Below are 144,179 nucleotides of genomic sequence, written 5' to 3' on the forward strand. Positions count from 1 at the left end.
TGTGACTGTACTTAGAGATAGGGTCTTTAAAGGAATAATTCACATTAAATGAAGTTATAAAGGTAGAGCCCCAATCCTATAGGATTGGTGTCCTTATAAGAAGGGACCGGAGGGATGTGCACATAGGAGAGGCCATGTGAAGACATGGCAAGAAGGAGGCCATCTGCAAGCCAAAAAGAGGAGCCTCGGAAGAAATCAATCCAACTAACACTTGATCTTGAACTTCCAGCCTCCAGAACTGTGAGAGAATACATTTCTCTCTTGAGAAATGTTTACATTTAAACATCTCTTGTTTAAGCGACCCAGTCTATGTATTTTGTCATGGCTGCCCAAGCTGACAAATACATCACCCAGTGGCAGACCCAACATTGGAACCAGGCAATCTGACTTCAGAGTCATGTTCTTAAGGACCGCATCATCTACAATTCAGTTCTTTGATTGGAGAGGTGGGTAGTAGGTCTCCTTATGGCCAGGTCTGCATGTACAAAGTACATAGATGTCAAATCTCACCCCCTTCACTCTCCACTCTACATAACAAAAGACATTCTATTCCAGACCAGCCAAGACCCATGTTTTGGGTGGAAATGTTCCCACGGAAATATAGGCCACAGTTCAGTGGGTGGCTAGAACCATCTGGGTAACATGCAGAGCTGGGTCATGCCTAAAATGCCCGTAGGCACCAAAGAGATTTCAGCCAGAGATTTTAAATGACATCAACATCTGCCTCCTAGGGAATAATCTTGGATGCTGCCCAAATCAAGCAGACTTGGATTTAAATCCTGCCTTCTCCAGGTATGGGACCTTGGGCAAGTCATGTCACCCTGTGTGTCTCAGTTTCCCCATATGTCACATGGAGATAATTATTCTGACTCTGTAGCAGTGCTGTGAAGATAGAGAAGTGAATACATGGGAATCTGCTTCACAGCAGATTCAGTACCACCTAACCTGAGGGACCACCTGAAATCCCCTTAGCTTCATCAAAGCAAAACCCACAGTTACAAATCCCCTGGCAGACAGCCGCCAGTCCCTTCTGGAAGGAGCTGGGTATAAATTATAGATCACAGTCTTTCAGATCAGCTGCTGTTCTGGTTCTCAGCTCACTGTGGGCAGGGGGCTGGGCTGGCTCCCTCAGAGCACTGTTCATGGCCCAAGGGATCCCTGCTGCCCTTGCAGAGAGCCTACCCCCTGTCCCCAGCTTTCCTTCCCCCAAAGAGTAAATGTTCCTTGCACTGGGGTTGTGGGGATGCTCCAGGAAGCTGCCCTCCTATCAGCCTCAAGGCTTGGAGTTAGCCACAGCCTGAGCCCCAAACCCCAGCCCCACTGAGCATGCCCACCCTATCCTCTATCCCCAGGGAAAGACTCCACCTCCAGAGACTCGGAGAAAGAGCCAAATGCAAAGGAATTATGTGTTTAAGATTGGGAGGCTGCAAGAGGCAAAGGTAAAAGCAGCCCTGTTTTCATCAGCAGGGTCTGCTGACCTGAGGGGACAGAGTGAGATTCCTTGCTTCCTTCCTGTGGCCACACACCCTCCCCACCACCACTCACACATGCGAGGCCATGTTCCCAAGCCATGTGGCACCTGGCTTTCTCTCCCTTCCCCAGCCCCTCTCCAGGGAGCCCCCCACCCCCACCCCTGCCACTGCAGGCTGAGCAAGCAACCCATGGGACGATAATGTCTGGATCCAAGCATTTCTCTCCCTGGGAAATCTGGGGTTCTACTAACAGAGCATGGGGCCTGGAGCCGGGATTCCAACCGAACTCTGCCTTTCCAGCCTCATGACTTTGGTCAAGTTACTCTCTCGCTAAGCCCCACTGTCCTCGTCAGTAAAAATGAAAGTACCGATAACACCCATATCATTAGGATGGTGGGAATTGGATGCAATAATACATGAAAAATGAGTAGTGCAGGGTCTGGCAGGGAATACCTGGAAACAGAGGTTAGCAAGCTGTGATGCAGGGCCTGGGCCAGAGTGCAACAAGAATGTAGTGAGGGCACAAATGCAGGTGCTTGAGAGTAAGGGGTCCTCCAAGTTCGTGGCCTGGCACCTTGCTTGCCTCACTGATGATATGTACAGGTGCCACTGAAAGCTACAAGGAGCCCAGCATCAGCCAACGTCTGCATCGGTGTTCACCAACAGCAGGGAGACACAGGGCAAGCCTCTCTCACTTCTCTGGGGCTGTTTTCTCATCCAAAATGCCGAGGCCAGCAAGGTGGCTCGTCTCCACCATGCCCGGCACCAATCTGCATGGGGAGCAAACCAGAGAAGGGAGTGAGAGGCTTTGAACACCCCTACCCCTGGCGAGAGAATACACACAATCCGGATCCTTATTCTACAGTCAGTCGGGGAGCCTCTCTCCTGCCCCACCTCCCCGCCTCCCTACCTACTGAGGGGAAAGTCACTCCGGGTATTTAAAGTCTCCATTAACTGGGGCACTTGGGTGGCTCAGTCAGTTAAGCATCTGACTTCAGCTCAGGTCATGATCTCACAGTTCATGGGTTCAAGCCAGTTCTGTGCTGACAGCCTTGGAGCCTGCTTTGGATTCTGTGTCTCCCTCATTCTCTGTCCCTCCCCATACTCATGCTCTGTCTCTCAAAAATAAATAAACTAAAAAAAAATAATAAAGTCTCCATTAACCATGTTCAACTGCCACTTGATTCTCTGGTTTCATGTCTCTGCATCCGGGGACAGGAAAGCCAAATGATCCAAAACATGAGTTGGCAACGCAGTGCTCTGTAGCAAGACCCCTCCATCTTGCCTCCTCTTTAATTTTTTAAACAAAACCCACCAGTCACCACCAATCACCACCTTCAATGAATTGAATTGTAAGGGAAATTAGAAAACAGCTCAGATTTGAGTCAATATTTGCCTCAGCCATGAGAAAAGAGGCTGCTTCTTTTTGCCTGGCTCTAATCTGCAGTGTTAATTATCTTGGTTACATGCTAGCAAATTAATTATGATCTAATGAAGTTAAAAGAGGTCATTTGTTAAGGAAAACTGATTACATATTGTTAGCTCTGGGGGATTAAATGGAAAACCAGTGTCATCATGAAAGCAGCTTTAAAAATGAAACGCGATATTGATTTACGAGGTTGCGCAGCTGAAAGGGTGATGCCCACAGCGTCCTGTAGGGGGCGTGCAGGGCTTTGGATCGCAGACCTCCAGGACCCACACCCCTCCCCAAAGATCTGCCAGTATTATGGGAGAAGGCTGTGTAACCTGCTCCAGGTGAAAAGGTATTAACACTAGAAGAGGGTCCTTGCCTTGAGAGGTGAGTGTGAGCAAGAAAGACAAGGGTGAGGGGCAGTTGGGGGGGAATGTAGGTGTGTGCACGAGAGAGAGCTGGGAGAAACGTAGGTGAGAGGGAGAGTTGGAATGGAGGGGTGGGCGTGTGTGTGTGTGCGCGCATGCGTGCGTGCGCTTGCAAACTCAGTGTCTTCCCAGTGGGCAACTCCAGGGTAGCGGAATGGAAACTGCCCTCCTCACTGGGGAACAATGAGGAAGAGCTGTCAGTGGGTCTGGCCTTCACATGGGTTTCCAGATGTTGCCTTAGAAGCAGCAGAAATGCTGAGCCAGAAGTAGGAAACTCCAGCTTGCTCAGGAGTTTCTTCTTCAAGTCAGGGCAGAGAGACCTAACAGCCAAATGATGGGCTTTCCATGCAGTCCCATCTGCGAGCCATGCCTGCAGAATGAACTCACTGGTGTGGAGGTTCAAGACCTTGACTGCCATGTTGGTGAGGCAGAAATTGCTAGTTGCCCACCAAGATTCATTCTCCTGTTCTTCCTTAGAAACAGAACTCTTAGCGGCTGGGTGGCTCAGTTGCCTAAGCAGCCGACTCTTGATTTAGGCTCAGGTCATGATCTCAAAGTTCATGAGTTCTAGCTCCATGTCGGGCTCTGCACTGACAACACAGAGTCTGCTTGGGATCCTCTCTCTCTCTCCCTCTCTCTCTTTCTCTGCTCCTCCCCTGTTCGTGCTTGCTCTCTCGCTCTCTCAAAATAAACTTTAAAAAGCCTCCCTCCCCCACTTTCTTTAAAAAAACAAAAGAAAGAAAGAAAAGAAGCAGAACTCTTGTTTAATTCAAAGTGGTAATGCATCCAGCCAGAAAACAACATTTCCCAGACTCCCCTGCACCTGAGTAATGAAATTATGGTCAATGAAATGCAAATGGAGGCTACCGAGTATGATATCTGAGGAGAACAGAAAGCTGGGGTGCATGTTTTTGCTCTTCTCTCTTCCTCTTTTCCCTCCCTGGAATGCAGGTGTGATAGTTGGAGCTCCAACAGTCATTTTGAAGCAGAGGCAAACTTAAGGACGAAAGCCACTCACTGGCAATGGTGGAGCAGGAAGGCGGAAGAAGCCTGGCTCCCGGATTACTGTGGGGCATCACACCAGCCCTAAAACACCTTCCTGTGGACTTCTATGTGACAGGAAAAACAAAACACCTGACGTGATATGTTTGACGTACGTTTTTTATGGGGGGGTGTGGGGAGGCTGTCTCCTGGCTCAGAGTTGAATACTATTTCTAACTGACCCACTAACTCACATTTCAGTATTGGCAGTGTGAGTAGCCCCAAAGGTTTGATTCACTCAGTTTGTCAGGCTGGAAGAAGAAAGAATATTTATGCGGAGAAACCCCCTATGAAAGGGGGGAGCAGGAGTCTGGCCATGGTGACTCCCCCTACAGACACATACATATTTTAAGCACACTCACTCTGCTCTCTCTCCTCTTACTGGCTCAGAATATTCCAGCTCCTCTGAGGTTCAAGTCCATTCTATCCAGGTGCTCGGGTCAATGAGGCCAATGTAGCCCTGAGGTTGGGTGTGTGTTGGGCTGCCAGGGCCCTCGCTTCCTGTACCTCTCCACATCCAGCTCTGCTTGGCAGCTCTCCCTCTGAGGCCACTGAGCAGGGAGGTGGCTTCCTTCTAAGTCCCAGAAGTCTGTCCATCCGTCCCTTAGAGAGTCAGGCCCAGGATGGCTGCTGTCGGGAGTACCCAACCCCCACCATGGCACTGGAAGGCCAGAAGGCATCTAGTCTCCCTTTCTCAGAGCAGTAGCTGACACCCCCACATCATGTACAAGAGGAAAACCAAATCTAGGAATGGCAGGGACGCACGTGCCCAACATCCAGCCTGATAGATACAGAGACGGACCCTGGGTCCTCTCACCCCTCTTCACCCACTGCCCATCCCAGGCTGGGAAGATAGAAACCTTCAGTCATGTGGCCCCATTAATTAAGGATTGGGGGGAACTCAACCCAGGTTGAGCCGAACCACATATCTGTACAGCTCGCAAAAAGTGTTAGCTTAGCTGTATCCTGAAACAGCGTCGTCCGTGGGAAATAAATGCATGTCATATAGAATTTTACCTTTCCCAAGAGCCGCATTAAAAAACAAGGAACCTGGGGCGCCTGGGTGGCTCGGTCGGTTAAGCGTCCAACTTCAGCCAGGTCAGGATCTCGCGGTCCGTGAGTTCGAGCCCCGCGTCGGGCTCTGTGCTGACAGCTCAGAGCCTGGAGCCTGTTTCAGATTCTGTGTCTCCCTCTCCCTGACCCTCCCCCGTTCATGCTTTGTCTCTCTCTGTCTTGAAAATAAATAAACGTTAAAAAAATATATATAAAAAAAACAAGGAACCAGATAAAATTGACTTTAATAATATTTTATCTGATTCAACATATTCAGAGATTGTCATTTCAACCTGTAATCAATATTTTAAAAATTCTTAATGAGGTATTTGACATTGACATGATCTTTTTCACACCAAGTGTTTAAAATCTCAGTGTATTTTGGTGTGGTTCAGACTAGCCACATTTCTTTTTTTTTTTTTTTCTTTAATGTTTATTCATTTTGAGACAGAGAGCAAGAGCAGGGAAAAGGGCAGGGAGAGAGGGAGAAAGAATCCCATCAGGCTCCATGCTGTCAGCACGGAGCCCGACACGGGCTCGATCTCACAAACCATGAGATCATGACCTGAGCAGAAACCAAGAGTTGGATGCTTAACCAACTGAGCCACCCAGGCGCCCCCAGATTAGTCATATTCCAAGCACTCAGTAGCCACATGTGGTGAGTGGCTACCATATGGAATAGCACGGTTCTAGAAAGTTAGTGGGAAAGGGGTGCCTGAGTGGCTCAGTCGGTTAAGCGTCCGACTTCAGCTCAGGTCACAATCTCGCGGTCCGTGAGTTCGAGCCCCGCGTCGGGCTCTGGGCTGATGGCTCAGAGCCTGGAGCCTGTTTCAGATTCTGTGTCTCCCTCTCTCTCTGCCCCTCCCCCCGTTCATGCTCTGTCTCTCTCTGTCTCAAAAATAAATAAAATGTTTAAAAAAAAGAAGAAAGTTAGTGGGAAAATTTCACCTCCATAAACACCCTGTGGACATAAGCATGAAATTACAAATACCAGCCAGGTCTAAGAATGCCTTTTGTCCTGACACCCCAACACCTCTCGGCAGCATCCATTTTTTTTTAATTGTCCATCTGAGGGGCGCCTGGGTGGCTCAGTCAGTTAAGTGTCCAACTTTGGCTCAGGTCACGATCTCGCGGTTCGTGTGTTCGAGCTCTTCATCCGGCTCTTCTGACAGCTCAGAGCCTGGAGCCTGTTTCACATTCTGTGTCTCTCTCTGTCCTCTGCTCACGCTCTCTGTCTGTCTCTCTCTCAAAACAAGTAAATAAACATTTACAAAAAATTGTCCATCTGAGTTTCTAACAAAGTCTTTGTTTTAGTTTGCTTTTTCCTGACCGTGAAGGAAGTGGCCGAGTACATTTTTTTAGGTGGATTGCTAGTTACAGTTGTCTTCTGTGAATGGTCTAAGATCCTTTGTTCATTATTCGAATTGGGTACTTTGACTTTTTGTCATTGGGTATTTTGAATATTAACTCTTTGTGAGATAACGACGAAAAAGTTTTCTCCGGCCTGTGATCCCACTTCACTCCCCTCGCTGTGCCTTTTGTCAGCCTGAAGATTTTTATTGTTACATCTTTTCCTTGGTAGCACTGGGTTTGGTGACTTGGTGAGGAAGGCTTACGCTCCCCAGGATTACAAAAATATTCTCCTATATATTCTGCCAATATTCTATTCTCGTTTTTGTTTGTTTAGCTCTTTGCTCCATCTGGAGTTTATTTTTGCTCAGTGCTGCTCCTAGCACAGCTCACAAAACGTCAGCCCCTGGTGCTTGCCTGGGGAGGGCGGGGCTCCCTGGAAAGGTGAGAAATGCAGTAGCCTGGCTGGAAGTGACAGGGAGGCCGGGAAGGGGTGAGGGTGGAGGCTGCAGGCTCAGGCCCTCAGTCCTCTGGGCCTCTTACCTACCCCAAAGCCACCAGCAGGGACTCCCAGGGAGATTTTCAAACCCCTTGGAGCCTCACTTTCTCCTCTATCAAATCAGGCTATTAATGCCTCATAGCAGAGTTGTGGGGGTAAAATTGCCTCTATGTGGCTTCATTTCCTCTTTTCTTTTCTTTTTTTTTAATTTTTTTTTCAACTTTTTTTTTTTTTTGGGGGGGGACAGAGAGAGACAGAGCATGAACGGGGGAGGGGCAGAGAGAGGGAGACACAGAATCGGAAACAGGCTCCAGGCTCCGAGCCATCAGCCCAGAGCCTGACGCGGGGCTCGAACTCACGGACCGCGAGATCGTGACCTGGCTGAAGTCGGACGCTTAACCGACTGCGCCACCCAGGCGCCCCATTTCCTCTTTTCTAATGGGGATAAGAATGTCCCTCCTCCAGAGGCACCTGGGTGGCTCAGTCGGTTAAGTGTCTGACTTTGGCTCAGGTCATGATTTCACGGCTCAAGGTTTCAAGGCCCACATTGGGCTTTGTGCTGACAGTGCAGAACCTGATTCAGATTGTCTGTCTCCCTTTCTCTCTGTGCCTCCCCTGCTCATTCTCATTCTCTCTCTCTCTTTCTCTCAAAAATAAACATTCAAATTTTTTTTAATAAAAAACTAAAAATAAAATAAAATAAAAAGAATGTCCCTCCTCCCTTCCTCAAAAAGTTAAAAATAGGACTACCCTACAATGCAGCAATCATACTACTATTTACCCAAAGGGTACAAAAATACTAATTCAAAGAGATACAGGCACCCGGATGTTTATAGCGGCATTATTTACAATAGCCAAGATACGGAAGCAGCCCAAGTGGCCATCAGCTGACGAATGGATAAAGAAGATGTGGTGTATATTTACAATAGAATATTACTCAGCCATTAAAAGAAAACGAAATCTTGCCATTTGCAACCACATGAGTGGAGCTAGAGAGGATAATGCTAAGTGAAATAAGTCAGGCAGAGAACAACAAATACCGTATGATCTCACTCATGTGTGGAATTTAAGGAACAAAACAAATGAGCAAAGGGGGAGAAAAAGAAAGAGAAAGACAAACCAAGAAACAGACTCTTAACTGTAAAGAATGGATGGTTCCCGGGGGGTGGGGGGTGAGGGGGCAGATGGGGGAAATAGGTGGTGGGGATTAAGGAGGGCATTTGTGAAGAGCGCTAGTGGGGGGGAGGGGGGGTTAAAATAGAAACTAAAAACCAAAAACAAAAACAAGGATTTCGCTCCCCCTAGGGCTGCAGTGAGGTAAGCACTCTGGCTTCCTGCTGTCACTTACCTCCCTCATGGTCAGTGAGGTAACCAGGCTCAGCTGGGGGTCCTGACTGGGTCTCACGTCCTCACAGTCAGGTATCAGCTAGGGCCGTGGCCATCTGAACGCCTGGCTGAGTCAGGTGTCTGAAGTAGCACACTCACATGGCTGACAGTACATGAAACTGCTGGCAGGGGTGGGGACTTCTTTAGACAGGTGGTCAGGGAGGGCTTCTCTGAGGAGGTGACATTTTAGCTGATGCCTCAATGGCAAGGAGACAGTCATGTACATGCCTGGGGGAAGCCTGTCTCTGGCTGAAGGAACAGCAATTTTGAAGGCTATGATTCCAGAAGGAATTTGCTAGGAAGATCTCAGTCCCATAGGCAGGTGAACCCAGCTAGCCAGTGAACAAGGCAGTGGATGCTCTCTGCCTTGGGAGTGAGTCCCACAGAAGAAAAAGAAAACCTAGTGAAGGGGTAGGTGTGCAGGAAGTCTGCCTAGCACAAAGCTTAGGAAAATGGGATTGCGGCCAGCATCCTCCTTCATCTGGAAAACTGCCTCACTTGTGTAGTCATGGCCTTCTTACTGAATTAGGACATTTCCTCATTCTTCAAGTGTTATAATTGTCACCAGCAGTAAGTCTGTGACAGCATACTCCCGCAGAAATAGCATGACCTGAGACAGAACGCAAGATAAGCCCCCTTTTATGAGGCGAGCCCAGCAGGTGCCCCAAACACCCTTCACTCTGTTCTTCTCTTTGACATGAACAGCTGCACTAATGTGAATTTACTCATCAGATTAAAAATAATCTGCTAAATATCACAATGGAGTTATTTCTGAGTGGCTTCAGTTACTGTAATAAGATGCAGGGTTGGGTTAAGAGTGAGGTGCCTCTCAATGTGGAGAAAGAGGATCTCTTTCGCACTGCTGGTGGGAATGCAAGCTGGTGCAGCCACTTTGGAAAACAGTATGGAGGTTCCTCAAAAAACTAAAAATAGAACCACCCTACGACCCAGCAATGGCACTACTAGGCATTTATCCACAGGATACATGTGTGCTGTTTCGAAGGGACACATGCACCCCCATGTTTATAGCAGCACTATCGACAACAGCCAAAGGATGGAAAGAGCCCAAATGTCCATCGATGGATGAATGGATAAAGAAGATGTGGTATATATACACAATGGAGTATTACTCGGCAATCAAAAAGAATGAAATCTTGCCATTTGCAACTATGTGGATGGAACTAGAGAGTATTATGCTAAGTGAAATTAGTCAGAAAAAGACAAATATCATATGACTCCACTCATATGAGGATGTTAAGACACAGAACAGATGAACATAAGGGAAGGAAAGCAAAACTAATATAAAAATGGAGGCAGACAAAACATAAGAGACTCTTAAATATGGAGAACAAACAGAGGGTTATTGGAGGGGTGTGGGAGGGGGGATGGGCTAAATGGGTAAGGGGCAGTAAGGAATCTACCCCTGAAATCATTGTTGCACTATATGCTAACTAACTTGAATGTAAATTTAAAAGATAAGATAAGATAAGATAAGATAAGATAAGATAAGATAAGATAAGATAATAAAAGGAAAAAAAGAGGCAGGTGCCTCTCAGTCAACAAAAGCAGGGATTTGAAGCAAAATGCCAGATAAAACAGACCTGTATTCATAGTTCAATTAGGCAGTTTTGTAGCCTGGATTATTTAGTTATTTGAACCCACCAATTCAAATGCTAATTGCAGGTGGAAACAGCCTCAAAGACATACCCAGAAATAACGTTTAGCCAAATATCTGGGCGCTCCATGACCCAGTCAAGTTGACACATAAAATTGACCATTTCAACTGGTCCCCATTTCACCCCCTTGTCTAGAGGCCCAAAGCTTCTAAGCTTGCTGGAAGCCTCGCAGCTAATACACAGTGCATTCCAGATCCGAAGCCATGTTCCCGTGACTTCACAGACCACTGCTTTTTAACCCGGGCACCTGGCTGAGGTATGGTTCGTAAGTGTTGTACAGGTGTGGACACTGGGTAGGTTAGAGGAATCTGGGAACCCCGTGCTTAGAGAGGGGTTGCAGTGTCCCCTGGTTAGGAGAAAAATTCTACTTGTGTCTGGAGTTCTGTCTTTATATGAAGAGCATGCTTGCCTGGGAAGAAGAGGTTGGTCTAGAAATTTGGTAAGCCTCTCGCAGCTCTTTGGACCTTAGGATGCCACATTCTTCCTGGGAGCAATCTATGAGAATTGCACATCATTGGCCTCAGAGGAAATAAACAAGAAATAAATGGCTCTGTAACAGCCCTGCCTTCTCCTCCCCTGTGGTTTCAGTCCTGTAGGGCCATCTGCTCAGAAGTCTCTGTCCTACCGAGAATGAATCCAGAGGCATTTTTGGAAATGTTCTCCTTGAAGTGCAGAGACAAGCCTCAGAAGGTAAATGCTAAGGTGATCTGTGAGGCTAATAACCTGGCTCTGACTGTGGTCAGCTCAAGGGCTAGGGAGTGGAGCAGGCTGTAGCCCAGGCTGGTCCTGCAGGGAAGACACCAGGGCCTGCAGCCCTTCCCCATTACCCTCTGCTCATCTCCCTCCCCCTAATCCAGAGGCCCTTCTGGCTCCTTCTCCTAGAGATCAGCCCACTGGCCTCTGGCCAGGGAAGCACCTGGCAGGTAGATAAGGGCAGGGTGAGTCACAGATTCCTGGAAAACTGTGATCTAAATGAACTCCCAGAGGGCAGGTGGGTGTCAAGACAAAGACACAACCAAGTCAAAGAATAGGAAAAGGAAGGGTTTTACTTGCAACAAGTAAAAACATCATTTCCCAAAGGGTATCTCCTCCAACAATCAAACTGGGGAAGTTTTAAGCTAAGGGTGTGTATGTATTCATGAAGGGGCTTGCACAATGGGGACTGTAGCATGGAATTGGGTCAAAAGTCATCTTCACGTGACCAAGTCCAGGTCAAAGTCATGAAGGCCAGGAAGTGTCGGGGTCATCAATTCTTTGGCTCTAGTAGCTCTGGTATCTGAGTGCTCAAAGGGGTTTCAATCCTGCAATGACAACTCAAGGATGTCAATCTTCACTTTGAATCATTACAGGGAGTTTTACCACTGATTTATTGTCTTTGATATGATTAGGCTTACCTGTCGGCCTGCTAGTGACTGTTTGTTCTTACATACTTTCACAAGCTGGCCAGGGCCTAAAATGACCTTTTTTTTTTTTTTTTTTTTTTTTTTTTTGTCAAGAAAGTCTTTCTTCATCCGGGAACCCCTAAAACTCTTTCTGCTTACAAGCTGGCTTGTCCAGGAGCCTTGTCCAGGATGGGCTGTGCAGGCATATGAACAGCTATGGGAAGAGAGGTGGGGACCCACAGTTTCACTCCAGTGTCTGGCCTGCCTCCTCTCAGTTCAGCTCAGTCTATGCTCCCAGGGAACAAGGACTAGGCCAGGAGATCAAGGCCCAGGAACTATTTTCTAACTTAACGTGTCTCCAGCTGTAATGCGTACAAAAAGTCACCTGAGATCTTGCTAACATGCAGGTTCTGATTCAGCAGGTCTGGGGTGGGCCCAAGCCTCTGCATATCTAACAAGATCCTGGGGATGCTGATGATTCTGGCCCCCAGCCCACACTTTGAGTAACTAGGAAGGTCTGACTCAGTCTACTGTACTCCCAGTGTGTGCTGTGGCTGGAAGAGGAGACATCCCAGGAGGGGCTGGCTGATATATAAAGAAACAGCATCATGTAATGAACATATGAGAGCTTCAGTGTCAAATGAGTGGTCAGTTCCACCTGTCTGAGCCTAGATGTCCTTCACTGTAAAATGAAAATAAATTCTTCACTGTGTTTCCGAGGAATCAAATGTCCTAAAATTTGTATAGTCTGAGTTACTACTTTGACCAATCAGAATATCAGAGGTCAACACTTTTGCTTACAGAACCACATTCGACCAAGATGGAGTAATGATTTTCAATACCATTGGCCATCAAGGAGTGATAGACAGTGATCCTGAGACCAGGAAATAAGTAAGACCTAGATTGCCTAGATTATTACCTTCAGAAAGTTTCCAGATAAGGTACAGGAAAGGGAAACCCAAGAAGAGCCCAGTGGACTCCCTGAGATGAAGAAACAAGGCTAAGAGTTTGAGAAGGCTCGGGCCACACTACAGGTTGAAGGATAGAGTGCTAGAGAGGAGAGCATTCTGGAGGCCTGCACAAGGTCACCTTTGAGTACTTAGCAGAGATTTATCAGCACATACATGGGAGAAAACTATCATAGGTCGTGGAAAGAACCTCCCAAAAGGAGGGCCAGGAAAAATGCCTATTCCCAACAGCCAGACTGGGAAACTTCTGGGACTATCTGGAAAATACTGGGATTTCAAGTATTCAGAAACCTTTTGCCTTAGTAGTGGAGAATAGTTAACCCCAGACAGCACTGCTCTGGTCCTGCCTGCCAAAGCTTAAAACCAAGACTCAAAAGAGTCAAACTGTAATTTAACTGCATTTCAGAAAAAAGCTCAAGAATTCAAACATCCAGTACCCAACAAGGTAAAACCACAATATCTGACATCCAATCAAAGATTACTAGACATAAAATGAAAGAAAAAATCATGACTATAGAGAGGAAAAAATTCAATCAATTGAAATCAACCCAGAACTGACACAGATGTTAGCACACAAGGAGATTAAAACAATTATTAAAATTGTATTCCATATGTTGAAAAGTTACATAGAAACATGAAAGATATTTTTTAGGGGCGCCTGGGTGGCTCAGTCCGACTTCAGCTGAAGTGTCCGACTTCAGCTCAGGTCACGATCTCGCGGTCCGTGAGTTTGAGCCCCACATCGGGCTCTGGGCTGATGGCTCAGAGCCTGGAGCTTGCTTCTGATTCTGTGTCTCCCTCTCTCTGTGACCCTCCCCAGTTCATGCTCTGTCTCTCTCTGTCTCAAAAATAAATAAACGTTAAAAAAAATTAAAAAAAAGAAAGATACTTTTTAAATTAAAGATATTTTTAAAAGACCATAATCAAAGTTCTAGTAATGAACACCGCAATGTCTCAGGTAAAAAACAACACGGTATGGGATTAGCAGAAGAGTAGATATTGCAAAATAAAAGACTGGTAAACTTAAAGACAGTAATAGAAATTACCCAAAATGAAAAAGGGAAGATAAAGATTTTTTAAAAAGAATTAAAAGCACATCATCGAGCTCTGAGACAATTTCCAGCAACCTAATATATGTGTAATTAGAGCCTCAAAAGGAAGTGGGGATATGAACAGAAAATACTTGTTTCCGATTTCGTAGGCCTAGGGCAGGGCCTAAGAACTCTCATTACTAACAAGTTCCCAGCTCTTAAAGACCATACTTTAACAGCTATTGCTCTAAGGCAGGAATTGGTAAACTACAGCCTGTGGGCCAAATCTACCTCCTTTTTAAAGTTTCACTGCAACACAGTCACATTTATTTGTTTACATATTCTCTATGGCTGCTTTCATGCTACAAAAACAGAGATGAGTAGTTGCAACAGAGACTGCATGGCCTGGAAAGCCTAAAATAGCTACTATTTGGTCCTGTACAAAAAGGTTTGCTCACCCCTGCTTTAGGAGAGAAGTAGGGCTCAGGATATTTACAGCCAAAGCACCGGCACCAGCAGCTGACTACTGCCACTCACAATGCAGAATCCGACTAATGAGGGGCCGGCCCAGAGGAAGCTGCTGCTGAGGGTTCTATTTCTAGGTGACATCTAAGTAATCCTAACAGGTAGTAGAATTTGGTGGAATTGAGGTCAGGGCATCGGGTCCCATCTTCACTGGGGCCTGCTGGAACCATTCTGCTACTGCCTTGCAGACAATTATCTTCCCAAAGAGATGGAGAAAGGTATGTCCCCTCTGCCAGGAATGTTGGCAGCTATTACTGTTGATGAGGAAAAACCAATGGATGGAACGAGACTGGGACAAGAAATCAGCTCCTCTACTGGGGTAGATCAAGGACAAGGAGTAGAGGGTCCCAGGAGCCCCTATTCACCTGTACTTCCATCCACTCATCTATCTCATCCATCCTATCAATCCAGCCATCTAGCCACTTATTCTTCCAGTCATCCATTCATTCCATGGATATTTCCAGCTACCATCCAACCATAATCTATCCACCATCCACCCCCTTCAGCTTTCATCCATATATCCATCTGGTAATCCATTCAACCATCCATTCATCCAAAGAATGTCTATTGAGCATTGTGCTAGTTACTAGGAATGCAGTAGGAACAAGAGAAATGTGGTCCCTTCCCTCATGAGGTTTACAGTCTTACAGGGGAGACAGACAACAAGTGATTATATACAAATATAAATCAGAATGACATTTCTGTTAAGCACTATGAAGTACAGGTAAAACCAGTCCCATCAGGAGGGCTAAAGAAAGCTTCCTTGAGGAAATGATGTTGGAGCTGGGGCCTGAAAAGGAGTGGTGTTGGCCAGGCTAAGCAGGAAGAAGAGCATTCCAAGAATCAGATAGACCCCAAACCATGAGGGAGATGAGCAAGCAGAGTGAGCAAGGGGACAAGGAAACAGGTAAGTCTGGAGAGGAGGAGGGACCAGGGAAGAGCCCTGCAGCCCAGGTAAGGAGTTTGGTCTGTGTCCTAAGAGAACTGGGGTAGCCATGAAAAACTCAAGCATAAACTACATGATTATACTGGCATTTTGATGCAACATGTGTTGTCAGTTGATTGTGTAGACTTGTGTGAAGGGTGCACTTGATGAGGGCCAGAGTGAAAACAGGTGAATAAGTTCAGAAACTGCTTTCAGGGGAAATGTGATGGTGGCTCAAACTTGGGAGGGAGAAGGAGATGGAGAAAAGTGGACAAATTCTAAATACAGCCTTAGATTAGGCTCCATGTCATCTCAGAGGGGACCCAGAAGAAGAGAGGTGTTAGAACTGGGGTTGGAGGGGTGGTGCCTGGGTGGCTCAGTTAGTTAAGCGCCCAACTTCAGCTCAGGTCATGATCTCACAGTTTGTGGGTTGGAGCCCCGCGTCAGGCTCTGTGCTGACAGCTCAGAGCCTGGAGCCTGCTTCATATTCTGTGTCTCCCTCTCTCTCTGCCCCTCCGCAACTCATGCTCTGTCTCTCAAAAACAAATAAACATTAAAAAAATTAAAAAAAAAATAAGTGGGGTTGGGGTCCTGGCCAGGAGGAAAGGGGCCTCAATAGGATGCCAAAGGCCCACTCCCCTATATTCACCACAATTCTGAGCCCTTCCTTCTCAATCAGCTGATCTGTCTTAGGCCAATGTGCAAAGGCTCAGTTCCTGGGTCAGTCCCAACCAGGTTGACCAACTGTCCAGTTTACCCAAGGTTGAAGGGTTTTCCAGAATATAGGACTTTCTCTGTGAGTCAACCTAGACCCAATATCCACGTCTCTTTCTTGGGCGATGGAGGCCAACAGACTTGGGAGGTAGCTTGGAAGGTGTAGGTCCCAATATCCAGGTGCATGCCCCAGGTTCTGGGCCAACTGGAACACATTTATTGAGCACGTAAGAGCCCCATCTCTACCTGCAATGTTCTCCATTTAAGGAATGGTTTTGTGACTATCATCTCTCTGGGCCCCAGAGGGCCTCATGAGATGAGGAGGGCCAGCCATGGATTACAGATGAGAAAATTAAGGTCTAGAATGGCAGCAAGTCACTGTTAAATGATTTGCTGAGGGCTCCCAGCTAGAAAGGAACCAAGTGGAAATCAAAGATATACCTCTCACCTCCAGCCATGTGGAACCAGGTGTGGCCTTATTCTAGGCTTTGGTGGGGAGACTAATGTGCACCCCTGAGTCTGGCCTCAGAAAGCTTCCTGCCCTGAGCAGCAAAGAATGGTATCCACAAGCCACAATGCCACAGGACAACCCGAGCTCAGTGTGGGGACAGGAGAAGAAGCATGGGGCCATGGGATCTCAATAAGAAGAGATGCAGGCAAAGGAGCCATTGAAGATGGACCCAGAAGGATTGACCAAACCCCCATGTCTCTTCATCTGTGGCTCAAAGTTTGTGGAGCAGATCACAGCTTCCCTGTCCCTGGGCAGCTTAGTGACAATACAGACTCTCAGTCGCATCCCAGACCTACCGAATCAGTCTCTACAAGGAATGGTGGCCCAGGGACCTCTTTTTTTAAAAGCTCAGCAAGTGGTTAAGACGATGACCCAGATCTGAGAACATTTTCCAGCCAATTTCTGTGGCTCTTCCCAACCATGCGAATATCTTGAAATATACATGGGATTTCCATCAGCAGGCTCTTAGGAGTCAGGCACCTATGAGACAGGTAATGTTAATATGCCCATTTGACAGATAGGAAACTGTTCCACACTGAGATCAGCTAGTCCACGAGTCCATTACTCATTTCATTTGGCTTTAATGCCATCCAGAACCTAAACTCTCAAAACTGTGCTTCTAAAGGAAGGACAATATAGGTCAATAGACTTTTTCTGTAAAGTGCCAAGTAGTAAATATTTTGGGCACTATGTTCTATACAGCCTTTGTTGTAGCTCCTTAACTCTACTACGATGGCACAAAGGCAGCCTTAGACATTATGTGAGTGAATATGGCTGTGTACCAATAAAACTTTATTTATGGATATTGAAATTTGAATTTCCTATGTTTTAAGTCACAGAATATTTTTCTTCTTTTGATTGTTTCCCCAATCGTTTAAAAATATAAAAAACTGAGGTGCCTGGGTGGCTCAGTTGGTTAAGCAACTGACTTCGGCTCAGGTCATGATCTCGTGGTTCACAAGTTTGAGCCCTGCGTTGGGCTCTGTGCTGACAGCTCAGAGCCTGGAGCCTGCTTTGGATTCTGTGTCTCCCTCTCTCTCTCTGCCCCTCCCCCACTCACAGTCTCTCTCTCTCTCTCTCTCTCTCTCTCTCTCTCTCTCTCTCTCAAAAATTAACATAAAAAATTTGTTTAATATAAAAAACCATTCTTAGCTCACGGGCCATACAAAAACAGGTGTCAGGTCAGATTTGGCCCACAGACCATAGTTGTCAACCTCTTTACCAGTCCATCTGCAACGGTCAAGCAACCCTCCATAGAAATGAGCTGGAGTGCCTGGACCCTGTGGGAAGTTTTAGCCTGGGACTTGTCACTTCACTACCCCGCCACACCTCCCTTCTCACTCTACCCCTACACCCCTGCACACATGCTCCTCCTTGCTTGTCCCTGTCCCTGCTCAGCCTGACCTCTTTAATTTTCAGATCTGCACTTGCCACTTGTGCCTGAATACAGAGTCAGCAGTATCCACCCCACAACCCAGCCTTATCAAGCCCAGCCCACGGCCCCACTGACCATCGCACTTTAGAGAGACCAAACACTTAATTGGCAATATTACATGGAAATCCAAGGTTGGGCACATATATATTTTCAGAGGAAATCATATCCTCCCAGCCAGTTTGAAATCCACAGCCTACGGTGGAGAGGCATACACAGCCCTGGGTAAGCCTGTAGTCAAAAGTCACATTGGTTGTATACTTTTACCGACCAGCCCCTCCTGCATTTTATCCTGAAGTTCTTGTGTGACACTGAACTTTTTCAGTGGATTATTTTAGCTACCAGCCAGTTCTGTAATCTTTATCCCCTGGGGTCAAGTTCAAAGAGAATTCCAATGTGATTAAGTAAACATATGCAAGTAGTAGATTTATGTGCTACTGTGCTATTCTTTGTGATGTTGGCATTGGGCAGGGAATTATAACAGCTCCCGTGTGCTCAGTTTATTTCCTAAGCAACTAACTCATCAGTCCCCACTGTGGATGAAAGCACTTCTTGGGACATTTGAAATTCAAAGTGAACTGCATTCATGGCTCCATCAGTTAAAGAGGAGCGGGGAGAGAGACCAGGAGGAGATGATTATACGAAGGGACGGGTGAAGAGTGAACCGATGAATCTCTGCTGTTTGTGAATGCATGTTGTTCACAGAGAGGAGCAGAAGTGAGTCTCAGGTATTTCAGTCCATCATGACTGAGAAATTGAACGGTAAATGGTACCTGGAGCAGTGGGCTGTAACTGCCCCATGCAGGGAGTTAATGGAAACGCGGAGAGCTTTTCTCTTTTAACAAAGTACTTGAGCAATTATCTCAGGACACCCACTGTGCAGGGGGACCAGACAGACTGCTGGGTTACTGAGGCAGTTAGAGGCAAAATAAATTCCCTGACAGCCTTCGCAGGCCAGATGCTCTGGTCCTCATTTGCCACCAGAAACAAATGATGTTGGGGCCCAAACCCCTTCTCAGCCATCTCTTCTGTACCCTGGGAAACAACTGGTCAACAGGTCCAAGTCACAGCCCTATACCTGTATATAATCCCATTTAATCCCCAATCACCCTTTGAGAAGGTTTTGTCATTACCCCACCTTGCACATAGAATCCCATTTTACAGGGGAGAAAGCTGAGGCTCAGGGAGTTTATCAAGACAGAGCAAAGGCTAGAAATAATGTTAGCTAGTTCTGAATCCTGTGCTCTTTTCATTATGCCACGGTGATAGGAACCTCAGCATTCGGAAATACTCTCATGCCTCAGCCTTCACATCAAACCCACACAAATTCTTGGGTCAAGTCAAAACTCACTGAGAAAGGCAAAATGTAGGACACCTATTAGATAACTGGAAATTTGAATACTGACTTGATATTTGATGATATTTTCAGAATCATTATTAATTTATTTTAGGGGTGGTAATTCTATTACAGATATGTGTTTTACAAGTAGACTCGTGGGGCAACTGGGTGGCTCAGTTGGTTAAGCATTCAACTTTGGCTCTGGTCTTGATCTCACGGTTCATGGGTTCAAGCCCCACATCAGGGTTTGCACTGATGGTGTGGAGCCTGCTTGGGATTCTCCTTCTTTCCCTCTCTCTCTGCTCCTCCCTGACTCATACTTTCTCTCTCTCTCAAAATAAATAAATAAACTTAAAAAAAAAAAAAAAAAACAACCAGAGTCTTTTTTTTTTTTTTTCAACGTTTTTTATCTTATTTTTGGGACAGAGAGAGACAGAGCATGAACGGGGGAGGGGCAGAGAGAGAGGGAGACACAGAATCGGAAACAGGCTCCAGGCTCCGAGCCATCAGCCCAGAGCCTGACGCGGGGCTCGAACTCACGGACCGCGAGATCGTGACCTGGCTGAAGTCGGACGCTTAACCGACTGCGCCACCCAGGCACCCCACAACCAGAGTCTTTTTATGATGTATCTTTATCTCAGATGCATCCTGAAATATTTATAATGACTCTGCAGTTGAACTCTGAATGATGTTAGTCAGTAAAAGACCTCAGGGCCTGGGTTTCAGTAGGGGTGATGGTGCCTGGGTGGTACTGGGGTACCCAGGAGATGATGCCTGGTCAAAGATGGCATCAAAGATGGCAGATGGCTAGCATGACCTTGGGAAGCCCATGGCGCCACCTGGTGGAAGAGGACTTGATTCTCATCATGTTTAAGTTCATTCATGAGAACGTCCTAAATTTCTTGGGCTTGGAGGCTAGAGATCCCGTGTGTGTACAGCTGGGGTAGAACCAGGTTAATTGGAATTATTAGATGTAACAGAACTCTTCTATGTGCATCGGCTGCTAAGGTCTACAGAAAGGTGACTTAAACTTACAAATAGGTAACAATTTCTTACACAAACCTGAAGGACTTTTTCTAGATATTCAAATTTCTTGGTAGTTTCTTACAGAAAAAAGAACACAGTGGCTTCTTCTATTCAACATCATTTAAGCCCTACTATATTTGGGTTTGTTTGTTTGTTTGTTTGTTTGTTTAGAGAGAGAGAGAGAAAAAGCGTGAGTGGGGAGGGGTAGAGAGAGAGACTCCCAATCAAGCTCTGCACAGTGCAGAGTCTGATGCAGGACTCAAACCCATGAATTATGAGATCGCAGTCTGAGTCAAAGTCAGACGCTTAACCACCTGAGCTAGCCAGGCACCCCTGTTTGGGTTTCAATACACAGCCTCTTCCTTTTCCTTAGGAAATTTCTTCCAAACCAGTAGTGCTCAAAAACTATATTACACTGTATTAAAAATAGTTTCTGTAAAAAAAAAAAAAACAAAAAAAAAAAACAAAAAACAAAAAAACTTTCAACAAGCAAGTCCAGGACCAGACGACTTTACAGGTGAATTCCACCAAACATTTAAAGAAGAGTTAACACCTATTCTTCTCAAATTATTTAAAAAAAAAACCAGAAGAGGAAGTAAAGCTTCCAAATTCATTCTATGAGGCCAGCATTACCCTGAATTCAAAACTAGATAAAGACACTACAAAGAAAGAGAACTACAGGCCAATATTTAATGAACATAGACACAAAAATCCTCAACAAAATATAGGCAAATTGAATCCAACAATACTTTTAAAAAATCATGCACCACAATAAAGTGGGATTTGTTCCTGGCATGCAAGGGCAATTCAATATTTGCAAATCAATCAACATGGTACATCATATCAACAAGAGAAAGGATAAAAACCATATGATCATTTCAATAGATGCATAAAAAGCACTTCACAAAGTACAACATCCATTCATGTTAAAAATCTTCAACAAAGTAGGTTTAGAGGGAACATATCTCAACAAAATAAAGGCCATATATGAAAAACCCTCAGCTAACATCATCTTCAATAGTGAAAAAATGAGAGCTTTTCTCCTTAGATCAGAAACAAAGCAAGGATGTCTGTTCTGACCACTTTTATTCAACACAGTACTGGAAGTCCCAGCCACAGCAATCAGATGAGAGAAAGAAATAAAAGGCATGCAAACTGGTAAGGAAGAAGTAAAACTCTCATTATCTGCAGATGACATGATACTCTATATAGAAAGCCCTAAAGATTCTACCAAAAACTACTAGATCTGATCAATCTATCAGTAAGGCCTCAGGATATAAAAATCAGTATTCAGAAATCCATTGCATTTCTATTACCAATAATTAAGTAGCAAAAAGACAAATTAAGAAAACAATCCCATTTACAACTGCACCAAAAATAATAAAATACCAAGGAATAAACTTAACCAAGGAGATGAAAGACCTGTACTCTGAAAACTTCAATGAAACTTTGATGAAACCATAAAACTTTGATGAAATAAACCATAAAACTTCAATGAAAGAAATTGAAGATGACAAAAACAAATGGAAAGACATTCTATGCTCATGGATTAGAACAAATGTTAAAATGTCCATTCTACCCAAAGCAATCTACAGACTTAATGCAATCCCTATCAAAATACTAACATGTTTTTTCACAGAACTAGAACTAATAATCCTAATATTTGTATGGAACCACAAAAGACCCTGAATAGCCAAAGCAATCTTGAAAAAGAAGAACACGACTGGAGGTGTCACAATCCCAGATTTCAAGATATACTACAAAGCTATAGTAATCAAAACAGTATTATACTGGCACAAAAATAAACATACAGATCAATAGAACAGAATAGACAGCCCAGAAATAAACCCACAATTCAATTAATCTTCAACAAAGGAGACAAGAATATATAATTGGAAAAAGACAGCCTCTCCAATAATTGGTGCTGGGAAAACAAGACAGCTACATGCAAAAGAATGAAACTGGACCTCTTTTTAACACCATACACAAAAATAAATTCAAAATGGATGAAAGACCTAAATGTGAGACCTCTGAAACTGTAAAAATGCTAGAAGAGAGCACAGGCAGTAATTTCTCTGACATCAGCCATAGAAGTATTTTTCTAAACATGTCTCCTAAGGCAAGGGAAATAAAAGCAGAAATAAACTATTGGGTCTATATCAAAATAAAGTGAAGGAAACAATCAACAAAACAAAAAGACAACCTACCAAACGAGAGAAGATATTTGCAAAGGACACAACTGATAAGGGGTTAGTATCCAAAATATATAAAGAACTTGTACAACTCAAACAAACGAAAACCAAATAATCCATTTAAAAATGGGCAGAAGACATGAACAAACATTTCTCCAAAGAAGACATACAGAAGGCCAACAGACACATGAAAAGATGCTCCACATCATTAATCATCAGGGAATGCAAATCAAAACTACAATGAGCTATCACGCCACACCTGTCAGAATGGCTAAAATCAACAACACAAGAAATAACAGGTGTTGGTGAGGATATGGAGCAAAAGGACCCCTCTTGCACTGTTGGTGGGAACACAAACTGGTGTAGCCACTATGAAAGACAGTATGGTGGTACCTCAAAAAGTTAAAGAGAGAATTGCCATTTTATCTAGTAACTCCATTACTGGGTATTTACCAAAAAAATACAAAAACACTAACTCAAGGAGAAACATGCACACCTATGTTTATTGCAGCATTACTTACAATAGCCAAATTATGGAAGCAACCCAAGTGTCCATCCATAGGTGAATGGTAAAGAAAATGTGGTATGAATACATAATGGAATATTACTCAGCCATAAAAAAGAATGAACTCTTACCATTTGCAACAACATGGATGGAGCTAGAGAGTATAATGCCGAGTGAAATACATCAGTCAGACAAAGACAAATGGCATATGATTGCACTTATATGTGGAATTGAAGAAACAAATGAACAAAGAAAAAATGTAGAGAACTGGTGGTAAAAAAGAACAAATAAACAAATAACAATAAAAAACAAATTCTGGGTTATGCACCACCCCAGTCTTTTATGAGTGGGTCTAGGAGAACCAGGGCCCTTGAAAAACCCTTAGACCCCCAGGACCGTTCTCTGGTTCAAAAGAAGGGGGAAAAAGGAAACATGGCCCTCCCCTTCCCATTAGTTCCGTAAGTACCAGAAGTATCAGAAGTGAAGTGTTATGTGTGAGCAGTAAAGGAGACTCATAGGAAAAAAGCACGTAGTAGGGAATAACTAGCTTTTCCCCAAATAGGAAGGAAAAAACTGTGGGCTCTCCTTCACACATACACATGTCCATCAACTAATGAGTAGAAAAATAAAATGTGGTGCACCCATAAAATGAAATACTATTCAGGCATAAAAAAAGGAACAGTAGGACTGATTCATGCTACAATATGAATGAAACTTGAAAACGTTATGCTAAGTAAACGAAGACAAACATAAAGGGCTACATGTTATATGATTCCCTTTCTATGAAGTGTCCACAATAGGCAAAGACACAGAGACAGAAAACAAATCAGCGGTTGTCTGGGGCTGAGGGGAGGGGAATGCAAAGTGTCTGCTTATAGGTACAGAATTTCTCCAGGGAGTGATGACAATGTTCTGGAATTAGGTGATGGTTGCAAAACCTTGTGAATATAGTAAGAACTACTGAATTGTGCACTTTAAAACAGTGAATATCATCATATGTGAACCATATCTCAAAAAAAAAAAAAAAAAAAAAAGCCCAACCGATAAAAAGCCAGCCAAGAGCCTAATCCAAGTAATTACCCTCCCATGCCCTGCTCCAACATCATTCACAACGTCCATTGCAGCCTGACACAACTAGAGTCCCATGGGGAGGGGGGCGCACTTCGCTACCCACAGCTATTGCTGAGGGGACATTGTTTTACCGTGCGATTCTAGGGAGGGGGCACCACGCTTACAGCTAAATGGAACGATGGTGTGGGGGGACCTGGAACACCCACAGCCTCCTAAGAAATTCATGACTTCAACAGCCTGGCTGGAGATGACAGTTTATGTCAGTCAGATCTCTCCGGAATCTGGAACCAGAGAACAAGAAACAGAAGAGTGAAGCCCTGCGAGATGAGCTGAGAGGACATAAGGGAGACTTGCATTCAGAGCATCCACTGGAGCAGGAGAGAGGGCGGAAGTCTGGAGGAAGCAGCAGTGATATAAAAGCCAAGGGGACAGTGAGAGGAGAGCAGAAAGCATGGGCAGCAGAGAAGTTGTCCTCCCTCCTTCCCGACGGTGCTGTGGCCTCCCTGAGCTGCACTCAAATTCCTGTTCTCAGATTCCCACGAGTCCCTGTGGTATCTTTAAGTAACCACCTGCCCATACCTGAGCTCATCTTAGTAAGGTCTGTTCTTTGCACTAAAAAGAATCTGATGATAGCACCCAATAGGCATCTACAAACCCAGGTCAGCAGACCAGCACCCTGGCATTCATGGCCTCAGGGATGGGTTCTTTGGTGAGCCATTCGTCACAAAGAAAATAGCAGATCTTAAATAGCCTCTTCGAAGCCCAGCCAAGAGAGCACTGGACATCTGCCTGGGATTCTGTGTGTACGACTCCAGGACCCATTTTAGATACCGGCCTCAGGAACCCTCAGACCTGCACAATAAAGAGAAATTCCTGCTCAGTGAGGCCATATGTGAGGTATAGGCTTCCATAGCACTGACCAATTACATCTTGGTGTCTTACTTTCCTTTCCCTTGTCTTCTGACTTATTTGATATGATCTAGCCTCTGCAATCCCCTTAAGTTAGCCCAATATATATAAGATAAAAATTGATGTGGAATAATAAAGGTAGTGAGACCAGATATCTTATCTGGAGTGACCTTGAACTTATCAGTATTCTTCAAAGTAAGGAGAAGACATTTCACATCTCACTTTTAATGAAGAAAAAAAAAAAAACTGTTGCTGGAAATATTTACCTTTCATCTACTGTGCTGAGAGATGGGGGAGATTTGTCAGCTTTGATCTCCACTTGTTTAATTACCGGGAAATGAAGTGCGCCTGAGCCAGCAGGATCATGAAGTCTCACTCTTGCTGCAAAAGTTGGCAGCAGGGGACCCAGCAGCCCGGCCTTTCATTTTCCCAGATCAAAGCCGAGCCAGCACCAAGATGGAAGAAGTGCCCTGATGAGATGCGTCCGAAGAAGAACCAGGTAGTGGGGTCCAGACCAAGAGGTCACTGGTCCAGTATCTACTACGGGGTAACCCTTCCTCCCCTCCCGTCCCAAGAGTGTAGTCCAGGGCCCTGCGTGGCCTGCCAGAGCCAAGTGAGTGCCCACCTAGCTCACGCCGGGTCCCGACTGGAGGCAAGCCCAGAACACCTGTGCACCCACCACGTTAGCTCTGACCACCATCCTCAAGGTACTCCTCGCATCCAATTCCACCTGTTTTAGAACTTCCAGCCACAATCTCGGGCTGGCCCCTTATCTGAGCCTCACCTACACAGCCCAGGTAGCTGGACACCATCCTAAGAATAAGACCAGAAGGTGGAAAATGAGGCAAAAGCTGGTCTTCTCCAAGGACAGACTTCATGATATGGAAGCTGGGATTTAGTCTCTGGGCATACAGGGCCTGACGGGTAACCACAGGGAATGAGCGTGGGCAACATCAGAGGAAGGGCACTGTCAGGTGTGATTGATAGCATCCAACCCTCCTTTAATATAGGGGTAACTCCATGATGTTCACCCCTAAAATGAGTGTTGAATTAAACACTTTTAAGGGCCCTTCTCACATTAACACCTTTATGACTCTGCTTATCAAGGCTCTTCTGGAAGCAGAACTATGCTAGCTGCTGAAAAAGACACATGGGATGCTGAAGATGATGACTGCAGCTAACATTTACTGAGCGCTGATTATGTGCCAGGTTCTATACAAAGGTTGATTTAATCCTCAAAAATATCTATGGGATCAGCATCATTATTATCTCCATCTGACAGATAAAAAAACTGAGTTCAAATTGTTTAACTTCCCCAAGTTCACAAAGCTGTTAAGTGAGCATGATATCAAATGATAAACTGCCCTTACGGGGGCGCCTGGGTGGCTCAGTGGGTTGAGCATCTGACTTTGACTCAGGTTGTGGTCTCACAGTTTTGTAAATAAAGTTTTATTGGAACACAGCTACACCTACTTGTTATGTATTCTCTATGGCTGCTTTCACGTGGCAACGACAGAGTTGAGTAGCTGTGACAGAAACCATGTGGTCCACAAAGCCTAAAATACTCACCATCTGACCCTTTAAAGCTTGCCAAACCCCTCTGTTACGGTGACCAACTGGCTGGGTTTGGCCAGCATGGCAGGACTTTATGATTTGGTTTTGTTTGGTTGCTAAGTAGGCTTCATGCCCAGTGTGGAGCCCAGTGCAGGGCTTGAACTCATGACTCTGAGATCAAGACCTGAGCTGAGATCAAGAGTCGGACACTTAACCAACTGAGCCACCTAGATGCTCCTGCAGGACATTATGCTTTATTTGTTTTGTTTGGTTTTGTTTGTTTGGGGTTTTTTTTAATGTTTATTTATTTATTTTGAGAGAAAGAGAGAAAGCATGAGCAGGGGGAAGGGCAGAGAGAAAGGGAGAGAGAAAATCCCAAGCAGGCTCCACACTGTCAACACAGAGCCTGATGCGGGGCTGGATCCCATCAACCGTGAGATTGTGACCTGAGCTGAAATCAAGAGATGGAAACTTAGCTGACTGAGCCACCCAGGTGTCCCAAAAACCCCAACTTAAAAAAAAATGATCTGAATGCTCAATAATGAGGGATTGGTTTTTTAAAATCAGGTCCATACAATGCAATGTCATCAGCCATTCGAAAAGACAATGTATGTCAGTATTTATTGACATGGAAAGACGTCTACTTCATGTTACATTTTTTAAAATATATAGAAAAACAGCAGGGCGCCTGGATGGCTCAGTCGGTTGAGCGTCCGACTTCGGCTCAGGTCATGATCTCACGGTTTGTGAGTTCGAGCCCCGCGTCGGGCTCTGTGCTGACAGCGCAGAGCCTGGAGCCCGCTTCACATTCTGTGTCTCCCCCTCTCTCTGCCCTCCCCTGCTTGTGCTCTGTCTTTCTCTCAAAAATAAATAAACATTTAAAAGAACCTTAAAAAACACAGAAAAACAGCTTTTAAGGTATGATATGTTATTTCTGTCGAATTTAGAGAGAGAAAAAGAGAGAGCTGTACCAAAAAATGGTAATTATCTCGGAGTAGTTGGATTTTTTACTGCTCTATCCTCTTCATACAAAATATTGTATGATTTTGTGAAATGACAATGTGTCATCTTTACACAAAGGGGAAAAAATGGAAATGTCACTAAGAAAACCTTTCTCTCTAAATATAAAAACATGGCCTTCCAGTCCTTAAGAAAGCCTCCACCCTCTCCCCCAGCTCCTCTTGCCACCAACTCCCGCAATGGAATCTGACTGACCTTGAGGTTGCCTTTCCCGCTGGCCCAGGAGAATAGAATCCCCGGTGGCAGGTGAAGGGGGGCACCATGCCCTTTGGAGGCCTTCTTTGGAGAAGCCAAGGAAAAGCCTCCCTTCCCAACCACGTGCAAACGGAGCGAAGAAACTACCCACAAAACCAACTCCAACCACGTTTAAAAAAAAAAAAAAAAATCCTTCCAACCAAGTCATAATATTTTTGGAGTGAGATTTACTTTACAATATTTTAATAACTGCAGCATTGCGACTGAAGTCCTTTGTAGCTGGTCTCAGGGGCCTTCCTGGGACGTTGCACTTAATGAGGTTTATAATTCAATATAACTACATCTGCATCTTTAATTATGCCTAACATTTAATCTTCATTGCGCCACTTGAATTGGAAGAGCTAAAATTAGGCCTGCTGTAGTTTAATCTGATAATAAACATCCATGACATTTAGAGCAAAAATGTACTCATTTCATTAGAGTGGCCGACACATTTACCATTTGCCTGAACTGAGCAAATACCTTCAGCAGTTCCTTTTAACTGCAACAGAGAACAATGTTTTAAACAATCCCCCGGTAGACTCATGCAACTCTAGACCTTGGAGGTTAGGTAGTCCAATATCACTGTTTTTCAAGGCAGAGCGCTGAGACCCAGAGAGGTTAAGTCATTTGTCCAAAGTCACGCAGCAAGTTAACAGGTAGAGGGTATTAAAGGAAACGAGACCCAGGATTCTTGAATCCTCACCCAGGGCTCTATTTGCCATTCTTTTGCTGTCACCCTGGTACATGTGGCTAAATTAGGACACTGTTTTTGTTGGTCAGTCATCCCTCTGAACAGCACCCCTCCTCTGTTTTTAATAGAATCCAGACAAGATACCATTTAAGTTCCTGTATTGAGCCTCACACTCTGACTCCAAACCCAAAGCAATAACAAATAAAATATAAAAGGAGAAAATTGAAAAGATACATTCTCATTCAAAACAGATATCATAGATACCTCCATGGACCAAAACCCAAGAAAATGAAACATTAAATGGGCTGAAGCTTGGGGCTATTTGCCTGCAGGTCTGGAAGGAGGCAGAATTGATCAGGAGTCTAGTTACCTGGGATACTAAGAACCAAAAATCCCCCATTGAAGACCAGTGATGGCAATCAGGCTCTTTGATTTAAGCCGGAACAGGGGCTGAAAAAAATATCTGCCACTTATTACTGCCAGGGCTACAGCATACATGAACCTGTTTGAGTAGACAGAGTTGAGAGGTCAGAAAGAGCAGACGAGTCTTCTCCAGAAACATGTGGACCACGCAGCTGGCTGGACTGGTGACTGGGTCTGTGACATTCTCAATGCCTCTCTACCAAAAAGACCTGACCCTTGACAAGGAGACCTGATTTTGAACCGGGCCTCCAGGGAGAAAGAGAAAACCTTCCATTCAAGGTGAGCCACACACATACACACACATAGTTATGCTCACAGTTTAAACCTACATGCAACCGAAGGACATAAAATACTGGGGCACTTGGTGGTTCAGTCAGCTAAGCATCCGACTTCAGCTCAGGTCATGATCTAACAGTTCTTGAGTTCAAGCCCCGCATCAGACTCTGATCTGACAGCTTGGAGCTTGGGGCCTGTTTCAGATTCTGTGTCTCCCTCTCTCCCTGCCCTTTCCCCACTCACGCTCTCTCTTTCTCTCTCTCTCTCTCAAAAATAAATAAACATTAAAAAAATGTTTTTTAGGGGCACCTGGGTGGCTCAGTCAGTTAAGCGTCCAGCTTCAGCTTGGATCATGATCTCACAGTCCGTGGGTTCAAGCCCTGCATCAGGCTCTGTGCTGACAGCTCAGAGCCTGGAGCCTGCTTCGGATTCTGTGTCTCCCTCTCTCTCCGTCCCTCCCCCACTCATGCTCTCTCTCCATCTCTCAAAAATGAATAAATGTAAAAAAAAATGTTTAATGTTTTTTAAAAAGAAAAGAAACTACTTTAGAGACAACTATCAAATTTTAAAATAGGAGAACTTTTGCCACAGGAACCAGAAATGTTGGAACAATTAGAAACTCCTTAAACATTATATTTAAGTAGACTGTAGGGAGGTTCCTGTGAGCCCACCTGCTGGGAATCAATCCTCCACCTGCCAGAGGAGGCTCTCACATACCCACTTGCAGAGGGTACTAAGTGCTGCAGAAAGTGGGGGCAAGGTCTAGAGATGTGGCCGTGAACTTAAGCCAGAGGAAACTAGGAGTTTTCTCTGGAAAACTAGAAGGAAATGAAAAAAAAAAAAAAAAAAATGACCCTGAAAATCCAAATTCCAAAACAATGAACAAAATTAAAACATAAAAAAATTAATCTGGATACGTGTTTACTCTAGACAGAAGAAAAACAGCAGAGCAACCACATAATGGCTAGAAAATAAGTTTATAATCCTCAAAGAGATAACATTCACAAAAAAGAACAAGAAAGCACAGAACGAACACAGACCAAATACGAGACAAAGCAGGTACATTCCTTTTTAAGTCAGGTAACGTGGAATTGAAAAGTAGAGCCCCTGAAAGAGAAGTCAGGCCCCCTGGCCAAATCCAAAGTGCACGAAAGGCTTGGAATCGCATTTGGGAACATGCCTTGGATGAAACAGGCTGAGGCCTGTGGAGGTCCATGAACATGGAATGCATCGCCGGCTGGGTGAGGGGACATTTAACAGGACCCCAACGAAGAACTGAGCTGTGTCTTCATGGGCTGCACTCTGCTTCAGCCAGGCTTCCCCATTCATCAGCCCTAGCACCTCAGCACTAAGAGAAAGCATGTTCTGCCCTCACACTGGCTCAGGTAGGAGGATCACAAGGAGAATCTCCCCTCTCTACATCAGAGCAAGAGAAAGTGTGATAGGACAGCCCGTATGGAGCGTTAGCAAGATGAAGAAAAAAAATGCTCAGGAAAAGAAGAAAGAATGGAGGGAAGAAGAGAGGCAGGAAAAGAAGAAAGGAGGAAGAGGGAGAAAAAGAGAGAAGCAGGGGGGAAAGAGCATTTAAAAGACAGAAAAGAGGGGCACCTGGGTGGCTCAGGTCATGATCTCGTGGTCTGTGAGTTCGAGCCCCACGTCGGGCTCTGTGCTGACAGCTCAGAGCCTGCAGCCTGCTTCAAATTCTGTGTCTCCCTGTCTCTCTGCCCCTCCCCCGCTCATACTCTGCCCCTCCCCTGCTCATACTCTGCCTCTCTCTGTCTCTCAAAAATAAATAAATGTTAAAAAAAAATTTAAAAGATAGAAAAGATGAACCCAGTCTGGAAGAAAATAAACCTTAAAAAAACAGAAAAATTCTCCAAATGCTTTCTGCTGTGACAGAAACTTAGTAAGAATGTACATTCAACAAGATAAGAGTTTGGGAGAAGAGAAGGGAAGGAGACCCTGAACTGAAGAAACAGGGTTCCAAAATAACACTATTTCAGATCTAATAAATATACAAAGCAAAGAACAAAATAGACACAGCTGAAAATCAAACTGCTGGCATTCAGCAAGCCTTAAGATTATCATAATACTGCAGAGGATATACATACAGAGGTTAGAACAATTAAAGAGAACATAGCACCTATTTTTTAAAAATCATCCAACACAGGGATAATTGAATAAAGAACTGCCATTGTTATGTTTACGTGTCAATTTGGCTAAGCTCTGGTGACCCAATGCTTGGTCAACAGCAGTCCAGATGTTGCTGTCAAGGGATTTTTTTTTTTAGATGTGATTAACATTTTTTCCTTATTCATAACTTGAAGGCATTATATGTGATTAATATTTAAATCAGTGGACTTTGAGTAAAGCACATTACCCTCTATAAGGTGGGTGGGCCTCATCCAATCAGTTGAAGGCCTTAAGAGAAAAAAGACTGAGGTCCCTGAAGGAAGAAGGAATTCTCCTCCAGCTGGTCTTTGGACTCAACATCAACTCTTCCCTTGTTCTCTATCTCTTGCTCCTCCTTCTGCCTCCTGACCCACCCAGGTGCTTCCCCGTGTGGCCCTTCATGGTACACAGTGCCCTCTCCTCCTGGGAATTGGATGTAATAAACAAGGCAGTTGTCTCCATGTCTGTCACCTTACCAAACCTAATTAAAAGAGATTAGATAGAAAAAGGAAGATAGCACTGTCTCAGGGAATGCCTATCCTACTATTCCCACAGAGTAGAAACTATTAGCCCCACCTTACACAGTGAGGAAAGTGTAAGGAAAGGACTGAGTACCTTGCTGATGTTGGTTGACAGGGAATATTGATCAAGAGCTAAAGGTGTTGCCGTGGACTTTTTAAATAGAGATATAAGAAGTGTTAAAGATATCGGTATGTAGTGGGTGCCGCTCATCACAATTACAATTACAATATGTTTTATTTTAGGAGGAAAATGTATTAGGTTTACTTGGTGGGAATGAAATATGTTAAGTGAGTTTATTCAGAGAAAGTAGTTGCGGGGGGAGTAATGAAATAACTAAGAGGAGGCTGCCAGCATTAATACATCAAACCTCCTGAGCTTTTTGTTTCCATCCTTACAGTCTTGAGAGGAGGCCAGCCAGGCTGGAATGCAGCCAGTGGAGCAGAGGGTCCAGCTGAGGCTGAACTCAGCAGCCCCCTCTCCAGGGTATTCCAGTTACAGAACATGCCGCCCCCAGCATGTTAGTGATATAATGAGGAAAGCCACATGGAAGCAGCAAATAGTAATTAGGGTAGGAGCAACATGGGGTCTTACTCCCTGCTACTCAGTCTGGTCTGTGGACCAGCAGCACGGGCATCACCTGGGAGCTTGTTAGAAATGCAGAATTCGGATGCCATCCCAGACTCATCTACTCAGAATGTGCATGTTAACAGTGTCCCTGGATGATTCACATACACATCAGTTTGGAAAGCTCTGGTCTTCATAGTTCCGCACTTGGGAAGGGGAGGGGGGCTGTTAAGGAATGATTAGGATATGGGTGAAGGATGAAATCAGACAGAGATGAACTAAGACTGTAAATTAAAGGGCTTTTACTGAGCCTGCATGCTTGGTACTTCTTGGGACCACACACCAGACCTGATCTAGCTCCCACTGCTTTGGTCATGGTTAGGTTACCAGGGGATTGCCAATTTAACCTGGGTGAATCAATTTAACTCGTCGCGGGAGGTGGGGACTGTCTTGTGCACTGTAGGATGTTTAGCAGAATCCTTGGCCTCTACCCACTAGATGCCAGTAATATTCTCCAATCCCTCCCTTACCCACCCCACCCCCCGACCAGTTGTGATAACCCAAATTTTCTCCAGGCATCACCAAATATTCCCAGGCAGACAGAGGGGAAGAAGCGTGTATCCTTCCATTGCAAACTCCTGGGTTACATAAAGCATTTTATGAATTCATGTTGCCTCATCTGTTCTACCTGGGACCATCAGTACATGAGGGAAAGTCCAAGACTGGGAGATGGTGGAGGTTGTTGTTGTGGTCAGGGTGAATTTGCTACTGCAGTTACATTCCATTTCTTTCCTGCCACTAAGAGAAGAAAGCCTTCAAAAGGATGGAAGGGAGGTGAACAACGATGTAGGGAGAAGTCAGGATAAAGTCATTCTATCCGACTTCTAAGCTCATGTTTAGAGCTTATGTCCATCGCACCATTTCTACCCCAATTCAGGGGGAGCAGGAAGTGCTCTGGACCATGAGCTATGAGATACAGGTTCTAATGCCAGCTCAGTCTCTATTAGCTATAGGCCTTTGGATGAGTCCCCTCCCCTCCATGGGCCTCAGCTTCATCTTCTGGGTTAGCCAAGGATTTCTCCTCAATTTCAGTCATTCAATGAAGATCCTAGAAATGATGAAAGTTATACTCATCATCTTCACAAAGCTGAATTCCCATTTAGGAAACGTAGATACAGACAAGACTGAATTTGTTGTCAACTCCTAGCTAGGCTAAGAGGAGATGTAGCCCCAGTAGGACCAAGAAATATGGGTGGGGAGTCCCACCATTAAATAATCTGGTTCAGGGGCACCCGGGTGTCTCAGTCAGTTAAGCGTCCGACTTCGGCTCAGGTTATGATCTCACGGTTTGTGAGTTTGAGCCCCGCATCGGGCTCTGTGCTGACAGCTCAGAGCCTGGAGCCTGCTTAGGATTCTGTGTCTCCCTCTCTCTGCCCCTCCCCCACTCACGCTCATGTGTGCTCTCTCTCTCCCCCAAAATAAACATTTATAAAAATAATAATCTGCTCCAAAGGAGAAAATGGCCAATGAGAGCAAGTCTCAATCAAAGCAGATATTGCCTTTATCTGCAACAGGGGAATGTGGATGGATGGTTGTCCAAGACCCTTCCAGATTGGACATTCTAGTCTCCAACGCTGTTGAACCACCCCTCCCGAGGGGACACTCAGTAACCAAACCATCCCCAGCCCTAGGATCTCTTCCAAAACTGAGCCTCTTCCAGGCCCATCTCGGCACATGGCTGCATCCAAAGTAACCCGAATCCAACTTCCTCACACCTCTGGAAAGCATCATAGGTCCAATACAAGAGGACTCTTAAGGAAGCAGCAAAAGGGAAGTGGCTGCACCACAAGACCCGCAGCAGGGCTGCCTAAAAAATAATTTACATTCTCTCCCCACAAACCCTCTCCTCTACACACCTGCTAGGTCCCCTCTGCCACGGCCGACCTGACCTTAGCACTGGTTACCTTTGCTTCCTGTCACTTCCCCAACTAGCCTGTCTTCTAGTTCACTCCCAGCTGGTATCATTCCCCTCTCCACTGCCCACTCTAAATAGCCCTACAAGATCCCAGTTGCTGGCTATATCCTCAGAAACAAGTTTGGCTGCATGAATGAGAAAGTGAAAAGAAGCACTGGCTTACCCACTCGGGTCTTAGTTTCCCACATCAAAATTCTGGCAATCAGCAGGCCAGAGCTTGTACAGCAATTCCCTTATACCTTTCACTCTGCCCTGTGCCACGGCTGGGAGTGGTCTCCTTTGCCAGGTCTAGGACAGCTGCCGTGGCACCAGTCATGATGTGTGCTCCCAGGCCCAGAAAGAAGAAAGAGGGACGAGAAGGACACACACACACCCTTTAAGGGCACTTTCCAGTTTTGCCACTGTTTATTATATAAAAGGATGTAAAAGACTTGATCCTATGGTAATAATAGAAAAAACCTGGACAAATATTAAAATCATACTTTTCTATGAGTCTAACAGAGTGAAGGATGTAAGGAAGACTTGATGAACTGAATTCCAGAAAGAAAACAACCCTTCCTAGGTAAGCAGAGGGCCAAGGCAGCTCCCTACCTGAGAAGGGATGGGGAGCTTGTCTGTGGTACCTGTGGCATTCTATGAGGGGAGGGATTTTTCCATGAATGAGGAGAAACAGAACTGCTACCCTTGTTACAAAATCAGGGATTTATCTCATGGGTTTGACCTTATGCAGTAAGGGGAGCCAGTGGAACAGTCCACACAAGCTGTTGCCTCTGTAACTAGTAGTAAATCCCAAGTCACTAGAGGTGAGCAGGTCTGGAAAAACTGAAGGTAGATGAAGGCCAGGACAAAATGGAATCATGGGATGAACTGGGACTTATGAGGACAAACTGGGATCCACACGTGTTGTTCACACTTTCCAAACTTTAATGCTGTGAATTATCTATAGGAAAAGCTAACACCCTTTGCCCCAGAGATACATATGCAGTTGACCCACAATACAAAGATGAAGGAGATCTCTGAGGTCAGGTGTCCCACACCGAATAGGCAAACTTTCCTGGTGCCCCTGCTGACCTACAGAATGTAAAACAATATAGTGGCAGTTTCCCTTCTATCTTGCAAGCTTTGTGCAAAATGTCTCATGTGGCCTAAACTAACCCAGAAGCATAGAAAGGGAAATTCCCAAAAACATATTCCCAGTTCAGCCGAACTGACAAAATACAGAGTGACCACCGACTCTGTGAGCTGGCAGGGTAGGGTGCTACCTGGAAGAACCTCAAAGGCAAAACTAAATTACTCAGCCCAATAATGCTGCCCCTGTCAAAAATTTTGCCAAGAAAGGAGTCATAAAGAAAGGGCAGGTAAACAGAGATAAACCACTTAGTACCACTCAGCTTTGTCATGGTCACGGAGACGAATTTGGGGGCCCTGAGAAGCTGAATGCAAAGTGACCTAAAAATACCTGAACTGCAATCCAACCTCCTCCCAAGTCAAATACTGATCAAACAGGGCAGGAGGCAAGGTGGACTATATCCAGCAAATAATCTCAGTAAGGCTGCAGCCCAGACTCCAGAAAGAATCCAACTAGCCCTGCACTCGATGTGCAAGACAGAGGAGTGGGTTTGCACGCTCCAGGAAACAAACCAAAGATATCCTCTCACGTCCACAACAAAAGATTATGAAACATGAAAAGAACAGGAACATGTAACCAAACGCCAGGAAAATCACAGTCAATAGAAACAGATTCACAGACACACTAGTTGTTGGAATTGACAGATAAGAAACTTAAATCAAGTGTTATAAATTTGTTACATAAGTTCTAAGAAAAGATGAATATGATGGCTGAATATATGGATTATTTCAAGAAAAAAAGAAAAGTTGGGAAAAAATATAAACTACAGAACTGTAAAATAATAACTACATACTGTAGGATTTATAATGTACGTAAAAGTAAAATATGACACAATAGCACCAAACACGGAGAACAGTAAAATTTCTTATGATATTCATGAATTCAAGGTAGGCTATGATAAATTGCTTTTTATTTATTTTTTTATTTCTTTTAATGTTTATTTATTTTTGAGACGGAGACAGAGCCCCAGTGGGGGAGGGGCAGAGAGAGGGAGACACAGAATCTGAAGCAGACTCCAGGCTCTGAGATGTCAGCACAGAGCCAGATGCAGGGCTCAAACTCACAAACCACGAGATCGTGATCTGAGCTGAAGTTGGAGGCTTAACCAACTGAGCCACCCAGGCACCCCTAGGCTATGATAAATTAAGGATACTTGTTTAATCTCTAGCAAAACGATTGCCAAGGTAAAATAAAAAAAAGATATAGCTAAAAATCCAATAGAAGATAGAAAGTAAAATATGAAATAAGTATTGGCTGAATCCAAAAGAACACAGGAAAGAAGGAACAAAGAACAGACGGAACAAAATGAAAATAACCAGAAGGTAGATTTAAACACAACTATAAAAATAATCACATCACATGTAGATGGATTAAACACTGTTATTAAAAAGAGAAATTGTTAGGGCACCTGGGTGGCTCAGTCGGTTAAGCGTCCGACTTCAGCTCAGGTCAAGATCTCGCGGTGTGTGAGTTTGAGCCCCGCATCGGGCTCTGTGCTGACAGCTCAAATCCTGGAGCCTGATTCAGATTCTGTGTCTCCCTCTCTCTCTGCCCCTCCCCAACTTGTGCTCTTTCTTTCTCTGTCTCTCAAAAATGAAGAAATGTTAAATAATAATAATAATAATAATAAAAAGAAAAAAAAAGAAATTGTTGGGGTGCCTGGCTGGCTCAGTCTGTATAGAACATGTTCTTGGAGTTGTAAGTTCAAGCCCCACATTGGGTGTAGATAGAGATTACTTTAAAATAAAATCTTCTAAAAGAAGAGAAATTGTCAGACTAGACACAAAAGCTAGGCCAAACTATATGCTGCCCACAGAGGACATACTTTAAACACAAAGATTAAGTGTGAAAGGATGGAAACAAGATACCATGCAAAAACTAATTGTATGGAAGCTGGAGTGACTATACTACTCCAGTGGAGTGGCTATACTAGTAAACTTCATGAGTTTACTTTGTCTATGATAAAAAATATTACCGGGGTGCCTGGGTGGCTCAGTCGGTTGAGCATCCGACTTCAGCTCAGGTCATGATCTCACAGCTCGTAAGTTCAAGCCCCGCGTCGGGCTCTGTGCTGACAGCTTGGAGGCTGGAGCCTGCTTCTGATTCCGTCTCCCTCTCTCTCTGCCCCTAACCCACTCGCATTCTGTTTCTGTCTGTCTCAAAAATAAACATTAAAAAAATTGTTTTAAATAAAAAAAAAATAATACCAGAGATAATTCATGATAAAAGTGTTAATTAATTAAAAGACATAAAAATATTCAGTCTTCAATGCATATGTATCTAATAACATAACTTCACAATGCATGTGGCAAGAAATTGACAGAAAAGGGAGAAACAGATCCATAGCTATAAAATTATATTTTAACATTACCTTCTCAGAAATTCATAGAAGCAGCAGACAAAATATCAGTAGGAATATAGCAAATCTGAAAAACACTATCAAACAATTTGACCTAACTGATGTTTATAAAATATAATAAGTCATGATACAAGTCAAAAGATTTATTTTAATTTTTTAATGTTTATTTATTTTTGAGAGAGAGAGAGAGAGAGAAAATGTGTGGGGGAAGGGCAGAGAGAGAGGGAGACACAGAATCTGAAGCAGGCTCCAGGCTCTGAGCTGTCAGCACAGAGCCTGATGTGGGGCTCAAACCCACAAACCATGAGATCATGACCTGAGCCGAAGGTGGACCCTTAACTGACTAAGCCAGACAGGTGCCCCAAGTCTTAAAAAATTTTTTTAATGTTTATTTACTTATTTTGAGAGAAAGAGAGAGCATGAGCGAGGGAGGGGCAGAGAGAGAGGAAGAGAGAGAGAATCTCAAGCAGGCTTTGCATTGTCAGCACACAGCCCATTGTGGGGCTCGATACCATGTACTGTGAGATCATGACCTGAGCTGAAATCAAAAGTCAGATGCTTAACCAACTAAGCCACTAGATGCCTAAAGTCTTAAAATTTTTTAAATGATCAAAATAATTCAGAGTACGGTTCTCTGACCAAATGTAATTAAATTAGAAATCAATAATAATTTAGAACACTTTTCTGAATATCTGGAAAATTAAGCAACATTCTTTTAAACAATACATGGGTCAATGAAGAAATCACCAGAGAAAATAGATAATATTTCCAATGGAATGATAATGTAAACACAATTTATCAAAATTTATGGGATGCAGCTAAAGGATTACTTAAAGGGAAATTTAAATCCTTAAATGCTTACAGAAGAAAGATTTAAAATCAATTATCTAATCTTCCACTTTAAGAAGCTAGAAAAATAAGAATAAAAATGCAAAATAAGTAGAAGGAAGAAAATAATAAAGAATAAAAGTCAATGAAATAGAAAACATATGAACAATATAAATATTAGTAAATCCAGAAGTTAGTTCTTTGAATAGATTAATAAAATTGATAAACCCTAGCAAAGTTAATCAAGAAAAAACAATTACCAGACTTAGGAACAAAAAAGGAAGGTCACTACAGATCATACATACACTAAAAGGATAATAAGGGAATATGAATAACCTATGCCAATAAAGTTGACTTCTTGGCTTAAAAAGATGATTGCCTTATAAGACACAACTTCCCAAAATTGACATAAGAAAAAAATAGAAAACCTGAAGAGCCCTATATCTGTCCAAAAAAACAATGAAGTTATAATTTAAAATATCCCACAAAGAAAACTCCAGGATCAGATGTCTTCCTTGGTGAATCCTATTTAAGAAATATTAATCTTATAAAAACTCTTGCATAAAGTAGAAGAGGAACAAACGTTTGCTAAATGGTTGCTATCAACCTGTATAACCTTGTTACTGAAACAAAGACATCACAAGAAAATACAATTACAGACTAACATCTCTCATGAACATAGAAGAATCCTTTAAAAATTTCAGCAATATATAAAAAGGATAACACAACACAAATAAGAGGGATTTATTTAAGGAATTCAAGATTAATTTAATATACAAAAATAATCAACCAAACCATTTCACCACATTAACTGAATTTTTAAAAGTCAGATAATCATTACAGTAGTTGTAGATAAGCAGGTAGCAAAATCTGACATTCATTCATATTTAAAACAACAAAACCAAAAATACCTCTCAGCAAAACAGAAATAGAAGGAAACTTCCTCACTCTTATAAAGGACAGTTATGCAAATCTTACAGCTAACACCAGACTTAATGGTGGCATATTGATAGTTTCTTTTTGAGATCAAGGAACAAGGTAAGGATATCTGCTTTCATCATTTCTAATTTTTTTAAATGTTCATTTATTTTTGAGAGAGAGAGAAACAGAGCACGAGTGCGGAAGGGTCAGAGAGAGAGGGACACACAGAATCTGAAGCAGACTCCAGACTCTGAGCTGTCAGCCCAGAGCCCCACACAGTGTTCGAACTCACGAACCCCGAGACCATGACCTGACCCATGACCTGAGCTGAAGTCAGACGCTTAATCGACTGAGCCACCAAGGCACCCCCATCATTTCTATTCAATGTTATATTGTAGATCCTGGACAGTGAAATAATGCAAGAAATTAATAGTATAATGTTTGGAAAAAAAGCAATAAATTTACCTTTATTTGTGAAGGACATGATTGTTTACATAAAAATATCTAAGAAATCATTTAAAAATTACTAAAATTAATAAGTGGATTTAGCAACATCATAGGATACAAGAACGATATATAAAAATTAATTGAATTTCTATATAATAGCAGCAAATGATTGCAAAAATAAAATTTTTAAAAGAATAATACTTACAACAGCATTTTTAAAATACTTAGGGGCACATTTAACAGAAGACAGGTAAAACTTCTACATTGAAAATTATATACATTGCTGAGAGAAATTAAAGGAGACCTAAAAAAGCAAAATGCATACCATGTTCATAGATTATAAAGACCCAGTATTGTTAGGATGTCAATTCTCTCCAGATTCAAAACGATCCCAATAAATACTTCATTTCTGTAGAAATTAAAAAAGAGATTCTAATACTTATACAGAAATAAATGCAAAGGACCTCGACTAGCCAAAGCATTTTGTAAAAAAATTTGAAGACTCATACTATTTGATTCCAAAACTTACTATAAAGCCACAGTGATCAATATAGTGTGGTATTTATAGAAGGACAAAAATCTGAATGGAACAGAACAGGGAGTCCATAACTAGATCCAAATTTGTACCGATAACTTATTTTTGACAAGGCACGAAATCAATTCAATGCAAGGAGGGGGTCTTTTCAAGAAATTATGCTGAAACAACTAGACATCCATGTGGGGAAAAAAATGAACCTCAACCCCTAACTCATCCCCTATATACAATTCAATTTAAGATGGGTCACAGACCATAATGTAAAAGCTAACATTATAAAGCTTGTAGGAGAAATCATTTGGGAATAACTTCACAAATGTAAAAAAAAACAAACAAACAAACAAAAAAAAACAAAAAAAAACAAATGTAAAGCAGACAAAAAGATCTCAAAGTGCACCAAAAAAAGTGAAAACCATAAAAGAGGAGGTTGATAACTTCCATTTCATCAAAAAACTGTTTTAAAAAACACTGTTAAGCTCTGACTGAGGAAAATACATGCAAAATATGTATATGATAAAGGACTTATGTTCAGAATCATAAATTACTCTTGAAACTCTTGAAGACAACCCAATAAAAAAGGAGGGGGGAAATATATGAAGAGATATTTCACCAAATAAGATATTGGATGGCAAATAAACATGTGAAAATGTGAATAACATTATTAGCCACAGGAATATGTGAATTAAAGCTACAATTAGATGCCACCACACACCCTCTCAAGTGGCTAAAATTAAAACAAATGAGAATACCACATGACGACGAGAATGCAGAGCAACTGGAACTCTCATGCATTGATGCTAGGAAGGTAAAATGGTACAATCACTTTGGAAAAAAGCGCGATAGATTCTTACAAAGTTAATCGTACAACCTAGTAATTCAACTCCCAGGTGTTGATACAAGAGAAATGAAAACATAGTCCACATAAAGTCTTATACACAAATGTTCATAAAAGCTTTATCATAATGGCCCCAAACTGGGAACCAGCCCACCAGTTGATCTACCATTCATCGATTAATGAATGTATAAGCAAATTGTGGCCTGTCCATATAATGAAATGTTACCCAGCTATAACAACATATTGATACATGCAATTACACGGATATAACTAAAAAACAGTATGCTGCAAAAAAAGTCAGACGCAAAAGAGTACATCCTGTATGATTCCATTCATTTGAAATTTTATAAATGATAGCAAAAGCACATCAGTGGCTGTCCAGGGCTAAGAGTGGCAAGGGTGAATGAAGATTGGCTGCAATGAGGCATTTGGAGAACTTTGTGAGATAAATGGAAATATTCTGTATCTTGCTTGTGGTGGTGGTTTAAAGGTACATGCATCTGTGGAAACTTTTCGAGCTCTACACTAGAAATGGATGCATCTTACTGCATGTAAATTATACCTCAATAAATTAGGCTTTTAAAAAATACAAGCAGCCCAAATTTAAAATGGGCAAAACATTTAAATAGACATATCATTTAAAAAAATACACATGAGGGGCGCCTGGGTGGCTCAGTCGGTTAAGCGTCCAACTTCGGCTCAGGTCATGATCTCGCGGTCTGTGAGGTCAAGCCCCGCGTCAGGCTCTGTGCTGACAGCTCAGAGCCTAGAGCCTGGAGCCTGCTTTGGATTCTGTGTCCGCCCCCCTCTCTGCCCCTCCCCCACTCGTGCTCTGTCTTGCTCTGTCTCTCAAAAATAAATAAATGTTAAAAAAAAATACACATGAATAGGCAATAAGCACATAAAAAGACACTCAATATCATTCATCAACAGGACTTTCATTAGCCTGCAAATGAAAACCACAATGAGATACCCATTCACTCTCTCCAGAATGGCTAAAATTAAAAAGACTGAGAATACCAACTGTTGGTGAAAACATAAAACAACTGGAAGTCTCATACATTACTGGTGGAAATGCAAAATAGGACAGCCAGTTTGGAAAACTCTTTGGCAATTTCTTATAAAGTTAAATATACCCCTACCCACTGATCCAGCAATCTTATTCTTAAGACAAATGAAAACATATGTTCACAAAAAGACTTGTACAGGAATGTTCATAGCAGCTTTAATCTTAGAGTCCAAAACCAGAAACCTCCCAAATATCTATCAATAGGAGACGGACAAGTAGAATGGGATACATCTATTACAATAGAACACTACTCAGCAATAAAAAGGAACGAACAATGATACAAGCAAAAACAAGGATGAACTTAACAGACATAGTGCTAAGTGAAAGGAGACAGATCCAAGAAAGTACATATGGTATAATTCCACTCATATGAAGTTTAAAAACAGACAAAACTCATCTACATGTTAGAAATCAGGACAGTTGTTAGCCAACGGTAGGGGGGTTGTCTGGATTGGGGCATGGAGACAGGATTAGTTGGAAAGGGGATGTAGGGAACTTCATAGGTATTAGAAATGTTCCTTATCTTGGGGCACCTGGGTGGCTCAGTTGGTTAAGCATCTGATTTCAGCTCAGGTCATGTGGTTCGTGAATTCAAGCCCCACGTTGGGCTCTGTGCTGACAGCTTGGAGCCTGCTCCAGATTCTGGTTCTCCCTCTCTCTGCCCCTCCCCCACTCATGCTCTGTCTCTTTCTCTCAAAAATAAACATTAAAAAAAAAAAGAAATTTTCTTTATCTTGACTGGAGTGTATACATTTGTCAAATTTCATCAAACAGTACACCGAAGATCTGTATGTAAATTATACTTTGGTTTTTTTGGTAATAATGAAAAAAAGAAGTAGAACATACCACTTCTGCTTGGATCCCAAGGACTAGAATTTATTCCCATGGCCATGTTTAGCTGTAAGGGAGCCTAGGAAATGCAGACTTTACTCCCAGTAGCTCTATGCTCAGTTAAAATTGGGAGATATTTTTACTGTAGAAGAAGCAGAAACTTGATTTAGGGAGACAGCTAATGGTCTCTGCTATTGGCCAGCCAAGAAAATAAATGATTCTTCTTTGGGGAGGGGGGACAGGGCAGAGTAGTGCCTCAAGAAGATTTCAAATTCTTTTAATTTAATATTTCTTCTAATATTTGCTGTCTTGCCACTTTCCATAATTTTTCATTGTTTCCTTTTCCTTACCGTAATCAGGCAAGGCCACTCTTTCAGCAATGACCATAACCTTGAGAATCTGCCAAGGACACACTGGTGACACATGGAAAGAGGGACAAAGGAAGGAGGGTAGCAGGGCTGGAAAGGAAAATGAAACAGCCTTGAAAGTGTGAATGAAAACCTGCACAGCAGACTCGGCATGTGTGACATTTGTCACCTCCAGTTAGAAGAAACCACCTCCTTTGTGTTTAAAGCTTGACTTGGCTTCCTTTGGGGGCCACACAGGATGTCGATGGTTTTAGCCTATAATGAGAGACACAGCAATAGTAGCATTTCCAGTCCCTAGAAGCCTTTGGTCCATTCGTGGGGCTGAAGTGCTAAGGACGTCTGCCACAGACACAAATCTTCCCTGCAACAGAGAGTCCGCTGTTGACATCGCTACTGGGCTAGAATTTTCCTACAGAGGCTCGCATTCCATAGGCAGGAGCTGGAGAAGACCACAACTTTGTTTCCCACTGGAACCATGCACAGCTAGTTCCCTTGTTGTACGTAAGCCTGTACCAGTGCTTTCTCGGTTAGATGGCATTTATCGAGCTCATGCTTTGCCTGGCTCTGGGCTCAAAGCTGAGAAAAGAGAGAAAGCTCAGAACTATAGCCTACACCTGGAGTCAGTCTTCTGTTCTTGACTGCCCTTTGGACTGAGCCCCTTTGACACTGATGTCATCCAGAACCACGCCTGAGATCCCCAGTACCAAGCACTCTGGGGATAAGTCCTATTCTATTTCCCCAGCCATCTCCCTATCCTATTTCCCCCCACACATGCTTCTACTTGAGCCAGACACAACCTCCTTCCCAATACAGGAAGATGAGAGATGAACAGAGTCTGCTTGATGAAATTGGTCCATGGGCTGCCTCCAAGATCTGGCTGCAAGGAGAATGGACTGGAAATTGCACAGTCATTATCTTTGCAGACAACGCTCTCCTCCCCATCTTTTCAACATAATGAATTGCATGGAGAGCTCAGCTGTCATGAAAGCTTTTGAATTCCAGCCCTACCGTCTTCCAGGACATCCTTAGAGGTTATCTCAGCAAGGCAGGTGGAAGAGGAAAGAGAAAAGCTTAACCCTATAAGAATAATTATGATGTATTATTAGCAAGTGATGGCAATCTAATGCAGGATTTTCAATATAGACACTGCTGGCTGTAATTTTTCTCTGTCATATGCATGCACACACACAGAAAGGGTACATTTAATGACTCCAAAGTTCACAGCAGTTTCTCAAACTAAATTTAGTTCCTTAGAAGCAGTGTCTTAATACATGACTTTTTAATAAAATAGAGACACAGTTTGAATTCTGGAGACACTTTTTACGGTGGACAGAAATATTAGTATTATGTTTATATAATAAGACCACTAGCTGGCATTAGTGTTGAGTTTGTATGGACACAGCTACCTGCATTAGGCACAGAAATCTGAGCGGTACTCAAAATGGCAGAACCACATTTGCCATAGGCTCTAATCACACCATGAATAACTTGCAGGCAGACGGTCTAATTAGTTTCTCCATCCTTAGCCCCTAGCACAATGCTAGACACAGCAGAGGTTTGATGTGATTGCTGGCTGGGCAGACGGACAGATGGATGGATGGTTGGATGGATGAATACGCATCTTTAGTAGTTGATTTTAATCTATTAAGATACCAATCTTGTTGGGGCACCTGGGTGGCTCAGTCAGTTAAGCATCTGACTTCAGCTCAGGTCATGATCTCACGGCTCGTGGGTTCAAGCCCCTTGTGAGGCTCTGTGCTGACAGCTCAGAGTCTGGAGTCTGCTTTGGATTCTGTGTCTCCCTTTCTCTCCCCCATCCCCCCCCCAAAAAAAAAATAAACATTAAAATTGTTTTTCAAAAAAAAAGATATCAATCTTGTTACTAAGAGGCTGAAATTCAAAACAGAGTGATGTGATTGCCTGGAATACATTTGACTTGGTTAAAAATGATCAATACCTATGCGTGTAAATTAGTCTCTTTGCACCTCTTTGGAACACAAAAAAATAGAAACTTCTATAGGTTGAGTTCCCCGTAAAGCAGACCTTGGGTCAAGGGTTGCGATAGAAGTGGTTTATTCAGGGGGCGCCTGGGTGGCGCAGTCGGTTAAGCGTCCGACTTCAGCCAGGTCACGATCTCACGGTCCGTGAGTTCGAGCCCCGCGTCAGGCTCTGGGCTGATGGCTCAGAGCCTGGAGCCTGCTTCCGATTCTGTGTCTCCCTCTCTCTCTGCCCCTCCCCCGTTCATGCTCTGTCTCTCTCTGTCCCAAAAATAAATAAACGTTGAAAAAAAAAAAAAAAGAAGTGGTTTATTCAGTAGGTGATCTCATAAAGGACAAGTGAGGAAGTGGGGAAAGTAAGACAGGATAGGGTGAAAAAAAATCAATAAAAGGTGTAAAATGAATGGTTACCACTGTGGGCAACTGACTTTCACTGAAGTCAGTTACCACTGACTTTCACTGGGGACCGCATCCTGGAATTTTCCTACGGGGACAGAAAGCTGCACACCTACCCGTCAAATCCCACACGCCATTGGCTGAAGTTTGCCCCAGAACATGAACACCTTCGCCCTCCGGATTCCCCTGCGTTTCGCAAAGTGAATTCCAGGTAGAGGAAAAGCCCTGAATCAGAAAGCAAGTCTTGCTTAGGTGCTTCGTCAGGGAAGCTGGGAACTGTCACAGCTGCAGGTGGTGTGGGGGCAAGAGCACCAGCTGCATCCTGTAGAGCATTTTAACAGAAATTAGGTCCTCACTGGATGGGCCAGAGAAGCCTTTCCAGGGTCCAGGAGTGACTCCCAGACAAGAAGCACTGACCCACCAGGGGACCTTTGCCCTGTAAAGTCACCACCACTGTTGCTGCTGTCACCACGACAATCTCCCCACAGCCAGGAGGCTGCACATGGACTTTGCAACATGGCTGCAGAAGTCCTCACACTTCCATGACCTTGTTTGACACCAGAAAGCAGCCTAAAGGGGCAGGAAGAACTGCCACACTTCCCCCTATCCAAATCTCGTATGCCTGTGTCTAATTGACAGGACCCGATTCGCATCCAGAATGCTGTCAGATAGCCTGGGAAATGTGGTGTTCAGCTTTCCAACCTCCCAAACTGGAAGGAGGGTGGAAACAGGTTCGGGAAACCAGTGTGCCATATCTATCAAACTCTTTAATAACTCACTCATAGCTTGTGCTTTCACCACCATCCAGAGCTTCCGAGGCGGGGATGGGGTGGGAGGGAAGCATACCTGTGGCCCCAACACGGAAGCCGGTACCAATGAGGACATGATGCAGCCATAGGAGCCTTCTCTCAGTTTCTCAAAAGTGCCAAGTTCTTCCAGCCACAGGGCCTTTGCACATACTATTATTCCCTCTGCTAGGATGGTCACCCCACCTCTTCCACCACCCTCTTCTAATTAATGTGATCCTTTAAATTGCAGCTCAAACAGTGCCTACTCCAGGAAGCCTTCCCTGACTCCCCAGACAAGATCAACTTCCCCGATTAGAGGCTCACTTAGCACTAAGCATTTGCTGATTGTTAGCATATATTGGGCCGCCTGCTCAGCCATCCCCTGTGCCTGTGAACCTCTTTCTCACCTTGGTTTGCAGGTCTAGACTGAGTCTGGTTCAGGCTGACCCTCAGATGGCCTCACCCCCACAGCCACAGTCGCTCTCCTGGCTCTCTAGGACGCACTGAAGCTGATATTAATCTGCGTGGTCCTTCTTTCATCTACACATTTACATACGCTAACATCACAATTTGTTTGCATAAAATAAAATAGACCAAAACTCCAATCCTCACTCTGACACTGTCCCATGCCTGAATCAAGTTGCTTCACCTCTCTGAACCTCAGTTTTCTCATCTTTAAACAGGGATAACAAATACCAGCTTTAGAGAGCTATTCTAAGAACCAAGCAAAATAATGAAAGAGGGACAGCAAGCCCTTGCCTAGCACACAGTACACATTAAGACCATTGTCCTCAACCTTCTGGGGACACCTAGGGTCTTCATTAGGTAGTGTGTAATGCTGGGGTTTGGGGGAGGGTTTTGGGGTTTGGTGGGGTTGTTTTTTGGGGGGGTTTTGTTTTGTTTTGTTTTTTGACTAAAGATGTCACTTCTGCGACAGCTGAGTGGCTCAGTTGGTTAAGCTTCCAACTTCAGCTCAGGTCATGATCTTGTAGTTCACGGGTTCCAGCCCCACATCTGCCTCTGTGCTGACAGCTTGGAGCCTAAAGCCTGCTTTGGATTTTGTGTCTCCCTCTCTCTCTGCCCCTCCCCCACTTGTGCTCTGTGTCTCTCTCTCTCAAAAATAAATATGCATTTAAAAAAATGTCATTTCTCACTCTTCCTCAGGCAGCTGGGGATGTTAAAGTTCTGAACAAAACAGAAAGCCAGGAACCCTCGCACACTGTTTTTTGCACATGTGGACCTAACAGGGTGCTAAAATCCCACTGGGATGGCAGAGTGCATTGATTCCCCCTTTTGGAAAGCAATGTGGAAATACTGATCAAAAGCCAGGAAAACATCTCCACCCTCTGGCCCAAAAATTCCACTTATGGACTATATGCTAAGGAAGTAATTTAATGAAAACAAAAAGTTTTCTTTGTGAAGATATTACAGTAACCCAAGGCTGGAAACCCCCTCAATTACCGACAAAGAGGGATCAGTTTGGTAAATCAGCATACTGAGATTCTGCAGCCTTTAAAAGAAATACTATAAAGCCTCTGTAGGAACATGCGGAAAACATTTCTGATAGAACGTGAAGAGAAAAAGAATGTTTGACATGGGGTGAGACTGACATGCTAAAGTGGAAAGAATTGCCTGGGGGAGAGGGAAGGTCAGGGAATTTTTTTGTTTTTTTGGGTTCTTAGTGTTCATTTTAATGCTATGCTATTTTTGCAGATTTAAAATGAGCAGCCTACCGGGCAAATGACTGGAAGCCAAAGAAAACACTTGTACCTAATGGAAATAAAGGGCACCTTCCTCTCTAGAGTGTTGATATACTGAAGTCCATGCTTTAGGTAAGACTCTCTGAGACAGACAAGGCAAGTAGTATCAGAAAGACTATGAGGCACCTGGGTGGCTCAGTCGGTGAAGCGTCCAACTTCGGCTCACGTCATGACCTCACAGTTTATGGGTTCAAGTCCCACATCAGGCTCTGTGCTGATAGCTTGGAGCCTGGAGCCTGCTTCCGATTCTATGTCTCCCTCTCTCTCTTCTCCTCCCCAACTTGTGCTCTCTCTCTCAAAAATTAAACATTTTTTAAAAAATACTGAGTAGTTAGCAGGAAAAGTCAGACCTGTTCCATTCTAGGTGGGACATTTACTATGATGAGACAAACAGGCTAGGTCCTCCTATTCTGATGCTCCAGAAGTGGAGGAGGCCCACTTTGGGTACCATGGACTGAAGGCAGAAACAGCCAGAAGTATGCCACCCAAACACTGTAATGGTGAGGCCCAGAAACCTATCTGCGGCTTCACACAGCATTTAGAGTTGGGTTACAGTATTTGATTCAAGTATTTCACCCCTGGTTCTTGAACATGAAACTGACTCAAGACTGTTCATGCTATGAACACACCCAAAGAGAAGCATTGCCCATGAAGTTCATCAGGCACAGATCTCAGAAACCCATGGATGTTCAGCACTGGGGGCTTCAAGACTCATACCCCTGAACTTCTAAGACAAGGAGGCAAAAACCATGAAATCTGAATGCATTCACATCCAGTTGAGGCCAGACACATTCAGCCTGGTATCCCCAGTCTCTTGTTGGTTCTGCCCTTAAATCTACAATAACAGTCAATATTCAGACCAGCACCTCTTTGGGGGTGGCTGGCTGGCTCAGTCAGTAGAACACGCAACTCTTAGTCTCGGGGTTGCAAGTTTGAGCCCCATGTTGGATGTGGAGCCTACTTAAAAAAAAAAAAAAAGTGCCTCTTTGGCCTTACAACCTTCTCAGTGTCAACACCCTGGCAGCTAGACAGAAGATGCCAGAACTAACAGCTGTTTCAAGAATAGGCAAGAGAAAGCCTGAGTGAGCAAAGAATCATTCTCAGAAATTCCCAGGAGCAGGAAATTGGGCCAGGGCACCCGGAGGGACCATAGTCCCAACAGAGGGATCCTCGGCTCTGAAGAAATAAGGGTGCAAGGTAGGAGTGTGTCATAAGAAACAAAGCCAGGGCATTATCTCCTGGAACACAGGCATGACGGCAGGGTGTAGCCACAGCAGAGCACATATTGGGCCCAACGAGGGTCCAGTTTTTGAAGGTAAAGTTTGTGGGGACAGAAGGCATGGGATTATCATAGAATTATTTCTGTTCTCATCAGGGCTGAGACAGCCCCTCAGAATATGGTACCTGGGAGTCCCGACTCCAAATGTGCCCTATGGTCAGGCCCTGGGCCTCATTGTTGTCTAGAAAAGATAGTCATTACCTTAATTGGGGCTCCCCTGGAAGCAGACCCTGAGATAAGGATAAGTGGTACATTTGGGGGTGAAGAACAAATGACTAGAAGATTGAGGATATGGGGCATAAAAGGGAAGGCACCTCTAACCCTGATCCAGTTAATGGTGCTTTATCAAGCCAGCTACCACTGCAGGCAACAGAAGCTTAATCCCCCTGGGGAAACTGAGAGCCAGTGCAGATCCAAATCCCTGAAGGGTGCCGACGATGAGGTATCTACAGCCACCAGTCACTGGTTGAGGGTCACAGGGAGGGAGGCACTAATTCCTGTGTTTCCAGCGTGAGCAGCATGGGTAAGCAAAATGGTTTCAATGCCACAAAAGTGCCCTCAGGGGCTGAGGGTTAGAAGTCGGGTTTTCGTGCACGAATGCAGTAAGGATAAGGGCATATGGGTGGATCACAGTGTCACCAGCCTTAAAGGTTGTGTGATTCAGTGATGCCAACCGGTAGGCAGACTCTCCAAGAGTTCTTCCAGCTCCACTGATGATTCCTCCCAGTAGTAGGGGACTCATTATCCACCTCCCAAGGCAGCCCAGCATTTCTGTGCCAGCCCCCTGCCCCCAGGGAACTGATGTTAGGGTCCCTGCGGCTTCCACCTGCTGGCCTTGGCATTGCCCTCTGAGCCATGCAGAACCACAGGAAGGCTCCTTCCTCCAGGAATTCAATTCCATTCACGATGGTATTCTTAACCCTGGCAAGACAGCAAAGCAAGCAAATGCATTTTGGGAAGAACCCCACAAAGGACTGTTCAAACCAGAGAAAGATTTTAGTTAATGAATACAAGAAGTTTACGTCATCAGACAAGCCTACTCCCAGTCCTTCTGGTGAGTGCAGCTTCCACTTCAGGGCAGTAGTTATTACCAGGTGGGCCAAGGGCTACACGCATTTATCATAAAATACGAGGCTTAAATTCAATATCAAGATGAAAGTCAAACGAAGGCTCCCCGGGAGACAAGGAGCTCTGCTTTCAGAGTGGAGAATATTGCCTCTCAGCAAATAGTACTTCTAATTTGATCCTGCAAAGATTCCCACAAAGAGGAAAGCAACAGTACGTCAGGAGAATATGGTGTGTGTATTCTCCTCTATGTATTTTTTTATCATGGCCACATTCTTCAGGATCTCAGTCATCAATTACTTGTGACAGGCAGTCAATTGTTTATCTTTGAAGAACATTACCACTTACTTGCCTTTATATATCTTCCCTGTATTATTGTAGGGACAGGATCATCTATTTTCTCCTCCTTGCCAAGCCCTTCTGTCATTTACTGCCCAGCATCCCGGTGTAACGTCCAGGAATGATGGGCTTTGTGAGGCTGGAAGAGAAATTACTTTGTGGTCTCCCCTCACCCACGGATGCACAAAAGGGCACCCAAACTGGCATTTAATTCAGCTGAATGTCAGGGCCCCGCTAGTGGAAATTCACCTCTGTGTGTTCGAACAGGTGTTCCTGAGAGATGCCCAGAGAAAGTGGAACAGGTAGAAGCAAAAACATCCCCATCCCTGTTCAGAAAATAGAAGCAAATTTCTGCCATGAAAACCATTTTTGCTTAAAACACCAGCCTGAAGTAATTGCATATTTGTTGGGGATTGACAGTTGAGCTTTTTCATGAATTTCACTATCTTTTGACAGTAGCTAATAAGTAGGCAGAGAAATGCACTCTCTTGGGGCTTTTAATGGCAAAAAAAAAAAAAAAATCACAGTAGGAAAATTGCACCAAAGAGCACAGCAATATTTTCATACTTTGCTGCACTTAAGGGAAGAAAATGGTCATTAAAGGTAACAGGGTTGTTACAAAAACAGCGGTTCTATTTCTGGGTCTTTCACTTGCCAAAAACCACTGTATGCTATATGCAGTCACTGAAGGTAGGAGCAGGCTCAACTTAAATTTCTATGATGTGCCTTGCAAACAACTGGATTTATTCTTAGTGGGGCCTTGCTGCATTTTTACCTTATGCAGCATGTAATTAGCTATTAAATGACTTAGGAAAACCAACTCAGATTTGTTGGACCTGATGCCTGATGAATAATTTCATGCTGTTCTTTTAAATCAATGCTGTGTTGACTGTAATTTAGTGGTAGACTTGAGAGTTTTTCTGCTGGGGGGAGAGTGGTTAAAGATCTCCCAGTCGGGAACCTGAAATGACAATGCAATATTAACTTAATTATAAACCTTTTAACCAACCTGCAGTCACTGAGTTCTGGGTAGCATGTGTTGAATTCAATCTCTGCAAATAGTGCCTTAGATTCTCTCAGGTCTTCTGCTCACCAAAACACACACACACACACACACACACGCACGCACGCACACACGCACACAAAAGGCTCCCTTTTTCTATAATAGGGAGATTTTTTTTTTAACCTGAATTATCAATCAACAGGCACAAATTTATGAAACTCCTACCGTATGCCCCGCATGGCTGATGCTGGGGCGACAGGTCATCTGCTGTAATCTTCATCTGCATTTTGTTCTTGTTGCAATTTCCTCACACCCCCACCCCACCCTCCAAGAAGGCGGCCAGGGCCTGAGTAACCCCTTGGCTCAAAGGCAACTAGCTTACCCAGGGCCTAAAATAGAGGCTGCTTACAGAAAATCTCCTGGCTTCTATGAGAGCATCAGCTCATTAGTGGCTGATGCTCGGTGATCCAGGACATGAGAAGAGAGCAGTGTCTCTTTGAAGAGGGGCAGAACAAGAACAGCAGGAAATTGGGGAAGGTGAGGTGGTTTATCTGAGAGGTCAGGAAGTTAGAAGTCTGCAGGTACTGGATATAGACCCAAAGTAGCCCGTGGAGGAGGTGATGATGGAGATCCCCCAGGGGCTGGCTGAGGTACCAGGATTCCTGAGACCAAGCATGGGCAGCTGTAGATGCTGCAGGAGCCTTTGCTCAGCACGAGACCCCTGAGACCTACACACAGCCCTGGGCCAGAGGAAGGAGACTCGATCAGATCAGAAGACATAACCATCCTGGCAGGATGAAGGGCTTAGAGAGCCAATATGATTTTAAAGAGGTGTCAGGGCATTTCTTACTCACCCAAGCTTGTCAGGACAACAGCCATACCCACAACAGCTATTGGTCCTGACTGATGGCCTTGGGGCCTTTGCTTTCTGCAGTCATGCATTACTACTCATACTGAGGGTGAAGGCCAGAACTACCATGACCACAGTTGGGGGTGACTCCAGGCTACCAGGCAGTATGGCCTAGAATGATAGCTTGCAAGCCTGTCAGAGCCAGGAGCAGAGGCAGGGCCATTCTGGGTCCCAAACCCCACCATCTCCTCTTCCCATGACTGTAGGTAACTCATTGCCTGCGTTTCTACTTGGACCTGTACTCTGAGATCTGCCTGGTTCCCCGAGAAAGACAGATATCATATGTTTTCACTCATACGTGGAACTTGAGAAACTTAACAGGAGACAGTGGGGGAAGGAAGAGGGAAAAGTAGTTATAAACAGAGAGGGAGGGAGGCAAACCACAAGAGACCCTTAAATACCAAGAACAAACTGAGGATTGATGGAGAGATGGGGGAGAAGGGAAAATGGGTGATGGGCATCGAGGAGGGCACTTGTTGGGATGAGCACTGGGTGTTGTATGTAAGCGATATTATCACAGGAATCTATCTCCAAAACCCAGAGCACACTGTATACACTGTATATTAGCCAACTTGACAATAAATTATATATGCATTTATATATATATACATATGTATATTTATACATATATATACTTTATATACTTTATATATATGTATACTTTATATATGTATAAATATATGTATACTTTATATAGTTTATATATGTGTAAATATGTGTGTGTATGTGTATATATATATATATGTATGTACACATATATATATATACACATACACACACACACACATATATATATATAAATACAAAGCAGGCCCCACCCTGAGCCCAGGATCTTTGACCAAAACCCTGGTTTCATGCTCACAGCCACCCACAGAGATCTTGTCCTCATATATATCCCTTCATTTCAAGTATTTTTAAACACTTACTACTGTGCTAAGTGCTTAGCATCCAACAGGGAATGAGACAGATAAAGCCCCTGCCCTCCCAGGTCCCCAAGGCAGCTCTACCTGACTCTGCATTCCCACCTGCCATCTGGTCCCATCTCTGAGTGCTTCAATAGCTGCAGCTTGAATCCCAACAGGCAGGTCCAGTGGTCAGGTTAGTGCCCATCATCTCCTTGCTCTTGCCCTGCTCATCCCCATGCTGCACATGGGTCCCACAATGCCTTGCAACACAAACCCAACTAATGGGAGAGAATAAGCATGGCTGCCATCTTGAATTGGGGAGGGAATGATAGTAATCACGGTGAGAGCAAAACATAAGTTAATACCTCAATAAATCATTATAGCACAAAACAATTAGAAAAATACAGTGCCAAGCAGTACAGGGCACACTAAAGGCAAGAGACAGCCCTCTGGGCTAGGAGCACAGGACTGAGCTGAGTGGGAGCGAGCCGGTAGAGGGTCCAAAAGCACAGACATGGAATCCATCATGGTTTTCATCTTCTAAGATCTGCACTTTGAATTATGGTATAGACAAGAGAAAGCAACCAGCTGTTGCTGGGGTATTGCTGGTGTGAGGGAAAGAGGCATAATTTTTTCAAAAGCAATTTGTCAAAACATTTCAAGAGCCATAAAAACCTTCTAACCTTTGATTCAATAATCTTACTTCTGGGAATATACCTGCAATATATCTGTAATCCACAATAAGAAAGGAAATAATAGGTTATAGTAACTGGGCCAGACGCTAAACACTTTATATATGTGTTTTCTCATGTAATTCTCACAACCCTGTGAGATGGATACTGTTTATGCCCATTTTATAGATAATAAAACCAAGACACTAAGAGTTTGACAACTTTTGATACAGCCATAGAACCAGGATCCAAATCTAGAGCCAGTCTTAATTACTGCCCTACAGTGCCCCCCAAAGATCACGAAAACACCATGCATCACTACCTATAATGGTGAAACAGAGGAAGCACATTTTATGCCTAGTAATATGTGATGGGGGGGAATGCCAGCAGATAGAATCCTTTTGAAGGCACGAAACTGATTATAATGAAGACTACATAACAACATGAGGGAATGCAGAAGGCAGCAAGAGAAATAGATATCTAGGCTGAATCCAGAGGAATCAGTAAAAATAATCCACATTGGTCACAGAAATACTCAGGGGCTCTAGAGGTGTAGAAGGGTGTTCCAAGCAGAGGAAGGCAGACAGAGGAAGAAGCTTGGCATATTCAGAGAACCACGAGGCCTGGGAATGGCTGAGCCATGGAGACCAAGGGAGCAGTCAGAGATGTGGCTGAATCAGAGAGCAGAGGCCAATGGCCCAGAAAACCATAGAGAAACAGCTGTCTTTCGGAGCAAGAAATGGTGGGCGGGATTCCAGAGTCACTTGGGCAGTAGAAACAACAGGGTTTGGTGAATTATGTATCTAAGTGACAAAGGACTCTGGATTTCTCGGTGAATCGTGTTGTTCACAGAGAGAGAGAACAAAGGAGGGAAGCCTTGTTGAAGATTACCTGAGCTGCTCAAAGCACTGGTCTGATTCCAGATCTTCATGTGTGCATTGAGATCTTGTGTATTGTTCCTCTGTGTATATATGCATATATACATATATTTGTACATGTCTATATACTACAATAAGTAAACATTGGCATTTGCAGCTATTGAGATAATACTATTGAGAGAGCCTAGATAAGGTATTTCAACAAACGTTGAAATATGGCCCAAGAATGAGTTATAGGAGAACAGACCCTAAGATGGCTGGGGAAAAGATAAGAAACATTGCATGTGACCTGGTTCAATGGCAGATCATTTGAGTCACTCAACAATTCCAGGAACGAATCTTTAGGTTACCATGGGGACTACCTGTCTTCCTTCAGCTCTTACAGAGCAGTTTGGGGTTCACTCAGGAATACAAAGAAACCAAAGCTCTTCTGAGGGCCATGTAAACACTACACTGTCCATTAATGTCCTCTACAGCCCAGCCTGTCTCCCCAGAAGTGCCCCCATCCACAGGACTAGCAATAGTGACACTTGAAATGGCAACTTTGCCATGCAGTGTCCCAAGGTTAGCAACGTGCCCCAGGTGGAGCCCCCAGGGATGTCATCAGCCTCAAGGCCATCAAGATCCAGTTTATGGCTTGGTTCTAACTCCTCCCAGAGGCCCTCCTTGCTTGGGCAGCTAGGGAGTTGGTCCCTCACTAGTCCAAAAACCAGGGCCTGACTTCACTTTCCCTCCAGATTCCTGGCCCTGAAACCCAGGCTGCTCCAGACTCTATTGCCTGGAAGTGTTTGGGAAGCAGACACTCTCCACATCTCCCATGTCATTAGGACAAGAACCCAGTAGCACAGACTCATGTGCCCTGGGTCCTAGGCTACATTAGAATCCCCTAGGCTTTCTCAAGATGTTGGAGCTGGGAAGGGCATGGGGACCATTTAGCCCATCCTCCTCCTTTTACTGAAGGGGATACCTAGGTCCAGAGAAGAGAAGAGACTCAGCCATCAACACATCATGGGGACCAGAGTCCAATTTTTTTGACAACTGCCCCAATGCTGAAGGATGTTCCTCACTCTGGAATACTCCACAGCTAGCCAAAAGTTCCAATGAGGATGGCTCCCTTTAATTTCCCCAAACAACTACTAAATAGGGGAGGGATGGCCTCTCCGTTTCAGATCCAGCCATCTGGCTCCCAATTACATTGACTTTAATGCATCCTTATTGAATATCTGCTGCATACCAGGCCTTTCTGGGCCCTGGGAATGTACAGATGAAAACAAGATGGCGCTGGCTTTGAAGAGCTATGGCTCTAGTTGTCATTTCTTCTTCAATAAATCATCGGTACTCCCATTAATTCCGTCAACCAATATACAGTCGTGCCAGGTACTATGCTTGAGCCCAAGAGCTATGTGCCCAGGGTCTCAAGGAATAACAAAGAAGCTAGCCTTGATCCATCTTCCTCCATGGTGTGCTTGAGCCCTGCCCTTTCTTGAGCCTCCATTTCCCCATCTTGAGTACTGACATGTGATCTTTCTAAGAAGCTACGTCAGAATGTTGCCTAGAGCCTCTGGAAGACTCCTCTCTTTTCCCTGTTCTTTCTACCCCTGGCCTTTCAACCTATACCCCTTGATAAGAGGGGCAGCAATCCTGTGTCCATCTATCAGGTCAGATGGAAGCGAGCAATGAAACGGGGCTGTTCCATCTGCTGAAGAGAAAAGCCTTTCTTTCTTCCACCTCATCCCCACTGAGCACCAGACACAAAAGAGTCAGAACATAAGCACCAACCACAGAAATGATCCCTCCTTTCCATCCTGTGCGGACAGAATGGGGGCACTGCCTGCATAAGACCAGGAGGTACCATTCACATAGGGCTCGAAGCAAACGCTGTCCCCAGGAGTTGGGTCCTGCACAGCTGTGTGGCTGGGTACAATTGCCCAGCCCCTGAAATCACAGGGCACGCCCCAGAGTTTTGACTTTGGGGAAGTCAGGAGAGGGACATCCAAACGGTGCAGGCAGGTGGTGAGCGTAACAGACGCCTGAGTTTCAGGGCACAGAGCACACAATTTGGAGCCAGCCATTTGAGTCCTGTCCAGGCTGTCCTGGCCACTAATGAAGACAATGCCGGGAAAAGGGTTTGCAGAACTGGCTGAGGATAAAGGGGAAAAATCAGTTCAGACAGCTCGCTTTAGATTTAATTGTTCCATTTTGCAAATCAGTCTGGCTGCCGGTCGGTCGGTTGGATCGTGTGTCTGGGCCCGGCCCAGGCTGGGGGAGGCAGTGCTCCCCCGACTGAATTATCGCATCTCCAGCCGCTCAGGGCAACAGTTCTGAGCCTCGGCCAGAGGAGCAAATGACAGCTCCCGAGTCCCTCCATGTCCCCTGCATCACTGCCTCCCAGCGCACACAGAAAATCTTCACAGTTAATTTAATGACAATCTGTGGTCCAGAAGCCCCAGAGCAGGAACACGGCTGAGTGTCTGACTCGCCACCAATTTCAATTAGCCAGAGCCAGGATCGGGGGGTGGGGGAGGCAGGAGGGAATAGCAGAGGCCGAGTATGGGAACAGCGGCCTGTCTGAAGGCCTCGGCCAGGTTCAAGTCTCTTCCTGGTGACACTCCAGCAACTCCACCTGTTGTCACCAAACAGGGCATTTCTCAGCATAAACAGAGGGAAAGAAAGGGAGGGAGGGAAGAAGAAAGACCCCCCCAAAAAACAATGCCCCTCTGCTTTTCACTCAGGATCATTGTACCAGTAAATGAGGACACACACACCCCTTTTTTTTTCCTTTTTATTATTTTTTTTAATACAATTTATTGTCAAGTTGGCTAACATACAGTATATACAGTGTGCTCTTGGTTTTGGGGGTAGATTCCCGTGATAACATCACTTACATACAACACCCAGTGCTCATCCCAACAAGTGCCCTCCTCAATGCCCATCTCCCGTTTTCCCTGCTCCCTCCATCAACCTTCAGTTTGTTCTCTGTATTTACGAGTCTTTTGTGGTTTGCCTCCCTCCCTCTCTGTAACTAATTTTTTCCCTTCCCTTCTCCCATGGTCTTCTGCTAAGTTTCTCAAGTTCCACATATGCATGAAAACATATCTGACTTTCTCTGACTGACATTTCACTTAGCATAATACCCTCCAGTGCCATCCGCGTTGTTAACAAATGGCATGATTTCATTCTTTCTCACTGCCATGGAGTATTCCATTGTATATATAAACCACATCTTCTTTATCCATTCATCAGTTGATGGACATTTAGGCTCTTTCCATGATTTGGCTATTGTTGAAAATGCTGCTATAAACATTGGGGTACATGTGCCCCTATGGATCAGCACTTCTGTATCCCTTGGGTAAATTCCTAGCAGTGCTATTGCTGGGTCATAGGGTAGGTCTATTTTTAATTTTTTGAGGAACCTCCACACTGTTTTCCAGAGTGGCTGTACCAGTCTGCATTCCTACCAACAGTGCAAGAGGGTTCCCGTCTCTCCACATCCTCGCCAGCATCTGTTATTTCCTGAGTTGTTAATTTTAGCCACTCTGACTGGAAACACACCCCTTCTTAATTTGGTTGTTTTTTTTATCCCTGAGAGCGACCAGTAGAAAGGGCATTTACCTGTGGGACCTAGTCAGGGGACCAGAGTTTAGCACTGAATCTGCCATTTTTTTTTTAACTGTTCATTATCAGGTGAATCATTTGCCCTTTCTGGACCTCATTCTAAAGAGATCAGATTAAATCAGCAGTGTTCAAACCTTTTCTTCATATGAAACCTTCCACGGAACCCCAGTAAACACCAGAGAGAAAAATACAGCTTCTCATGACTAAAGGTGGGTGGGCATCCGAGCTGGCCCCTCCTGCCCCACCCTGCAAGCCACCGAAGTGCCAGGCCCCACGGATCACTCATTTGGGAAACACGGAGCCAGATGCCCAAGGTGGCAGGCCAAATAAAGGCCCCCTAAAGATGTCCACGTCCTCCTCCCCAGAACCCGTGACCATGTTTCCTTACGTGGCAAGAAGGGACTTTGCCTATGTGATCAAGTTAAGGATCTTGAGATGGGGAGATTTATCCAGGTGGGCCCGATGTACTCCCACGGATCCTCCTAGGAAGGAGGCAGGAGAGAGATTACGGAGATGGTGGTATGATGGAAGCTGAGAGCAGCTGGGAAGTGTTGCCCTGCGGACGTGCAGGATACGGGGAGGGGCGGCGAATGGAGAAAAACAGGTGGCCTGCAGAAGGTGAAAAAGGTAAGGAAGCAAATTCTCTCCCAGGAGCCTCTGGAAGGAATGCAGCCCCGCCCACACCTTGATATCAGGACTTCAGACCTCCAGGGTGGTAGGAGAATGAATTTGGGTTGCTTTAAGCCTCTATGTTGGGATAATTCAATACAAGCAGCAATAGGAAACAAATGTACTCACATTCTATAATCCCGTGGGGAGAGAAGTGGAGAGAATTTCTCTCATCCCGAGCCCCTCTCCTTTCCTCCTGACCAATCAGTAGGGAAAATGGCATCAGAACCCATCTAACGCAAGCAGGGCCAGTATAGGCAACTCCTGCTGCCAACACCTGAGACCAGGAAGAGCTGAGGGCTGCTCCCAGCCACTGGCCATTGACACAGGAAGGACCCTTCCCCCAGCTGGTCCTCCCAAGTCCTGAGACACAAGGCTTCATTCTCATTTACTGTTCTGTGGGTTTTTCTCTCTCTTCTCAACTTCCTACTTTGGAGGGATTGGAAAGGAAAACTTTGGATTTGGTTCAGGGATTTCCATCCAGGGATTAATTCAAGGACATGAATATTAATGAGGCCACACCCTCCTTCTGCAAATCCACAGGCCAAGGGATATTTTCCAGCCACCAAAACCCCAAGCGGGCCTAAGTCCCCTTCCTACCAGGCTCACGGGGATCCCTGTTGCCAGTTTGGACAGCTGGAAGGCCTCAGCACACACACACCTGGGAGAGGGCAGGTTACTTGTGAGTCACGCCAGGCCAAGTGCTGCACACAGGGGACAGCGACACAGACACTGACCTCCACCAAGTCCAAGGAGGCAGGCTGGACAGTGGAACTGAGGGGGCTTAATGACCAGGAACAAAAAGCTCCAGAGCCACGAGGTGGAGGGGAGACAGCCTTCCTCAGGGAAAGAATAGAGGACAAGCACTGGTCTGGTGGTGGTAGTGGTTTTAAAGACAGGGGGTAAGACCACCTTCTGATAATCAGGTAGGTAAGGAACAAGACTTTTTTTCTGTCTGCAGTGCACACAAGGTACCCATTCAAGGCACAGAGAAAACAAGGCACAGAGTATACTGAGTGCCTACTATGTGCTAGGCACCGGGCTGGGTGATAAGGCAACACTTTTCCTACTTCTGATGTGTCCTTCCCTGTGGAAGGGGCTCCATGAGCAAACTCTCCTGTCCCTCCTTACTCCTCGCCCAGAGAGAGGAAAAAAATGAGCTGATCTGTGAGTCTGGAGAAAGAAATAGGCCATGCAGAGCCCAGCCCCCTCCCTAGTTGTCTGCTCAGGTTCCTCCACATGTCAGTTTCTAAGGGGCCTGCCCCACTCACCTGTGCCCCCTGTCTGTGGGAAATCAGCCCAAGCCACATCTGCAAATACCACCCTCACACAGGCTTCCATCTGCTGACTCTTCTGAACTCTTTCTCAATTGGATCAGACCTTGGGCAGGGGAATGTCTAACTGTGACATACGGTGAACACCACAGCCAGTGTGCCTGCCCTCGGGGAGCTGACAGTCAGGCCAGAATGTGCATTTTGAGGCTCTCGCCAGAGATCTCAATCCTGGGGTGCCTGCCATCCTGATCCTCTCATTCTGAGCCTAGGGAGATCTGAGCCAGATGTCTGGAGGGACACGTGGCCAAGTGATCTTTCCCAACCCTTCAGGGGCTCCCCATTGCCTGTAGGGAAAAGTCCACCTCCTGTCTCCCATTTAAAGCCCCTGCTTATCTCTCCAACCTTCTCCTTCCCCCACTCTCCACCTTGGCCCTACGCTGAGAGAGCCCATGACTGACCTCTTTCATCTAGTGGCCATTCTCTCTCAGGCCTTCACATTTGCTGTTCTCTCTTCCTGACCAATTTCTCCTCCTGTCCTTTTACCTAATTCCTGCAGGTCTCTGCTAAGATGCTCCTTTACCCAGGGAACCATCCCTTACCTTCCACTGACATTGCAGATTTGGCTTGGATGTCCCTCTAATTACTCACAAAATACTTGCCTTTCCCCTAAAATGCTTCTTATTAAATCCTAATAACAAACTTGGAGACCTCTGTCCCATGCAGAGACCCAGCAATCAACAAGACAAACCAGACTGCTGCCTACACAGAACCCACAGTCTGAGAGGAAACACAGATACTAAAAATAACGAAGTCCACAAACGCATCAGCTCATGAGGTATCTGCTCATGAGCTCAAGATCAAGGGTTACTTACGTGAGGCTTTCTGTTACACAGTATCCTTTACATAAGGACCCGGGGGATACAATCCTCCTAGACCATTGTGCCAGAGGGAAAATGCCTTCTCTAAACATTTCATTTCTTTCGATGAAGAGACTAGGAAACCCATCATATTTCTCTCTTTGTCTTGTATGCCACGAAGTCCAGGGCCAAATTTAGACCTCGACTGCAGAGAATTACTTAATTTCTGTTTCTGCTACTATCTCTCCTTATCTGTATAGTTTTTAAATTAAGTTTTATTTTATTTTTTGAGAGACAGAGACAGAGCACAAGCAGGGGAGGCGCAGAGAGAGGGAGACACAGAATCCGAAGCAGGCTCCAGGCTTTGAGCTGTCAGCCCAGAGCCTGATGCGGGGCTCGAACCCACGAACATGAGATCATGACCCGAGCTGAAGTTGGACGCTCAACTGACGGAGCCACCCAGGCACGCCCGTATAGGATTTTTTATCCTGTATTTATGCACCACTCTCTACCCACATACATATTTTTTTTTTAATTTTTTTTTTTTTTTTTTAACATTTATTTATTTTTGAGACAGAGAGAGACAGAGCATGAACAGGGGAGGGTCAGAGAGAGGGAGACACAGAATCCGAAACAGGCTCCAGGCTCTGAGCCGTCAGCACAGAGCCCGACGCGGGGCTCGAACTCACATACCGCGAGATCGTGACCTGAGCCGAAGTCGGACGCTTAACCGACTGAGCCACCCAGGCTACCCACATACATATTTTTACCATTAACTCCTCCAAGTCCCTCATGGAGGCAGGTGGCACACAGGTTCTGCATCGCATGGCTTCTTCTAGCGCCCTTGAGTATTGCCCCCAGTACTTCCACTGCAGGGCCCCATGCTGCAGGCTGAAGCCTCCGGCCCCAGCCCTAGCCAGGGATAGAGCTCAAGGACATGAGTGGCTCTGATAAACTTAGTGGGGCCAAGGTGCTCTGAGGCAGCCAGAGTTGTGTCTTGCCCTCCTGTGAGGCAGAGGTGCTATTAAAGGGCCAGACCTTCAGGATTTTAACAAAAGGCAGAAGGAGAAAAGGAAATGTCATGCAAGAGACAAGAGTGGGGGAAGAGGCTGAGGGCATGGAGGTCCTAGGAGAGAATCATCATGGTACCATGGCCCCTCCTCTCTCATCACACACTCCCCACAGAGGGGCTGAGGTGGCTTATGCCCAAGAAATGCTAGGAATGCCTTCTAATGCTATCAGGGACCTAATCTTACCTCTAGACCAAAAGTTTTCCACTAAGGGGGCTCCAGGTAAGGGTCACAGGTCTGAGATCACGAGATCGTGTTCTCTTTCGGACATGCCATGTGGCCTGCCTATGTCACACTGCTTCTGTGTACCCCCGTTTCCTCATGTAGTCAATTGGTGGGTGCTCTCTGGTAATCCTGAGAGTGTCATTAAAGAACATATGGTGGGAAGGCAAGCTGGTGCAGCCACTCTGGAAAACAGTATGGAGGTTCCTCAAAAAACTAAAAGTAGAACTACCCCACAACCCAGCAATTGCACTACTGGGCATTTATCCACGGGATACAGGTGTGCTGTTTCGAAGGGATACATGCACCCCCATGTTTATAGCAGCACTATCAACAATAGCCAAAGTATGGAAAGAGCCTAAATGTCCATCGATGGATAAATGGATAAAGAAGATGTGGTTTATGTACACAATGGAGTATTACTCGGCAATCAAAAAGAATGAAATCTTGCCATTTGCAACTACATGGATGGAACTGGAGGGTATTATGCTAAGTGAAATTAGTCAAAGAAAGACAAAAATCATATGACTTAACTCATATGAGGACTTTAATAGATAAAACAGATGAACATAAGGGAAGGGAAACAATATAAAAAGAGGGAGGGGGACAAAACAGAAGAGACTCATAAATATGGAGAACAAACTGAGGGTTGCTGGAGGGGTTATGGAAGGGGGGATGGGCTAAATGGGTAAGGGGCATTAAGGAATCTACTCCTGAAATCATTGTTGCACTGTATGCTAATTTGGATATAAATTTAAAAAAATAAAAAATAAAATTAAAGGTGCATATAAAAAAAAGAACATATGGAATCATTGCTCTCAATTAGATAATTATCCTATCTTAATGTAATCCCTTGCAGGTGTATGAGGCCTGTACGAAATACTGCTGCACATTTGCTTTTCTATAAACTGACCCTAACAACAACCCTGTGATGTAAGCAGATAGATATCATCCCCATTTTATGGATGAGGAGACTGACACTCAAAGAGGCTAAGTGACCACCCAAGCCTGTACTTCTTTCTGAAAGCACAGACCACGTTTGGCTTGTGAACCTGCAATGCCAGTCCCCTGCCCACGTGCCAGGCACAGCAACGGTGGTGCTCAATAAAACTCAGAGCTAAATCATTTGCATGCATTGCATGGTTCCCCACCAAAGACCAATGCCCACTCTGAAAGCCAAAAAGCTGCATCCGAATGGGCAATAATACAGGTAACGTCTTCAGTCTTGGCAGACCTATGCCTGATCTCTATCCACATGGTTGAGGAAAGAAAGTCACCCTTAAGAAATACAAATCAAAGCCACACTGAGATACCACCTCATACCAGTCAGAGTGGCTAAAATGGAGCAACTCAGGAAACAACAGATGCTGGCGAGGATGTGGAGAAATGGGAACCCTCTTGTCCTGTTGGTGGGAATGCAAACTGGTGCAGCCACTCTGGAAAACAGTGTGGAGGTTCCTCAAAAAATTAAAAATAGCTATGACCCAGCAATAGCACTACTAGGAATTTATCCAAAGGATACAGGAGTGCCGATGCATAGGGGCACATGTACCCCAATCTTTAAAGCAGCACTATCAACGATACCCAAATTATGGAAAGAAGATGTGGTTCATATATACAATGGAATACTACTTGGCAATGATAAAGAATGAAATCCTGTCATTTGTAGCAACATGGATGGAACTGGAAGGTATTATGCTGAGTGAAATAAGTCAGTCAGAGAAAGACAGATATCCTATGTTTTCACACATAGGTAGAACTTGAGAAACTTAACAGAAGACCATGGGGGAGGGGAAGGGGAAAAACTGGTTACAAACAGAGAGGGAGGGAGGCACACCACAAGAGACTCTTAAATATAGACAACAAACCGAGGGTGGATGGGGGGTGGGGGAGAGGGGAAAATGGGAGACGGGCATTGAGGAGGGCACTTGTTGGCATGAGCACTAGGTGTTGTAAGCCAATTTGACAATAAATTATATTAGAAAGAAAGAAAGAAAGAAAGAAAGAAAGAAAGAAAGAAAGAAAGAAAGAAAGACAGACAGACACCATTGAGATGTTCCAGCTCATCCTTTAAGGTCAATGACAGAGTCACAAAGCACAGACACAGGAAGACAGCTTACAAATCACCTGGGTATGCAGTGTCGGTCTTAACCTAGATGGCGCAGTCTATTGTTAACCCTAATTGGGTGGTGGAGCTGGGTCATAAACCCTAGTCTTTTGCCTGCCAGACCAATGCTCTTTCCTATTGATGACCTATTGTCCCAAACATATCACTGGCCCTTGTGTTGTTCCTAAACACCACTAAGGGCAGTGGGATGGGTCTGCCATCAATAGTAGGGTCGTTTTGTTCCTTTCTTTTTGCCCCTACTGGACCCTATACATCTGAGGTTCACTTGTGCCCAGCACCCTTCCTCTGCCATCTAGTGAAAATGCCCTGTTCTTTTGAAAAAACTACCTTTCCCTATTTTATTTGTGCCTGGCTTGCCTATCATAGTTTCTTCGGTCCCTTTAATGCAGAACTGGACATGTGGCACAGACTAGCCAATCAGAATTCTCCATCTCTCTTGGTCACATGATTGGATCACAAATGAGGACATGGCCTAACGTGGGCCAAAGCCTTCTCTAAGACTTCGGTATATACTCACTAGGTGGGAGAGGTGTGTCTTTTCCTCCAGTGGCAGCAATAAAGACAGAGAAAGCCCAAAACTGCTAGAGCCATCTTACCTAACTGCATTAAAGATGCCATCTGCAAGATTAAGCCAACACACCAGAGAGCCAGGCCAAGAGGATGAGAGACAGATCCCTGACAACAGGTCCAGGGCTGAGCCTCTGGACCCAGCCATGCACAGTCAGCTCCTGTATATGCCAGCTACATGCACTTGGGCTTTGTTTGCAGAGTGTTTCTGATACTTGCAACAGGAAGTACCCTAATACAAATGCTTTATCACTCCAATTGGTTAATCATGATTGATTGCATTATTGCCCCTGTGTTAACACCCTGTGTCATATGACTTTGGAATTCTCCCCCTCAAGGCAACCACCCTTTGGTTTTTCAAAGCTGAGTCAAGTGACTTGCTTTGATCAATAGAATGTGATAAAGGTGACAGCATGCCCAACCCAAGCCTAGGCCTTAAGAAGCCTGGTGTTTTCTGCTTGCCCTGGTGAACTGCTCCCCACGTCATGAGGAGGACGTGTATGCCAAGCCTACATCCACCAACTTCTAGCCAATTCACAGACGCATAAGCTAAATAAGCACTTATTCTCAAACTAAGATCTTGAGGTTGTTGTTATGCCCCAATAACTGACCAGGAAAACCCATGTGTCACTCTTCTTCTTTGGGCTTCTTGCAGACAGGAACTACATTTCATACACTGCTGTGTCCCCAGGGACTAGCACAGCTACTGGCACAGGGAGGGAAGAGAGAGACTGGCCCTCCCATACCACTCTAGCTGGTTTGAAGTTCTGACCTCAACAAAGGAGGGACATACCCATGTGCCGACAGTGAAGCTCTGTTTCTGGCATATACAACATCCCTTGGAAATTCTCCTCTAATATTTTGAGGCTGACGTCTAAGGACCTACCCCATATGCCACATCCAGGTTCTCCCTCGTTGGCCTGCCATTGAAGAGAGACCATAACACCTCTGCCCATTTCTGCCCCCAGGACAGTCAGACGGGATTATGCTGGTGAATAACTGGGTACAAGGTACCACGGCAAGCCTGCCATGGAAGCCTGCTAATCACACCCAGTTGATACTTGCCATTTGCCATCAAAAGGCATTTTACAGTGTCTCATTGAAATCGGGAGAAGGATTAAGAGGCCCCTTTCTTGATTAATGACTTTCTCTGCCTGAGAGATATAATCCTATCTATAACCCCAAATAACTAGAAACAAAATTAAATTTCTACTGGGAGATCACTCGAGGCACGTGTTACACCATGCCCGTAAGTCTTGTTTTCTTTACATATTTTATCCAGCTTACAGGCACAAGATATTCTGATCCCCAGAACCAGAACTGTTCTGCAGTAGGAGGCATCAGTGACAGAAGGGAATTTCCCTAGCTTTTCTACGGTGCTAAGGAGTTAAAAAAAACAACCACTCTCCCTTGGGCAAAGATGTGCATTGAGTGTGTATATATAATGTGAAAATATCTAAAGATTACTCATTTCTTCACATCCTCTTAGGGAAATAGGCAGGCATCGGCATATCAAAAGCAAAAGCTTTTTCTATTGACTTCACTGATTTCCATGCTGGATCTCAGTTATCATGAAAAAATTCAGAGGATCACGGACTATCCAAACTAGAAGGGACCTTTGAGACCCTTTCTCCAGATTCCATAATCTGACAGATAGAGTGGTACCCAGACAGGGAAGGGAACTTACTCAGAATGTGGGTCAGCTGATTCTCAGTCCAGCACCTTCTGTTCTCATCCACACACTGATCCATTCAGGCTGCTATCACAAAAATACCAGATTGGGTAGCTTACGAATGACAGAAGAGGTTGAGAAGTCCCAGATCAAGGTGCCAGCAGATCCAGTATGCAGGGAGAGCCCTGTGGTTCATCAACAACCGTCTTCTCACTGTAGCCTCACAAGGTGGAAGGAGCCAGGGAGCCTCCAGCACTAATCCCATTCATGTGGGTCCACCCTCATGACCTAGTCACCTCCCAAAGGCCCCACCTCCAGATACCATCACACTGAGCATTAGAATTTAACATGTGACTTTTGGGTGGGCACAAACATTCAGTCTATAGTGAGCATGTAGGCACACTGACACATGCACACACACATTTGAACCAACATTCATCAAGCACCTTCTCTATATGAGGCGTTATGGGGAATGCAAACAGAGAAGATGCTCATTCAACATCTGTTCCAATGTCCAACCCCCTTGTGCTGCACAGAAGAACACTCCCAGGAAGCTCATACAAGGGCTTTCCTAAGTTCCCTGGCAGCTAGAGTTCCAGGTGTGATTTAGGTCCAACAGTCATGTGTTGTGTACTTGCACAATATATCAATTGAGAACTAAGTTGCATGGAGGAAAAAGTGCTTGCATAAAGTGTTGACTTGGGAAGGAGTTACGTGGGGAGAGAGAGGTGCAATGCACCCATCCTGACAGATTGCAGCAGAGATGGGACAGTTCTGGGGCAGGAGCTGTGGCAGGTGGTGTCCCTGTTCAGCAGTTCTCTGATCATGGAGAGGCAGCAGCTCCCTGGGTAGCTGAGTTCTACAGTGTGGTTTTAGAAGCTGTTCCTGGAGTGTAGACTCAAGACTCTCTTCAGCCCTACCATTCCGTGGGCTAGCCAGATTTCCCAGAGTCATTTCTACCTAAACCATCCAGAGTGCTATCATTTGTCTGTAGTTAGCACCCTAATCAGTAATTTGGGAACCTGAATTATGTAAAATTATAAGTTAGGATTCAGATGTTTTTCTAAATCAGACTGCTCTTCCCACAAGTAGTTCAAATTAGACATGCTTGACCATATACACAGACATTGTATGAAATGTGTACCTAGAGATTTAACACCTTTATACAAGGGAGTAGAAAGGTACTAGTTTGTGTTAATGTATGATGGATCATATGATCACATTCATTTCAATATGATTTCTAGAAAAGAGTTTCAAAAGGTTTAGAATCGCACCTGAGTTTAAGCAAGGTGAGTGAAATTTAATTATCTGGAATTGGGTACAAAGTCTACAGAGACCTCAATTCAAAACTGAGTCACCAGTACAAGCAGCCATACTGGTGACTTCTTGGATGCAGGAAGGAGTGGGGCCCAGTTGCTATAGCACAGGACTGTTTCTCTGACACACAAGCTTTCCAATCTCCCCTTTTCTGCTATTTGCCTCTATATCTGAGACTTGTGACCCATCACAGTATTCAATTCTCCTGCGTGGGATTGGTCTAGAGGATCCCCAGGCTGAACCAAAAGTCTCCCCCTGAGACCAATTCTGGTACTGGAAAAACATGGAGGTGAGAGGTGAATACCATTGGCTCTCCACCCTGAAACATGGAGAAAGAGGTCTGTTTTCAGCTGGAGAGAATTTATCAAGCATGAGATAAAATGGGGACATACATGGGAGAAGAGCAAATCATAGCTGGTTTGAGTAAAATTTCAGTCCCAAACCTGGTTGCTGTAGCTCCTTTACCAACTCCATGAGTTGTCACAGAGCCCTTCCCAGCAACATGAGCCATAGACCCCTGCAGCTTAGGCCAATCTGATCCAGATTTCTTCAACCCAGAGATCCCAGTAACTGGCCATGAGTAGTAGGAGTCCAGCACCATTAAGATGCTGGTTTTCCCAGAAGACAGAAAGAAAGAAGAGGGATGCATTCAGTCTACAGCAATTCCCCTCCAAGACAAGCAGGCATCTCAGCTCCCCTGAGCTGAGAAACACTTGCCTCGGCATTATTGTAGCACCATGAATCCCATTCCAAGTTAATGCATTGCCAGAAAAGCACCCATTCATCCACATTTTCCCTTCCTGTATGCCAAAAGCCAAGACCAGCCAATACCTTCAAAGATGAGTCAGCATCCCACCTTGGCAGACCTCGGGTTGGATTGAGAACCATTGGTACTCATGGACAGGGCATCCCAGGGAGACTCAGACTAAGTTTCACCTCAAGAGACAGGCAGGGAGCCCATAGCAAGCCTTGTGCTGTACTCACCACTTTTCTTCCCATCCCTTATATAGATAGCCTAGGGTGGAGAGTGGTTTGAGGGATGTTATTTGTAACCCCTTATGCTTTGTATCTACCCAGGGGGGTAAATCCCATACCTGCAGGACTGTTTTACTGTTTCACTTAATGAACTTACTGGGGCGAAGTGACTTGCCCTGGAAAACATGTTGAGAAATTTTCACTTCTGGGGAAACTGAGAAGGAAGGCTGAACCCTAGGTATGGGGTGGGGCAGAGTGAGAGCTGGAGTTGGGGGTCCTCTACAGAGAGGGGGTTATGGTTAATGAAGATTTTTCAAGTAAAGACTTGCACTGTGCAATGTGATCCCTGCCTAGGCCCTTAGATCTTTAGTAAACAAGGCCAAAAAGTGCTTGGTCTGCTTGTATTTCTCATGAAAACCAGTGAAGGGGCTAAGCTACATTAATTGCAGGCCCGGGTGTGGGCCAAAGCAGACCCAGGTCCCCTGAACAAAGGGAAACCTGATACCAGGTTACATTTCCACAGGCTTGAATCTAATAAACCTTAATCTAATCTGGTAAGTTACAGTACTTCTACTTAATGGAATATCACAATTACTTAAAATGATAAAGCTAAACACAGGGGGGAGGGTGCAGCGTAGTATGCTTTAAAAAAAAAGAATTGTGGTTTGTATGTTCATTGTGAATATAGCGCTGAAAATGCAGATGCAAAGAGGTGAAGAACAAAAATTGGATGAGTTGTATTAGGATAGGGATGTTATGGTGATTTTCTACTCTTTTCTAAACATTTCTTCTCATGTCATTTTTAAGATCTAGACAATTAAGGGTGCCTGGGTGGCTCAGTCAATTCAGCGCCTGACTTCGGCTCAGGTCATGACCTCACGGTTTGTGAGTTCGAGCCCCATGTTGGGCTCTGTGTTGGCAGCTCAGAGCCTGGAGCCTGTTTTGGATTCTGTGTCTCCCTCTCTCTCTGTCCCTCCTCCACTCACATTCTGTGTCTCTCAAAAATAAACGAACTTTTTTTTAATTAAAATAAAATAATGAAATAAAACGCCTGTGATGCAGGCATTCGGTGAGCATCTAATACGTGCAAAGCTCTGTGAGGTGTGCTGATCCTGGTGTTTTCACCCTGATCAGGAAGTTTTCAGACCAGTAAGGAGACAGCAGTTCAACTTATGACCAGAAAGACAGGGATATATGCAATGACTGCAAAGGAAAAGAAACCCCCTATTGGGGCAGAGAGGAGAAAACACATCCATCCAATTGGCAGGTTAAAAACAGCATTTTGGAAGACAGAATTCAAAAACTTTAAACACCCATTTCTGAGGACAGTGGGAGTCGCTGAAGGTATAGGAAAAGAGATGTGCCATAACCAGAACTGAGCTTTATAGAAGTACCATCGCATCATGTGTAGAGAGCCAGAAAGAAAAAGGCTGTTATAGACCAGGAAGGCTTAGCCTAGAACAGGGCAGGGGAAGGAGAGGATGAAACACACTAACCACGGGTTATAAAATAGCTTGAATGGGAGAAAAACCCCAACATGGCAGCCTGAGTAAGAAGAAAGGAAGAGAAAGAGCAAATGTTTGCATAAATATGGCAGGTCTATTAATCTACTCAGGTAACCATAACAGAACACCATACGCTGGGTGGCTTTGGCCACAGAAATTTATTTTCTCACAGTTCTGGAGTCTGGAAGGTCCAAGATCAAGGCCCAGTAGGGTTTGGTTTGTGAGAGCTCTTCCAGGCTTGCAGACAGCCACCTTCTCAAAATGTCCTCATATATATAGCCTTCCCTTAGTGTGTACATCTGGAGAGAGGGAGCTCTTGTTATAAGGAGACTAATCCCATCATAAAGGTCACACTTTCATGACCTCATTTAAATCTAATTATCTCCCAAAGGCCCCACCTCCAAATACCAACACACTGGAGGTTAGGGCTTGAATATATGATGTTCGAGGGACACAATTCAGTCGATGGCAGCAGGGCAGTACTACCATTCCTTGGTTGATGGATGTGAGGGTGAAGAAGAAATGCATTGTGTATATGTCAGATACAATTGGTCAGAAAAGAAATTTATTACATTAGAGGATGAAAGTCAACCAAGATTAGTGAGTATAAATAGAATTTATTAAGTCACAGAATTCAGGGGAAAGCATAGAGGTCACCAAAACATTGTGGAAAGCAGACTAGATAAGAAGAGGAAGGTAGTGGGGCCCCTGGTTGGCTCAGTTGGTAGAGAATGTGACTCTTGATCTCAGGATTCTAAGTTCAAGCCCCATGTTGGGTGTAGAGATTACTTGAAAATAAAATCTTTTTTTTTTAAATGTTTATTTATTTTTGAGAGATAGAGAGAAAGACAGAGTGTGAGCAGGGAAGGGGCAGAGAGAGTGGGAGACACAGAATCTGAAGTAGGCTCCAGGCTCTGAGCTGTCAGCACAGAGCCTGATGTGGGGCTTGAACCCACAGACTGCAAGCTCATGACCTGAGCTGAAGTTGGATGTTTAACTGACTGAGCCACCCAGGCGCCCCTTGAAAATAAAATCTTAAAAAAAAAAAAAAAAAAAGGAAAGATAGAAAAATGTTCTAACTCTTGAAACCACAACAGTGAGGTGAAACCAGAATGTAGGTAGAATCTGAGCAATAAAACAAAAGGTCTGGACTTCTGCTTCCAGCCAAGGTAGAAGAAGGACCAGATATACCCTACTTCCTGAAACTAAAAACCTGGACAAAAATGTTTGAAACAACAGTGTTCAAGAGACTGATTATCAGAGTGAAAGACAATGGTCCCAGAGAGTCAGATACAGACCAGATGAACCCACAGTGGCCAGCTTGCTGCCTTGGCACAGTTTCCAGATTGTGAAACTAAAAGGGAAAATCTATGCAGCACTCAGGAGAAGCCCTGAGAGACAGAACTGAGAGCCCAGGGAGATAAAGCAGCTAAGGTTCACAGGACAAAGTATCAGAAATGAGAGACCTTCACATGGAGAAAGCTCTAGAAATCTGCAGCGGGTCCTCTAGGAACATTCAGCAGAGTACTTATTAGAGTGCATGAGGCAACTACCCAAGACTAGAGAATGAATCACCTAAAAGCATAAGAGGGAAAAATACACAGCACTCAAGAGGACCAGAAAGTTCCTGTACCATCAGACTGGAAAACTTCATAATTCACAGGGTAAGAGCCTTGCTTTGGTGGTGGGTAATAATTAACCCCAAACTACACACAGCTCTGGTCCTACCTAACAGATCTTAATAGCAAGACTCAAAAGGATCAATTATTTCCAAGTAATGTAAATACATCCCAGAACAATGCTCAAAAATATTTACAGGGAAACAAAAACATCCAGCACAAAGAAGATAAAAGTCAAATTGTGGAATCCAATGAAAAATTACCAGGTATGCAAAGAAACAGAAAAATAACAGCCATGATCAGGGTACCTGGGTGGCTCAGTTGATTGAGTGTCTAACTCTTGATTTCAGCTCAGGTCATGATCCCAGGGTCATGAGATGGAGCCCCACATGGAGCCCCAAGCTTGAGATTCTCTCTCTCCTGCTGCACTTTCCCCTGCTCGCTCTCTCTCCCTAATTAAAAAAATAAAAATAATAGGGGTGCCTGGGTGGCTCATCAGTTAGGTGTCCAACTCTTGATTTCAGCTCAGATAATGATTTCACAGCTCATGAGATCAAGCCCCATGTCGGGCTCTGTGCTGACAGTGCAGAGCCTGCTTACAATTCTCTCTCTCCCGCTCTCTGCCCCATCCCCTGCTCACACTCTCTCTCTCTCAGAATAAACAAACTTAAAAATAATAAAAATAATAATAGCCATGATGAGGAAAAAGTCAGCTGAAATTTACCCAGAACTGACACAGGTATTAGAACTATCACACAAGAATGTTAAAATAGTATTAAACTGTATTTCATATGTTTGAAAAGTTAAGTAGAGCAATGGAAGATGTCAAAAATAAACAAATAAATAAAAGATCAAACCCAAGAGATTAAAACTGTAATGTCTGAGATTAAAGATACACTCAGTAAAATAATGGAAAACTAAACATCACAGAAGAAAAGATTTGTGGGGTGCCTGGGTAGCTCAGTTAGTTGGGCGTCCAACTTCAGCTCAGGTCATGATCTCACCATTCATGGGTTCAAGCCCCACGTCAGGCTCTGTGCTGACAGCTGAGAGCCTGAAGCCTGCTTCAGATCCTGTGTCTCCCTCTCTCTGACCCTCCCTGGCTTACACTCTGTCTCTTTCTCTCTCAAAAATAAATAAACATTTTAAAAAAATTTTTAAAAGAAAAGATTTGTAAACTTTAAGATATAGCAATAAAATCTCCCCAAAATGAAAATATATAAAGAAAAAATTGTTTGAATAAACAAAGTATCAATGAGCTATAAGACTACTTCGAGCCACCTAATATATATGTAACTGAGTCACCAAAGGAGAAGAGACAGGAGGATTAGGACCACAGAAAAAAATATTTGAAGAAATCATTGCTGAAATTTTTCCAAATTTAATGAAAACTATAAACCCACAGATCAAGAAGCTCAATGCACCTAAACATAAGACATATGAAGAAATGATCCCAAGACACATTGTAGTAAAGCTACTCAAAATCACTTATTTAAAAAACAAAAAAACAAAAAACAAAACCTTAGAGGTGCCTGGGTGGCTTAGTTGGTTAAGCGTCCAACTCTTGATTTCAGCTCAGGTCACAGTCTCACATTTCATGAGTTTGAGCCCTGCATCAGACTCAGGGTTGACAGTGCAGAGCCTGCTTGGGATTTTTCTCTCTCCCTCTCTCTCTCTGCCCCTTCCCTGATCACTCTGTCTCTCTTGAAATGAATAAACTTAAAAAAAATTTTTTAATTAAAAAAAAAAAAAACCTTAAAAGTAGCCAGTTTTTTCAAAGACATATTACATACCCAGAAACAAAAAGAGAAGGATGACAGCAGACTTTTTATCAGAAGTAATACAAGCAAGGAGTGGGATTACATCTTTAAAGTACAGAGAGAAAAATCTCCATCCTAAAACTCTATACCCTGTGTATTGATTTTCTATTGCTGCATAACTGTCACAAACTTTCAGTCTTATAACAAAAAAAATTTATCTCAGTTTCTATGGATCAGGTTGGCTATATTCATATCAGACAAATTGCATTTAAGAGCAAAGAATATCACCAGGAATTAAGAACACCATTTCATAATGATAAGTGGAGCTATTCATCAGGTTGATATAATAATCCTAAATGTTTATGGCCCTAATAACAGAGCTTCAAAATACATGAATAAAAAAAGAAATGAAAGGAGAAAGAGTGAGATATTTCAAATATAGCAAGATATTTTAATATATAGTGAGATATTTCAATAACCCTCTCTCAATGATTGATAGAAGTAGGCAAGAAATTAGTAAGAATATAAAAAACTGAACAAAATCAATCAACTTGACCTAATTGATATTTATAGAAGACTTCATAATAGCAGAACGCACATTCTTTTCATATACATACAGAACATTTACCAAGATTCTGGTCCATAAAACAAGTTTCAATAAGTTAAAAATTCAAGTCATACAAAGTATAGTTTCCTTCCACAACAGAATTTAATTAAAAATCAATAACAAAAAGATCTCTGGAAAGTCTTCAAATGTTTAGACTAAATGACAGATTTCTAAATAACCCATAGGTCAAAGAAAATACCATAAAGGAAAAAGAAAGTATTTTGAAGTGAATTAAAATGAAATATATTTGAAAAATTTGTCAATGCCACTAAAGCAGTGTGTAAGGGGGGATTTATAGCACTAAAAAGCATATTAGTAAAGAAGAAAGATTTCAAATCAATGGCCTCAACTTCCACCTTAAAAAACTAAGTGAAGAAAAGCAAATCAAACCTAAGTAAAAATATCATAAATCAGAAAGATCAAAAATCAATTAAACAGAAAACAGAAAAACAATAGAGAAAATCAAAACCCAAAGCTGATTCTTTAAGAACATTAATGAAATTGATAAATCTAAGCAGACTGACCAGGTAGAAAAACAAAAAGAGAGCAGACACAAATTACCAACATTAGGAATGAGAATATCATTATAGATTCTACAAATAAAACGATAATAAACAGGATATTATGATCAACTTTATGCCAATAAAACTTGGTAACTTAAATGGAAAAATTCCTTGAAAAATACAAACTACCAATGCTCACTCAAGAACCAGTAAATACCTGAATAGCCTTTTATTTATTAAAGAAATTTAATTTATAGTTTAAAAACTATAACAAAGAGGGCACCTGGATGGCTCAGTCAGTAGAGTGAGCAACTCTTGATCTCAGGGTCATGAATTCAAGCCCTGAATTAAGTAGAGATTACTTAAAAGTAAAATCTTATATATATATATATATATACATATATATATATATATATATGTATATATATATACATATGTATGTATATATGTATATATATATATATGTATATGTATATATGTATATGTATATATACACAACGGAGTATTTTTTTGGCAATCAAAAAGAATGAAATCTTGCCATTTGCAACTATGTGGATGAAACTAGCAGGTATTATGCTAGGCGAAATTAGTCTTAGACAAATATCATATGACTTCACTCATATGAGGACTTTAAGATACAAAACAGATGAACATAAGAGAAGGGAAGCAAAAATAATATAAAAACAGGGAGGGGGACAAAACATAAGAGACTTAAATATAGAGAACAAACAGAGGGTTGCTGGAGGGGTTGTGGGAGGGGAGATGGGCTAAATGGGTAAGGGGCTTAAGGAATCTACTCCTGAAATCATTGTTGTACCATGTGCTAACTAACTTGGATGTAAATTATAAAAAATAAATGAATTATAGAAAGAAAAATAAATAAATAAAAATAAAATATTTTTTAAAATGTTTTTAATGATATTTAATGAAAACTCCTGGCCCAGATGGTTTCACTGGTGAATTCTACTAAGCATTTAAGAAAAACATAATACCAATACAAGTTTTTTGGAAAATCCAAGATAAGAGAATACTTCCCAACTTTTTCTCTGAGGCCAGAATCACCCCAATATCAAAGCCTGAAAGATATCACAAAAAAAATATCAAATAACCCTCATGAACATAAATGCAAAAATTCTATACAGAATTTTATCAAATCAAATCCAACACTATGTAAAAAATAACATACATTTAGGGGCGCCTTGGTGGCTCACTCAGTTAAGTGTCTGACTCTTGATTTCGGTTCAGGTCATGATCTGGCACTTTATGAGTTCGAGCCCCATGTAAGTCTCCACACTGCCACTACACAGCCTGCTTGGGATTCTCTCTTTCTTTCCTTCTTTCCTTCTTTCTTTCCTTCTTTCCTTCTTCCTTCCTTCCTTTCTTCCTTCCTTTCTTCCTTCCTTCCTTTCCTTCTCTCTCTCTCCCCCCCAAAATAAATAAACTTTAAAAAATAATAATATACATTGTCATCAAATGGAATTTATCCTAGAAATGCAAGATTGATTTAACATTCAAAAATCAATCAATATAATTCACTATATATTAGTAAGTTAAAAATAGGAAAACCTTGTGATTATCTCAACAGACTTGGGAAAAGCATTTGACAAAATCCAACATCCATTCTTCATAAAAATTCTCAGTAAACTAAGAATAGAGTAACTTTTTCAGTCTTATAAAGGGCATCTTCAAAAAGCCTATAGCTTCATTAAAGCTTCATTAAAACAAAACACTGAATGCCTTCATCCTTCATTAAAACAAAACACTGAATGCCTTTCTCCCTGAGATCAGGAACAAGGCAAGGATGCCAACTCATCACTTCTATTTAATATTGTATTGGAGGGTACCTTGAAAAGGAGGAACAACATTAGAGACTGATTATAAAGCTATAATAGTCCTGACAGTGTTGTGCGTGCATCAAAATAGATAAAGAGATCAACGGAACAGAATAGAGAGTTGAGAAAATGACTACATATATATCAGCAACTAGGTTTTGTGAAAGGAACTATGGTAATGATGCTATCAACAAATGGTGATAGCCTAACCCTTGATCCATACTTTGCAGTTCAATTCAAAATGGATCATAGACCTAAGTGTAAAAGGTTAGGGAATAAACTTCTGGATGAAAACAGAGAAGAAAATCTTCAGGCCTTAGGTTAGGGAATGAGAGACTGTACAAGCTGTGGGCATGAAGGATATGTTCATTTTCTTCATTGTGGTAATAGTTTCATAGTGTATATGACACCCAAACCACAACTCATGGAAGGGACTTCTCTACAGAAAAGGCTAAGTAAGTCCATCATCACTCTAAACTTGGGTCTTTGGGGGCCCCAACTGGTCTCCCTATTTCCCACCTCTACCCCCAAAAGTCTCTACCTAGGTGACTGGACTTCAGGCCCACCAGAGAGCCTGGTCCAAGGCAATCAATCGCTCCATGTCTCTCTGCCACATACAACAGAAATCCCCAACCTCCTTGTACATCCACAGATCTGGTGCTTACGAAAAAGATGCTCAGGGCAAAGACTTGTGCGGTTCCATCCTGCCTGACCACACGCACTCAGCAGATTACACTAGTAGTAATAATAATAGCACTAACAATAATCATTGCGGTACAATTATTTCATTAATGGCAGTTAACATTTGTTGGTCACTTACTCTGAACCAAGCTCTTCAGTAGGCATTTGATGGCATTGTCTCATTTGACACTCATTACAAGTCTCGGGGGAGGGGGGCAGGGGGGGACCTTATCATCTCTATTGAATAAATGGGGAAAACAAGTCTTGGATGAGCAAGGATGAACAAAGGGCACCTTCAAAAGGCTGCCCATGGTTGCCGACCTCAGCAGTCGGGGCAAAAACAGCCACGGCAACTACAGAAGGCAACTTACCACCTATTCCATATCCCGTTGACACTAAAACAGTATTGCTTTCAGCCCTATATTTTGGGCCATAGTATGGTTTTTGTACTTTTCCCATAATCTTCTATACTCATCACTGAAATTCAGAACTTTTCACATCCTGGGAAGGGATTTTCCAGACACAGATTTTGAATACTAAAATTGAGACAGTCCCAGACAAATTAAATTTGTCACCTTACTCTGGATAGAGCTGCAAAGCCAGACACAGTGGTAGCCAGGCTAAGTCCAGCTTGGACCTCATTACCAAGTGGTCATCAAAAGGGTGACAAGAACCCTTAATTCGGCATACCTCAGCTGATATGGTTATTTAATATTAGCTTTGTCAGAGCCTTAACTGAATTTTCTCCTACCCCTTCCAGCAAAGGTATAGGAGCTAGATACCAGGCAGATCGTTTGCAGCAATTTATAATTAATTTATGCCGCCTGAAATGTCCCACTAGGTCAGAATCATTCTTCACCCAGTTAATGAAAGGATTGATTTTAAAGACACCTTTGATCATTAAAAGCATGATTAAGACTTCCTCCCTATTACCCTTCTTTAGGAATGAGCAATACATCTTCCTGTAGCAGAAAGCTTTCAGTTCTCCCAACAAATGTGCTTGCTGCAATCGAGTGTTTAATTAGTCTCTTTCTTCAGATGAAATAATTGTGTCTCTGCTCTGGATTTCATTCATAAGATCACTTACTTCGCATATGGCAGGCTTTTTATTGACTCACTCATTTATTGCAGGGCCATATGGTGCACACAGAGCAAAGCAACAGTGCGTTAGGCAGAAACCCAGTGGGAGCAGGGGAAAAGCCAACAGTCTGATATCAGTCAGGCCACCAGCTGACATTTAATTGACTGTCTACTGTGTGCCACCGGCCAGGCCGGGGATTCAGAGGTGAGCAAGGGGCACAGACACTACCCTTATGGCAGTTTCTCAACCTCAGTACTACGGACCTTCAGGGCCAGATAATTTTTAGTTGTGGGGACTGTCCTGTTTGTTGTAAGATGTTTAGCAGCCTCTCTGACCTCTACCCACTAGAAGTATTTGAGCCCACTTCACCCCCATCAGTGTGACAACCAAACAGATCTCCAGGCATTGCCAAATGTTCTTAGGGAAAAGAGTTGCCCCCAGGTTGAAAACCTTAAGGTGTTTGCAATCTAGAAAAGCAACTAAGACAACTAAACAACTCTTTATGATGAAGGATGGCACGGGAGGAATATGTTGCTTGTAAACTCCAGCACCCTTGGGAGCCAGTGATGGGAGTGTCAGGAAGGCAATGGGATGGCTCTAACTGGTGAGGACAACCCTGCCACAAGGCATCAGCTAGTGCTCAGCTCCAGCCAAGTGTTACTAGATGCTCTGACATTTCTAGTGTATTCTGAAATCTGGACCTCTATGTAAAATTTCCCAATCTTGCAATGTCCTCAACTGGTTAAAACGTATTTTAATAAAAATGTAACCCTCAGAAGTAAGTAAATAAATAAAAAGATCAAGGCCCTTATTCAGCCAGATGCCTCTTCTATGTAGAAAGTTGAGCAGCATATGAGTCCTGGCACTACCTCTGGCTCACTTCCACCTCTGGGCATTGGGGTCTATTTCTAAAAAGTGGCAGGTGGCCCAAATGATCAAGCTTAGACAGTGGTTCTTGACCCTGCATGCCCACTAAAATCACCTGGAGATATTTAAAAACCCATCAATGCACTGGCCCCAACCCAGACCAGAATCTCAGAGGATGGGATCTAGGTATCCATGTTTGTTAAAATCTCCCCCAGGTGATTCCAACTGAAGAATCTCTGGCATAGGAGAAGGAAACATGTGTGTCAAGCAAGGCCCACCTCCAGGTAGTGTGTTATTATAACCCAGGACTCCAAATTCAGACCACTTGGGCTCAAATCCTTCTTCTGCATGGGTAACTATGGAGTCTGAGAGAAAGTTTTTAGCCCAGGTCTCATGGTCTATTTCTAGTAAGTGGAAATAACAACACTACCTACTTTATCAGGCTGGTGTAAAAAGTCAGAATCTCTAGAGATGGGGCCCAGGTGTTAGTGTTTTTTTATTTTTCCAGAAATGTCTAAATAGCAACCAGGGTTGAGAAGCAGTAATTAGGTTCCTACCAGCTCTAACACTCTGAATTTCCCATTGTGTGAAGAGGAAATGAGTACTAGACACCCACTAAGCCTGGGACTGAGATGCCCCATTGGGATCCCTCAAGAAGGATTGGAGATAAAGAGCCAGATGCTGGCTGTATGCAACATAAACTCCAAAGGAACACAACATAACCTCCTACACACACAATCATTAGCTGCTAGGAATAAGAAGTACTTTGAATATCATTCTAAAAGGACTTGGCTTGTAAGGGCTACCTCTACTAACATGAAGGAGCTTCCACCAAAGAACTCAGAGAGCCCTAACTTCCAGACACTGAGTATCTTAAAGCATCTGATCCAGTGTCATGCTGGCAATATTTCCATTATTCACCTGAACTTCTGTAATGAGGTGGCTAACTATGGGGCTTCCATTTGGGACACACACATTTATCATCTGATTAGGAAAGATTACCTATTTTTAGATAAAACATATATCCCCTAACAGGGATGGACAGTTATAAATAACTTGTAAAACTCTAGCCGATGCCCAAAACATCATGATTTAGGTTGAAAGAAAAAGCCTTTCTGATCACTGTCCTCTTGTGTTCCTCAGCACATTTTTCATGTTTACTTGCTGTCACCCCAGATAAGTGATCACCTTAGCTGTATCCCATTTCCTCACAAGCTAAGATGGCAGGAAGAATTGTCGCAATCAAATGGGCAAGATCAAGGCTCTAGGGAGGAGAGAGAGGAGTCTGGTGCCTTTGCCCTGAAATCAACTAATTAGCCTACCTCCAACTTATGTAGAAAAACTATTGGGGGAGCCACAGAAATGGTTTCAAGTAAGGCCTCTACTCAAGCTGTCAGATCGAAGAGGGCTTGAAAGAAGCCAAGCCTCTCCTTCCACACTGAAATGGAGGCCTGGCCCCTCCATGAGATGAGGTTCCCTCCTTCCCTGGCCAGTGAAGCAACCCAGGTGGATTCTGCTGCAAAAAGGAAAGCCACTCCCAATATGGGTGGAAAACTTTGAGCAAAAAAGAAAATAGTATTGGATTAGAACCTAAAGTATAAAATAAATATCCATAAGTCCAGAGTATATTTCCATTTCTAGAAAGATGGAATAGACATTTTTTTCCCTGTGTCTTCCAGTATGTACTACTAAAACCCCTAAACAATATAACATTATATATCAAACTCACATAAGTAGGCTAAAAGGTAAAGGGAAGAAGGTAGATGGGCTAGGGACCTCAGCATCCAAGAAATGAATTTGTGAGTTCCCTGGATTTTCTTTTTGCTTCATATATTCCACATAGGAAATAAAGAAGCCAACAACCCATAAGTGCCAACACACACAAGGGGGCAGGGGTGGGGAAGACTGCTCCCTCCAGCTGAAGGGTCTGGAAAGAACCAGTCCAGCAAGACAGAACACTTTTAGCCAATAATCACTCTACTCCAGTTAAAGACTACAATAAAAATTGTGGTCCCATTTCTACTGATGCCAGCAAAAGCCAAGCGTGGAGCCTAGACTTCCATCCTCATGAGGCTATACCAAGATGCCCCAACACCCATATCCAGTCAGTATCAGAGAAGACCAAGTAGGGATCCAGAGCTTTTATTCCATCCCTGCAGAGTGGTAATGAAACCCTACCCCTGCCATGTCAGTGAAGACCACGTGGGTAGCCAGCACTCCTAATCAGCAGTAACGAGGAGCACCTCCACCCACACCTCAGATGTCAACAAATGCCATATGGGAAACCTGGATTCTACCTCCACCTGGCAGGAACAAGGCAGCACTGCAACTTCCCTACTGAAGAAGTGTCAGAGAAATTCAGCCAAAACAAAAGGTTTAAATCAGAACATCTCACAACATAATACAAAAATGTCTAGGTTTCAGGCAAAAATTGCTCATCATACCAAGACTCAGGAAGAGCTCAAACCAAATGAAAAAAATACAATCAATAGACACCAACACCAGGAAGACAAGAATGTAAGATCTACGTGACTTACAATTTAAAAGCAGCCATGATAAAAATGCTTAAACAAGCAACCTAAGGTATATGAAAAGATAGAAAGCCTCAGCAAAGAAAAAGAATATGTAAAGAAGAACCAGAAATTTTGGAACTGAAAAATACAGTAACTGAAATAAAAGCTCAGTGGATGACCTCAATAACCAAATGGGAAGCAGAGGAAAGAGTCAGTGAACTGAAAGATAGAACAAAAGAAATTACCCAACCTGAACAACAGAAACAAAGTAAACAAACAAAAAGGGGGAGCAGAGTCCCAGAGGAAAGGAGAAAGAGGGAAGGGCTGAAAAGGCACTCAAAGAAATAACAGCTGAAAACTTTCCAAATTTAGCAAGAGGTATAAACCTGCCAATTTAAGAAGAGGAGTGAAATCCTAAACAGGATAAACCCAAAGAAATTCACAAGAAGACACATTATAATTAAACTTTTTAAAACTAAAGACAAAGAAAAATTCTTAAAAGCAAGCAGAGAAAAAAATGACACCTTACCTTTAGGAGAAAACAATTAAAATGATGTTAGATTTCTCATCAAAAACCATGAAAGCCAGCAGGAAGTAGAATAATAATTTTCATGTGGTGAAAGAACTGTTGACCTAGAATCCTATAAGCAGCAAAAATATCCTTTAGGAATGAGAGGGAAATAAAGTCCTTCTCAAATTAAGGAAAACTAAGAATTTATCCCCAGCAGTCCTACTCAAATGAATAGCTAAAGGAAGTTCTCTAAACAGAAAAAAAAAATTAAAAACAAAAACCTTAGAACATCAGAAAGAAAGGACATGATAAGCAAAAATATGGGTAAATACAATAAACTTTCCTTCTCTTGAATTATCTAAATTCCTCTTGAAGGTTGAAGCAAAAGTTTTAACACTGTCAGTGTGATTCTAAATGTATGCACAAGATATATTGGAGACAGTTATATTATAAATGAAAGAGGATAAAGGGACATAAATAAAGTGAGGTTTCTATATCTCATGCGAGCTAGTAAAATAATAAGGATACACTGTAATAAGTTATGTACATATAATGTAATACCTATAGACAGAACCAAAAGAAAAGCTAAATAAAGAGATATGTTCAATACTACAGATATATAAAAATGGAATTCTAAAGAATGTTCAAGTAACTCACAGGAATGCAGGAAAAAAAGAGAAACAGGAAACAAAAAAATTAAATGACAGACTTAGCCTTAGCATATCAATAATTGCATTAAATATAAATGATCTAACATACCAATTAAAAGATAGAGATTGGCAGAGTATATTAAAAATATCATCCAACTATCTGCTGTCTCCATGAAATTCACTTCAAGTATAACAATACAGACAGGTTGAAAGTAAAAGGATGGAAAAAATACCATGCAAACATTAATTAAAAGGAAATGGGAGTCAAAAAAAAAAAAAGGAAATGGAAGTGCCCATATTACTATTAGATAAAGTAGACATCAGAGGAAAGAAAATTACCACGAAGAACATTATATAATGACCAAGAAGACATATCAATCCTAAATGTGTATATACTACACAAGAGAGCTACAAAATATATGAGCAAAAACCGATGAACTGGATAGAGAAATGAACAAATCCACAATTATCATTAGATTTCAGGACCCCTCTCTCAACAATTGATTGAACAACTGGGCAGACAGAAAGTCAGCAAGAATACAGAAGAACTCAACAACACTAGTCAACAGAATGTAATTGATATCTGTAGAACCCTCCACCTAATAACAACAGAATATACATTCTTTTCTAGTGTCTACAGAACATATACCAAGATAGACCTTACTTTGGGCCATAAAACAAACCTCCTCAAATTTAAAAGAATTAAATCATACAGGATGTGTTTGCAACCACAATGGAATCAAACTAGAAATCAATAACAAAAAAGATTACAGGAAATCTCCAAACACTTAAAAACTAAACAACACACTTCTAAGTAACTCATAGGCAAAAGAGGAAGTCTCAAGAGAAATAAAAAAACAGATTGAATTGACTGAAAATGAAAAATACAATATATCAAAAATTTGGGCACACAGCTAAAGCAGTATTGAGAGGGAAATTTACAGTACTAAAATAAATATATTAGTAAAAAAAAAAGTCTCGAATAACCTAAATTCCTACCTCAAGAACCTAGACAAAAAGAGCAAAATAAACCCAAAACAAGCAGAACAAAGGGAATAATAAAGCTATGAGTAGAAATAAATAAAATAGAAAAACAAAAAAGAGAAAACAGATTTTCAATAGATAGAAAAAAAATCAACAAAACAAAGAGCTGTTTCTTTTAAAAAGTTAATAGAATTGACAAACTACTAGCAATACTGCCAAAGAAAAAAGAGAGAAGACAAATTATCAATATCGGGAATGAAAGAGAGGATATTACTATAGACCCTGCAGACATCAAAAAGATAAAAAGGGAATACAGTGAATGACTCTACACACATAAATTTGACCACTTGGATGAAGTGATCAAAAAACAACTCATCCAATGTGGAAGAGATCATTTAGATAGCCCTCTAACTATTAAGGAAACTTAATTTATGATTTAAACCATCCTCAAAAGCAAACAAACAAAACGAATAACAACAAAACAAAAACAGAGATCTCCACATCCTGATACTTTGACTGCTGAATTCTACAAATTGTTTAAAGAGGAATTAACACTGATTCTACACAATCTCTGCAAGAAAAAAGAGGAAGTAACAACTTCCCATTCATTTTATGAAAGTACTATTACCTTGATACCAAAACCAAAGACAATCCAAAAAGAGAAAACTATAGACCAATACCCCTCATGAATATAAACAAAACAATCCTTAACAATATACTAACAATATGAATTCAGCAATATATAGTAAGAATTGCATTCTAAGACCAAGTTTATTCCACAACTGGTTCAATATTGAAAAATCAATCAGTGACCATATTAACAAGCTAAAAAAGAAAAATCATATGATCATCTCAACTGATGCAGAAATAAAAATCCTTTCAGAAAATTTAAACCACATTGATGTTAAAAATTCTCAGCAAAATAGGAACAGAGGAAACTTCCTTAATTTGATAAACAGCATCTACAAAAACTATAGCATTATACTTAACAGTGAAAGACTAATACTTTCTAAAACTGGGAACAAGGAAAATATATTCACTCTTCCCACTCTTTTTCAACATACTACTAAATGTTTTAGCCACAGCAATAAAGCAAGAAAAGGATACAAAACTCATATAGGAAAGGAAGAAATAAGTCTCTATTTGCAGGTGATGTAATTATTTACATAGTAAATCTAAAAGAATCTATAAAAACTTAAAACTAATAAATGATCATAGCAAAGTTACAGGATAGGAGATAAACATATGAAAATCAATTGTATTTCTAATATTAGCAATGAACATGTAAACATTGAAATAAAAAATATGTCATTTTAAATTGCTCCAAAAAATGGAAATGCTTGGATATAAATCTAATAAATCCTTCCAAAATATGGACAGGACTTGAATGTTGAAAAATATTAAATGCTGATGAAAGAAATTAAATAATTTCTAAATAAAAAGAAATATGAATGTTCATAGACTGGAAGACTCAACATAATCAGGATATAAATTCTCCCCAAATTTCTCCATTACATATCTCCAAAGATATGTAAATGGCCAATACATTAAAAGATGTTCAGCATCATTAGCCCTCAGAGAAATGCAAACCAAAACCACAATGAAATACTACTTCACACCCACTACTCAGAAATTCCACTTCTAGTTATATATTCAAGAGAAATTAAGACCATGTCATACAGGGGCACCTGGGTGGCTCAGTTGGTTAAACATCTGACCCTTGATCTCTGCTCAGGTCATGATCTCATGGTTTCATGGGTTCGAGCCCCAAACTGGGTTCTATGCTGACAGTACAGAGCCTGCTTTGGATTCTCTGTCTCCCTCCCTCTCTGCTCCTCCCCTACTCACTTTCTCTCCCTCTCAAAAATAAATGAACATTTAAAAAAAATTAAATGTCCATAATACATAAATCTTTGGAGACAAAAAAATTGATTAGTGGTTGCCTTAGTTCAGGGGGATTTGGAGGAAATGGAAAGGGACTGCTAATGGGTACGAGGTCTCTTTTTATGGGGACAAAAATGTTCTAGAACTGATTGTAGCTATAGCTGCTGTACAACTCGGGGTATACTAAAAACCACTGTATCATGGGGTGCCTGGCTGGCTCAGGTGGAAGAGCATGTGACTGTTGATCTTGGGGTCATAAGTTTGAGCCCCATGTTGGGTGTAGGGATTACTTAAAAAAACGACACTGAATCATATACTTTAAATGAGTGAATTGTGTGGTGTCAATAAAGTTCTTATAAACATATATATACACATATATATTTGTATATATATAGATACAAAACAGCTATTAATTTGTGTAATAAGAATCCATGAGTCCATGCTGATATAAATAAATGACTGAACACATAAATATATAAATGGGGAAGAACAGTCAAACCTCAAGTACAAAAGAACTCCAAATAATTTATGTAAACACCTTGCCCTCAGGGAGGTGGAACATAACTCCCCATTCCTTAAGCACGGGCTGCACATAGTGACTTCCATCCAAAGAGTGTGGTATAGAAAGGAGGCAGAGAAAAAGCCCTTTACAGGGAAGGAAACTGACAAACACCACCTAGGCCAGGAGATCAATCAACACCAATAGTGATAAATCATGTTGATAGTCTATCCCCTTGATATGATAAGAACTGCTAAATGCTCTGTGGTCTTCCTCCCAAACAAATCCCAACTGAGGGACGTTCTACAAAATATCTAATCAGTACTCTCAAAACTGTCAAAGTCATCAAAAAAAAGGAAAGTCTGAGAAACTGTCACAACCAAGAGGAGCCTAAGGAGGTAGGACAACTAACAAAATGTGAGATTCTGGAACAGAAAAAGGACATCTGGTTAAAAACTAAGGAAATCTGAATAAGGTATGGACTTAATTATAATGTATCAGTATCTGTTCATCCATGATGACAAATGAGCCACACAAATGCAAAACTTTAATAGGGGAAACTGGGTGTGGTGGATATGGGAACTCTGTACCATCTTGGCAATTTCACTATAAATTTTAAACTGTTCTAAAATAAAAGGGTGTTTAAAAAAATTATTTTTTTTTTAATTTTTTTTAACGTTTATTTATTTTTGAGACAGAGAGAGACAGAGCATGAACAGGGGAGGGGCAGAGAGAGAGGGAGACACAGAATCCGAAACAGGCTCCAGGCTCTGAGCTGTCAGCACAGAGCCCGACGCGGGGCTCGAACTCACGGCCGCGAGATCATGACCTGAGCCGAAGTCGGACGCTTAACCGACCAAGCCACCCAGGCGCCCCTAAAAAAATTATTTTTTAAAGAAAGGCTAGGAGCTCTCGTCTTCAAGCTTGCAGAAGGCAAAGCTTCAACTTCCTTTAGTCATCCCACAACCAGGTTTATTTGACCCAGCTGCTGCTGCCATGGAACTGGTCCAGATAGGAACTGGTCCTATCTCTGCTCTGGCCCAAAAGGTTGGCCCCTACCCCATATCCAAAAACACTGGTGACAATATCACCAAGGCAACTGGTGATGGAAGGAGTTAAGGACAGCAGTGACACTGACCCTCCATAATGGACAAGCTGGACTGTAATGGTAGTTTTTACCCCTTAGAACCAGCCAGGGACAGAGAGAAGCAGGAAATCATGGAGAAGGGTGGAAACATCACTACTGATGAGACAGTCAGAAATGCCCAACATATGAGGCACAGAGCTGTGGCTGAAGATCTCTCTGGAACATCAGTGAGATCTAACGGCTGCCCAGTCTGTGAGCTACCCATGTTCATGGCTCCCAGCCTCTCAACAGCATGAAGACATCAGCTGTGTGGTAAGACACCAGCTAGCTAAAGGGGCACCAAGGAAAAAGTTTCAACAATTACTTGACCCCTACCATCACAAATGTAAAAGCCCAGATGACTTTTTAAGTCTAGATTTCTTCTTAGTCCTGGACAGAGTGATGTGAGTCAGCTTTCAGGAAAGCAATCTGGCATTGCACATCAAGAAACTCTGGAATACCAGCCCGTGTGAACCAGTAATTTCACTTCTCAGAATCAAGCCTGAGGAAATAATCCAGAAGGAGGTCAAAGCCCAGGAAATGTTCTTGATTGTTAATAATGAAAAATTGCTAACAATTTCAATATCCATTAGAGAAATGACTAAGCAAATTGTGGTACATGTAATCAGTCATATGATAGAATCTCATGTCATTGGTAAAAAGATTTGTGTAGAGTTTTCAAAGACATGCAAAAATGTGAAAAAGCAGGATATAAAATCAAATGTAAGATATGACCTCAAAATTGGGGGGCAGGAAAACATCTATCTATAGTATTAATAATGTTTATCTTTAAGAAGCAGTATTAGTGGTCATTGATTGCTCCTCTTTAAATATTTTTTTTAATGTTTATTTTTGAGAGTGACATAGGTGCGAGCAGAGGGACACAGAATCCAAAGCAGCCTCCAGGCTCTGAGGCTGTTTGCACAGAGCCCGATGCGGGGCTCCAACTCACAAACCATGAGATCATGACCCGAGCCAAAGTCAGACACTCAACAGACTGAGCCACCCAGGAACCCCAGATTGCTCTTCTCTTTTTTGAAAATTGTCAATGTTTTGCAGACTTTCACCAATGGCCATGTATAGAATTTTTAATTAAAAAAATAATAAATCAAAAGAATGTCTTATCGAAAGTAAGGGATATTATAGCAGACTGCTAGTTACACCCCAGTATCATCCCAGTCTTCCTTTTCTTTTTTTTTTTTTTTTTAAATGTTTGTTTATTTTTGAGAGAGAAAGACCAAGTGTGAACAGGGGAGGGGCAGAGAGAGAGAGAGATACAGAATCTGAAGCAGGCTCCAGGCTCTGAGCTGTCAGCACAGAGCCCGATGCAGGGCTCAAACTCACAAACTGTGAGATCATGACCTGAGCCAAAGTCGGACACTTAACCGACTAAGCCACACAGGCACCCCTCCCTGGTCTCCTTCTTAAGAGATTTTTAGCTGGGCACAAGGACATCCAGGTGAAAGACCTAGCTCCCTGCCTCTTGTGGCTAGAGTAGTCATGGGATAGAATTATGAAGAGGAATGGGTGAAGAAATGAACTGGGAGCCCTCCAGGTAAAGGGATTTAAGGTTGATGACTTTTGCCTGGCTCCAAGGGTTACTGCACAGAGTCTCGGTGGTGGGACTTGGTGGAATAGAGATAAGGAGACTAAAGGTGACAGCTCAAGAAACAGGCCATCTCCAGCCCCAGTCAGATCCATCTGTGCTCAAGCACTGTAGAAGGCACTGCAGAAGCCCCTCTGAAAATCAGGCTTTGTGCTGAAGGACCTGAAAGCAGGGCAAAAGAGGAGAACCTGTTTGGGGCAGCTGGACCCTGTCCTGACTCTCCCCAGCCCCTCCTATTTGGACAGCGTGCAGGTGGCCTGCAGGAAACTCACCAGTTCTCTTAAGGTGACATCTCTCAACACTCTCAATGCCTGGTGGCTTTCCTTACAATGCCTGGTCTCCTTACACACCCAAATTCTCTTAATCAGCCTGTCCTTTAAAAACCAAAATCACAGGACTGTGCAACCAGACAGGTTCACCCAGGATTAGAGGCCACCTAAAACCTATAAGAATGCCTAGCATTTGGTGGGGGACAGCCGTTTATCAAAAATCAGGGTGTATTTTCCCTGTGCTGCATTCCATGCAACACTAGTTCCAAGAAAAGGGATGGTGAGGGGGCATTTCCTATCACCAAATATATTTGGAAAATACTCCATGCTGTATCTTCATTTAGGAAATTCACACTGCATGTTAACATATTAAAAGTTCCGAAAAGTCCTGCAACAAAAAAACTTTTATACTAGGGTATCTTTCCAAATTATTTAACGAGGACTGTTTCTTCATAGAGCACCCATTACCTCCTTTTAGAACACACACAGTTGGAAATGCTATCCTAGATGCTTGAAAAATCTCTTATTTTGCATTCTATATAAATATAAACTTCACATCTGTTGGGATAACCATTGGTGTTTATCATTATTACTACTTCTGGAATTACTACTTCTTGATTTTTGAGTGAATTCCCTTTTGATTGAAAAATGCATAATTTATTCCAATGCAGGGCCAAGGAAGATCTGTCTGGGAACATTCTATCATCTTATTTTCTGATTTTTTTGTCAGTGTGGTTTGAAGGCTATTATTTGCATCTGAACTATTTCTCCTCTTTCAGCTGGAAGGTAATGCAAAGTTCAAATGATTCATTCATTCATCATTTATCCACTGTAAACTTATTAAGCCTTGACTACATGCCAGGACTGTGCTAGACACTTTATATATAGTATTTCAAGCTCTCATAACATTGAAAGGAACTGTAATTATACCCATTTCACAGGTGTGAAACTGAGGCTACCTGAGACTGAGTTACTCAAGACCACACAGGGGCCAGAATGGGAACTTCATGGCTTGCCTGTTCTAGGCGCCTACACGCTCCTTCTCTATCCTATGTCATAGCGTGCTCTCCGTTATCACCTGACCTGCATTTTGGACTTGCATGGGTTTCAATTTGGTGTCCCCAGTTGGAATCAAATATTTCTGACTCTGGAAATAAATACTGTTAACCAACAGCTCGTGCACAGTATAAATGAGTCCCCGTCACTAAGGAGGTATCAGGAAGGAGGTGGGAGAGCAAGCAGCAGATTCTGGCCTCACAGAGGCTCATGACTGCTCCACCTGAACTAAATCAGGGCCTGGCAGGTGAACAACCAAGCAGAGCACCCAGGTGCCTGGATAAGGCATGCCTAGGGAAATAGCAAGCTGCCCCTCAGCCCCAGTCTACTGCAGGCCTATTGGGACAAGCTGATTGTTCAGGAGAAATCTCTGTGAAACGTACCAAGTTTGTTTGTTTGAAACCTACCAAGTTTTAATCATTGGCAACTGGAGTGCGTTGAATAATGTCCTCCAAAAATTTGTGTCCACCTGGAAACTCAGATCTCTGCAGACTAAGGATTGAGATGAGACCATACTGAATTGAAGTGGCCCCCAAATCCAGTAACAGTGTCCTTGTAAGAAACATACTTTTCTAGTGTTAATATGATTTAATAAACGGCCACTTCAAAGATCTGCTGAGAATCCCCCTCCTCCTCCAAGAAGGCTCCCTGGACTCCCCAGGTGAAATTCATCTCTTCTTCTTCTATGTTCCCAGGGCACTTTGTTCAGTCTCTGCTCAAGCAGTTGGCCCTGTCTCCTGATTCTAAAGTGATTTCTGTGTTCAACTCTCTCCCACTGGCCAAGGTATCCCTGGAAGACCAACCGTCATCTGGCTTTGGGTCCCCTTGAGCTCCTGACCCAGGACCGAATTCCTACTTGTTACATTGAATGTGTGTATTGGGTTTTATTTAGCTCCATCACCCTGAATTTGATACAGTAGTCTAGTGAATGCTTCGTCTGACAATTACCAGGTTTCTGTGAATTGTGTTGTGTGGGTGGAGATTACAGCAATGAGGTTGTCCTTGGGCAGGGTCACAGTTCATAAAACCCTAACCCTTCCCCCCCAGATTGAACATCATGCCCAACAGATAAGCTCAGGTCCTTCCTCTGGCCCAGCTCCAAAAAATAACTAGGGACCAGCTCTAAAAACAACTGTAAATGGTTACCTCCTCCCCTAGGAAAGCAGGTTCAACAACCCTCTTTCAGAGGGGGTAAAATAAAAAAAATAATAAAAATTAAAATTAAAAAATCAGAAGTTTTTGGGGCACCTACGTGGCTCAGTCAGTTAAGCATCTGACTTCGGCTCAGGTCACGATCTCGCAGTTCATGGGTTCAATCCCCGCGTCAGGCTCTGTGCTGAAAGCTCAGAGCCTGGAGCCTGCTTCTCTGTCTCCCTCTTTCTGTCCCTCTCTGGCTCACGCTTGTCTCTATCTCTCAGAAATAAACATAAATTTTTTTTTTTTTTTAAACAGAAGTTTTCCCCTTACAGAGTGGCTATGCCAAGTGAATGTTTGGTCATTTGCAAGCAGGTGACTTTTTTTTTAATTTGACTTTGCTGGCGCCTCCAGCAAATTAGAGCCACAATTACACTGTAATTTAACAGGATTAGTCATGCACACACATCCTGTGCACACACTTCTCATTCCCCTGTTAAAGGAAGCACAGGCCTGAGGCTGCTAGGAGAGTTCAGAGAATTACCTCTTCATCTCCTTGGACCCCTCAAACACAAAGTAACAGATATAATACAGGACATCCAGTTAAAGTTGAATTTCAGATAACCAACAAATAATTTTAACAGAAGTATAGCCATGCAATATTGGAGATATACTAAAAAAATGTGTTCAAATTGAACTAGGTTGTCCTTTTACTTAATAAAAATGATACTTCCCAGGCAGGATCTAAAAAAATCTAAGGCTCGGGATCCCTGAACTGCTTCCAGAAAAGGTCCTTCTAAATGATAGGAAGATCAGAGAGACAATATGAAATCGTCTCAGCTATTTGGAGTTCACAAATGACCAAATACATGGCATAAAGAACCTGATCAGACACTCAATGTAACTTACACGCAATGTTTTTCAAGGGTATAATAGCCTGGATAAAACCCATTAGCACACTTAAATTAATTCTGTACTTGGCATAATAACACATCCACTCTCCCTTACTTGTTCGTCCCAGGGGAAATACTTGACCACTTCCGTCAGTCACGTGCTTGAATGCCCGGGTATACCGACTGTGTGACAATTATTGATTTTTGATGAATGACATAGCTCTCTCTTCTGGGCTATTACCCCTTTGTTTTCAAACCTTACTTAATTGTTCGATGATTTCTGACTTTTTTTTTTCCTTGCCAGAGAAATAAATGCAAAGTGTTTATTCTCCAAAGGCCATAAACAGAGCTTGTGGGTCTGGTTTCTATGACAACCCCACTTGATACAGCAAACCTAGATTATCTCTAATGACAGACATGAAGTTTAAATTGCACATTCTGAACAAACAGTGCTCCGCTGACCTTTTATTGAAAAATGGAATACAGGGTGATTAGCATAATGTGTTATATAAAAAGGAAAAACGTGTATGTGTGGGCATTATGCACTGGCGATTAGCCGCACCGCTAGTCTTTAACAAACTGCTTGCCAGGATGGAGAGCTGGGGAAATTAAGATTTGCCATCTATCATTTTCAAATTCAGTAAAATCTACAGCAGTAATTGCACTAAACAGTTTTCAAATAACACATGCTGCTGTTTCTCTTACTTATTCAATTGAGTCTTTTAGCAGGGGAGTAAGAACGGAGAGGAAATTTTTACCCATTGTACCAAAAAAATAATAACTGGTGCCTCCAATAGCTCTTCTGAAATAATCTCTCTCAATCCCCTAACGTAATTCCTGAAGGAAGCCTGGGGTCTTTCGTATCCTGGCAGCGACCGCCTAGAAACTGCTCGGTAGTGGTGAGGTGCAGTGGGGGTCCTGAGTTGGTTAACCAGAGAAGGGCTTAATAACAGAGACCAAGTCCTATGCTTTCATTGACCACAAAATGACCAAGGACTGGAGAGTTTGGGCTCTGGAGAAAACCACAGCTTCAAATCCTGGCTTTGTCTCCTACCTCCTTGTGACCTTGAGGAGATTAACCTCCAAGACGTGGTTTCCCTTTCTACACGGCGAGAGTTACAAACAATGGGAATTGGGTCTCAGGATAGGACCTGCCTTCATAGGGTCACTGTGAGGGTTATAAAAGCAATACCCAATAGCTGGCAGGGCCAGCCCACAATGACGGCTCGCTGCCTTCATGCTTGGGGTTCAGGTTCTGTCTTCTACCTCCGTGGCAGTGTGTTCATGACAGGACTTCCCCCAAAGAGTGCTTTTGAGCTCTGACAAGGCACTCTAGAGCACAGAAACAGCATTCACTTCTTCCTTTGACCACATCCACTGAGCAGTGGCCATGCAGGGACACAAGGTCCAACAGACGCTGGCACCCACTCTCTTAGCCGTGGGACTCTGTGTATGTCTTTCAGTCTCTGAGAAGAAGTAATCTTTAGGTCACTGGATCCCCGTAACAACCCTGACTGAAGGAGGTCATTCTCATCATCCTCATTTCACAGATGTGAACCTGAGGCTCCCAGCAACAGAAAGGCAGCTGAGGGGGCTGTATGGACTTTGTCATAGCTGTGACAACTACGAGTGACAACTGAGAGTTGTCAGAACGCCTGCCCCAGATGCGCTCACTGGACCCCCACCTTACAAGGCAGGTATCATAGCGACCCAGGTGTCTTCAGCCACCCTGCAAGTGGGGACCATCTGTGGGCTCGTGACCACTGAGCCTGCATCTTGCCAGTTCACGTACGCCGTCCTCAGAATCTCAGCTCCACTCTGAACCTCTGCCCGAGGCCTCCCTGGTACTCCCAGGGCTACCATGGGTTCAGGCTCAAGCTATCACCCTTATCCACTCTGGCCTCCTCACTGCTGCCCCCAAGCCATTCGGGGGAACATGTCTCACGCTGCCCCTTGCGCTGGTGTTCAGACACTGTCTCCAAGACCACAAAACCCATGAGGTGCCAGCCAGCCGTGTTTCCTTCCCGCTCTGTATTCCAGGCTCAAATGGTGCAGGGGTCCTTCCAGACAAAGTCCCACTTTGTCCCCAGGGCCTCCAAGGAGCGCTGCTTGAGCGCCGTGTTTCGTGAGAGCAGCTACTCTGTTTCCGGCTTCTAGAGAGGCTCAAAGCCAGTCCTGAAGGCAGACAGACATTGCCCTCCCTCCCCAGTGTCCCTCTCAGCCCCAGGCACGCTGCACCCAAACCTTGTTCCTCGTCCTTGGGCCAAATAGAGAATATCCTTCATGCATATATATTTTTAGTTTCCTGCCTTTCTAATCACCTCAAATCCAAACAGCCCCTGGGCCGCAAGACTCGATGGCTACACTATTACTGTCCCCATTTCCCAAAGGAGACACTGGTCTCAGGAGGCCAGGTGGCTTGCCAGAGGTCACACCAAACTAATAAAGGGTACCACCAAGGCCTGAACCTCATGGGGCTGACACCAAACCCAAATCCAATGCCTTCCCAACCTGTCCCTCAATTCCGGTAAGAGGTGAAGGGTCTGAATTCCACAGGAATTGTACAAACCTCCAGTGTTTTCAGTCTCCAACCACAGTTACTTGTACAGTTTTGGTTTCCTTTTAAAGCCAGGGTCTTCCTGGCTTCATTAATTGATTATCTTTCAGAACATAACTGCAAACAGGACCCTAGGGAGTGGATCTGCAAACTGTTTAACTGTTAGAGAGCAGCTGCAGGTCAACAAACAAACTGCCAAACAGGCTGTCGTCCACGGTGTCTTTGGTTGGGCCAGGGTGGGTGTCTTGGGCCCAGCCTCTCCCTACACGGTGAGCTCCCTATCTCCTCCTCCCTCATGTCAATTGAGACACCTACCCCTCCCTCCCCCAGCCAGTGCCCTCCTAGGTAACTCAGGTGCTCCCAACTTCTGTGAGAAACTGTCCTTCCTTCCCCAGAGCAAACCCTCCTCACCCCTGAGAAAACACCAGCTTTCTCCAAGAAGTTGGGGCAAACTGCACTCTGCCTTTGGCACAGGTTTCCCAGCTAGAATCCAGGTGTGGGCAACCACAGCCCCAGACCAGGCATACCTGGAGCACGACGGGTCCGTGAACTGGCACACATACAGGATGGCCTTGAGACTCAAGGCCCTTGAAAGGAAGCCATAGCCGTCCTTCCCGGAGCGACAGAGAACACAGGTCTGGTGCCTGCTCTAGCATTTGGCAGCAGATGTAAGTGGTGGCCTGGCCTGAGAGAGCACGGACCTGGGAGGGAGGAGAGGATGTTTGTTCTCCCTTCCTGGGACCAAACTCAACCAAAACCCCTGCATTCCAAACAGAGCATGGAAAGGGAAAACACAAACCTGACACTAGAGAAACCTGACAGGCAGCACCGAAACCGGTGACCCCCTGGGAGGCAGCGGCAGCAAGAAGTCATGCTGGTATCCTGCATCCTTGGGCAGCTTTCGCCCCTGTGGTGTTCTTCCCCAAACCCATCACCCTCAGTGTACTCCTGAGAAAATGTCAGGTAAACTCAACTTGAGGGACATTCTATGGAATATCTGCCCACATCTCTTCAAAAGTGTCTGGGCAATGAAAGGCAGGGAAAGATGGAGAAAAGGGTCTCCAATCAGAGACACACGATGATTTAGAATAAGATAAGGAAACATGACAGCTAAAAGCCAGGGAGGATCTTAGATTCAATCCTGGAGCAGAAAAGGAACATCAGTGGGGAAAAAATGGGGAGAATGTGAATAAAGTGGGTGGTTTAGTTAACCGTAACAGTGACATTAGCTTATCAGTTTGGATAATTGCACAAGGAGTGTGTTACCATGAAAGCAGAGGAGACTGTACAGAAAAGTTGTATTATCTTTGCAACTCTTAGCTAAACCTAAAATTCTTTCAAAACAAAAAGTTTTAAAACAAATGCCCCAAAATATATATTTTTTAAAAAGCCTTGCCTTCTCTTAACAGTGCTTCAGGGCAGACATCTGACAGCCTGGGCTCCACAAGAGATTCATCAAAAAGGTCTTTCCTCTCCCCATGCCCTTGGCCCCTTGCCTTCATCTCTCAGGTGTTCTGTTCTTTGTCCCTGTCTACCCAACCCGCCCATAATCATCTGTTGTTTCCACCTCCCTGTCCCTCTTCCACAGGGAATAGATCCCATCTTTGGGAGGAGAAAGGATGTCAGACCATTTAGTTCTGAAGCTGAGACATCCCCCAGGACCAGTCCTGGCCAGTCAGCTCACTCCCTGCCATGGCCATCGGAATTGGTTCAGACACTGGTCCTTTACTCAGTAGGGTCAGGGCTGGGACTTTTCCTAAAATTATCTGAAAAGAGGCACTCTTACTATTGAGATTACTCAGCTAATAGAATATAAACCTGGGGCTAGGGCAGGGGGAGCCATGTGGAGAACACCCCCCACCCTTCCAGAACAAAGTCAACAGCAAGGAAAGCAGAGGAGTGATGGAGACATCTGATGGCTTCATCTGAGCCCCTGGACCCAGCCATGCCTCAAGTTAGTGTCACCAACAGAACATCTCAGTTCCATAAGCCAACATTTCCCCCGTGTGTGTGTGGGGGGGGGGGGGGGGAGGGAGCAGAGGGAGGGAGGGAGAGAGAGAGACAGAGAATATATCAGGCGGGCTCCATGCTGAGACATGGGGCTCAATCCCACGACCCTGGGATCATGACCTGAACCGAAATCAACAGTCAGACGCTCAACAACTGAGCCACCCAGGAACCCTCCCCCTTGTCGTTTAAGCTACTTAGAATGTAGTTTCTGTGACTCACAAGTTCCAAAACTGAGCATTCCTGGGTGGCAAGCTCTGTAAGTCTTTCCTCCCTTTCCCACAAGTTCACACTCCCCTTCCACCAAGCCGTGGCACCAACTGCATGTGAAGCAGGAGAGAGAGATGGGACAGGTTCCAACCAGCCCTCTGGGGCCTGACCTAACATAGATGTTTGGGTTTCCCCCGAAGCAGACCCTGAGGTGCGGATTCAAGTGTGGGAATTGGTTTGGGAGGTGGCCCCAGGGATCACAGGTAGGGGAGTAAAGAAATGGGACAGGGAAGGCATGTCCCTGAGCGAGTTATGGCCATCAGTAACTGGAGCCCAATCCCACTGAGGATCTCTGCGAGAGGGGATAGACCCTTACCCACCCACGGGCCAAGGAAGCTAGAGGTTTACATACCAAATCTCATCTGCCCTGGGTTAGGGATGCTCCTGGAGACACAAGTTAATTAGCATTTCTGGCTGCCCACACACATTGTGAGCACACACTCAGGCCAAGAAGCAGGTGCCTCCAGGACTGATCAGTGTTCATGGAAAAGTGAGTGCCCAGGGAGGCGGACACATCTGCCAATCACATCAGGGGGACGGGGCTCCTGCTCAGTTTTCCAGCCTGGGCTATCCCCCTGGGCTCCCGTCCCCCATTCCCAGGCCCTGTGCTCTGCTTTCGTGTCAACACCCCAGATCTCCAGTGACCATCACTTGGGACCACGCCCTGTAGACACAGGTACACTCTGTCCGGGGGTTCCGTGTTCCAGGAGTTCTGGCCCCACCCCCGCTGGAAGGGAAGGGGTGCCCTGTCCTGTAAGTGCTAACCTGGTGTTGCTTGGCCCTCTGAGCCCATAGCACCTGGCCCTTCTCCTCATTCAGACGCCTCTGTCTCTAGCTCCCTTCCCTTCTTCCATAGGACACCCCCTCACCAGAGTCCCTCACCCCCATATTCCTGCAGCTCCTGAAATCCCACCTCCTCCATGACACTTTCCATTTTATCCTCCTTGGAGAAAAGCAAATCAATTGGAAAGGACAGTTTATTTACAAATGGTGCTATAGCCCACGCGGCTCTTTCTGGAAGAAAGTACCAGTGGATGCCTACCTGAAACTATTTGCAAAAAATAAGTTGGTTACAGCAGCCCTAGGAAACTAATACAGAGTTGAACTAATTTTTCAGTTTTACATTTGAAAACATCAGCTCAATCACAATGACACGAACTGTGTCCCAGTCATTTTGGTGGAGGGGTAGGTTCCCAAAGCGCTTCCTGGAACTATGGGATGTAGATGGGTGTAACATGGGAAAAGGGTTCCCTGATCAGGGAAACCCTGGCCTAAACAAAGTTACAAGGACTTCTTAACTGCAGGACTTCTCAGGGCCTTTCCCATGCTAATGCCTTGTGAATGCTTGGGAGGGATACAGGAGTGGGCTCCCACATTTATGTGACCACAGAGTCCTCTTCCAAGAGCCTCTGGAGGGGCTTGTTTCTAGAGGATGCGGTTTCAAAAACGGCACGAGAGAAAAGGAATATCCAGACACATTTGCCTCCCTGTGGAGTCACCTCAGGGTCGAATTAGGGAGCATAGACATTGCAGGCTGTTATAGCTACAGATCTGTGACCATGAGTATCACTTTGAGTCTCATTTCACAGCTGTGTTCCAAGCATCTCCTGTCCCGTTCCCCTCACTCCTATGCACATGCGCACGCGCGCACGCACACACACACACACACACACACACACACACACACACACTCACACTTTATTTGCTGCCCTCCGTGGCAAATGCTCTCTTTGGTTCTATCTGAATGATTTTCTTGTCACCCATCCCCTGACCCCCAGCCCCACCTCCACAACTCCCCCCCTCAAACACCACCCCCACCTCATCAGTTGGCAATTAACTTTGTCTACTGTCTTTGGTTTGATGGGGGAAATGATCTGGCTCCTCAAAAAAGGAAAGCGATTTCCAAGCGCTGAGTCATTCACCTCAGTGAGTAGTGCTGGGCCAGGGGTGGGGGGGGTAGGGAAGAAGTAGGTCAGCCCGGGGCAGAGCCTCCCCACCCCAGGCTGCAAATCACCAGGCAGTCAGGACAGCTCATGGGCAGCGGGGCTGTTCTGAGGGCTGTGTGTGTTGTCATTTAAGCTGCACTCCAACACTACAAAGATGAACTAGGATCCTCTGCGTTTTCCAGATGAGAGACCGAAGCAAGCAGGCTACACTGCTGACAGGAAACGAATTGATAACCCCAGACGCGGCAATAAGAGACAGGAGCGAACCATTCAGTCATTCATCAAACATTCGGTGAGCTGCCCCTACCCTCGAGATGCTTGCACTGGAGGAGGAGACAGACAAGAAGAGCCCCAAATAGAACAGTGTGTGGCCAACAGTCTGCTGGGAGGAAGCCCAGGATGCCATGGGAGCACCAGAAGAGCCACCCAGGCTGGACTCTGGTGGCGGGGGGGGGGGGGGGGGGGGGGGGGCGCAGTAGGGAAGGCTTCCTGGAGGCAGCAGTCACTGAGCCAGGTCCTGACAATAAGTAGGGCAGGGGGTTGCAGGGCATTCCAGCCAAGGAGGCATATGTGTGGCAGATTAGAAGCCAGAAGACAGCAAGGGCCTTAGAAGGAAAAGGAGGGGCAAGAAAACACTAAAGCCAGCTATGTCCAAGGAGGCTCTCTGACCCACAGCCACACTTCAAGTTGCAAAAGCTGGGTTCAAATTCTGACTCCACCTATTTCTAGCTATGTGACCTTGGGCAAACAACACCTCTGGGCCTCAGCTTACATATCTGGACCACGTAGAAAGGAACAGGACCTCCCACAGAGGAAGGAGCGCATACTAGGTAGCATCACTCTCATCCATCCGAAGTCAGACCAGCACAAGGCTACACTCAATCCTGCGGACAGGGGCCAAAGAACCACACCGGGGGGCCTGGGGCTCCCACAAAGGAGAAGAATAAGTCTTCAAGCCAATGGGCCCCCAGCAAAACCCACCCTCCCACCACTGGTCCAAACCTTCAGGAAGCTTCCTCCTTCCCAAGATGAGGCTCTGTCAAGAAATTCCACTAAAATTCCAAGAAAGTTTGCTTTGAGCTTCTCCCAGTCCTAAACAAAAACACCACACAAAGGAAAGCCTGGAGCTGGTCTATTTTCTCCCCATGATAAAGCCGGCCTGGCATGGAAAAATACCACAACGCCCCCCTCTTCCTCAGGCCAGCTGTGGCCCTGGGCAAGATGGCGGGAGGTATACGTAGAGTCCCCCAGCTATGGAGACACCGGGCTGCACAGGGAGAAGGCAGAAGGAGCTGTGACAAGTAGTATCCTCTCCCCCAGGCTTGGGGATTTGGAAAGGATGCAGTTGATTCAGCCCATTAAAAATAACCAGACAGATCCACAAGCTGGAGCTACCTGTACCTGGATCACTTCCCATGAAGAGTCATGGAAATCTTCCCAGGAAATTTTTCAAGTGGTCATTTGACCTTCCCAGGCTAGTGCCTGAATCCTTAGAAACAGGATCCCAGAGCTGGTTTTCTGCCACCCTGAGTCTAATGCTGGAGTGACTGCTCCTTGACACTTGGTCTCGCTGTTCTCTGACTTCAGACGCTGTCACATGGCTTTCGGGTGAACATGGGCCACCACAGGAAGAAAGCTGGTCTTATTCTGATCTATACGATACCGGTGTTCCAGCTTCCACATACCCATTCCTTAAAACAACCCGGGTTACAATAAACTCCTACAGAAAAAACTTTGTCCTTGGTGGAAAAAAAAGTTTTAATCTCATTCATTTAAAAAAATAAAGTGACGCACCAACTCATGAATGCCACCAACTACATTCGCCATTTTGGACTCATGCCTTGCCTGTCAGAAGAGAAGGGTGGGGCGGCTGAGGGAAAGGTGAGACATGTCCAGTGAAGGCCAGGAGGACTGAGCCCCTGATCCCCTCACTCTGGCCTCTAACCCTCAACAAGGGCAAGTTTGGGACAACAACCACAGGAAAGGCATCAGGAAGCAGAAGTAGAGAGAAAAGTGTTTCTGAAGAAATTCACACACCGCACGGAGAATATTCTTTCTGCCTTTGATATTCTTCAAGAGAAGGAGTCAGCATTTGAACTACCTTTAATTGCTTCTGAGGTGCCACACTACATTCCTTGAAAGCAGCTCCCCACAGAGACTGGGACCTGAGGGACCCAGTAATAATAACCCGATTACCTCAAACTCAGCGTCTGACAGAGTAAATGCCAAATAAATGATCTTTCTTTGGGCTACTATTAATAATCTACTCAGACTGTTTGATCTGAGGAGGGAGATCCTCAAACACAAGCCTCAAAAGCCCTCGGTCCCTAGTCTCCTTCCCCAGACACCCAGCTCAGCCTGTGCCTGTCACTTTTCCCTGAGGTTCCACACACCTGAAGTGGAGATACCCATGGAGAGGGGCACCTGGGCGGCTCAGTCGAGCATCCAACTCTTGATTTTAGCTCAGATCATGATCTCACAGTCTGTGGGATGGAGCCCCTCGTGGGGCTCTGTGCTGACAGCACAGAACCTGCTCAGGATTCTCTCTCTGCCTCTCCCCTGCTCATATGCACACACACATACTCTCTAAATAAATTAATTAAAAAAAAAAAAAAAGATACCCATGGAGAAAGGTGTCTCCTGGCCAGGCCAGGATACCCACAAATGAATAGCCCATTAGACCCCTGGCACATGTAGGCCCTGGGCAGCAGGGAAGGTTCCAGAATGCTGATGGATGGAGCCCAACTCTCCTCTGTCAGGAGTCCAGGTACAGCCTCAAGCCATAGGATTCATCCCAGGAAACAGAAGGGACTTTGAGTGATTGCCACCCTGCTATTTATCCAAATAACCTAGAGACCCAGGACCAGCTGGTGACCGTTCAGAGAAATGCTGCCTTTTTCACCCATGGGGGCTGCCTTGAGAATTCAGAAGAACTTCTCTTGTGATACACAGCTTGTGATATCGTGGGGCAACCCGTGTTTCTGGGACTTTGTTTGCATGTGTCTTTCCTGGAGGGTCTGTGAAGGCAGGTCTGCATTTGGGGACCATCTCATTTATGTGAGTCTTTCAGATTTATTGGGTTTTGTTCCAGGGGCTTTTATTGTGGGCGCTTTTCCCTCCAGAAAATATCCTAGCAGTTCCTGGGACTGTGAGCTGACGAGGTTCCCACCTCAGTTCCCACCCTGGTTGTGAATGACAAGAACACGCCTCACACGCAGAGGCGGCCCAGCAGCCCGAAGCCCCCGTTTTCCACTTTCAGGGACTGGTGACCCCTGGGGGAAACAGGTCACTTCGGCTGCCACTTTTTGTTTCTTGCCAAGCCCGTACAGAGCACCTCAGCACCGAGCTCACTGAATCCTCACAGAGGACCCCGAGAGGGTAGTGCTATTGCTATCCCCATCTTATAGGTGGAGAAACTGAGGCCCAGGGAGGTCGACCAGTTCTTCCAAGGCCACAGAACCATAGGAGAGTCGTACCACACTGTGGCTAGCTCCAGAGCCCGCAAGGCTCGATACAGCAAGAGACCGGAAGAAATCTGCTCCTGGCACGTCAGGACTGTGGCCTCCTGCCGGTGTGCATTGATGCCGTGTGGGGACACAGAGCAGAGCACTGCCTGGGCCTCAGGAAACACCTGCCAGGTGGGACTCCTGCTAACAGCCTCCTGGCCACCTTCAGCTGCACAATCTCCAGGAACAGGAGGCTGGGTAGGAGGAGACGTCTCCTCTGGTGTCCTCTCCTGCCTCCCAATACTCACCAGTGTAGGGCCCTGGCTCTCTCCCAGAAAACCAAAATCTCACTTCAAGGCAGTAACTGCTCCGGTGCCTCTCTTGGGACAATTGTAACTTGGAGGGCCCGTAGCTCACACTGGACCAGAGTACAAAAAAAACTAAGCAATACTTGCCCATCCTATTCAGCAGCTTACAAAGATTCTCTATGCCCCAGCTCCTGTAATCCTCCCAATAACCCTGTGTGGTGAGTGGGGCATGACAGATGATCCCTGCGTTACAGATGAAACAGCAGAGGCTCCAAGGGCTTTGCCTGACATCCTAAGATTTAGTGGAAGAACTGGCTCTATGCCATCTTCTCTGCCCACAGATTGCCGGCTTTTTCTTCCACTCCTTACTGCTTTCCTCAGTGTTCCCGTGGGTCTGAGTGCTTCCCTTGAAATATTAATCTACAACCCAGTACCTTGGACAGAGCAACCACATACAGCCACACAGGTTGCACACTGCACAACTCCGGGGAGTACCATTCACGTGAAGTTCAATGTCCAGAGTTGTGCCCTGAACCCAGACCCCACACAGCCCTGGACCAGCATCTCTCCTCATTACAGAGCTCAATGTCCCCTGCCCTGGTCTTCAGGGCTCCTTCAGTTGGGGATGGCCTCATCAGTCTGGACACACTATCACACTCAAAATCCTATTGGTCCCAACCTGTTGTCACTCTAAACCGGCCAGAGCACAACCCATGGGGACTGGCTGGAGAAGCCTGTGGGGCTTTATCAACATAACTTGGTGGGAAATCTGCCCTCCACAGCCACAGTTACCTCTTGCCTGCCCGCCTGTCGGTTACACTTTCCAACACACCCCGCAGGGCCATTATTCAGGGCCCACTGCATAAACATATGCACCGAATAAACCCAGCCTGAGTCCCCAGGAAGAGGACTTGAGGAGAGTACAGCACTGCCAACAGCTAATGAAATCCCAACCCTGGAATGGAACCAGGCTCGCACAGTGATTTATCCTGGCTCAGTTAGTTCTCTCGCATTACTGATCCAACAAGAGGCTTGTAACTATGGGCCTGTTAGCAAGAAGGAAAAAAAAAAAAAAAAAAAAAAAAAAAAAACAGCCTTGCACACCCATCATTTGGAAGATGAGAAATTCAGCTTTGAGCCACAGGACGATCTCATATTCCTTTACAGCTCCCAAACTGACCATCATTAACTGAACACGAACTATGTGTCAAGTGTTTTCTGAAATTCCTTCCATGCATCACCTTCCTTAGACTTTACAACATAGTGAGGTGAGTATTGCTACTGTGCCCATTTTAAAGATGGGAAATCAAAGGCATAAAGAAGGCTGGATGATCTTGCCTAAGACCATCGGGCAGGCTGACCACACAGACCCAGCTCTTGAGCCCCATGCTTTGGACACTCCCATTGTGAGTATGCATTTGTCCAGCCAGCATCTCCAGTGTGCCACCATTCTCCAGGTGCCAGGGCTAACAGACAGCAGAGTCCATCACAGGCCTGCTGCTGGTGGAGGTCGGTGGGGAGACAGCATTAACCACAAAGAGGATGTAAAATGCACCTGTGGAAACTGTCCAGGGAGGATGCAGGGCCAGCACCGTATGTTAAATCAGGGACCTTTGGGTCTCGGGGGAGAGAGGTCCAGGAAGGTTTCTCTGAGGAACCGGTGAGAGCTGAGTGATGCTTAAAGGGAAGTGAGGAGGAGCAGAGAAAGAGCAAGGTCAGACTCCATGGCAGGAAGGCAGCCGGAGTTGCAAGAACCTGGAAAAAGACCAGTGTACAAAACAAGAGTACTCACTGGAAGATTCCAATTATATAAAATTCTATGAAGAGGTAATCTATAGTGGCAGTGGTTGCCTGGGCTGGGAGGTGGGGCAGGGAGAGAGATTACCAAGGGTGACTGACCTGTTCATTATCTTGATGGTGGTGACAGCTGCATCAGTGTATACATATGTCAAAACTCATCAAATTGCACAACATCTAGCTTACTCTGTGTCCATTATAATGGCCCAGTAAAGCTGTTAAGAAATGAATATACGGAAAGCCAGTGTGGCGGGTGCACGTGGAGGGAAGGATGGGAAATGTGGCTGGAGGCCCAGGAGGGGCCCGCTCAGTTAGCCTTCACCTCTGAGGTCTGGGGTCCCATTCTGAGGCACTGGTGATTAGAACGTCTAAATCTGTGGGGGCCCCAATTCAACCCACAGCAGGCAGTCCGAGGAGTAAAGGGTAACTGAGCAACACGGAGGACAGGAGGACAGCAGGTAAGAGGCCCAAGTTGGAATTTTGTTCTGCCACCTCCCCAGAGAGTCCTGGCCGCCACACAACCTCTCAGAGCCTATTTTCTCACCTGTAAAATGGGGATTATGACCCACGCTTTGCCTTGCCACCAAGACTGTCCAAGGACCAAAGAAAAGGATCAGCGGAAGTGCATGAGGCAGCCCTGTCTGCAGCTGGGGGCCCTGGAGAAGCCCTCTGTACTGTTCAACAGCTTATGAAGGGGCTCCTGAGGCCACCGTGTATACCCACTCACCACCCCCAGACACACAGGACGCAGAGAGAAGGCAAGGCCCCTGCCCACGCGTTCCTACCCATGAGCACTGCCACACCACGTGGCATAGTGATATGTGTGGCAGGGTATGCCCAGGGCCATAAGGGTACACACACCAGCCGCCTTGACCTGGTACCGTCACGGAGGGCTCCTCTCCGGCACCTGGATGCAGACACCAAAATAATGCCCCCCCCCCCCCCCCCCCCCCCCCCCGCAAAATGTCCATACCCTAATCCCCTGGAAACTGTGATGACCTTACATGGCCACAGGACTTACAAATGTGAATAAGGTTAAGGATCTGCAGATGGGGAGACCGTCCTGGATTACCTGGAAGGGCCCAGTCTAGTCACGTGACTCCTTAAAACAAGAGGTGGCAGGGGCACCTGGGTGGTTTGGGTGGTTCAGTCGGTGGAGTATCCGACTCCTGATTTTGGCTCAGGTCACGATCTCCTGGTTCACGGGATCGAGCCCCACAGCAGGCTCTGTGCTGTCAGCACAGAATTCTCTCTCTCAAAATAAATAAATAAACTTAAAAAAAAAAAAAGGTGGGAGAGGGCAGAGTGAGTCAGAGAAGAGAGGAAGGAAGGAGAGGTATGAAGTGTAAGAGACTCAACCCACTGGCCTCGAAGATGGAGGAAAGGGCCACAAATCAAAGAATGCAGGCGCCCTTTAGAAGCTGGACCAGGAAACAGATCATCCCCAGAGCCTCCAGAAGGAACACAGCAGTGCCCACACTTTGATTTTAGCCCAGTGACACTTGTGCCAAACACTGACCCACAAAACCACAAGAAAGTAAATCTATGTGGTTTTAAGCCACTACATTTGTGATGGGTTACAGCACCCAGTACATGGGTGAGAATGTACACTTTGGTCCCCCAGAAGGGGATGAGCTCAGGCAGGAGTCTAAAGAAGAAGTGTGAGGTTTACTGTCAGAAGTGCTGACCTCAGTCCGCACCTTTCCAATGAGTGGACCTTAAGCAAGGTCAAAGTTCCTCCTCGGGTCCCTGCCCAGTGAGTGAGGAGCTCATCAAAACCACACTGCAGGAGTACTGGGCTCATGGTAGAGGGATCCTCGGGTACTCTGAGCCACGGTTACTGGTCTGGGGCTGGGTCACGAGCAAAGGGACCCTGGTGGCAGCCCAGCTGTGCTGTCAGGTCCAGTCGGGACCTCACTTTGCTAATGAGAAACATGAAGGACAAAGGATACTTGTCTAGGGTCCCCAGGAAGTTAGAGGCCAAAGCTGGAGGGAACCAAGGTCTTCTGTCAGCGGATGGGGAACGCTGCAGCCCTGGGACGAGGCTCCTGGCATCACAGCCTGTCCTTCTACCTAAGCGTGGATCTCAAACCCCACAAGAACGCCGCATCCTGCACTCACGCCCTCTGGAGACATGGCTCAGAGGCGGTTCAAAGCCCCACTGGCGCCCCACAGTGGCTCACCCCAAGGAATCCTCCTGCAGCTGCTAGACAGTGCTTAGACAACAGCCAAGGCCTCCAACCAAGCAGTCACTCATTCCCAGTCCAGGTTTGAGAGGCTGGTCCTGCAAGGATTCATTTCTACCCTCTAAGCAGGAGGGAGTAAGCAGGTACAGCTGGGGATCTGAACATCAGGACTTCTGGAGAGGCAGCAAGCTCCAAGATTGGCTACATGCTGGAAGTGAAGGGAAATGACAAGCACAGGAGCTCAAAGATCCAGCTTCCTAGTTAAAGGCATCTTTCAGGTCTCAGAAAACTCACTGAACATTTCCAAAGCATCTACTCACAGGATCCTCCCCACACAGTGGGTTGGTGAAGCCTCCCCGGGGGTCAGCCATTGGCCATGACATTACTTGAGGTGGGTTTTGCAAAAAGGGTATTTTAAAACAGCATCATTCCCAGCATCAGGTGGGGGCCAAACAAACGGGGCCAAGGTGCCATAGGAGTACGGCTGAGGGAATCCGTCACCTGGGCCATTTCATAAGACATTGGATAATGTCTTATCACTCAAGAGGGCTTCTCCTCTCTTTTCTCCGAGCGCCAGGATATTTTATCGTCATCATGTGAAGGTCCATTAGCAACAGCCCTGGAAAATGGCTCTTTCAAGGTCAGGGAGGTACAAGCAAAGGAACAGAAGGAGCAATCACTCCAAATGCGGGACTGTTCAAATGTTTTACATTTAGAGAAAGGGAGGCATCCAGTCGGAAAGAAAGCCACACACGGAGTTCTGGGACTGGTGCATTTTCTGATTGAACAGGAGCAGTAGGATTGTGAAAACAGGCCTCTGTGTACTAGACATTACTCAGATGCAACTATGGGCAAGGATCTACGGAAGCCCTACTAGGTGGATGTCTTCCCGGCCTCCCCCGTCCTGCCCTGGGTGCCTCGACTTCCAGCTGGGCTCATCGAGTGGAGGTCCCAGCAAGAGCCAGAGGGTGGCAGGACGGGTAGTCAGAGAATGGAGTCCTCAGCTACAGAAGAGCAGTGCACAACCCCCCACCCTCAGGCCAACAGCTCCAGACGAGGTGGGCTGCTCCACTCCAGGCTCTGATACCACTAGCTGGCATTGACGACCTAGCCAGGAGTGGTGAGCACCCCATCCCAGGAGGATTTCTTTCTTCCCCATACTCCCCTCTGTGAGTAGTCCCTAAGTGCAGGGACCTCGGGGACCCCATTGGGGGCCCCCTCTATTCCCTGCCAAGGCCTAAGTGACCTTTCTACCCTCTCCAGAAATTCTCCCTGGACTACTCCAGTCTCCTCTCTTGAGCTGCTATAGACGCCATCGTTCTTTGGAGGCTTATCCAGTTTCCCGAGCCAATTTTGGACCTCCAGGGTAGTGACCAGAGTATGCACACCATTCACATCCGCATGGTGCCTGCAGACAGTTATCCGGTTTAGCTGGTCACACCTTTAGGAGAAAACCTTTTTCCTGTCAAGTTCACGGAGCCTGAAAGTAGTAGCTAGGATGCCAGGTGGGGCCGGGACAAGCTCAGGAAAGAGAAAGAAGCATGAGTGACCAGAGGGGTGGCACCTCCCAAATTTGCCTCCCCAAGATCCTACAGCCAACAACCTGCCCCCAGGCAAGAGGCAGGGCTCTCCTCGAGGTCTGGAGTGGAAGGAAATACATCTAGTGGGCAAATGTCCGTTGAAAGGCTATCCAGGCCACACTGAAATCCCACATCTGGGCCATAAACAAACCAGACCTAGATTCTGGCCTTGACCTTCAAGTTTCCACAGACCCAAAACCACCAATATGAGGAGGGGATTCAGAGTCAGCCTGAGCTGGCCAAATCTTGGTTTTACTACTGAGCACTTTGTGGGGGTCCCCAAAAGCAGACCATGACGAAGGGTGTGGGTACAGGTAGTTTGTCTGGGACATGGCTCCTGAAGCAGGGAGGTAGGGCAGGGAAGGGAGGAAGGCCAACAAGAGGTACGTCAGGAAGTGCTGACTGCGGGGGCTCAACCCACAGGGAGCTCCCAGAGCTGTCCCACTGAGAGCGCAGAAGCCAGGCATTCATCGACCACCCCCCTCCCCTCCCCCCAAGTGGTTGGAGATCTGGGGAAGGCTCCACGGTGTCAGTTCCCCAGCACTTCATACTAGCTGTGCACACAGGCCAGCACACACCCCAGCCAGAGAGCAGCCTCGGAAAGAGACGCAGGAAGTCACCAGTGTGCAGGGACGGTCTGTAGGTGACTTCAGGGAGGGGCTGGAACGCACACCCTCAGCCATTCCCTCCGCCTCTCTGAGCCTGAGAAATGGGCACAAGTGTTGGAAAGGCTGAGCAGTAAGAAATGTCAGTTGTACTCTTGGCACGGTGCCTGGCACTTGGCGGGGTGGGGGTTCTAACAGACAGCCTTGGGGTTCCAGAATTACAATGGTGTCACGTGCACACGTGCTGAGGAGCACAGGGGTCCTGCAGGAGGATGCCACTTTGATGCCCGAGAGACATCCCAGAGGAGGTGTTTAAAGACTGGGTAGTATTTGATCAGCAGATAAAGAATCCGATTTGATAAGCCAACACTTCTTTCGTGGAATCACACTTTACTTCTGGAAGGGACCTCAAAGGCAACGCAGTGATCCCTCCAGGGGGAAAGGGAGGCAAACCAGGGCCCCACAAGTGAGATAACTCCCGGGTTGTGGCCCCTCCTGCCCACCCCCCGCAGGTGGTCCCAGTGCCCTGGGGCACCATTCGTACAGGTGCCAGTTCTTGCAGGCCCAGCTGCCCAGGGCTGCCATCCAATTCTCTCAACATGCAAGAGCCTCACACAAATGCCCACTTACAGCTGTGATGATGCCAAGTATCAAACCCAGGAGAGGAAATGTCATATTGATGCCAGACTCGTGGTCCCTGAAATCTGCCGTGCGAGTCTCATTCTTCTGATTTAAATCCCTTTCTGTAAACATTCATTAAGGTTTTTAGGAGCCAGGCATTGAGGATCGAGCCCAGAGGGGAGACAAACCTAAGGCAATGACAATAATACCATAGAAGTGGGATGACCCAGAAAAGTTAAAAGTACTACAGGAAGGCAGGGAAGGGAACAATTAAGTGTGTCCGGGGGGCAGAGACACTGATGGCCAAGTTGGTTCTTAAAGGATGCATAGGAGTTTGCTAGGCAAGAGAAAAGCAGCTTGGGGGAGGCCATTCCAGGTGGAAGAAACAGCCGGAACAAAGGAGGGAGGCATGGAATGCTCATGCCCAGGTGAACAGCCCGGGGAACGCTTGGAGAAGTAGGCAGAGAGAACAGCTGTAGGCATCACCCCCAGCAGTTCCAGCTGTTTGTGGCCCCACCTGTCCTGATGGGTACCTGTGCTCATACCAGCTGTTCAACAATTTGACCATCATACCTGTTTGGACAGGAACTGAAGCCCCAAACTATCAATAGAGGATCGATAGGATCTGATTTGTTTTTATTTTTTATTTATTTTTAAGTTTTAATTAATTTGAGAGTGTGAGCAGGGGAGAGGAAGAGAGCAGGAGAGAGAGAGAATCCCAAGCAGGTTCTGCAACTGTCTCAGCTCTGCAGAGCTCCAAATGAGACTAGAACTCACAAACCATGAAATCATGACCTGGGCCGAAATCAAGAGCCAGATGCTAAACTGAGCCACACAGACGCCCCTGGTCTGATTTGTTGTTAAAGAAAACTCTCTCCTCGAGCACAGGCAGGATGGGTCTGACTCTGCAGAAGGATGCAGGTGAGAGGCAGAGCCAGGCCCCTCCCCACCCCCAGGGCTTCACCCCCACGCTGCACTCAGATGCAGGCTGGGATGTCTGGAGAATCCACACACAGCTGTGATACGAGCCTGAGTCCCACACCGCTCCTCGAACTAGAATCTCAGAGCTTAAGCTCTGGAAGGTCACTCGGAGACCACCCAGGTCATGTCCCTTGTTTCACAGATGAGTGACCAGAGATGAAATTAGAACTAATAACGCATTCAATCATTCAGCCCATGTTGGAGTGCCCCTCTGTGCCAGGCACTGCCCTACACCTTAAGGACAGAGCAGGACATAGAGCAGCCAAGGCTCTTGCCCTTGCAAAGTTCACAGAGGAAACAGAAAATAATTCAGATTGTGGGAGGTTTTATGAGGGAAACAGAACGATAGGACGCAGGGTTTGGCAAAGTACAACCTTCCAACCAAATCCTGCCCTTAGCCTCCTTGTATGCCAGCAAGCTAAGCGCACTTTTATGCTTTTAAAAGGTTGTAACAAACAAACGTGTGTCCAACAGAGACTGCACAGCCCATAGAGCCTGTAATTTTTGCTCCCTGGCACTGTATAAAGTCTGCAAACCTCTATAGGGTTAGTTGGGGGGGGGGGGGGGGGGGGTTGTGCTAACGAGCATGATCTGGGTTCCTGCCTTATAATATGGCCTTTTCCTACTCCTCCAGACCTGCTCTGGATAAGACACTGAAACAATTCATCAAAAGTTCACCAGAGTTGGCAACATGCGTGGAGCCAAGAGTCTGGCATTCTGGACACCTCCTTCCCCACCTGCTGCCTGGGGTCTTCCCCCAAGTAACCTGGTGCTCAACCTGGCCACAGCTGTGCCCGCCTCCTCCCCAACTGGCAGAAGGAGCCCCGGGGACACAACAATCTCTCCCATGGACCCCTCATCCCTCCAACGCCTGCCTGAACTACTCAGTCAAAAATAGAACCACGTGGATCCCTACTATTTCAAGAGCCTCCCTGGAAATCCAATACCCAGGAACTCGGAGTTTTTATTTCAAATACATTTCTCAGTCCACAGTGCATAGCTCAACGTTGCAAATCCTGTTGGTGGGCAACAAAGGGAGAAATGTTGGTGTCTGAACAAAATTAAATGTACCACTCTAGCTCTCTGGGAAAATCTTCTAGAATGCATTCCAGCAGCCATTGTGAATGGAAACCCACATGAAGCCAGAAGTATGCCACTCAGCAGCATTTGTGATATATTCCATGATATTTCTGTGCAAAATGGGACCCAAATTGTCTCAAAAAAGTTTTTCTCAAAAAAAAGAAACTGTTCAACACAGAGCCTTTCCACACACACCGCCCCATCATCACCCTGGAAAGTTCCAAAAGGCCATTTTGTTTGCGCTGAATTCAATGCCTCAGAGAAAATAAATTACACGTGAACTGTTAAAGTAGCCATTCCCTAAAGTTAAGATAACTCACATGTCCACACAAAGCAATACAATACATTCTTACTATGGCAATGGTGAAAACGTCTGATGAAAGACAATAGATTGAGCGCATTCACCTGGGATTCCTCCCCGAATCCCATTAAAACATTAGTAGAGGGATTCTTTAAAGAACCAATGCACAAGGACAAACAGAAGGAGAAACAGCAGAAACAGCATGTTGGAACCTGGAAAGCAGACGGATAAATTGTAACTGACAAGAGTAGAATAGAGAAAGCAGTCTCAAATTTATTTATGCCCCTGGCAGAAGGGGTGAGAGGGGGGGCTGAGACCCGGAAGATCAGTTGAAAGCCTGCCCACCCAGCAGTTAGACCCTGATTACTTCTCCCACTCGTGCAATTGGGCAAACGTCCCTTCTGTCCCCAGAGAAGACTGGAGATGGAGTCACCGGGGACTGTAAACAGGACCACTATGCTGGGGACTTTCAAGGAAGCAGGGGGAGGGAGGGCCTGTACCAAACCAGAAAATTAAATCAAAGCTTATATATTGCATATGGAGAACCACAGTCTTCTTCCTCCGCTCAGATCTCAGAAGGCTAACAAAAATGCAGAAGACTGGAAAATTCTTCGTGGGTGGAATTCTCAACGGAAAAGAGCCCTGGGTGCTGACATACTTGTGTCCTCCAAGGACAAATGATAGATGGGTAAAAAGGTGTGCCTTGCTTCTCTTACAGAAATACTTAATTTAGAATTAACTTCTGTCAGAGAAAACACAATTTCCTACACCGACTCTCTTATTGCCTGTAGTTTCTATTTCAGAGCAGGGGAAACAGTATACTGCATCTGACACATAGGATTAGCGGGGTAGGGAATCTACTTACGTTTCTGCTACTATTGTCATTCCAAGACGGCTGAACTGGATCACCCTGCAGCGGGATTCTCAACTTCACCTGCAATTAGACCACCCTGGGGAGTTTTAAAAACAAACCAATCCCAGAGCCCAGCCTTCCAGAGATTCTGATTTAATTAGTCAGGGAGGGGTCACGCATCACAGTTGTAAAAACTCCCCAGGTGATTGTGACATGCAGAAGTTGAAAAACACAGCCTTTCAGTGAAGCTTGTGGTGGACAAGCCCACTCGTGTAATCATAGTATCTAATCCACTTACTAATGTCTACCTTTAAGTAATATGACTGGTCAGACCAGGGTCACCAGATAGCTGAGGAAAATCTCTAACAAGACAGACCGAAACAATCAAGTACAGTGGACCTTTAAACATACATGGGTTTGAATTCTGCGGGTCCACTAACATGCATATTTTTTTAAATTGTTTTTTAACATTTATTTTTGAGAGAGAGAGAGAAAGAGAGAGACAGACAGACAGACAGAGTGAAGCCGGGGAGGGGCAGAGAGAGAGGGAGAAACAGAATCTGAAGCAGGCTCCAGGCTCTGAGCTGTCAGCACAGAGCCTGATGCAGGACTCGAACCCACGAACTGTGAGATCATGACCTGAGCCAAAGTCAGATGCTTAACTGACTGAGCCACCCAGGTGCCCCTGCAGATTTTTTTTTTAATATAATACTGTAGATGTAGTTTCTCTTGTAATTAAGAACATTTTCTTTACCTTACTTTTTGTAAGAATACAGTATATAATACATATACAAGGGCTGTGTTAATCACCTGTTACTGGGAAGGCTTCTGGTCGACAGGCTATTAGGTCAGTTTTGGAGGAGTTAAAAGTTACACGCGGATTTTCAACTGTACAGTGTTGGAACCCTAACCCCTAATTGCTCAAGGGTCAATTGTATATAAAACAGGAGGAAACAAACTATGCAGAAGAGAAAATCTTGCCATTTGCAACTATGTGGATGGAACTGGAGGGTATTTTAAGTGAAATTAGAGAAAAACAAATATCATATGACTTCACTCATATAAGGAATTTAAGATACAAAACAGATGAACATAAGGGAAGGGAAGCAAAAATAATATAAAAACAGGGAAGGGGATAAAACATAAAAGACTCTTAAATATAGAGAACAGAGGGTTGCCAGAGGGGTTGTGGGAGGGGGGATGGGCTAAATGGGCAAGGGGCATTAAGGAATCCACTCCTGAAATCACTGTTGCACCATATGCTAACTATCTTGGATGTAAATTAAACAATTTTTAAAAAATTAAAAATAATCTACTTTAAAAAAATAAAAAATTAAAACGTTACCCTGGGGTGGGGGAAAAAGAAGAGGAAATCTTTTGGGGGAAGGAGAGAATCATTAATTTCTCAGGGCTTAGATGCTCAAAGAGTTAGCCAAAACATTAAATCCATGAAATCTGAACAGGACACTATCATTTTTAAAAGAATACTTAGAGCCACAATCTTAGGACAGTAGAAATAAAAATCTCAAAGGTTTGGAAGTTGAAGATGAAAAAAACCTCCCCAAAAGCAGAGAGATAGAAGAAATCAAAATAGAAAGGTAGAGGAAAACCTCAAGAGATTCAGCATCAAAATCATAGGTATCCCAGAAAGAGAGAAAAGAGAAAAAAAAAAAAAAATTCAAGGGCTCCTGGGTGGCTCAAGTGGTTGAGCATACCGCTCTTGATTTCAGCTCAGGTCATGATCTAATGACTCATGGTATCAAGTCCCAAAGTCAGGCTCTGTGCTAACACTGAGGAGCCCGCTTAGGATTCTCTTTCTCTGCCCACCCCTGCTCATACTCACCCTCACTCTCTCTCTAAAGAAATAAACATTTTCTAAAAAATAAAGATAATCCAAGATGAATGCCCTGAGCTTCCAGATTAAAAAGGCTTACTAAGTACCAGCATAATGGAGAAAACAAATCTACATTAAAGGCAAGGTGAAATTTAAATTTCACACAGGGAGGAGATTCCACAGGCTTCCAGAGAGAAAGAGGAAAAATGTCTACATGCAGAAGATCAAAAATTATAATGGTATAGGAATTTCTCTCCATTAGAGGCTAGAAGACAACGGAACTCAAAACTCTGAAAAGTTATCTTCAATCTAGAACTTTGTTTCTGTCAAGTCACTAACAGAATAGACATTCCCAGACTTGCAAGAATCAAGAATGTTCTCCCTCTTGTTACTGGAGATGTTCCACCAAAATGAGGAAGAGGAAGACATGGAACCCAGGAAGCAAGGAGTCCAGCAGAGAGGAAAAAAAGGAAAATACCTAGAAAGATGTGAAGGAAGCTCCCAGAATGACTGCTGTCAAGCAGATCTGGACAGCAACTGACCCAGAGGAGAGGGGAGCTTTCCCAAGCTCCCTTGTAGCTAGGTGTGAACACGTGATCTTAGCCCCACCAACTGGGGATCCACGTGAGATTTCATTTCAAGAGAAATCAAAGAAGCAGATGTCAGTGAAAATCACTGGGGGGAAGATTGGGGGATGGGGGGAGGGACCTAATTTTCAGGAACAAGAGCAGGGAAAGATAGGCATTCCTGACATCCAGCCCCTGCGGTCTGATAACAGACCCTGGCCGTGAGGTCTCCAAACCCAACTCTCCCTCAACCTGGATGGAAATCCTGCAGCTGGTCAACATCCTGTAACGATCTCCTCTTCTACCTAGAGTGCATTATTTTTGCAACTAAGCACATGATGAATAAACCATGACCAAATATTTAGGGCTGAATTCATAAGTACATAAAAAAGTAAATCAAAAAAAGGCAATTATTAATTCCAAGTAAATAAAATGTAGAAGAAACAAATAACCACGGTTCATTACATGGGAACAATATTTAACCTTACAAATGAAAACACTGTAATCTCATATAAATTTATAAATGCGTTCAGAAGAGGGGGTAGAGGAAGTTAAGTATGCGTCTTTTAGTTTTTTATTGCTGTTGTAACAAATTAGTAGTTTAAGCCAATAAAGTCATTTAAAAACTACCCACTTATTTTCTTACCATTCTGGATGTCAAAAGTCTGAAATAGGTCTTACTAGGATAAAATCAACATGTGCGCAGGGCTGCATCCTTTCTGGAGGCTCTAGGAGAGAATCCATTTCCTGTTTCATTCAGGTTGTTGGTGGAATTCAGTTCTTTGCCATGGGTAGGGCTTAAGTCCCCATTTCCTTGCTGGCTGTCAGCTGAGGTCTGTTCTGGCTTCTGGAGGCTGCCAACAGTTCCCTGAATCTGGGCCCCCTTCTTGTATCTTCAAAGCCAGCAACAGAGGCTTTGACTCTCTGGCCTTTCCTTCCTTTGTAGTATTTGTGACCCACTCTGCTGCCTTTCAATTTTAAGGACTCAGGTGATTAGGTTGAGCCCACCCAGATACCCCAGGATAATCTCCCCATGTTAAGGTTCTTAACCTGAATCACATGGACAAAAATCTCTTTTGCCATATAAGGTAACACATTCACAGGTTTGGGAGATTAAGGCACGGACATCTGGGGGCTGGGGACAGAGGAGGTTGAAATAGGTTAAATCTCCATCTTCCAGAGGAGGAAGTCATCAGTGTCTAAAACAGAAACATCAAGAAAGTGCAGCATAAACACTAGAATACAGATGCTGAAACCAGAAGACATCTCTAGAAAAGCCGAAAAAATTACCACTGAGCAGCAAGATGGGGGGCAGGGATAGGGTTTTGCAGTTTTTACATTATAAGCCTCAGAGGGCACTATTTAATTTTTAATTTTTAACCATATACCTTGTTAAGCTGTGTGTACATTGCCTCCAGGATAGGAAACACACCTGTGTTCAGTCTATTCTCAACTCAATACTTCTAACACTTCTGATCACTAAATATGGGGGGGTGGGGAGGCCTGTGGGGGTGGTACCCATACCTCCAAGCAATTCTCTGACACAAGTTCAACCCCACAAAACAGCCCACCATGCTTCAGACCCCATCCTAAATCCAAAAGTTGTTACCTGTTCTTCTGACCTATAGGCTATAAATTACAAGTTCCCAACTAGAGTGACTCAGAACCCAGGAAACCCGTTTACTTCCTAGATAACCGGTTTGTCACAAAGTATACTGAAGGATACAAATGAACAGCCAGATAAAGAGATACATATGGTGAGGTCTGTCCCCAGCATAGAAGCCTCTGTCTGGATGGAGCCCCCATTTTAGCACATGGATGTGTTCTTGTTCACTAATCTGAAAGTTCTGAGAACACCCTCCTTCTTGATGAAGGCTTTTTATGGAGGCTTCATCAGACAGGCAAGATTGACTAAATCACTGGCCATTGGTGACCCATTCAATCTCCAGCCTCTCTCTCCTCCCTAAAGTGGGGTGGGGAAGTTCCAAACCTCTAATCTCCTGGCAACCAGCCCCCAGCTGTAGGGGCTTTCCAAAAGGCCCCTCAGTAACATAAACTCAGGTGTGGTTGAAAGGGGCTTGTTATACATAACAAAAGACACCTTTATCCTCTTACCACTTAGGAAATTCCAAGGGTTTTTAGAAGGTGCAATGAATAGGATAAAGACCAAGGACAGATTTCTTATTATTAACTACAATATCACACCTCCCCATCAGGCTGACCACAGGATCTAAGTGGCCCTGAATCCTCCCAGGTTCCCCTCTGGCTTTTGTACATCCTGGTTCCTCTGCTGGGAACACTCTTTCCTCCAGGCCTCCTCTTAGCTGTTTCCAAACCTCTCTCAGCCAGCAACCTCACTCTGCTCCCACAGCACCTCACACCTCCCCCATTATAACTGCCCACCCACCCTAAATTGAAACTGCACCCATCCACCTGCTGGAGAAAGCTTACACATAGAAATGAAAACAAGCAGAACCAAGCCAGTGGGAGATACGGAGAGCAAGCACCAATGAGATGCAGTCATCAGCTGGACATTCTTCCCACAGGGCTTGAAGGTAAGAGGATGTGAAGCCTGGAGCTGCTGCAGCCATCTTGTGACTCTGAGGTTAGGGCTTGAAATAGGAACCAATGTAAAGGACAATAGGAACAAGGAAAGAGAGACAAGCCACATCCCAGTGTTATCACAGCAGCTCCCCTTCCACATCTATGGCCTCTGGGATTTCTGGTCATAATGACAACAATTACCCTGAAGCAGCTCTCAGCCCAGGCTACACATTAGAATTACCTGGGACACAGAAAAGAAAGAAAGAAAGAAAGAAAGAAAGAAAGAAAGAAAGAAAGAAAGAAAGAGGAAAAGGAAAAAGCAGTCAAGCTTGGTCCCATCCCCCTGAGATTCTGATGATTCACATGGTCTGGAGTGGAGCAGCCCCGGTAGGAGGAGGAGGAGGAGAAAAAGGAAAAGGACAAGAGGAGAAAAATAGCATTTCAGCCATATCTTTCTCATTTAGATACACTTGGTCTGATAAAGCCTGGCTCCATGCTATTCATGCAAAACAAACACCAGATAAATTTAGTTTCCTTTCTCCTCCCTATCTGTCTGGAAAAGTGGGAACTCCTTGACATTTTCGTGGAAAGCAGGGGCAGAGACTGTAACGAGAAAGCCTTCATTCTAGAAAGCAAACCTAGGGAACTCTTTCGGGAGAAGGAGGGGCATTCCTTCACTCACTGAGTCAGCGGATGGTCTGGAAACGAGATGCTGAACAAGCCTGGAGGAGGAGGTCGGTAAGCAGGTGGCAAGTGCCTGCTCAGTCAGGGAGGGGGTGGGACAATTTCCCTGAGAGTCATGGGCCCCACTGCGGACTCACTGTAGGAGTCAGGAGGGAAAGGGGGTGGGCATGGCTGGCTGGGCAGGGAGATCAGCTGACTCAAATGTGTGCAGACAGAGCAAGGCTCGCCCTGGTCTCCAGCTGCTGAGGTGAGGTGAGGGAAGGGAGGGCCCTCGGGCCAGAGCATGGGGGTCTTGAGCACCTGGAGGGCCGTGGGCAATGCACCAAGCAGTCTGGACTTTGCCAGAGCCAGCTGGACCCAGGAGGCCCAAGAAAACGAGAAAATGCCGGCAAGGGGCAGAGGCTCCGACCATCCCCAGGTCCACCGTAGGTCTGAGATGACACCCTGAATGTATTTAAAACTGTTTTGGACTGAGCCCCTGGTCAGTGCCGGCTCCTGTCTACATACACTGACGCGGCCCCGGATGGAAGATGTGAAGGGAGAGCCCTTTGGGGCTTGACAAGACAATTCATGAAACACCCCAACACCTGCCATCTATTTGCAAACACCCTGGGGCAGCTGATGGAAACACTGGCCAGGTGGCTGCTCCTGGAACACGGAGACCTGCTCCTGTCCCTGCAGGTGGCTGCAAACTCCTCAGGTTCTGGCGCGGTAGGCACTGCCTCCCCAGAGAGAGACCTCGTTCTCCTGTCTGAACTCCTTTGTCAGCCTGAGGTGGAGCCCTAACCCTCACCCAGGCTCACCCTGGCCTGTGGGTGACCCACGTGTCCCCTTACCACTGGCGCTCCTCAGGCAGCCTGACTCCTGTCTGCAGGCAGCAAAGGCTCCTCCCAGCTGAACCGCGGGGCCAGAAATGGAGGAAGTCACGGCGACAATAAGAGCAAAACGATACAGACAAAATGTGTTCCTATTGCTGACCACTGATGACACTTATACTGTCAACAACCCTACAGGTTAGTACTATTTTTATTATCTCCATTTTACAGATAAGGAAAGTGAGGCCCAGACGGGTAAAGGGACTTGCCCAGTACCACTGGCTGGACTAGTATCCTGGTCTCCCAGTCCTGAATCCACAGCCGCACCCACTTTTGCTCTCATTCAGCCACTCCTGTGACCCCACATCACAAATCCCCAGGCAGAAGACTGCCGTGCTCTCTCTGGGCTCTGACAGGCCAGCATCCTGGACAGCTTAGGCTCCGGCTGCAGGACCTTGAGCAGGTCACCATCCTGACTAAGGCCCGTGAAAGGGGGGTGTGCAGGAGGCCTACAGCTGTCCCCACACAGTCCCTCATTGGCATCCCCCCCGCCAACCACCACCCAAATGCATTTTTAGCCACTCTCTTAGGTGAAATATAAGGGTCTCTGGCTTTGGGAAGAACTCCAGAGTTTCCAGAAATGGACATCAGACAGCCCCTGGTGACACAGGTGATGGCTGGGAAACATCGAGGGGGAGAAGCAGGAGGAAGCAGATATGGCTCTCCCTAGCCAGTGACTTGGGCTTGTGCCGGGTGGGTAATGGGGTCAGAACTGCTCCAATTCCCCCTGGCTTTGAATTCAGCGTGAGCTGTGAACACCTGATGGGGTAGGAGGTCTGACCCTCCCCCTCAAGGGGTGAGGGTTAAATGACCTAATACAGTGAAGAACTCAGAACAGAACCCAGCCTACAGGAGTCACATGGGCTTTTTCTCCATCCAGCTCTTTCTGCAAATGTCACCTTAGCAACGTCTCTGACCACCTGCCCCAAAGTCACCCCCAACCCCGAACTCTCCAACCCCCTCTTCTGCTTTTCTTCCTCTCCTGAGCACTCTTCTCAAGATCAAACCCAGCTTGCCTCTGCGCGGAGTCTCGGCTCATGCATGGCCACCCCTAGCCCCAGGCCTGTGGACCAATTTGGGTCCCTTACCCTGGTGAAGCTCCAAACCAGGGCTTCTCAAACTTGAACACGCAAGAGTGATCACCAGAGGATCTTGTTAAATGCAGAAATTAAATCAGCAGGGCTGGGTGGCCTGGGAATCTGCATTTGTTTGCAGGTGATGCTGATGTCTTTGGCCCTGGGCCAGAATCTAGGCTCTTAGAAATTTTTCCTCCCTGTCTCTTCCTCTCTTTTTGCTCCCTATCTCTGTCCCTGCTTCTCTCTGGCTCTCTCCCCTGCCCTGTTTCTTCCTGTGTCTCTCCATCACTGCATCTCTTGATGCCCACCCCCACCTCCCTTCTCAGCTCTGACTTCCATTTCTTTCTCCACCTCGGCCCTCCCATTAGCTACCCCAGCTGTTCACTGGCACCCGCAAGCATCGTCCATCCTGCTGAGCTAAAATGTCAAAACCCCTAATTTTAGGGGGCTCCAGGGACGGTGCCTGCACTCCGTATTTGCAGAGGGAAAGATAACGGTTAAACCAGAAGACCGCTGAATTTAGCTATTCAGAGCTGGGCTGACTGCATTCCCTTCTTAATAACCACGTAATGACTCCTATTAACAGCCCATCAAAGGCAATCACTCTTCTGAAGGAACAAAGGCTCCCACAAGCTATTTTCTCACCGTTTGTAGCAAACGCTCCCCTTCCACACCTGCATCCTGGCCGCTCTCCCTCTTCAGAGGGCAAATCTTAGAGATCTGTCTTCTCCTGGCCTCCCTCCAGCAGCCTCTCAGCTGTGGCTCCTGGCCCACCCTTCCCCTAGGCCAGGCTGGGAACCTGGGGGAACCTTCACGGTCTTTTCCTCCGGCTCAGTTGGTGGGGACATTTGAAGGAGGCACATGGAATCATCAAGAATAGATACAACCAGGGGCGCCTGGCTGGCTCAGTTGGTAGAGCATGAGACACTTAATCTCACGGTTGTAAATTTGAACCCTGCATTGGATGTGGAGATTACTTACTTTTAAAAATCTTAAAAGAAATACATACAGGGACGCCTGGGCGGCTCAATCGGTTAAGGGTCCAGCTTTGGCTCAGGTCATGATCTCACAGTTCATGAGTTCGAACCCCACATCGGACTCCGCTGTCGGTGCAGAGCCTGCTTCCGGTCCTCCGTCTTCCTCTCTCTCTCTGCCCCTCCCCCACTTGCACGCATTCCCTCCGTCTCAAAAATAAACAAACATTACAAAAGAATAATACATACAACCTGTCCTGCAGAAATACTCGTAAACGCCTGTGTTTGCAAGCATATTCAGTGCAGCATGGATTGTAAGAATGGAAAAACAGAAACTACCTCCATGCCCATCACTGTCAAATACAATACTGGACAGCCATGAAAGAGGATCGCAGCTGGCTCCATTATGGCCTCAAACTTCCCAGTTGGGTTCTTCTTTCCAACTTCTCTCTCGGCTCAGGTGGAAGGTCCCAAGGGCAAAGCAGCCCCTGAGGCAACCGAAACTACCCCCTCAAGAAGCAGAAGGACCAGCCCAAGCCAGCAAGGCCCACCCATGATTGACCCCAAGACAATGACCAATCTGCCCTTCACTGCCCACCTGCACAGACTCACCCGCCTTTGCCCCACATTTTCCTTCTATAAACCTGGAAGGAATCCCGGCACTTTGGAGACAGTCCTTGAGATATTGGTGTGCTGTCTTCCCGGTGTTGCCCTCACTGAAATAAATTCCTTTCTTGTTCCACCACCGCTCATTTCTCTGCCTTCGGATTTTGTCAGTGGCGAGCGGCTGCACCTGGTCTGTTTGGGGTCCCTGGAGCTAACTTCTCTTGCACCCCTGTGCCCCGGCTACAGCTTTAAAAACAACAACAGTGATAGGCCTACACTGAATTCACTTGCTGCAAGCCTTCCCCTGCTCTGAGCACTTTGTTATCTCATTTAACGTCACAACAATCCTGGCACAGTTATTTCCCCGTTGAGGAAACCAAAGCTTAGGTGTATTGACCTATTTTTGCCCAAAACTGAATTCCACTCTACAGCAACCAATCTCTGTTCTTTAAGCAAATTTTAGTTGTTTTTTAAAGTAAAGACCACGGAAAGTTAAAAAAAAAAAAAAAAAAAAAAAAAAAAACTTCTAGAAAGTAACTAGAATATCTTCGTGACCTTGGGGCAGGCAAAGATTGCCTGAGCAGGACATAGAAACTAAGCTCCCTGCACTTCAGAACAAGCAGTGGGTATTAATTGCCCATTTACTTCCGTGCATGTTCTCTCCTCGAACACAGGGTAAGTAGGACTGCCCAGCGGAACTGGCTCAGCATATGAAGTTCTACTTTACATTTCAGTTCGGGACTGCAGCAGGAAACGAGAAGGTTAGAAACTCAGGGAAGGGGGAACCCATCGCTGTGTCACTGCCAACCGAGGCCTGATCATCCGGGTGACGGACACCAGGGGGCACCCTTCGGACAGTGTGTCCAGCCCTGACCCGCAGCTCTGGCTGGCGTTAATTGGCCATTTGTTTCCCCCGATGTCCCTGTTCCTCCCTTCATCTCTGGCAGGGAGGTGACAGAGGATCAGAATTTCCTGGAGAGGTCAGCAACCAGGAGGAGAGGCTGAGGTACCACTGCACCACCCACAACGCCCCTCAGTTCACAGAATGCCTTCATCTCCTCGCCTTAGCCTCACCTGGTCTAGAGTTTCTACCCCACCCTCCTGCCCCCGTGTCACTGACAGTGCAGCTGAGGTTCAGTGAGAGTATAGTGACATGTCTCAGGTCTCTCAGTGGCCAGCAAAGCCCAACGCCAAACCTGGTGCCCAGGGGGCCCCTGCTGACCCCTCCTGCCACCTCACTGCACTCGTTAGATCCCAGCTGCCAAGAGGCTCTTTGGTTACACGGTTTACAGACACAAGTGTGGGCAAGTATATAAACCCAGCTGAGGGTGGGGGTGGGCATGATACTGTATTATGGATACACGTCATATCCATTGGCAAAGTCATAGAATGTACAACACCAAGGGGGAACAGTGTGATAAACTATAGACTCTGGGTGGTAATGTTGTAACAAACGTACACTCTGGTGGGATGTTGATAAGGAGGCTGTGCGTGTGTGGGGCAGGGGCATATGGGAACACTCGGCACCTTCCTCTCAGTTTTGTTGTGAACCTAAAACTGCTTTTTCAAGCAGTTTATTTACTTGGGCGGGGGGGGGGAGGTGCAGAGTGAGAGGGAGAGGAAGAATCCCAAGCAAGCTCCGCACTGTCAGTGAAGAACCAATGAGGGGCTCGGTCTCACCAGCCACAAGATCATGATCTGAGCTGAAATCAGGAGTCCGGGGCTGAACCGCTCCCCCCTTCCCCACCCTGCTGACTCTAAGCAAATCCTCACAGCTCCTGTGAAGTTCTCCTCATACGGTGCAGGCCCCCAGCTGAAAGCAGCAGCCTCTGCCCTTCAAAATCAAAAGGTGTATTTTTTTACCATTTTAAGGGTACAGAGTCAGGTAAGTTCTGAAAGCAACCTTCTGCTTGTGGTGGGGGGGGGGGGGGGGGAATGTGAGCAGGACCAACACCAGCCCCATCTGCCCAAACACCAGACTTGCCCTCTGAATATGAGCTGCCCGAGGGTTTGAGGGCTGTCAGTGGGCAGGGTCCCACATGGTTAGCCCATCTGGGGGCAGTCACAGGCTGAAATCCGGGCCTCCCGGCCATAGATCCCAAAAGGCAGTGCGACCCTGTTACACTGTAAACTGGCATTCTGTGAACTGAGGGTCCCTGGGAATGCTGCTTTACCTTCTTTATTCCATTCTCACCCAATGCTGTGAGGGAGGCTGAGCAGGGACCATTGCTCCCATTTTGCAGATGAGGAAATGAAGGGCCAGAAAGTCACATGGCTCTCCCTAGACACCACCCACCTAGGGTGCCCCGTGAGCACTCTGCCTGCCCTGCTCTGCCTCTATGCGGGAAATGACTCACTCTCTCTCTCTCTCCTTTCTCTCTCTTTTCTTTCTTTCTCTCTCTTTCTTTCTTTCTTTCTTTCATTCTCTGTCTCTCTCTCTGTCTGTCTCTCATCACAGCAGGCCTTGGGGTACCTCGAGCAGCAGAGTCAAGGTCTGGGAGGCGTAGGGGGAAGGCCTGTGCCCACCCTGATGGCTTCTCTCTCTTCAGCAGGTCCCTGGCCACGCTCCAGCAATGTGGCAGCTCAGTTACTGCTCCCAAAATGCCTCTGCAGCTGTCAACTCACCCCAAGGATCTTTATTTATGGAACCAGGGTGCCTTCTTCAAGAAACAGAGAAATGACGCTGTGTGCTGGCTGGGAAAGTTGCCCCCGGCTTCTTCTACCTTCAAGTCAGAGCCAACGGCACCTGGAGCAGGTAGAGCGAGCCAGCCAGTGAGCCTAGTGGTCAGAGCTGCACTGACTTCTCCCGCAGTCTCCACATGGCTGAGACCCCAGCCCGGTTCCAGAGGTTAGCCACACAGGTCAGACTCTCCTGACTGGCTGTATTTGGATGATGGATGTGTTTTTATGGCATAAAAGCCAGTTGGCATTTTCTCCTTCTGTAAACCAGGGCTGCTTCTAGAGAGGCTAGGAGGGATAGGGGGAGAACACATTCACATTACCAGGGGGAGACCTCAGAACACAATGATCATGACCACAGAAGCTGCCAGACATTAAAATCTCAGTTTTGTCCTTCAGGAGGGGATGCCCAGCTTCCAAGCCCCTGGTCTATCTTTGGGGAATTGTCTACTGTTGTAAGCTGAATTGTATCCCCTGCCCACAAAATTCATATGTCGAAGTCCTAACCCTCAGGACCTCAGAATGGTAGGGTTCTCGGCTTATCAATTAGGGAATACCAGAAATGTCTGTACAAGCAATATGGTTTGTGCTGACACCTGCTTTCCTCCTGCATGTCTGGAATTTTGGTAACACTAGGCAGAGGGTACCTATGTAACTGACCCCTAATAAAACCCTGGACTCCTGGGCTCAAACAGCTTCCGTGAGAGACAACACTCACGCCTGCTGTCACAATCTGATGCTGGGGCCCTGTGTCACTCTCTGGGTCAGGACCTTGGAAACTTGTGCCTGGTTTCCTCTGGTCTTTGTCCCATGTGCCTTTTCCTTTGCTGGTTTTCTTTGCATCCTGTTGCTATAGTAAATCTCAGCCATGAGTATGACTATATGCTGAATTCTAGGAGTCTTTCTAGTGAATCACCAGGCCTCAGGGTGGTCTTAGAAACCTTTCACACGCCCACCTAGCCACCCACCCCCATCAAAGATGGCCTTTTGACCCTCCACTCATTCAGGCCATGTTCTCAAGCTCTGGTCCCAGACCTCTGTCCCAGCACCACGTCTCAGTGGCCTGCATTAGACCAGGCTAGGGAGCCTGCTAACCACACAGGTTCCTAAGGCTCACCCTACTCTACTCAGTGCGTCTGGTGCCAACCCAGGAAACTGGGTTCTCCAGAAGGTTCTGATGCTCAGTCAGGCTCAGGAAGCCCCTGGCTTAGAGGAAGACCTCAGGGCCCAGGAGCTGGACAGCTGAGGTTCAGCGCCTGCTCACACACTGACCTGAGGGGCTCTCTCAGGAATATTTTCTCCTCAGGGCTTCATTTTCTTCCACCACCAAACGAGGGGTTTGGCCCCATTTCAGGGCTCTCAGTATTTTGGTGCACACAGATCCCTCCATGAATCTGACCAAAGCAATGAACCTCTCCCTAGAGCATACACCTGCACATGTGCACACACACACACACACACACACAGGCACACACAAAAGCACAATTTTGTCTCCAATTTAGGAGCCCTAACAAATTCCACATGAAGAATCCCCTGGCCCGGATCACCTCTCAGGCCACCCATCTCTCACGTGCTAGGATCGTACCAACAACCCGACCACTGTCACCTGAGACCCACGAGCTCAGGGACCAGTGTTTTTCGTACCAGTTCCCTAATGTCTGTAAAACTGCAAACACCGAGACTAATTTTCTCTCTGCGGCGGTACAGACAGAGACGTAGGGTTAGATCGAGTATGGTTATTGAATTTCCATACTCAGACGTGTGCAACCAAGGTCCAGGACTCCTCAGGAGCCACTCAGTTCCTGATAATCAGATTTGCGCTGCTGTAGCCGATTCTCAGCCTTTTCCGCCAGGTGGAATAGAGGCTCGGGTCCTGCGCTGGGTCAGCCCTGTGTCACTGCAGGTCCCAACCGCCTTTGAGTGCAGGCAGAAAGTAAAGAGAGAGATGCAGGACGGATAGATATCACCTCCTCTGAGAAGCCCTCTTGAGCCCCGAGGCACAATTAATTCCTGCCTCCGTTGGGCTCTGGAGCACTTGGTGTCGGCTGCCATGACAGCCTTAGAGAGGGTCCAGCTGGTATTACGGTTCACTGTGTACTTATCTGCCCTCCCCAGACTGTGAGCAAATTAAGATGTAAACTCATCTCCGTATCCCAGGCCAGATGCCTAGTAACCACGGCGTGGAATGGAGGAGAGGATCACAACCCAACCGCCTCTGAGCTGCCCGCTGCTTCCCGGGTACCCGGGAGGTCTTGGCAAACCACCTCCCTCAGCTCCAGCGGTGAGCCCCTGACCAAGCCCTGCGCGATCAGAGCATCCAAACGCCTGACCACAGTGACGGGTTCAGAGACAGGCACACGACCTAAGTCAGACCCATGAGATCCAGTCCTGGGATTTGTGTGCAAACAGCCAGAAAAGAGACATTACCTTCCCACGGAGGGCTCTGAAGCTGACTGGGTGGAAGCCTGATCCTCAGGTGGGATCAAGTGGAGCGAGTGCCTGAGACGAAGGCAGCTCAGAGGACAGCAATGCTAAGCGATGAAGAGAAAGGCAGCGTCCTGATGATCTTGTTTGAAGCTCTGGATCCGGCCATATCTGAGGCCAGTGGCACTCCTGAGCTTTCCAGTGTCATCAGCCAACTAATTCTCCTTTTGCCTGAGCCAGTCTGAGATGGGTTTCTGTCACTCACAACCAAGAGTCCTGGATAAGGACTCCCAGAATCCTAAGTTACCTCTGGTTTACCGAGTGTCTAGGAAGGCTACTTGCTGGGGCGCAAGGCAGTAGTGAGTGACTTGCTCAAGGTCGTGAAACTGCTTCGTGAGAGAGCGGAGACCAGAACTCAGGCTGCCTGGCTTGCAGACAGTTCTCCATATGACCCCCTGCCTCTTCTCCTGTCTAGGGGTCTGGCATTGGCCCCAACCAAAGCTACCCTAAAGCCAACATATGGAGTGAGATGCTCACTTAGCAACACCCCACCCCACTCTCAAGGCACGGCAGGGTCCAAACCACAGACAAGCAGAGGTGAAAAGAGAGCTGCCCCATAGCACTCAGAGCAGAGGCTGCCTCCAGCCTGAAGGTGGATTTTTCATCTGCACTTGAATCTGGAGTCAGTGGGGAACCAGAGAGAAGGGAAAAGAGAAGAGTCCCGAGGGGTCGTCTCCAGTTTGTCCCTTGACTCAGCTGCTGCCACTGGGGAGTCAGCCTCAAGGACTCACACACCAGTTACCGTGCCTGCCGACTTTGCTGGCAAAGCACTCTCTGTCCTTGGACCTACACACTGGGCTGGGGAGGGATGGTTTGCCCCAGATTACAGAGCATAACTGCCCACAGTGATAACTATCTGCCTGGCTCCCGTGCTCAATGTCATGATGTTGAGAGTGTGGCTGGAAATCCCGAGAATAAGCTTTTCTCCTTTGTTGGCTAACCTCTCCTTATTGTTGTCATTTCCTTGTATTGTGGTTTGGGAATATAGTCTATATATGATAGTCATTCTTTAATGTTTGTTGAGACTAGCTTTGGGCCAGTAAGTGATCAATTTTTGTAAATGTTCCCATATGCATGAAAAATATGTATTTAAATGACAAATTCAAGGTTAGTATTCTCTATGTATTCATCCTACCAAGGCTGATAAAGATGACATTCAAAATTTCTGTGTCTTTACTAATTTTTTTTGTCTACAAGAGCTCTTATGTTCTAGAAAGCTGTGGCAAAATCGCTCACTAAAATTTTAAACATTTCCATTTCTTCTCATAATTCTGTGTACTTTCTGTATATTTTGAAATAATGTTGGTAGGGGATACAAGTCCAAGTATATCTTCCTAGCGAACTGTTCCTTTGACATGTGACCTTATGACTGACATAATGATTGATATATGATTGACATATGATTGACATAATTTGACCTTATGAATGACATAAGGAAGGCCCTGTTTCTCATTCATTTTGTCTGATAATAACATTGCTACATTGGTAGGGAAGCCTGGGTGGCTCAGTCAGTTAAGCATCTGACTTCGGCTCAGGTCATGATCTCGCAGTTTGTGAGTTCGAGCCCTGTGTTGGGTTCTGTGCCGACAGCTCAGAGCCTGGAGCCTGCTTCAGATTCTGTGTCTCCCTCTCTCTCTGCCCCTCCCATACTCATGCTCTATCGCTCTCTTGTCTCTCCACAATAAATAAATGTGGGGAAAAAACTTAAAAAAAAAAAACCAACATTGCTACACTGTCTTTCTTTTGGTTAGTAATTGTGGGACGTACCCTCTCCCATATCTTTCTACCTTCTATCTTTCTACTGTTTTAAATGAGCCATTGTTGGCTGCACGAAGCTGGATTTGAGGTGTTGGTGGTGTTGCATTTTTTAACCTGTTCTGGAATTTTCTTTTAGGTATCCAGTACAATCCACCTACATGTATTGTAATGACTAAAGTATTCAGACTCCTCTATCATCCTGTTTTGTGTTTTCCGTTTACCTTGCTTTTTTCTCCTTTCCTGCTTTTTATTGGATCAGAGTTTTTTTAAAGATTCCTCTTCTACTGATTTCAAAATCACACATCTTTTTATACTCTTATAGCTAGTTCCTAGCATATTTAAAATGAATACTTAACACGGTTCCAAGTTAAGCAATGTCACTCTCCTCCACCCCAGTAACACAAGGACCTCAAAAACCTTTGCCTCCAATCTCACCAAGTTGTTGTGATCTATTACTTCAGTCCTGTTTCTGAATCCCCAGTACTGGTTGTTAATTACTAGTTTTATATGCCCAATGTTTCTTTGGACTTATGTACATAATTATCATTGTCTCAAATTACTTCTTATGTCCCACCTTTTCCTTCTAGGCTAAACTCCATCTTAATGAAGAACATCCTTTAATGATCCTTTCAGGAAGGGTCTGTGAGCCTTAGAATCTCAGAGTTTCTTTGAACATGTCTTTTATCTGCCCTAACTCTTGGCTGGCTACAGACTTTTTGACTGACAATTATCTACCGTGGCATCTTTATTAGAAACAGTAAAATCTTGGATTGCAAGTAACTTGTTCTGTGAGTGTTCTCCAAGACGAGCAAACATTTCTAATAAATTTTAACTTGATAAACGAGTGATGTCTTACAATACAAGTAGTATGTGGCACTGAATGTCACATGATCATAACTGAGCCAATGGTTCTCTCTCTCTCTCTCTCTCACTGCAGGATTGTGGGTGATCGTCTCCCATGCTCAGATGCTCAGTCTCAGGCTGCAGTGTCTGGTAGAAATCAGTGATTTTTCAGAACATTGGAAGGTGCCCACAACTGGCAGTAGTGTATTTTTTGTCACTTAAAAGCACCTATGGACAGTCCTTTGCTTTTCCATACAAGAGTAAGCTTGGGATGGGAATGTTTTGCTTCATTCTAGGTCAGGCTGCCTGCAGATATAGACCCTTTTCTCTGCTGCCGTATTGCCAGTTACATTAAATACAGTAGATGATAAGAGTTTATTAATACTTTACTGTAGTCAACATCTGTGCAAGCATATACAATGGCCCCCAAGCAGAAAAATATTCCATTGAGCCAACAGACAGTAGTGATTCCATCAGTGATAGTGAAAGTCATCCTACACAATGGCCCTCCTCTCTCTTATCTCCCTCACACCAGCCTTGAAGGTTTTCAAAGGTACTTACAGGTTAATTTATTTTTTTAAACATATATTTATTTTTGAGAGAGAGAGAGAGCAGGGGAGGGGCGGAGAGAGAGGGGGACATAGGATCCGAAGCGGTCTCAGATGTGGGGCTTGAACTCATGAACTATGAGACCATGACCTGAGCTGAAGTCGGACACTTAACCAACTGAGCCACCCAAGTGCCCCTGGTTTTTTTTTTTTATATTTTGTATTTTCTTTCTTATTTTGTGTCATGTTATAGCATTGTAATCATTTTATATGAATATTTTTGGTTGTGGAACAAACCATCTGAGTTTTCATTATTTCTTATGGGGAAATTTGCTCTGATATACAAGTGCTTAGGATTACAAGCATGTTTCTGGAATGAATTATGCTCACAAACCAAAGTTTTACTGTAGTTCCATTGTTTTCTGGTGTCCACTAAGTCTGCTGTGAGCCTGATCACTGTCCTTTTACAGGTAATCTGTCAATGCCATACAGTTGCTTTTAAGATTTCTCTTTGTTTTGGCTTTCCAAAAATTTACTCATCATATAGAAGTGTAGATTTACTTGTTTTTACCTTCAGAGGACACTTTGTTATCAACACTACGGAAACTCATAGCTTTCATTAATTCAAGAAAACTCTCAGCGGTTATCTCTTTGAATACCATTTCTCACTTATTCTCCCTCTGCTATTCATTCTGGAATGGCCACTGGATGCACGTTGGACTTGTCATTCAATCTTCCGTGTCACCTAATCTCTTTCCCATTTTCCATTTCTTTATTATTTGTATTGCATTTGAGATAATTTCATCCCTCATGTTCTCTTGTCTGTGTCTAACCTACTATTTAACCTATCCACTGAGTATCTTTAGTTCAATAGCTATCTTTTTTTCATTTGTATATATTCAGTGTAGGGTTTTTTTTTTCAAATCTTTTTCTCTTATTATTGTATCCTGTTCTTTCTTTATTGCTTCTTTCCATTTTATTTATTTCTTTAGTACGTTTACATTTTTTTGGGTTATTAAAATAGTAATCCTAAGGGTACCTGGGTGGCTCAGTCGGTTAAGCAACCAACATCAGCTCAGGTCATGATCTCATGGTGCGTGGTTCAAGCCCCACGTCAGGCTCTGTGCTGATAGCTCAGAGCCTGGAGCCTGTTTCAGATTCTGTGTCTCTCTCTCTATCTTCCCATCCCCAATGGTGCTCTGTGTCTCAAAAATAAATAAACATTAAAAAAAATCAAAAAAATACTAATCCTATATGTTGTCTTTTCCTCATAGTGATTCTTCATATCATATCATTTGGGATTTGGGATTGAGTTTATCTAAAGCAGTCCCATGGCTGTGAGTTATGAAAGAATTTCTATTAAAAATTTCATATTGGGGCACCTGGGTGGCTCAGTTGGTTGAGCATCCAACTTCAGCTCAGGTCATGATCTCATAGCTCGTGAGTTCAAGCCCCGCATCAGGCTCTGTGCTGACAGCTCAGAGGCTGGAGCTTGCTTCGGATTCTGTGTCTCCCTCTCTCTCTGCCCCTAACCCACTCACATCCTGTCTCTCTCTCAAAAATAAATAAACATTTAAAAAAGTTTCATATTTGCTTCTGCAAGGTGTACAAGAGGGACTATATTTTTTACATCAATATCTCAACTGGGAAGCCCTCTAGCACATCTTGAAATTCAGCCTCTACACTGAAAGGTGTCATAGGCCTAGGGCTCCAGTTTTTCATTGGTTTGACTCAAACATGTCAATGTTGAATGAGGCCGAAGTGCCGAATCTTCTGTGGTACACTGTAGGGGATGTGTCCAAAGTCTTGAGGAGACTGGGATGCTGAAGTAGGTTTGCTGTGTGAGACTTGCTCCACCCACCCTACAGCCAGGATCCTTGGGAGGATCCAGAGGACACTCCCTGCACCAAGGCTCTGAGAAATACTTTGACGGGGTTTGCATACCATCCTTGAAGGTCTTTATTGTGGTTGTTCTCCACAATGATGGCATCATCAAATAGCGTTTCTTGAACTCAATAGGAAAGCTTAAATCCTAGGAAGCAGAGGCCAGAGGATGGTATTCAATCACCAGAGACAAGGTATAGCATGGTTTCTGTAATGAGCAACAGAGCCAAGTGTTGCTGGTCTGGCAAGCAGAGATCTTCAGTATTGGCTAACGATCATGAGATCATGGTGTCCCTAGAACTGAAAGAGACAAGGACCCTTCTGCTCACTTTATTTGCATAAAGAGAAAGCTCTAGGTCAGGTGAGCAAAGGTTTGACTTGAATGAGCACAACAGAATCAAAGCCCCTCAAACCCTTCCCAGACTGGAGCCAGTCCAGAGGCCCAGAGACTCTGAAAATAATGCTATATACCAAACCAGAACTTGGTGCTTAAAACATCATTTATTCTGCTCATGAATCTGCATTTTGGTCAGGGCTCAGTGGAAATAGCTCATCTCTATTCTACTTGGCATCAGCTGGGCAACTGAAAGGCTGGGGGCTGAAATCATCTGAAGTCTCATCCAGATGTCTGGCTGTTAAAGCTCAGAGGACGCAAACAGCCAAGGACTGGAACAACTGGGCCCCTCAACCATCTCTCTCTATGTGGAAACTTCACATGTGGTCTGTCCAGAATGGCAGCTTCAGGATAGCTGGTAGACTTCTTATAGGTTGGCTCAGAATTCCCAAGGCACATGTCATGCATATACGTGTGCATGTGTGTGATGTGCATATATGTGTGTGATATGTATATATATTCATGTGTGTGTATTTGTGCTGTGTGTGTGTGTGTGGAGAGAAAGAGAGACAGAGAAGGAAAAAGAGAAAGAGAGAGAACCATATGGAAACTGTATTGCTTTTTTTAACCTAGCCTCATGCCAACCATCACTACTGCCATTGTATTAGTCAGGGTTCTCTAGAGAAACAGAACCAATAGGATATATATAGATAGATAGAAGAGGAGATTTATTATAGAAATTGTCTCACATGGTTATAGAGGCTGAGAAGTCCCACGATCTGCCATCTGCAAGCTGCAGAAACAGGAAATCCAGTAGTATAATTCAGTCTGAGTCCAGAGGCCTAAGAATGGAGGCAGGGAGGGGTGGGGGCAGCTAACGGTGTAAACCCTGATGTGAGTCTGAATGCCCAAGAACCAGGAGCATTGATGTCTGAGGGCAAGAAAAAATGGATGTCTCAGTTTAAGCAGACAGAATTCGCCCTAGGCCGCCTACCTAGGCCATCAGCAGATTGGCAATTGCCCACCCAAACTGGGGAGGAGCATCTGATTTACTCAGTTCACCAATTCAATTGCTAATCTCTTCCAGAGACACCCTCACAGACACACCCAGAAATAATGTTTTACCAGGTATCTGGCATTCCCTTAGCAGAGTTACACTGGCACATAAAATTTACTATTACAGCCAGGTTCTGTGTTTTAGAACTAAGACCAGCCCATATTTAGAGAAAGAGATCATAGGCCCTACCACTCAGTGGAGTAATCTCAACAGCATATCATAAAGAAAAACACGTGAGATGAACTACACTCAACAGAGCCATGTTTGGAAAAAACAATCTGCCACAGTCCCCTTTAGAAAGAACTCTGCTACCCTAAAATAGTCTTCCAGCAGGTTACCAGGTTTTGCTTTAGAGAAGGGGAAATAACTAGACTTTTAGAGATTACTGAACACTGCCTCTGAACATCAACCCAAGTGGCTATGGCACTTTGATGAATGGAAAATATGCATGAGCTTAACAACGCGGACTTCCACTCTTTAAGGCTCATATGGTTACAATGTCTCCTCTCCCCAAGGGGACCAGCTAGTGATCTGGTGGCAAGTTGATTACATTGGATCACTTCCATCGTGGAAGGAGCGGCCATTTTTTTCTCATTGGAATAGAGTATTTAAATATGGATTTGCGTTTCGTGCTGTCCATGTTTTTGCTACAACCACCATCCGTGGACTTACTGCATACCTAAGTCACAATCATGGTATTTTCTCGAGAGCCAGCATAAGGAGGGGATGCCATCCACAAATGAAAATAAAATATGGGCAAATTGTAGAATTAATATCTAATCTTCATCTATTTCATAGTAATCAATGGTCCTTTCTGGCAGTTTGGGACCAGCAGATGTTATGTTTCAGGGAAGAATTATTTAAAAGAATCCTGCCTTCCCATGCCACAATCGAAATTATTATGAAAGATTAGCTGAAAGAAAATAAAACACTTTCTAATTTATTATAGGGAAACATTTCTTCAACTGTCCACCAAGCTTTCTACAAGTTGCAGACCTGGAAACATGTTGATCATTTGATTCCATTTTTTAAAAAATCCATCATAACTTTTATTCTTGCAGCCACATGGAAAACAACCCTATGTCCCAGGGTTGCATCACACTAAATAAATCTGAACTTTTCCCCAAGAGCTGAGACTGTGCATGGTTAAGATTCCTGGCAGGAAGTCAGCTTTCCATCCATCCATTCCAAATGGACCCCTGTCTTCATTGTGGCTCCAGCATCTCAAGGGGTCCTGCCTCTGACCTCCTAGCCAGCTCCTGACTACCCTCCAAGGGGCCAAGAAGTGCTCTGATGGCAGCTCTGTCCCTGACAAGTGCCAGTGCTATGGCTTCGGGCTCTCTTATTCCTCCGGAAACAGTTCTGTCTGTTCTCTAAGCCACTGGCAGGTCAGAACTGGATCATCAAGGCACTGCCCAAGCCCAGCCTCATTCCTGAAGTAGGAATGTTGGCTGGTGGGGCTAACTAACTGTTTGTTTTCTTCAAGTCTCCTTGCAGAGTAAGTTCAGACCCAGCTTATCCTTAGTAGAAGTGTTAGCAGCTGCCAAAAGGGTGTCAAGGTGGCCGTTATGCACTCATCCCTCCCCGATTCACTCAATCACCCTTCACTAATTTTAATGATATATGGTCTCAGAGCTGTGGGCGGACAAAGGAGCAGGGAGGTCCTACTGAGGAGGAGGACAGTAGCAAGCGGCAACAATGCAGCACAGGAGTATGAATTACTAACTCTAAAGAATGACATGGTAGGGGACACCAGGGGGTGTCAGGGAAGTTATACTGGTCAGGTGTCCTTCAGATGCAAGGAGGAGAACCCCATTTCAAACCAGCTCAAACAAAAAGGATTTACTGGCTCACCTAACTGGGAAGGCAGGAGTATCTGCTTCAGGTATAGCTGAATGCAGATGCTGAACCAATGATGTCATTCAGCCTCTGCCTGTATATGGTCTTCTTCTGCATAAAAGTGCTCTTTTGATGCAAGCAAGATGGCTGCCAGTTGCTACAGACTCATAGCATCACACACAGGTAAGCAAGGACAGCAAAAAGAACACTTCTCTCTTGCAATGTTTGCATATGAGTCTCAGGGAGGTATCTGATTGGTCCTATCTGAGTCACATGCCCATCACTGATCCAATCTCTGTGGCCAGTGAGGTTGGATCCTCTGATTTATCAGCCCTTGTTGTGTGCCCATGCCTCTGGCAGGGGCAGTGCTATGATTGACAGCCCCACCAAACCACATAACATGAGCAAGTTCTCCAGAGGAACTCAAGGAAGGAGTGTGGGAAAGCATGCGGATGACACTCACTTCCCCAGTCAAGCACCAAAGCCCTCACTGACGAGGTGGCACGTGAGCTGGCCTTGATAGTTGGTCAGGATTTACTAGGGGAGATGGAGGAGAGTGGAGGGAAGGGGTGTGGGACAGCTGTGATCCCAAAGAGTACCTGAGAAGGAGAGTGCTGTAGACTGAATGTTTCTGTTCTCCCCAAATTGATAAATTGAAACCTAATCCCCAAGGTGATGGCATTAGGAGGCAGGGCCTTTGGGAGATGATTAGGTCATGAGGGTGGGGCCCTCATGAAGGGGATTAGTGCCCTTATAAAAGAGGCCATGTGAGGACACAGGGAGAAAATGACCATCTGTAAGCCAGACGCCCAATCTGTTGGTGCCTTGATCTTGGACTTTCAGCCTCCAGAACAGTGAAATAAATTTCTGTTGTTTATAAGCCACCCAGTCTCTGGTATCTTGCTATCACAGCAGCCTGAGCTGAGACAAGGAGAAAAGCAGAGCAGACATCACACAGCACCATTCACCTGACTCATCTACTCCAGCTCATCTCTCCAGGGCCATCATGCTGTTTGATCTGAGGGTGGGGCCAATGGGTGCAGTGGTGAGAGATGAAGAAACATACAGGCCCCAGACTTCCACTGAGCACCACAAAATTCTGGCTGAAAGCACACTCGTGTGCAACATGAAGGACCTGGTGGGAAGAAGGAACAGAGTGAGCAGGTGCAGTTCCCCAGAACTTTCTGGTCTCCCGGGACCACAGAGGACAGTCACTGTTGGGCTTAAGTAGCAGAGGCAGCAGTACAGATGAGCCAGGAGCACAAGGTTTGGAATCTGACATCTCAGATTGGAATTTTTTGTACTTTTCAAAAATAAGAAAATATATAACTACGCAGAAAAATAAATCACCCATAATTCTACCACTTGGAGATGACCTCGGTTACCAATTTTATGTATATCCTTCTATATCACATATACTTTCACATATATAGATATAGATAGATAGATATAAATATATACATATAAATTCATGAATTTATGAATATATAAATAGAATATATTATGATATATATTATATATATGTATGTATAATTTTTTTTAAATAAGTTTTATGCCAAACGTGGGTCTTGAACTCAACCCCAAGATCAAGAGTCTCATGCTCTACCAACTGAGGCAGCCAGGCACCCCTACAAGTTTCTATATTTTTTACACAAGATATAGAGACAAATATACATACCAACTGTTTCATTTAACAAAAAGGGAGGGGTACTACTGTTTCATGATCTTGTTTGACAGTGATATGTATTACCATTTTTCCATGCCGTTGCTTGTCCTTGTATTTAGCAGTGAGGAACCTGAGGTCCAGAGGAGGAAACTTGCTGTTGTCACATAGGGAGGTCAAAAAGCCCCCAAGCTCTGGCTCACTCAGAGCCCTTTCCAGTCTGTGCTGCTGCTGCGTGGCAAGTTCCCTTCTGAATATGACACTGTGTTCAACATGCCTCGACTCCCCCAGCAGATTCCAGGGCTCACACACCCTCAACCTCACAGCAGCCTGCAGGGCAACCACATGACTTCCTGGCCAGGACCCTGGGCCCTGCCTCCCAAGAGCTGCCATCTCCTGCCTCCAGCAGGACCCAGTCACTAGGCAGACAGATGGCCCTAGACTTTACCTCTGGCCTAGAGACAAGGTGTGGTTGGTTCAACCAAAGGCCATGGGTACACCCTGAACATGTCCAGACAGTCACGACTCATCTTTGGGCTGTCAGGGGACACATGGTGTGTTTTTCCTGTGACTGGACAATGAATACTCTTCGGCTCCAGGAAGGGAGCTATTCATCAGCAAAATGTCACATCAGCGGACACCAGGGTTTCTGACAATGTATCTAGCCTCCTGGGAGGCAAATCCATCACCCTGAACTTTACCGGGAGATGGGGCAAGTACAGAGATTAAAGGATGGGAGGAGGGGCTCATGGGTGGCTCAGTAGGTCAGGTGTCTGACTTCGGCTCAGGTCATGATCTCACGGTTCAAAGGTTCAAGCCATGTTGGGCTCCATGCTGAGCCTGTTTGGGATTCTCTGTCACCCTCTCTCTCTGAAGATAAATAAATAAACTTAAAAAAGAAAAGAGACAGCAGGAGATGCACCCACCAGACTGCAGTCCACTGAGATGAGGGAGGAAAACCACAATAGATTCAGGGCCAATGGGTTAAGAGCACTGCCTTTAGAGCCTATTGACCTGGGATCAAAGTCCCTTCCAGCTCTTGCTGGCTGTATGACCTTGGATGTGTTCCATTACTCTCTGAGCCTCACCCTCCACATCTATAAAATGGGATTATCCATAATTCTATCTCCCTGGGTTGTTAGAGATTAAATTAGGTAACAGGGTAGAGCTCTTAGCATAGTGCTGGACATATTACCCACAATTAATTATTATTTACCTGGTGGTTTTGAAAAAGGAGAGATACCACATAAGTGAATATAGGCACATGATAGACATACCACAAACCAGTCTAGGTGTTAATCATTTTCTAAACTTCACTATACATAGCCTGCCTTCTTAAGCAGATAATTTAGAATTAACAGCACCAAATGATTATATCCTGCCACCATATCTACAGAGGCAACTGGATGCAAGTTGGGTTATTTGTTCAAATGCTAAATGGCCTGGGGCACCTAGGTGGCTTAGTCGTTAAGGGTCCAACTTCTGCTTCAGTCATGATTTCGTGATTTCACAGTTCGTGGGTTCGAGGCCCACGTCAGGCTCTATGCTGACAGCCCAGAGCCTGGAGCCTGCTTCGAATTCTGTGTCTCCCTCTCTCTCTGCCCCTCCCCTGCTTGCACTCTGTCTTTCTCTCATCTCAGAAATAAACATTAAGAAAAAAATTCTACATGGCCCAACCCAAGGTCACTCTGTCCTAACAGTGCCTGTATCAGCTTTTTTACAGTTTGCCAGTGTCCTCTCTCAGTGTCAGGTTCTCCCCTTTCAACATTACTACCTCCTCTATCACCACCGGCTTACGGTCTGAGCTGAGAATCCAGATCAAAGGGCCTGTAAAGTGTGAGTTAATGGGTTCCCAGAGAGGACCCCACTCTTCTACACAGCAAAACTGCTTTCATAAAACTCTGAGATAGCTACCCAAAGCCTCTTACTTCCCACTCAGCCTCATTCTGGATGGCTGAGGTTTGGGGGGTCAGACCCTGATTAAAGTGACCATTATTATCCTCATCTGACATGGCTGTTCACATGGAGAGTGCTTCAAGATGCTTTTTTCCATATTCATGTATAATTATCATCATTGAAATGACTGCCATCTTCTGTTAGTCTTTTTCTAGAAATTAGACAAAAATTTCATCTGAGTGGAACTGAAGCCTGATGCTCTGGGTTCCAGGCCATATGGACACTCTGAAGACAATGAGGACGTTATCCCAAGGACAGCCAATGAGTGACCTCTTCAAGACAGCCTATGCTTCTAAATCACATGATTGCTCAGCTCCTTCTCCTCATGCAGCACTCTCTCTGTTCCCGGGCTTGTTCCTCAGTGCCTTTGCCCTACACTCACAGAGCTTCCCTCAGCCAGCAGACATTTGCAAAATTCCATACCGTGCCAGACCCTAGGATGGGCATCAGAGTCCTTGCCTCCAGAAGTCCTCATCTGGTGAAGGGAACAGATAGGTAGTAAAAGTCAGTCCTATGTTGTGACCAGGACGTAGCAGGTATAAAGTCCTTGGGCCCTCAGAAGAAAGTGACCAGCTCTTCCCCTGGAGGAAAGGGGGAAGCTTTACCAAAAGAGGGGACATTTGAGCTGAGCCCTGAGTGCAAAAAGAGGGAAGAAAAGGTCCTAGCAGAGCAAACGGCTTGAGCAAAGGCACCAAGGTGTGAACATTCACAGTCTGTCTGGAGCTGAAGGAGGTCTGGGGCAGAGGCTGAGGCCAGAGTGTAGAGGTCCCATCAGTATCCAACAACCATCACAGTCACAGTCCAAGCAGGATGAGGAAAGAATGCCCAGGAATTCCCTCAGGTCCCTGACTGATTGGCTGGAGCCAATTCCAGGAGACCCCCCAGTCCTGCTTTAAGATTCAAGAACTCAAGTTTCCACATCAGCTTTTGAGTCACGTCTACCCTACACCCAGGTATTTCTTCCAGAGTCTGTGACCACCTGCTAGAGGCAGCACGTGCAGACAGGCCCCAGCCCTGAGTTCACATTTCCACAGAGCAGCTGATCCTCTGGCCAAATAGGCTAAAAATAGTCTCTGGTAGATTTCCAGACCGGACTCTGACGCACTCAAACCAAAAAGACTCAAAGACTTGCACAGTCGATGAAAACTAAAATATCAACAGGCTCCTCCAGTTCTCAGAGCACTTTGCCCAATCAGTGATTCAGCAAGAGATATTTGTTCATTGAGCACCTGCCAGACACAGGAGGAGGGCAGCGAGTTTGACACCATCCCTTAAATAAACCAGGGTTCATCTGTAACAGCAGCTAAAAAGAGTGAGGTGACTCTATATATACTGACCTGGAAAGCTCCTAAGACACATTAAATGTTAAAAAAAAAAAAAAAAAAAAAGCAAATTGCATAACAATACAGAGGGTCTCAGATACACCAAATTTAAGGATGTGTATATGTCCACAGAAATGCATGGCCGAAGAACTGGAATCCTCCCAACAACCCCATGAAGTAGTGTTATTAACCCCATTTTGCAGATGAAATTATTAAGGTTCTTTGTGGTTAGGTAATTGGACCATTTGGCTAATAAACTGTGGGACTAGAATATAATAATAACACCACTAAGATTTACAAGCAAATCTTCTAAAAGAACTGGAATAATACACATTAAACTCATTCATTCATTCATTCATTCATTCAACAAAGATGAATTGAATGTCTACTGTGTGGCTGACACTCCTTCAGCCTCTAGAGATAAAATGGTGAAAACCACTGGAGCTCCTGGCTGGCTCAGTCTGTAGAGCATGCAACTCTTAATCTCAGGCTCCTGAGTTGGTCCATGCCCAACGTGGAGCCTACTTTAAAAGTGATGATGGGGGCACCTGGGTGGCTCAGTTGGTTAAGTGGCCAACTCTTGATTTCCGCTCAGTTCATGATCTCATGGTTTATGAGTTTGAGCCCTGTGTCAGGTTCCGCACTGACAGTGCAGAGCCTGCTTGGGATTCTCTCTCTCTCCTTCCCTCTCTGCCCCTCCCCTGCTCATGCTCTCTCTCACTCTCAAAATAAATAAATATTTTTAAAAACTAAAAATAAATGATGAAAAATACAAATGAAGTACTACTTTCATGACCCTTACATTCAGGGGTTGTCTCAGGATGAGGGTGATAGAGGATGGGGGTTGGGGAAAGAAAGGAAAATACTAGTCTTTGCTGTACTATTTGAGTTTTTCAAAATAGGAATTAACCTCTATTATTTTTAAAGTAGGCTCCACGCTGGCCAATGCAAGGCTTGAACTCACAACCCTGAGATCAAGACCTGAGCTGAGATCAAGAGGCGGACGCTTAATCAACTGAGCCACCCTGGTGTCCCAGCCCTCAATCTGAATAACTAAAATGTATGTGTAATATTTTCATTGAAAAGGTATTTTTGCTTTGGGATGTCATTTATTTTTCAGGCCTACTGCCCAACTGTTAAGTGCCTATTTCTAGTAAGTTCTGTTTAAATTACTATAGCAGTATTATGCATTCAGAAAATAAACCACAGATCTAGGGGTGCCTGGATGGCTCAGTTGGTAGAGCATGGGACTTTTTCTTTATTTAAAGTTTTATTTATTTATTTATGTATGTATGTATGTATGTATGTATGTATGTATGTATGTATGTGTGTATTTATTTATTTAATTAGTTTTGGGAGAGAGAGAGCACAAGTTGGGGGGTGGGGGTGGGTTGCAGAGGAAAGGGAGAGAGAGAATCCCAAGCAGGCTCCATGCTGTCAGCACAGAGCCCAATACAGGGCTCAAATTCACAAACTGTGAGATCATAACCTGAGCTGAAGTCAAGAGTCAGACACTTAACAGACCTAGCCACCCAGGTGTCCCTAGAGCATGCTACTCTTGATCTTGAGGTTGTAAATTCAAGCCCCACGTTGAGTGTAGAGATTGAATAAAATCTTAAAAAAGAAAAAAGTAAACTACAGATTTATGCCACTTGGGGAGACCTTGCTATGCCCCAGCCACTATGTTAAATCTTTTATACACACCATCTAGTCTGATACTCACAAGTACACTATGAGGTAAAAACTATAGTCATTTTATAGGCCATTCTCAACTAGGGGCAATTCTTCCTACAAGGGACATGTGGAAAAGTTGGGAGATATATTTGGTTGTCACATTGTGTGGAGGGGAAAACTGCACGGCATCTAATGGATAGGGGCCATGGATACTGCCAAATATCCTATCATCTGCAAGATATCCCTTATGACAAAGAATTATCCATCCCAAAATGTCAATAGTGGTGAGGTTCAGAAACCCTGTTAGAGATGAAGAAACTGAGGTTCAAGAGAATAACTTGCCCAAGGTCACCCAGCTAGTGTGGTGGTCAGAATAATGGCCACCCAAACTTGTGAATATATTACCCTGCATGGCAAAGGGGAATTAAAGGTGGAGATGGAATTAAGATTGTTAATCAGCTGATCTTTAACATAAAGAGATTATCCTGGTTTATCCAGGTGGGCCCAACGTAAGCTCATGGGTCCTTGTACAGGGAAGTTAGAGGCAAAAGAGTCAGTATCAGACAAACTTGAACTGAGAAAGGGTCAGCTGGCCATTGCTGGCCTTGAAGAGGAAGGTCTGTGTGACTCCAAAGTCTAGCTCTTAACACAACACTAGAAGGAGCCCACAGAATGCAAATTGGTGCAGCTGCTCTGGAAAGCAGTGTGGAGGTTCCTCAGAAAATTAAAAATAGACCTACCCTATGACCCAGCAATAGCACTGCTAGGAATTTACCCAAGGGATACAGGAGTACTGATGCATAGGGGCACTTGTACCCCAATGTTTACAGCAGCACTCTCAACAATAGCCAAATTAGGGAAAGAGCCTAAATGTCCATCAACTGATGAATGGATAAAGAAAT

General features: G+C 44.9%; 1 long non-coding RNA gene across 1 annotated transcript; it reads left to right on the top strand.

Annotated features, from left to right (window-relative positions):
• Positions 1 to 98,372: 98,372 nt before the first annotated feature.
• LOC122202608 lies at positions 98,373 to 102,526 on the top strand. The gene is made up of 3 exons (XR_006194761.1): positions 98,373 to 98,524; positions 100,502 to 100,611; positions 101,049 to 102,526. It is a non-coding gene; the product is annotated as an uncharacterized LOC122202608 (long non-coding RNA).
• Positions 102,527 to 144,179: the final 41,653 nt, after the last annotated feature.

The sequence above is a fragment of the Panthera leo genome, chromosome D2, assembly GCF_018350215.1.
Source record: "Panthera leo isolate Ple1 chromosome D2, P.leo_Ple1_pat1.1, whole genome shotgun sequence".
Lineage (NCBI taxonomy): Eukaryota > Metazoa > Chordata > Mammalia > Carnivora > Felidae > Panthera > Panthera leo.